Below are 123,265 nucleotides of genomic sequence, written 5' to 3'. Positions count from 1 at the left end.
TTACTCCAGCTATTAATCAAAAATGTGTTCTAGAAGACCCTGGGGGCCGTGAACAGTGGGATCAAAGGTGACACTGAGAGGGAGAGAGGGAGTTTTCCCCTACTTCCTAGAGGGTACAGCGCTGCTCTGGCCCTTCAGCAGTCTGGGGACAGTCCCCGGGGGCCTGTGGGCAGGGGCTGCGGTGGCCCTTGAGGTGGGGAGGCTTGAGGGCCTGTGCTTCCCTGAGGAGGTGTGGGGGGAAGGGCTGGCAGCTTGTTGTTGCGTGTCCCCCTCCCAACCCCGCCCCGGGGACTCTTCGGTGGTCTTCCATCAAATCAACTTTGCCCCCAGTGGTAGACCAGATAGTAAATCCACTTTGTCCTCAGACATGGAATTTATTTTCTTTCTTCACTTTCATTGTGAAGCTGATTCTTCAATGTTGAGAATTCTCTACCTGCCTTTTCCTGGTTAGGGGGGTCACGGCTGCCTCTGTTGAACAGGGGATTCTGGGCAGGAGTGGAGGGGCCCCATGGAGCCCCAGTTCTTTAAAACGGGAGGGGTAAACTAGTCTCCTCATAGATTTGTGGAAATACTTAAATGCGAAAAAGTTATGTGTGTGTGTGTATAAGTATGTGTAAACATACATTCACTGCATATGTATGCATTTATATGTACACGTACCATATATAGGCCATCTGTGAATGTATGGGGCTTAGATGGCACCCAGCACATCATAAGCCATAAATGTTACTGTTGAACCTTATCATCACCTGGGACTTTCCCTAGTGGTTGGCATTCTGTGGCAGGGGACTTGGGGTATCCAAGTAAATGAAGTGTGACAATGAGGTAAAGTGACTTTAAAATCTCTTTGCACTCACATATCCCAGAGAGTGTGGAAGGTTACCTAGAAACCTTCATTCCTTTCTTTAGGAAGTCATAGATGGGTGGATTACGTTCTCTACACATTCACAAGATCCAATCTCCAATGGCTCTCTGCACCACGGAAACCATGGTTGCTCAGGCTGGTTCATGTTCCCAACTTTTGCAAACACTTTCACTCTCTTGGGCTTCCCTGGTGGCTCAGATGGTAAAGAACCTGCCTGCAATGCAGGAGACCCGGGTTCAATCCCTGGGTTGGGAAGATATCCTGAAGAATGAAATGGCCACCCACTCCAGTATCCCCAGTATCCAGTATTCTTGCCTGGAGAATCCCACAGAGGAGCCTGGCGGGCTACAGCCCATGGGGTTGCAAAGAGTTGGACACGACTGAGAGACTTAACCCAACACCCACCTCTTACGTAAAGGGAAAATGGAAGCTCTCAGATGAGAACTGTCACCTTCCCAATCTCTTCCGGACAAACCTGCTCCCCTGAGCTCGCCTCAGCCCTGCTTTTCCCTGTGGAGAAGTCCCTCCCTGCTGCTCATTTTGATTCCAGCCCCACCTGCCTCCTCAGGAAGCCGAGCTGCCCTCTCTTGGTTATTTAAACTTTCCCTGACAACTGGCTTTAAACACCCTCAAGTCTTTCAACACAACAACAACAACAAAAAAGGAGAACAAAAAAAATGCTGAATTTGACTTCTTTCTTTAACCCAGTCACCAGCAAGCTCCCCAGGTATCACCAAAACACCCACTAATGAGACAAAGCCGAGGGCGCCAGCTGCTGCCCTGGCCGGGAGGGGAGAACAGCAATATCTGGAATTCAAAACCGGGAAGACAAGGTCAGAGCTTGCCAAGAATTGCAAGTTTGGTTTGATGAGGGTATCTCAGGTGGGGAGTAGAATCAGGTAATCACGGATCAGTTCAAAGAGCCGGACACGACTGAGCGACTGAACAACAATGTTGGATCAGAATCCCATAGTCCAGGCCGGGCGGGGATGGCAAGGTGAAGGGACTGAAAAATCTTTAGGGACAAACAGGTGATGCTTTTCACAGAACAGCTGTCTTGCGGGGGAGGTTTCCGTAGGAAACACTTTGCTTGGGAGGACAGTCCCCTAAGAGTAAAGAAATGCCAATACAGAGAGTGGAAGGGCCCCGCCTCGTGACTTGTGACTTCAGGCAGTAAGGTGTAGTTTCACTTCCCTCTGTCCAGGCTGAGTGTGGGTAGAAGGTTTGGTTCTCAGCCTCAAACTTCTGCCCTAGCGCCTTCCTCCTGTTCATGACTCTACTTCTCAAAAAAACCCCCCAAAACAAGATATAAACAAAAAAGCTCTTCTCTGCCTGCTGATGCCCCTTCCTCCCCTCCTGCTCCTTCCTGCACCTTCCTTTGGGAAGCAGGACTCACTGAGCCAAGACTGGATGCCACAGAGGCCTCATTATCTCCCTGTCCAGTACCAGAGGTCAGCGCTTAGGGATAACTTGGGTTTAAAGAAGCAGCAAGGCACCTAGCACCCATCTGCCGCCTCTCCCAGATCCTGAGTCCCAGAGGGCAGTCAGCACCAGTGTTTGCCCAGCAGTGGGGACAAGAAAGGAGTGACTCCCTGGGAGTGAGTCGGGGAGAGTCAGTGAGTGAAATGCTATGGGAATCAGGAGGACACTTCCGGCTGAAACGAAACAGACAGGCTGGGAGCAGGAAATGGAATCAGCACACAGTGCATTGTTGCAGAAAGACACTTTCTTGTCATGTCTCCGAGTCTCCTGAGATCTGAACTCATGCCTAGGGTCTGTCGTGGGCAAGAGCAGGCAGTCTCAGCCCTTGCCTCTTACTCCAAGCTCTGCAGCCCAGGGCCTGGCTGGTCTGACTCAGGCCAAGCTGGTGAGTGGAGCCTGGAACTCTGGGTGAAATTGACCCAGAGTCCAAGAGCAGGCTTTGCTTAAGGGGTTCAGTGAGCAGAAGGCCCTTCCTTGACAATAACCGTGCCCCCACCTCAGTCTCGGGGGGTAAAGTGCTGGCTTCAGGTCTATCTTTCCCTCTTTAGCCTTCAGGAAAGTGACCTTTTGTGGGAAGGAGGAGGTGCTGGGACAGCATCTGAAAGTCAAGGTGAAATAGGACTCCCTGTGTCACTGGGCTTCTCCAAACTCCTTCCAAGAGGTGACTGACCACCTTCCAAGAGGTGACCTCCTGCCCGCCTCCACCAGATAAAGATGCTTCGAGAGCTGGTCCCTGCACCCTGCTGCACTCCTTCGTAACCACCTTGCTCTGGCCTCCACCACCACCCTCTTCTCCTCCCCAGCTGGTGGCTGAGGCAGGTGGCTCCTTGCTGTGTCTCTGCTCTGCAGCCCCAGCCCACCCCTCCTCGCCTTGCTCAGAGCTATTCCATTTCCCTTGGATATCTAGGGAGCTTGTCCATGCTCTACACCCCTGACCATAGATAGCATGGCCTCCTGGTCCTTTGAGGGACCGTGTAACCCAGCTGCACCCCAGGGCTCTAGCAGCCAGCTGCCCCATGGTATAGGGCTCATCTCATTGGACTCACAGGGCCTCTGATGATCCCTCCACCTCTACCCTCTGCCCGCTGCCCTCCCATCACCCAGCTCCTCTGGAGGGTCAGGAGCAGACCTGCCTTTACCCAGCTGCCTGAGCACAACAGTCAGAGAGGTGTCCCTTCCTCCACACTTGTGCCTTGGACACAATTTGGTGAGTGAAGCTACAGCTGAATCGCAGCCTCCCAGCACCTCCTCAACTGGGCACCTGGGCAGGGTGCAGCCACACAGCTGTGCCCTACATGGAGACGCTGGGTCACCTACCCTGGGAACCCAAATGAGTCAGTGTACCTTCCTTCTCTGGTCCTAGACATCATATCTGTGCTCCAATAGCTTCCCCTATAGAGCAGAACTTTTTAGGTTTTTGCTAACTCAGTTAAGTTCAGTTATAAAATTGATGATGGCCATTTATGGAGCACCTACAGGTATTTCTTGTAGCATCTCATTTGAGCCTCCAGAACCCCTCTGATGGGAGGTATTAAGGCCCCTAGCAGGCCAGCAGAGAAGGCAATGGCAACCCACTCCAGTATTCTTGCCTGGAAAATCCCATGGGCGGAGAAAGCCAGGTAGGCTGCAGTCCATGGGGTCGCGAAGAGTTGGACACGATGGAGCGACCTCACTTTCACTTTTCACTTTCATGCATTGGAGAAGGCAATGGCAACCCACTCCAGTGTTCTTGCCTGGAGAATCCCAGGGACTGGGGAGCCTGGTGGGCTGCCATCTATGGGGTCACACAGAGTCGTACACTTCTGAAGCGACTTAGCAGCAGAAGCAGCAGGCCAGCATCCTTCAGTGGCTGGCTGGAGGTCCCCTGGTCTGCTGGCCCCAGAGTCTTCTCCTTTGCTTCTCTGCTTTCCTTTCCCAGGGTTGCCCCCTCTCGACTTTCAACTGGCTGCTGCTGCTGCAAGTCATCCTTTCTGATCTGGGCCCTCCTGTTTCTGGCTGTTGCTCTTCCCAAAAAAATCTCTTGCCCACCGTCTCCCCTAGAAAACTGCTCCTGCCTCCTTCTAATGGGCTTCTCTGGTGGTTCAGACAGTAAAGAACCTGCCTGCAATGCAGGATACCCAGGTTCATTCCCTGGGTTGGGAAGATCCCCTGGAGAAGGGAACAGCTACCCACTCCAGTATTCTGGCCTGGAGAATTCCATGGACAGAGGAGCTTGGGGGGCTATAGTTCATGGGGTCGCAATGAGTTGGACACAACTGAGCAAGCATGTGTCAAGCATCATCACATGCTGAGAACAGCCTGCCCAGGGGGGTGACTCTTTCGTGATGCTTTATTTGACGCAACCAATATTTACGTGGCAAATTGCACGTGCTAGATGCTGTTCTGGGTGCGAAGGGGTATGGCAGCAGATACCATTCCTGCCCTCATGATCCCTGTGGTCCAGAGTAACAGTTAATGACTGTGAAAGGGCCTCTCTGCACCTCTGATGCGGGCCCAAGTGCTGTACATGATGCTTGGGGGCCGAGGCACAAATTGTCTCCAGCAGCTTGTAACCCCTAAGCCATTCCTTGGCTCTACCTTGTGAAGTGGGTCTCGCTGCCAGCTGGTGGCCTGCCCCAGGTGAACTTGGCTTCGCCTCAGAGCAAAACGAATGTGCATTTCCTAGCCACACACTGACCAGAGGGACAGCAGCCAAGGAACATGCGGAGCAGAGGGGCAAAGAGAATTTGTGTTAATTGTACCGCCTGTGGAAAAGCCACACACATGTGCACAATGAGAAGCTGATGGATTGAACGCCAGCAGACACCCACCCTGGCCATGTTACCCTCACTGTGATCTTCTTACTTTTCTTTTTTTGATGTTTTTTATGTGGGCCATTTTTAAAGTCTTTATTGAATTTGTTACAGTATTGTTTATGGTTTTTGTTTTGGTTTACCAGCCACAAGGCACGTGGGATCTTAGCTCCCCAACTGGGGATGGAACCCGTACTCCCTGCATTGGAAAGTCATCTTAACCATTGGACCACTGAGGAAGTCCCCTTTAATTTTGGGGGGCCCTGGTCATATTACTGGAGGAGACCCAGGTTCAATCCCTGGGTCGGGAAGATCCCCTGGAGATGGGAATGGCTCCCCACTTCAGTATCCTTACCTGGAGAAGTCCATAGACAGAGGAGCCTGGTAAGCTACGGTGCATGGGGTCGCAAAGAGTTGGACACGACTGAGTGACTTTCACTCACATGCTTATATGGAGGAATTGTACCTCTCAGATTTTAATGCATACAAATGTCCGTGGAACCTTGTTGAGATGCAGATTCTGCATGTATCACAAGGCCCCAGGGGATGCTGACGCCCTGATCCTCAGACCACACTTTGAGCAGCAAGATGGAAGGAGGAGATGATACATAGCACCATCCTCGCCAGGTGTGTCTTCAGGGATCAGTCAGCCCTGTGTTTGCAGACCTTCTAGAATATCTATCTAGAAGTCTTGATGCAGTGTGGGTTGTCAGAGCTAGCAGTCCCTGCTTGGGCAGTAAGAGGACCATGCCCTTCAGTGATTATTTTCTTCTCTTAGAGCTTTTTGGCTCATCTCTTGCCTTGCACTTGCCCTCCTGGAAGCCACGTTTACGCTAGTGTTGACAATATGTGACCCAGATTTATCGTGTGGATGTTTCCTCCCCCGTGGGGCCCTCAGCTGGGACCTGGCCAGCAACTGTCCTGAGAGCCCCCAGATGAACTCAGGCTGTCTCTGGAGGAGGGGAGACCCTGGGCTGCTCCCCCAGAAACCTCTCTCTTTGAAGAACTCCTTCTATTGCTGGATAGATACTGCAATTAATGGGTAACGAAACTACTTGGCTCAAACCTGCTCAGTCCCAGCCCGCCCCGCCTCCTCAAGTGCAGACTGCAAGGGAGCCGAGAAGGCTTCAGGGAAAATGAGTTATAGAGGCAGCCAGGGTGTGGGGGGTGAGGGCTGGCCATTCAGCACTGCACCGGAAATGTCTGGGAGAGACAGTTCAGCGGTGAGGGCAGTAACCAGACCTATGTGCTGCTGGGATATGCAGGGAACTGGCACCTTCTGCCACCCCTGTGCCCGCATCAGCAAGGCAGGGTTGTGCTATGGAGCAGTTTGTGTAGGGTAAGGGGTGGCCCCAAATGGGCCTGCTGGGTGGACCACAGAAAGAACAGAGGAGTTTCTGATCAGGAAAAACAGCCAAGGAAAATAAACAGCTTTGTGTTGTGTGTGGGTTGCTTGCTTGAGGGTAGGTTTGACTGAGGAGGGGGAGGGTGTGGGTAGAAGGGAAAGGAGGGACCCTACTGAGTGTCACTGGGCTGAGGTTCCAAGGCTTTTAGGGGGCGGGAGACTGACCCTTCCTGGCAGGGCACACAGCGGGGCCCATGGCTTCGGGACAGGCTGGCTGCTTTGCTGGCTTCGGGCTCTAACAAGACTTCACAGTCGGGCATCAGAAGAGAGGCACCCCCGGTCCACGAGGCCAGGCTGGGGAAGCTAAGTCAGGTGGAGCAGCTTCTTGCTGTCCGCCGGGCACATGGCTGTGGTGGGCTTCCCCACACACGTGGCCTTTGGGAGAACTGCAGAGGCTTCAGGCAGCCCTTCAGGGAGCAGGGCCTGAAAGGGGCCTGAACCTGCCCCTGTGGAGGAGGGTAGACGGGGGCAGAGCCTCAGGATCTTCTAGAATAGTCTGCCTTCTCTCCACACAGACTCAGGCTGCCTCCACGACTCTGGACCAAAGGCTGAGCGAGGATGGGAAGTGACGGGGAGGCGCCAAGTCACAGGCAGGCTCCAGCAGTGACCCTGGTCCCCTAGTCTCCACCTGGTTCTCCTTTCCCTTCAGAAAGCTCATGAAATGGACAGGAAATAGAGAGACCTCTGCATAACATCTTTCGTTCTAAGCCTCCCGCCCAACTAAATTAAAACCAATAAACGCCTCACTTAACAGACCCACAGGTCAAAATAAACTTTTAAATTAAGTCTTAAAAAAAACAGACCCACAACTTTGTAAGTCTACCTCCTAAATGCCAAAATCCAAACTGCCCCAAACCGAAGAATGTTAGCCTGACTTTAAGACAGGGGGAGGCTGCAAGGTGTAGCCCAACACACATCTGAGCTGGTGGCCTGTGTCACCCATGGGACGTCCCCCCAAGCTTGGCAGGAGACTCAAGGTGGAGGGACGGCAGGGAGCCACCTGGAGGCAATTTCTAAATGCAAGTGACCTGGCTTCTATGTAAGGCCTTGCACCTGAAGAACTTCCCTGGTGGCTCAGATGGTAAAGAATCCACCTGCAATGCAGGAGACCTGGGTTCAATCCCTAGGTCAGGAAGATCCCCTGGAGAAGGGAATGGTTACCCACTCTAGTATTCTTGCCTGGAGAACTCCAAGGACAGAGGAACCTGGTGGGCTACAGTCCATGAGGTTGTAGAGTCAGACATGACTGAGTGACTAACACTTTCAACTAGTAATTGACGAATCGGGCCAAAGAGGTCACGTTCATCATACCTCCTGACAAAATCATCTCACAACTGAACGCAGTTAAGGAAATCCGTTTGCAAAATATTTAGGACTAAACTTGGTTGCAGGTCCTGTTTGCTCTCTCCCCCACCACTCTTTGAATTCCTCCAACCTGTGACTGTCAGATTCTTTCAAACCTTGCTAAGTAAAGCTGGGTACACTCTGTTCCCCCATCGTCCCTTCTCTGGGATGAGAAGCTCTGAATCTGTATGTGGGATTGACGTGGAGCTGGTGGCATCTGCAAGGCATGGTGAGGGGTGACTGCTGAGACTTACATGTCTACCCATACATGGGTATAGAGATCATAAAATATTTTAATTCTCTTTTTACAGGGCCACAGGCTTCCTTGTGTCAGGTGAATCCCAGCAGGCACCTCTCTCTGGCAGCTACGAGGTGATGACATGTTGAGGGGCCGCCGTACAGTTAATCGGTACAAGTTGCAATGAAACCTCTGCACTAACAGCCCCGGGGACATGGTGATGCTAAGAGTTGCTGCCTCTTTGATTGACTTAACCTCAGCTCAAGACGCAGCTTGTCCCAGCTGTCAAAAAGTCTCGAAACACCAATCATGCATCTTACCCCTATTCTGGATTTTATAAAACACTTTATATATATACATATATATATAGATATAGATAGGTAGCACAAGAAATGTGCCTGTGATGCACTCTAACATAGAGCACAGGAATACACCCCACGGAGCCCAACCCCAGTGTGTCCACAGGAGAAAAGTGCGAAGGTTCAATGCGCACACGAGGTGCGACAGTGGAAAGGTGCAGAGTGCCGCGCGCCACACCTCTCCACGCGGCCCATCTGATGGTGACAGCTTGTCACCTCTGTCCCGCTAGTGGTGATGGGAGCAGGAACAGAAACTATGTGATTAGGATATCCATGTGGTTTGGAGAGAGTGATGGTTATCCAGAGATTTATCTAGAAATAACTGTTGAAGGTCAGTATGCCTCCAGGCTGGGGTCTGCGGGTGGGGCTGGCTTTGCAGGTGGAGGCTGATTCGGCATCTCTCAAACACACAGACTCTCACACTTCTCCATACACTCCTCCGAGGGAAAGTGCACTTCCAACAGCGGCTACAAAAATAGGTTGGCACGCTCTTTTGATACAGTGAGGGAATCTTCTAGAAGCTTTCCCCCTACTTCCACAAATTCTCTTCCCGGATCTGCTCTAGAACTTCGCACTCCGACTTGGAACGGGTCCAGAGAGAAGGCCCTGGACCACGCCTGCAAGGTCTGGGTGTGGCTGCGAGGAAGTCCCAGAGGGGCCAGCAAGGGACTTGTACTCATGCTAGGGGGCAGCCATCTTCTGGACGGGTCTCCCCTTCCTGGTTGAGCAGTAATCCGCTCACTGCCCATCTCGTCTGGCCAGATGAAAGACTCCCTGAAAAGTTCCTGGTACGGCTTCTGTACAGAAACAAATGTTGAGAGGGAAAAGAGTTTGCTATGTTGAGCTCTAGTTTTGCATTTCCAGTAGTATGGCGCTACCACTCCGGGCTCAGAAGAAACGGTCCCCGGCCCTCCCAGGAGGCCTGTGCTAGGAGCTCTGGACCAGGCGTCTGTAGTGGGGCATAACTTCGTGCTCTGGGAGGTGAAGGGCAAACTCCAAGGCCACCAGCACTGGGAACTCAAAGGCAATCAGTTCTCGTCGATTCAGCCGGAACTTCTCTTCCAGTTTCTGCAACAAAATGTAAGAAAACCAAAAGGCTTTTAGCCTTGAAATAAAAATCCTAGGTTTTCTCCATGTGTAGTCTCTATATCCATCAGCCAGCATTTACAGAGAACCCCGTTATGGGCAAGACTGTGGAGGAAGAAAGGGAGGTGTCAGCTGTGTTTCCTGCTCGCAGTCCTAGGGCAGAAGGACTCATACCTCCTGAGGATCCACAGGCTACCGGGAGCCTGACATACATCCCATGACTTCATTTAATCCCTCAATAATCTTACGGTGTCAACTGAGGAAACCAGAAGGGAAAGAGACACGTGTACCCCAATGTTCATCGCAGCACTGTTTATAATAGCCAGGACATGGAAGCAACCTAGATGTCCATCAGCAGATGAATGGATAAGAAAGCTGTGGTACATATACACAATGGAGTATTACTCAGCCATTAAAAAGAAATACATTTGAATCAGTTCTAATGAGGTGGATGAAACTGGAGCCTATTATACAGAGTGAAGTAAGCCAGAAAGAAAAACACCAATACAGTATACTAACGCATATATATGGAATTTAGAAAGATGGTAACAATAACCCTGTGTACGAGACAGCAAAAGAGACACTGATGTATAGAACAGTCTTATGGATTCTGTGAGAGAGGGAGAGGGTGGGAAGATTTGGGAGAATGGCATTGAAACATGTAAAATATCATGTATAAAACGAGTTGCCAGTCCAGGTTCGATGCACGATACTGGATGCTTGGGGCTGGTGCACTGGGACAACCCAGAGGGATGGAATGGGGAGGGAGGAGGGAGGAGGGTTCAGGATGGGGAACACATGTATACCTGTGGCAGATTCATTTTGATATTTGGCAAAACTAATACAATTATGTAAAGTTTAAAAATAAAATAAAATAAAAAAAAAATCTTACGGTGTCAGTGGTTTTTCAAATTATTTATTTATTTATCTGGCTTCACCAGGTCATAGTTGCAGCATGTGGGATCTAGTTCCCTGGCCAGGGATCGAACCACGGCCCCTTGCTGTGGGAGCATGGAGTCTTAGCCACTGGACCACCAGAGAAGTCCCTGAATACACTGAATTTTACAACAGGCATGCATATAACTGTCCAAGAAGGTCAGTGTTTCCTTGCTTTGATAACATTCTACTTTAAAAGCGAGGACATCGAAAAGTCTACAAACAATAAATGCTGGAGAGAGTGTGGAGAAAACGGAACACTCCTACATTGTTGGTGGGAATGTAAACTGGTACAACCACTATGGTGAACAGAATGGAGGTTCTTTAAAAAACTAAAAACAGAGCTACCATTAGACCCAGCAATCCCATTCCCGGGCATATACCCAGAGGAAATCATAATTCAAAAAGATACATGCATACCCGTGCTCACTGCAGTGCTATTTACAATAGCTAAGACATGGAAGCAACCGAAGTGTCCATCAGCAGAGGAATGGATAAAGAAGATGTGGTACACATATACAATGGAGTATTACCTAGCCATAAAAAGAAGGAAATAATGCTATTTGCAGCAACATGGGTGGACCTAGAGATTGTCTTATTGAGTGAAGTCGGACAGAGAAAGACAAGTAACACGATATTGCTTGTATGTGGAATCTAAAAAAAATGGTAAGGTTCATTTGTACAAAATGTACACTACGTACAAAACAGAAATAGTGAAAACAAACCTATAATTACCGGGGGAGAAAGGAAGGGAGTAATGCAGTGGGAGATTTTGATTGACATATACACACTACTTCATATAACACAGATAAACTACAAGGACCTACTGTATAGCACAGGGAACTGTGCTCAATACTTCTGTAATGGCCTATATGGAAAAAGAGTGGATACTATGTATATGTGGGGGCTTCTTAGGTGGTGCTAGTGGTAAAGAACCTGCCTGCCAATGCAGAAGACATAAGTGACGCAGGTTCGATCCCTGGGTTGGGAAGATCCCCGGAGGACAAAATGGAAACCCGCTCCAGTACTCTTGCCTGGAAAATCCCATGGAGAGAGGAGCCTGGTGGGCTACAGTCCACAGGGCTGCAGAGAGTCAGACATGACTAAAGTGACTTAGCGTGCACACACGCACAGACTATGAATAACTGATTCACTTTGCTGTACACCGGAAACTAACACAACATTGTAGATCAACTATACCCAGATAAAAATTTTTTTTAAAATAAAAGAAAGATATTACCACTTAATCAAGCCCATGCCCTTCCCCAAAAATGAGGTGGCTGAGGTCACAGGAGGCCAAGGTGTGTTGAGCCAATGTGACTGATGGACACTGTTGGTCACAATGCCCACAAGACCCCTGGCCATCACAGTGGCTTCTGTGGCTTTTAGAATAAGCTCACCCCTCTCAGTGCCTGAATATGGATTTTTATGGCCAGACCCAATACTAGGGATCTCCCATCTCTCTGTTCTAAGACAGCCCAAGATGTGGGGTCTGACATTTGCTGCAGAAGGGCCGACCTCACGGTCCTGGTCCCTCAGCTGGTACTAAAGATCAGAATTCTCCCAGGCAGGGTCACCAGTCAGGCTTTCTGAGAGACCAATGCTGGCCTGGAGCATGTGCTCCCACTCCAGCCAATCAGGACTCAGGCCACTTACGTCAATTAAATGCTTGACTTCATGCTTTTTGAGGTCGCTTCCGATTTTGGCCGCTAAGAGCACGCAGGCGCCGGCACAAAGCTTCCGGTTCTGTTTGTTCAGTTTTCCCTTGAGGGCGAGCTTCTCAAAGTAGACAAAGGCCATAGCCACCGTGGGCTCCTCGAGGCCACAGTCCTCTTGGGCGAGCTTCCGCATCTCTCGTTTCAGGCTACAGAAAAGCGGGAAAGAGGGAAGAGTCTTGTTAGAATATGGAGTTTCAGAGGACTGCAAAGAAAAAGACTATCCTGTCTTGAAAGCATCTTCTCTTTCTCAATCTCAAAAGGGTGATGTGGAATGGGAGTCAATCTCTATAAGCAAGATTTATGTTATATGTGGGCAACACACTTAAGAGATCAAACCAGTCAATCCTAAAGGAAATCAACCCTGAATATTCATTGGAAGGACTGATGCTGAAGCTGAAGCTCCAATACTTTGGCCACTTGATGCAAAGAGCCAACTCCTTGGAAAAGACCCTGATGCTGGAAAAGATTGATGGCAAGAGGAGAAGGGGGTGACAGAGAATGGGATGATTGGATGGCATCATTGACTCAATTAACATGAGTTTGAGCAAACTCCGAGATAGTGAAGGACCAGGGAAGCCTGGCGTGCTGCAGTCCATGGGGTTGCAAGGAATCGGACAGGACTTAGTGGCTGAACAACAACAGACTTAAGTCACTGGGACTTTGAACCCTTCTCTGTTGGTTAGCCTGTATTAGACCATGTCGGTTCAGGACCATGGTGAACTCAAGTGGACAGCTGAGGGTCTGGAAATGGAATAGAGCCATTCACAGTGACAGGAGGAAACAAAGGTCATTCCAGAGAGATAGTCACTGAAATAAATTAGGTACTTGGTATCAGCTCTGCTGAAGATCACTTATGGCCACTAACTATGGCAGAAGAGGCGTTCGACTAAGAGTGCAGCAACCAGGGGAGGGAGGCCCACGAGGGAGGGGACATATGTATACCTATGACTGATTCATACTGATGAATGGCAGAAACCAACAGAAGATTGTAAAGCAATTATCCTCTAATTTGTTCTTGTTCAGTTGCTTGGTCATGTCCAGCTCTTTGTGACCCCATAGATTGTAGCATGCCAGGCTTCCCTGTCCTTCACCATCTCCCGGAACTTGCTCAAACTCATGTCCATTGAGTTGGTGATGCCATCTAACCATCTCAACCTCTGTTGCTCCCTTCTTTCCCAGCATCAGGGTCTTTTCCAATGAGTCAGCTCTTCTCATCAGGTAGCCAAAATTAAAAATAAATAAAATTTTTAAAAAAGAGTGCAGCAACCAACGTTCCTATGAGAATTGCCTGGCCAGCAGACCAAGTATGAATAGTTAATTTTTCTTACTTCTTGACACGGAACATGCCAGAATCAAATCAGTATTGGGATACGTACTCACATGTAGGTTGGCACATGTTCCAACACTGTATTTGTGTATAGTTTAGCCTCCATTACCTACCACACACACACACACACACACACACACATACACACATACACACTGAAATCTTGCTGTCCTGGCACACAGTCACCACAACACAGGTCAGCTTCTCTCCAACCCAGCAAGACTGGCAGATGTGGGTCACCGCAAGGCCGACCCAATCCTCTGCAGGGGAAATTGGGGCCTGATTTTGCTTTGGCTGTTTTGCTGATGGCTTACAGATAGGGCTTGGCTGTCACCTCTGGGCGGACGACTGTGGGTAGAGTTATCTCAGACCCTATAATGCCAGCTCTTTTCTGTTTTGCCTGCATTTAAGGAAGCAGGGGACCGAACGTTTCCTATTCTGACTTTTCCATAACATAAATCTTACTGAACTGTGAACCACAGAGAGTATGAAATGATTCTTTCATGAGCAACCTCCTCCCCCACGCCCAGATCCTTGTCAGCTCGTGTCCAGCCTCCCTCGGCTCTCACACTTCCGGGCGCTGGTCAGCCAGCATCGGACGAGCCTCTTTAATTACAGCTGAACAGGACCTGTTTCACTTCCCCAGAACAACAGAAGAGCCAGCATACAAAGAGTGAGCTCAGTTTGTGCTGGGGGAAGGGCCTGGGGGGAAGTTCAGGTGGGGGCCCAGCCCCAGTGTGTGTGTGTGCTTGGCTGTGTCTGACTCTTTGCCACCCTCTGGACTGCAGCCGGCCAGGCTCCGCTGTCCGTGGGATTTTCCGTCCCCACCTACCTCCGAATTTTGCTGAGTGTTAACTTAATGTGAGGGAACTTCTCCTTGAAGGTCTCGTTCATGTCCTTCTTGAGATCGGAGGGCTTCACATAGTCAATCACTGTGGTCTGAAACAGATCGGGCCACGTGAGTCACTCCTTAAAATACAGGTCATGGGTCATAATCACGTGCAAGTCACAGCCAACTTCTAACACTCCCACCACCAGCAACGGGGAACCCAGGCCAGAGCCATCTTGAGGGCTCTGCCGGATGCAGGAGCCCGTCGGGGCAGGACCCCTGTAGGTGGATGGAAACGAAAGCCCAGTCATCAGCAGGACCTGGCGACATTTAGAAACCCTGGCCACCAGAGTCAGTGCCTGGCAGACAGTCATGAGGTTTGTGATGATGTGAGCAGGTTCAAGCAAAGACGCTCCATCTTTGTTGGGTGCCAAAGCCGGGTGAGCCCCCAGCGAGGATATTCCAGGAGCTGGAGGTGGGATGGGGGATGACTGGATCTCACCCAGTGGCAACAACAGCAGCTCTGCTGTTTTCTGTCTTACATGTAGATACACACAATGCTTCTTTCCACCTTTTTTTGGTGTATGGGATACTAGTTCCCTGATCAGGGATGGAAATTGTGCCCCCTTCAGTGGAAGCATGGAGTTTTAATCACTTGAACTGCCAGGGAAGTCTCAGCACAACACTTCTCTTGAAAGAAGCCTCCCACTGCCAAAAGAAAAGTTTGCAAGTGCCTTCCAGCCACCCTAACCTTATGGAGGAGGAAACAGAGGGTCAGAGGGGTGACCAAGCTTGTCCCCACTGAGGAAGGGCGCACTGCTTTCCTGTTCTGAATCAGACTGAAAGAGTAGTGGTTAGTAGCAGCCAGGAGCAGCTCCAGGCGGCTGAAGGTGGAAAGGGTTGGGGGGCGGAGGCTGGAGGCTCCATGTCCAGCGAGTCAGACAACTTGCAAAAAGTGGCTTAACCTCCCTGAGCCTCACCCTCCTCTTTGCTGCACAAGATAAGAATACCTGTCAGGCTGCTTCACAGATTTCTCTCAAAGACCAAACAAAGAGAACCCAATGTATCTAAAGCACACTGGAGAATTTTATCGAGAAGACAACAGGGAGATGGCAGCCAACTGGGCTGTGCTCCTGTTCCACTGCTGCTAAGTCACTTCAGTCGTGTCCGACTCTGTGCAACCCCATAGACGGCAGCCCACCAGGCTCCCCCATCCCTGGGATTCTCCAGGTAAGAACACTGGAGTGGGTTGCCATTTCCTTCTCCAATGCATGAAAGTGAAAAGTGAAAGTGAGGTCGCTCAGTCGTGTCTGACTCTTCGCGACCCCATGGACTGCAGCCTACCAGGCTCCTCCATTCATGGGATTTTCCAGGCAAGAGTACTGGAGTGGGGTGCCATTGCCTTCTCCGCCTGTTCCACTGAGTCAGTGTCTAAGGGCGGGCCCTTGCTCTCAGCACTGTGATCTTGCCCAGGTGGTTTTTATGCAAATCAGATCCTCCTTTGCCTCACCTGCAATGTTACTTCTGCAGGATCATCTTCCCTAAGTCCCCGGGTGGACTTGCCTAAATCCTAGGCATCCCCCTTCGCTATACGCTATGGCTTGGATAGCCAATCCCCTTCCAGACGCCGTGCTGTCCTTCCCGATTCCTTCTCAGCTAGGATTCCACACAATTCCAGTTCCTCTGGGGTGACGCACTGGTGTTAGAAAGCAGAGTGGAAGCAGAGGCTGGGCTTCTGTTCTTTCTGCTGCCAAGAGGAGTGGTGGCAGAAGCCCTGGAGTCCCAGTTTCCATTCTGTGGGTGTGCACCACAGCAGGGCAGCATGGATCCAGGGCTGGCAGCAGAGGCAGCGTCCTGACCGTGGAGGTGGCAGGACTGTCATATCTGGAGCTGATGGCTGGTGCACATTCCCCTGGTGACCTGGTTCTGCAGTACAGCTTGGGGGTCATTCCTGAAATCCCAATTCAGGCTGTTTCATCAGCCTCCCCAGTGACGACAGGCCATTTAGTACCCTGTAAAAAATGCCTTTCTTCTTAAACTAGCTTGAGTGGATGCTGCACTTCATAACTGAACCAGCAGACACTGTCTTCGTTGATGGCATTTACCCCTATTGTAACAGGGCATCTCTGGGGGGACATGGGATGACAGCAGAGCTGTTTCCCCTAAAGGCACTAATGTCATCTCTTCGCTGCAGCCCTGGGGACCTCCCACGCCACTTCCTGACCAGCCCTAGCTTTAAAACAACCCAGTGAACAGCAACAACCCAGCCCAGCTTGCAACCTTGAAGGTGGGGCCAGGAGGGCTCAGGCCATCCCAAGCCTGGACCTCACAGGAGAGGTCCTTTATTTTTACACCCAGCCTCATTCTAGCTCTTGGGGGTACAGAGCTAGGGGCTTATTTTTCCTGGCAGCAGGATGAGTGGATATGTATATTTGTTTCCACACTGGACGCTTGAGAGGAGGGTAGAGGGAAGGCCAGTGAGTTGATGCTATGAGACCCTTGGCTCAGCATTTGGCCCCCAGCAAGAGCTGCACATGATCAAGCCCTCAAATTCATTTTCTCGGTGGCAGAATTCTGAATCCCGGCTCTGCCACTCAGAGTTGCCGAGGTGGCCTTCTCGGATGCCTTCTGGGGGAGGTTTCCAGCCACTCGACATCTGGGCACCCGTACAGGCGGTTTCAGCTCCCTGTGCCTGCTTCTTCCTCTGGCTTCTCTGTCACGTGCTTTACGTTGATGGTTGCGGGGCACCAGCTGTGCAGGCTGCTCGCGATCAGGTGCTCGGGGCACGCAATCGTGGTGGCTGTGTGGGCGGCCCCCGAAGTGACAGTCTGCTCCCAGGCCCTTGCCCAGACAGGACCTTGCACACACAGTGTGCCTGTGGACCACAGTTCCAGGCTGGCCCAGGCGCCAAGTATAGGAAGACTTGCTCAGAGCCCAGGAAGACCCTGCAGTCAGATTTCAGAGGACAACAGGCCTCGCTGTCCTCAGCCTTGGTTCCCTCGAGGGAACACTTTCTGGGAACATAGCAGCTATGCTCCCGTGTGTCTTGAGGGAGCCTACGACATCCTCTAGAGGCTGACCTCCCCACATTCCCTCCCCCTCCCAAGAGACAGCTGTCCTCTTCCCAGTGATGGGGGTGAGCCGAGGGGGCAGTACTCAAGGCTGAGTTGCAGTGCGACCCCAGCCACTCACTTGTTCTGGCTCGTGTGTGTATGGTATGTGTGTGTGTGTGGACACTCAGTCATGTCCAACTTTGCGACCCCATGGACTGTAGCCCGCCAGGCTCCTCTGTCCGTGGAATTTTCCAGGCAAGAATACTGGAGTGGATTGCCACTGCCTTCTTCAGGAGATCTTCCCAATCCGATCCAGGGATCGAACTCTTGTCTCTTGTTTCCTGCACTGGTAGGCGAGTTCTTGACCACTAGCGCCACCTGCGAAGCCCAAGCCTCAAGAGAGAACGAATTAACCAGGAGGCCCATGCTTTGTTCCAAGTCGCCTCTCCCTCTAATTGCATAGTTTATGAAGACTCGCACCCAGACCCAAGTCTGGGTTTTGCCACTGCACGTGCATTCCTAGGAATCAAACTGCTAGTAAATGGGCTGTGGGCCCCTCCTGGCCTGGGACAGAGCAGGTGGCCACTGTGTTCAGTGCCACCAAATTCCTGGCCAGGGGACTGGCCAAGTGCAGGGGTCCTTGTGGCCCCAGCAATGGCCAACAGCTGGGCCAGGCAGGCTATGTGAGGGACAGGCAGCGCCATCCTTGGTGCCCACAATTTGCAGAGGAGGGGTGAGAGATGGCTTCCGTGTGCTTTCTCACAGCTGCCTAGTTGCAGGGACACTGTGTGTGCACAGATGCAGAAAGAAGGGAGGTCAGCTGGGAGGAGGAGACCATCCAAAACGCAGAAGGTCCAGGGGGATGCAATTCAGAAAGGAGCCCTGCTGGGCCTGCCCTGCCGGGTACAATGGCAGAGTTAGGGAGGCCAGCCTGGGGGCTGATGCCCGCACCCTTTCTGAGATAACAGGAAAGGGCGGTAAGGCCACAACCTAGTGATCCAGTTGGAAGGATCTACCACATCTACTGGAGACGCCGAGACACCTTTGCTTTATTCAGAAACAAGGCTTGACTCATCCTGAGAGAAGGGAGGGAGCCTCCATGAGGAGCTAAATGTGGGCCCGGTTCTGGCCCACGGCAGCCGCCACGATGTCCCAAGGTAAAGGTCTCTCGGGGTGAGGGTAGGGGGCAAGCAGCGGGGAAAGCGAGGCAGCAGGAGTGTGTCAAGGGGGGCACTGTGCCCCGGTAGCAGTGCTGGAATGAGGGGCTTGGAGCTAACAGGTTGCTGCTCTGATTCCCAGAGAAACAACAGAAAAGGTGCTTCCACCCGGGGCCTGGTAGGGTTCCCCTTCCTTCCACCTCTACTTCCGGGCCTCACATCTCCCTGGGAATTCTCAGGGCAGCTCTGAACAGACGTGAGCTTGCAGTTGACGCTGCTAGTGCTTGCCTTTGGGTCAGAGGAGCCCTCGGGGGCAGGAACATTCCAAAGGAGCCAGGTTCCAGCCGCAGGGCTGCCTGTCACCCGGGAGGCACGGGGAGCCCGGGGAGCCGTGCAGCCACCCCTTCACCCTGAATCTTGCTTTCCAGGGCCTGTGACTCGGAGGATACAGGCAGTGATGGGTGCAACTCTTGACACCTAGAGCCACGGCCTCCACGGCACTCACCCGCCGTCCATAGGGCTCCAAGCCCAACTGGGCATCGGAAAGCAGACGTGCCGTGCTCACTAAGGAAAGCGGAGCCCCAGCCCTGCATGACATCTCTGAAACCACACACAGCCGGGCATTCCGGCTGCTCTCTGTTTACGCCTTTTCCCTGTGCTGTATGCTCTGTGCTCAGTCCCATCTGACTCTCTGTGACTCTGTGGACTGTAGCCCATCAGGTTCCTTTGCCCATGGGATTCTCCAGGCAAAACTACTAGAGGGGGTTACCATTTCCCCCTCCAGCGGATCTTCCCTGACCCAGGGATCGAACCCACATCTCCTGCATTGGGAGGCAGGTTCTCTCCCTCTGTGCCACGAAGGGAGAGGAAAGCAAGTCACAAAGAAACTTCAGGAATGAGGGCACAGGCAACATGGCCTGGGGCTGTGTTTGTTGCTATTTCTACCCACAGATTCCAAACACAGGGTCCTGGATCTAACCTCTGTCCTGTCCTCTGAAGGGGAGCAGCTCTTCAGGCTCTCTCACTGAAATGAAATGCATTGCTTCGAGGAAAGCCACACAGGGAAAGCTGCCTTTGTCAGAATTACACCATCACGTGGGCTGGGCAGGTGTGCAAAGCATGTCCACAGTCTCAGATATGTGACAGGCATTCACGTGGTACCACAGAAACTTCTAGAGTCCTGCCTCCACCCTCTAAGCCCCAGGCAACCACTAATGCACTTTCTGTCTGCATAGACTTGCCTGTGGTGGATATTTCATGAAGATGGAATCAGGCACTGACACCGGGGAGATGTGGCCCCCGAGGTCACACCCAGCCAGCTTGCATTTGGATGTACTTCTAAACACTCGTTTCTTAAGACGGTGGTCAGAGCACGAGCTGATGCCCGTGTGTGCAGTGTCATGGTCAAACTCATAGTGTGATAATCGAAAATCTGACACAAATACAGAGAAAGGGAGCAGATGCTACAACACCTTGGGCGAAACCTAAAACAATGTTTCACATTAGTTTTACAAGAAAAAACAGATGAAAAAAAAACCCAAACCACAATACTGATGCATGCTGCCACATAGATAACCCTTGAAAATGTAAGTGAAAGAGGCCAGAGGCAAACGGGCACGTAGTTGCACAATTTTCTGAATATACTAAAAACCACTGAATTGCACACTTTAAAGAAGTGAGTTGTACAATATGTGAATTACTATATAACTAATAAAGCTCTGGGGCTTCCCAGATGACTCAGTGGTAATGAATCCGCCTGCCAATGCAGGAGACACAGGAGACTGGAGTTTGATTCCTGAGTCGGGAAGATCTCCTGGAGGATAAAATGATAATCTGCTCCAAAATTCTTGCCTGGAGAATCTCATGGACAGAGGGGCCTGGTGGTCTATGGCCCATGGGGGTCGCAAAGAGTTGAACATGATTGAGCAGCTGAGCAAAGCAAGAGCAAAAAAAGCAAATAAAGCTCTTACCAAAAAAAAGAAAAAACCCAAACCCAAAGTGGAAAACAAAACCCACCATGAGACAATAAGGCATTTTAACACTTAACCAAAAGCCAGCAGGCCTCAAAGCCCCACTGCTCAGTGTCTATGCAGGTGACTGGCGGGGAAGTTCCAGGGCCCCTTTCAATCTCCAGAGAGGCCTAGCAATGGTATGATGGTGACGCTGAATTACTTTTCTTAGAGAGGGTCTCCCAAATTAATTAAGCTCCGGGCACTCTGAAACCTGGGGGCCTGGAAAGAGCCTTGCAAGGGAGGGGCCCTTGGACTCAAAACTCCTTTAGCTTCTCAATAAATCCACCTGCAGACAGGTAAGTAAGTGCCCACATCACCCAGACAGCTTTCAACGAAAAAGAAATAAGGAGGGAAAGCAGAATCCAATCTCACGGAAGGCTGGGTTAATCTGCCTTTTATTGCTTTCTATTCCCTCCTGCTCAGCATCTCACACTGTCCTGAAAAATTAAGTTCTAAGATATATTCCCATAAACCTGGGGAGATGCTGAGATGGGAGGAGGGGCTTTTCTGGGAGTCTTTACAATGTAATATTAAGTAAGACCACAGAGGTCAAGCCAAGGGATGTCCTCTTGAGATGCAAATATGCTAAGTCACTCAGTCGTGTCCAACTCTGCGACCCCATGGACTGTAGCCCGCCAGGCTCCTCTGTCCATGGGATTCTCCAAGCAGAAATACTGGAGTGGGTTGCCATTTCGTCCTCCAGGAGATCTTCCCAATTCATGAATGAAACCCGCACCTCTTGCATCTCCTGCATTGGCAGGCAGATTGTTTACCACTAGTGCCACCTGGGAAGCCCCTGAGATGTAAATACCTACAGATATCATAAAGGTTGCGAGGCGGCATCCTTTCTGATGTCAAAACAGGTCGTAAGAGCTACCTTCCTGAGAGAGGAGAAGGATCCAGAAATCCATTCACAGAACATTAATTTTTTTGGCTTTATCTCAGTCAGCTCTTTCACTCACTTTCTCCTCTGAATTGCTCTCCACACCCATAAAGAGGAAAAAAAAAAAAAAGCCCACTGCCAACGTGGCTGCCAGGTTCTAATGATAAATAACCACTGTCAAGGGAAACGTAAATTACAGGCCAGGAGGCGCACAGGGCAGGAAGCACCGGTTTGGGGAGCCGGGGTGGAGGGCGCTGGCCCTCCCTCTCCTCATTGAGAAACCACCACGAAGCTCAGGCCCTACAGGAACCTGCTTGCAGCCAGGAGACGCGACAGGCTTGCGTGCTTTCTTTTTTTAAAAACAAACTTTTATTTTATATTGGCGTATAGCCAAATGCAAATATTGTGATAGTTTCAGGTAAGGACAAATGGACTCAGCCATCATGTACACATATCCATTCTCCAACAGATTTTCATGTTCTGGCGTCACCTTCTAGAAACTTTAAGGCCAAAACTCAGGCACAGCTGCAATCTGATTTCCATCCTGCCCCAGGAATTTTTTTTTTTTTGGTTCAAACTTCTTTGCCCTTTCACAGTGGCAAGTATTGGGAGTGACTTGCTTGGATCAAAGTTTAAAAACACAACTGGAACTAGGAATGCAAGGCTGGCTTCAAAGGGTTCCTCTTAAACTTTGTAAATAACAGCCTTCTTTCTCAGCCTCAGGGAACGCTCAACTCTGGAACCCTCGCACTTTGAGGGATGTCCCGTTGGCGGTGATGAGTGGCCCTTTTATCGTCTATGGAGAACAAATGTGAACCTTCAACTACACCCTGGTTGGTAGACATCACCTCCACTATGACTCAGAAAGCCCACCCCCAGGTATTTACCCAAGAGAAATGAAAATCTATGTCCACAGAAAGGCTTGTATGGGAATGTTCATAGCAGCAAGATTCATAATGTCCCTAAATGTAAATAATACAAGTGTCCATCAAAAGCAGAATGGACAAATAAGTGATGGTCTATCCATACAATGGAACCCTACTCAGCAATTAAGAAAAACAAACTGCTGATTCATGCAACATGAGTGAATCTTACAGATATTAAGTTTTGTGAATGAAGACAGATTTTTTTAAAAGGCACATATTGACAGGACACGATTCCGTTCCTATGAAGTTCCAGTACAGGCAAAACCAACTTTGGTGACAGAAGTCAGAATGGCAGTTGTCTTTGCTGGGAGCAGGCATGATGCAGAACAGGATGGAAAGGAGAGAACTTTCTTTTTTAAAAAATTTAATTAAAATTTAAAACATTTTTTGGCCACACTGCATAGCTGTATCTTAGTTCCCTGACTGGGGGTTGAACCCATGTCCCCTGCATTGGAAGCAGGGAGTCTTAACCACTGGACCACCAGGGAAATCCTGAGGGAACTTTCTAAATGGACAGATGTGGTCAGAGTGGAGGATGGAAAATTCATGGAACTATACACTTTCAATGGAACTATACACTTTCAGATTAAAATTATATCTTAATATGAAAAGAGAAAAACAATGACTGCTGCAGGATTTGATGGGGTAAAAGGGCTAGCTCGTCACTGTGAAGGTAACTTGATTCTGTAGAGGCCACACCAACACCTCAGACCCTGAAATTCCACACGTACAGGACCACCCCAAAACCCGGAACAGTCCCTGGTTCCTAAACCTGGGCCTCTGCTGGGCTGACTAAACTTAAACTGCGCTGGGTGCCTAGCAGGGACAGGCCTAGGGTGGCAGGACCTCAGCAGCCTTGGAGGCTGATATTTAGGGAGGTGGGTGGTGCTGCTCAGACGGTCAGCCTGTGAGGGACTTGCTAGTCCCTTGCCCAAACTCCACAGCTGGGAGCCAGGGAGGGGGTCAGAGGGGCTGGGCTCACAGGACTTACGTTTCCTGCAGGGGGTGCCCTGCCAATCACGAGGGGTCACCTGTGTCAGTTCTTCCTGCCCACCTACAGACAGGTGCCCCACACCCTCAAAGGGGGCCCTCAGCAGCCTGGATCAGGTAACCTTGTCCACTTCTGTGCGGGTGTGCTCAGTCGCTTCAGTCACGTCTGACTCTTTGCGACCCCATGGACTGTAGCCCGCCAGGCTCCTCTCTCCATGGGATTCTCCGAGCAAGAATACTGGAGTGGGCTGCCATTTCCTCCTCCAGGGATCTTCCAGACTCAGAGATTGAATTTGCATCTCTCACGTCTCCTGCATTGGCAGGCGGGTTCTTTACCTCTAGCACCACCATCCACCTTGGTAGTCGGCGCCCATTAACAAGTGTAGCTCTCTGTGCGTGGGGTTAAGTTAATGGATTAAACTTGTCAGGATCATCAGTTTATGGACTTCCCCATGTGTGTACCTGTGGGTGTGCATGTGTGTGCTAAGGGTGGCAACTGTTACTGTTCAAAATACCCATTTGACACAAGGTCAACCTCTCGCATACCTCAGGCTGTGGCGTGTGGGGCCTCCCTCCCGAGGCCCAGCAGGCCGGCACCTTCTCTCACCTCAGTGTTCACTTTTGATCCACTTCCTCAGGGCAGCCTTCTTAGAAGCCTACTTCCAAGTCCTGACCCGCCCCATCAGTCATTTCCCACCACTTTTCTAGGATGATTCTCTCCTCGCCCTCCTCACTACAGTGACTTGTCTGACTTCTCCACTCACTCTAAGGTCGAGGACAATGGGGGCGGTGGCTGGTTTTTCCTCTGCTGTAGAAGGTAGCACCTGGCCTGGCACACAGTAGGGCCTCACAGTACTGGTCGAATGGACACATTCTATACCTGTTACCCAACACACAAAATAAAGCGAGCAAACCAAAACCCACCCCCCACCCCCCTCCTTCTCCTGCAAGTTCAATGCAAAAATTCTGGGTCTAGCAGACCTAGAATCCATGTCTACTAGAGAGGAAGTCTCTAGTAGGAGACTAGGCTGAGCCAGGCTGAGGTTCTTTATAACCCTCCACATGCACGTCAGGGTTGCAAAGTAGATGTGCCATATTTTATTAAAGATATTATCAATATCTGTGGCCAGATCAGAAAGACATATAGGTCTTATGAAGCTGGCCAGGCAAGTGCAGCTCATGAGCAATTTCATTCCCTAAAAAAATGGACAGTTACAGGAAGCACAGGCTACAGACTCAATGTGCTGAGCTGAAAAATGACCCACCTGGGATCATAAAACGAGGGTAGGACATATTAATATATGCTGACCTGGCAGGCCATCTAACACACCGTCCAGGAGAGGGGAAATGATCTGTGTGCACAGGTGTGCCCGCATAGACTGCAGCCCAGAACCTCGAAGCTCACAATTAAATCATTTAAAGAAAAACAAAAAATCAGAACCACACTGACCAGACACCAGACCTATAAAAGTAAAATTCGCTCAGTCGTGACCAACTCTTCGGGACCCCATGGACTGTAGCCCACTAGGCTCCTTTGTCCATGGGAATCTCCAGGCAAGAATACTGGAGTGGGCTGCTATTTCCTTCTCCAGGGGATCTTCCTGACCCAGGAATTAAACCTGGGTATCCTGCAATGCAGGCAGATTCTTTCCCATCTGAGGCACCAGGGAAGCCCAGACTCCTTTAAAAGGAGTGAAAGTCACTCAGTCGTGTCCTACTGTTTGTGACCCCATGGACTATACAGTCCATGGAATTCTCCAGGTCAGAATACTGGAATGGGTTGCCATTCCTTTCTCCAGGGATCTTCCCAACTCATGGAACCCAGGTCTCTCGCATGCAATTTCTTTACCGTCTGAGCCAATAGGTCATAGGAAAAAAATAATCATACATGGCCCTGGTTTTGCCTTTTGTGTTAAGAGTTGGAGAGTAAGGATGGGAGAGAGTAGCTGGGGCAATTTTAAACAAGATGCCTTTGGCAATTCATCCTGGCTCAGTGTAGCATTTTAGAATGATCTCTGAGCTTTTTGCCAAATTATTAATACAAGAGGATCTATGTTGAAAGTATCAGTGCGGGCTTGAGTTCTGCCTGGTGCTTTTCTGACGTCAGCTACTTGCCAGATGCTGGCCAGATGGACAGGCTTGGGGGTGGGGGTGGGGGCTTCCGCTGCTAATAAGCTTAACAGTGAGTGCATGGGCTGGGGTCTGACTCTGGCCTCTGCAGACATAACAGCCTAGAACAGAGAAAGGATCCTCTGCCCACTCCTGGGGCCAGGGCTTCTGACATCAGGCTGGGCTTGTGGGGAGAAGGGAACCAGGGCTGGATGTTTTTAGCTGTACCCACCCATCTGAGCCTAGCAGGGGGTGGTGGGGGTATCCTGGGTCTGTGCTCTGTACCTGGAGGTGCACATGGCAGGCCTGGCAGGGGTGAAGGTTCCCACAAAGCCCGGCTCCCCTCCTCCTGCAGTACCCTGTGCTCTGCCCACCACTCAGTCAGGGCAAGTCTGCCCACTGAAAGCACACGGGACCCCGTCAGGCCCCACGGGTGTCTGGAGACCCAGCGGCCGCAGTGGTGGGAAACGGTGGTCAGCCAAGAGCAGAAAGCGAATCACCCAAAGGGAAAAACAGGAAGAGCCCGTGAAACAAAAACAGCAAGGAAAGGTTTTGCATTTAACACCCACATTGTCCTACTTTCACTTTCCCAGGAGATGACTCTGTCATCCGGAGCCTGGTGCCAAACGTTTGCTCAGAGCGTGGACAGCGGCCTACGGGCACCAAGGAAGCCCAGCGAGCTGAATTTGAACTCAGCGCTGCCGGTGATGGGCGGGGCTGGTCGTCCCCTACCCACTGGGGTCCATGGATGTACAACCTCAGAGGTGCGGTTCCACCCTGAGCCGGCAGCGTTCACACACACGGGCCACTCAGCTGTCTCACACCTGCTGAAGTGCTGGACCCGGGCCTGGTGGCCGGAAGAATCCCGGATATGATGCATGTGCTGGTCCCTCCCTGGGTGACCCACCCGGGCAAGCGGGGGCAGGAGGGTCGTCGAGAAGAACCACGTGGAGCGGTGTTTGAAAGCCCCAACCCCAGGAAGAACCACCATCCACAGGAACAGCATGGCACCTCCGAGTTCCCCAGGAGGCTGAGGGGGCCAGCTCCCTGACCATCCCTCCACCACCACTCACCATGTATGAAGGGAAGATGAGAACTCGCTTGTGCTTGCCGCAAGGCCACTGGGGGTCATCCAGGAGATTCGGATCATAGTCCATAAAGTCTCCCAGGTCACTACCTGAGGGTCAATGCAAAATGATAATTAGGAACCTGACCCCCCGAAGCAGAAGTAGCCGGGTGAATGCCTGGTACAAAGTTCGACGGTAGAAAGGTTGGTTTCAGGTTTCTGAGCCCAGTCACATCGCTCGCTCTGACCATCAGTAGATGTCTCCACATGCCAATGAAATGTGTCCCACCCGTGTGCCCACCACCCCTCCCTGCCCTGGGCGAAGGAGTTCGTCAAACATTTCACATTCTGACATTTTTTCCATTAAAAAAAATTATATATTAATCTCCCTGACCTGGCAGAGCACAAAACCTCATAAGCATGAATGTTGCTGTGAACACTCACAGATTGCAAAACAAGGCACGGAAAAGGCTCATTTTCTAAACCTACAGATCGAATGAGCTTCAAGTTATCGCATGTGAGAAGGACGTTCGGTGTGAATAATTCTGGGCAGGCTCTGGGGGTCTGAATGCACGCAAACCAGAGCAGATACCAGTGCAAACGGCAGTCAGTGACTGGAGGAGGCCGAACAGTACCTGGACGGGCCTGAGGAACTTCACGTCCACCTGGAATTTCTCCGAGAGTGGAAAGAATCCTGCCTCATAAAGCATTTTTCTCCATATCAATTCCCACAAAGGCTTGTACAGGAGAAGCTGGAGTCTTCTGTCAGTGGCTGAGTAAGCTTACCTGCTGTGAGAGTCACTAAGGGAGTTTTCACACCTGACTGTTCATTTATGGTCCAATTATTTGAAAAAAGGCCAAAAAAAAAAAAAAAAACCACATCTATTTGGCCACACCAGGTCTTAGTTGCGACTTATAGGATCTTTAAGTTGCAGCATGTGGGATCTAGTTCCCTGACCAAGGATCAAACCTGGGTCCCCTGCATTGGGAGAGCAGAGTCTTAGCCACTGGACCACCAGGAAAGGCCTGAAAGGGCCAACTCGAGCACTAGGAGAATGTAGGTAAGAAGCAGGTAAGCGGAGAGATGAGGAGCTGAGAGGCAGAAAGAAGCCAGGGAGCCAGGCCTCTCTGCAAGGTGGTCTGGGCATGTCTCCTCGTGGAAGCTTAGGGGCTGGCGACTGAGGCCTCTCATTAGAGAACCTGCCCTGTGGCCTGGTCATGAGCCTGCCCATCCACCAATGTACACAGGAGACCCCATCCATGCTGTCCACTGAGGCACCTCCTGTGGCCAGACCCCAGCTTACCCGTGTCGAGGCTCCCCTGGGTGCTGCTCGCCCGGCCGATAGAGAGGCTGCGGTGGCTCAGGGTACGGAGCTGGGAGAAGGAGGACGTGGAGTCTAAGGTGTTTCTCCGTGTTCCAAAGGCATTCGTGGGCAACAGAAACTGGGTGTAAGAAACAGTCTAAAAGATAAAGACAAAACAGGTCAGTGATTAACCCCCGGCAACGAAGGGGACGACAGAGGATGAGATGGTTGGATGGATGGCATCACTGACTTGATGGACATGAGTTTCAGCAAGCTCCAGGAATTGGTGATGGACAGAGAAGCCTGGTGTGCTGCAGTCCATGGGGTCACAAAGAGTCAGACACGACTGACTGAACTGAACTGAATGTGAGGTTTGCATTCTGACCAAGCTGCGTTGCCACGCCAAGGTTAGGTCCACAGTCTCATAGATGGGCAATTCTAAAATCCAAGATCTGAAAAATGAAATTTGTTTTTGCACATGTTTGTGCCAAAACCTAAACTAGACTGACTTGAGGCCATCCTAGTTTTAATTTATCCCACTCAGCGCGAATATGCATGTTATGGGGCAGAGAGAGTCGTGTGTCTGATAGCAAGGGACCATCTCCGAAGCTGCTGGGAGGTTTTCTAACTCAAAAGGCATATGCCGCAATGCTTTGTTTAATCCACCGCAGGTAGAATTCCAGAAGATCAGGCCCCAAGAGTCTCTGAAAAAGGCTCTGGCCTCCCCCGTTCCCCTGGCAGATGCTCTATCTATGGTGCTCATCCTCCTTCCTTTCCCTGTGAACACTCAGTCTTCAGGAATGAAGCTGCAACACGTGATTTTCTTTTCACCTGCTTGGCAGAGACGTGGCTCATGACGCCAGTCAGGTGCGGCGAGCGTGTGTGTGTTAAGTTGTTTCAGTCGTGTCTGACTCTCTGCGACCCAATAGACTGTAGCCCGCCAGGCTCCTCTGTCCATGGGATTCTCCAGGCAAGAAGACTGGAGTGGGTTGCCATGCCCTCCTCCAGGGGATCTTCCCGACCCAGGGATCAAACTCACGTTTCTTTCATTACAGGCGGACTCTTTACCACTCAGTCCCCGAGGAAGCCTGGAAAGCCCCTAAACACTGTTTAGTAGTGGGATTGCTACTCACCACAGTTAATACTTGTTCAAACCACCCGCCACCCCATCCAGGCACACGCGCGTGTGTGTATGCAAGATAAAGCAGTTTCCTCTCACGGTTTGTTACTCATGGCCCAAAAAAACTACATGGAAAATTCTAGAAGTAATTCCTCAGCTTTAAACTGTGAGTCAGTCAGAGCAGTATGATGAAATCTAGCGCCATCCAGCCCAGGACATGAACCATCCCACGTCTTTTTTAGTCATGGAGCAGCCGTCTCGGTTATCAGATCAATTATCGTGGTATCACAGGGCTCGTGCTCAAGCATTATTTTACTTACAAATGGCCCCAAAGCACAAAACAGTGACAAAGTACAATTCGGATAGTCTCTTACTGTGCCTAATTTAAAAAGTAAACTTTATTAGCGGTATGTACGTATAAGGCAAAACATAGCATATGTAGGGTTCTACCCTACCCAAGGTTTCAGGCATCCACTGGGGGTTCCTGGAACATATCCCCCGAGGATAAGAGTTGGTGACTGGACTAGTCAGGATGGGCATTCATGGAGAAACAGTTGGGCTGCTATTTAACCCATCTGCACACCTGGATAGGGGGCTTCCCTGGTGGCTCAGACGGTAAAGAATCTGCCCGCAATGCGGGAGACCTGGGTTCGATCCCCGAGTCAGGAAGATACCGTGGAGAAGAGCATGGCAATTCACTTCAGTATTCTGGCCTGGAGAATCGCATGAACAGAGGAGACTGGTGGGCTACAGTCCATGGGGTCGCAAAGAGTAGGACACAACTGAGCGACTAACCCTTCCTTCTGGACTGGTGTCACTCATGCACCCAGGTTGTGCCCCATGTCAGGTTTTCCAGCCCAAGAGTGGTCCATCACAGCCTCTGCTTCCTGACCCTTGTGGTGTCTGTTGCACAAGCCGGAGGTCTGGGAGCCAGGTGGCCTTACCTTCCCGTCGGCACCCAGCTCCACGCCTTCCAGGCCGATGATCTCTTTCAGGCTCACGGCTCCTGCTGATTGTCTCCCTCCGTCCAGCTTCAAATCCCTGCAGGGACAAGCCAAGGATAAAGATGCTTCTGTTTGCACCCGAAGGAGCAACGGAGATGTTTACCATTGGAACACCAGAGTCACTCTCACAATAATGATGGAGGAGGTCCCACCGTGCCTGACAGGATTCTCTCTTAGTCCCTCTTTCGGGGCTTCTCAGTAGTTCCACCCACTTTGATACAATGGAATTCAACTGAACAGAGAGCCTGAAGATGAGAGTCAGGCTCAGTAGCCAGTGGATTACCAAAGTCCATTCTTGCTCAGCCAGGCTGTCGGCTCTTAAATGGCCAGCTAACAGGAAGCCAGGGGAGGTCACCTCTCCTTGCCACCCCCTTATTAGACAGGAGGAAGAAATTCTTACCCTAAACAGTTCTCAGCTTTATTACTAGTAATGAAGGGACTAATGCCACAACCCTAATGCCCTAATGCCTAATGCCCAACCCTAATGCCACAACTAATGCCCTAACCCTAACCCTAACCCTAAATTTTTAGCTGGGGTGGCTACCTTACCGGGCCACTCAGACAATGACTATCTCTATAAAAGAATAATGTCCAGTACTACCAGCAAGGTCTTCTGTGTTACTCAAACGGTAAAGAATCTGCCTGCAACGCAAGAGACCCAGATTCGATTCTTGGGTCAGGAAGATCCTCTGGAGAAGGGAATGGCAGTCTACTCCAGCATTCTTGCCTGGAGAATCCCAAGGACAGAGGAGCCTGGCAGCCTACAGTCCATGGGATTGCAAAGAGTCGGACATGACTGAGCGACTAACACTAGTACCCCTACTACCAGCAAGCACTTCCTAACTTACTTTCACACATTCTCCTTTTCATTCTTTAAGATCACCCTATTGGACATGTGTTGCTATTATTATCCCATTTTACAGATGAGAAAAACGAGGCCCAGTGCAAGTAACGGGCTCGCCAAGGTCCCCGCTGACAGTGGGCTGTAGACACTGGTTTTTCGTCCAGTGCAGCATTTCGTGCCACATTCTTCCCTGGGTCTGGCTGTGGCTCTGCTCGTGGATAACTGTTCACATTTTCAAGGCTAATCCCCCTCCTTACAGGAGCTCTCAGACTTTCACTGAGTATTAGAATTGCCTGGGATCTTTGACAAACTACAGGCACATCTCAGAGATTCTGCAGGTTCAGTTCCAGATGACCCCAACAACACAAATATTGCAACCAAGCGAGTCATACAAATTGTTCAGTCTCCCAGTGCATATAAAAGTTAGGTTTGCACTTTAGTCTATGAAGTTTGCAATAGCATTATGTCTAAAAAAAATGTACAAGCCTTAATTAAAAAAATACTGCTAACAAATGCTAACCATCATCTGACAATGCAAACTGCCACAAACCTTTAATCTGTAAAAGGAAAAAAAAAAAGCAGTGTCTGTGAAGCACAATAAAACGAGGTGTGCCTGTATGGTGTCTGACCCCCGTCCCCAGACATTCATTCTGATTCAGTTGAATGGGGCGTAACCTGGTCGGCTTGAGTTTTAAATACTCCCAGGTGATTCGGATTGGAACTGAGTTTGGAAGCTCCCTCTTCCAGCTGGGCTCCACACGCAGCCTTGTTAGTCAAAGCTGCCCAGGCCGGCAGCATTCAGGCCTTGTGGCCTGGAGGGAACCACCACACTCTGAGACGTCTCCTACAACCTAAGCAAGAATAAACACCATGTAAAGGCCAGACTCTCCAGGCCAAAGGTGATGGAATCACAGGAGGAGAGAATGAGAGCCCATGTGTGGTGGGGAAGAAAGACAAGAGGCCATCCCTCCCACCTTCTAGGAGGGAAAAAAAAGTATCTTTTCACTTTGTTGAGCAATCATCCTTGTCTATGGGCGTTCCAGGCATGGACTGGCACCCTAATCCTATCTGATTGATGACCGTTTTCAAAAGAAACACCCAAGACCTGCATCTAGGAAGTACTGCACTTTCTAAGGTAGTCTCCTTGGGAGGCCATGGTTCTGCCCAGATCAAAAGGTCTCTGCAGCCCCTTTTGGAATCAACACTAACATGCAAATAGGAAAAAAACAACCAACCCATCCCAGTCTTCAAACTTTATACTTATATATATGCTGCTGCTGCTAAGTCGATTCAGTCGTGTCTGAATCTGTGCGACCCCAGAGACGGCAGCCCACCAGGCTCCCCTGTCCCTGGGATTCTCCAGGCAAGAACACTGGAGTGGGGTGCCATTGCCTTCTCCGACTGATATATATATAGTGCATGTGTATATATGTGTGCCTGCATATATATATATATTACTGTATATATATATATATGTATATATGTTAGTGTTAGTTGCTCAGTGATGCCCAACTCTGTGACCCCATGGACTGTATAGCCCGTCAGGCTCCTCTGCCCATGGAATTCTCTAGGCAAGCATACTGGAGTGGGTTGCCATTTCCTTCTCCAAGGGATCTTCCCGATCCAGGGATCGAACCTTGGTCTCCTGCATTGCAGGCGGATTCTTCACCATCTGAGCCATCATATATATATATAAATTTTTTCTTTAAAAATTTTTTTTATTGGAGTATAGTTGATTTACAATGTATTAGTTTCAGCTGTACAGCAAAGCAAATCAGTTATACATATACAAATATCCACTCTTTTTCTGATTCTTTTATATGTATATAATTTTAATCTTGAACACTTACCACTTCAATCAGTGTCCTAACCTCTCTCCCCATTGACCAGGTTTGACTGTAAATGACTTCAAGTACTTCCAAACATCAAACTCACCCCTTCAGGACAGTACAGAACAGGGGAATTGTAAACACTTAGAAGGTGCATATTACCCCATTGAAAGTGAAAGTGTTAGTCGCTCAGTTGTGTTTGCAACCCCATGGATTGTAGCCCACCAGGCTCCTCTGTCCATGGGATTTCCCAGGCAGGAATACTGGAGTGGGTTGCCATTTCTTCTCCAGGGGATCTTTCCGACCCAGGGATCAAACCTGGGTCTCCTGCATTGCAGGCATACTCTTTACCATCTGAGACACCAGATAAAGCGCATACAAAGTAATTACAATTAGCTTGCTACTGAGAATGAGTGTTAGTCGTGTCTGAATCTTTGCGACCCCATGGACTGTAGCCTGCCAGGCTCCTCTGTCCATGGAATTCTCCAGGCAAGAATACTGAAATGGGTAGCCAGCCGTTCCTTTCTCCAGGGGATCTTCTCGATCCGGGGATGGAACTCAGGTCTCCTGCATTGCAGGCAGATTCTTTACTGTCTGAACTACCAGGGAAGCCCATTGAAAGCCCCTCAAATATTCTGAGTCATAGAAGTGCTCTGGGGAGGTGTCTGAGTCCACCTTGGGTGCCTCCTCTGCTGGTGACCACACTCCCTGAGGGCTCTGAGGGCCAGGCTGATTTAAGTCACATCACCTTATGAACATGCGACGCCAACAGAGAGCCCTGCTTCCCAGTTATTGACCTCAGATCCAAAGCTGGAAGGACCAGGTGGGCTGGAGCAGAGTGGGGCTCAGCAAGACCACGAGAACCTCAGGTTCCCCGGAGACCATGTGCACGGTTGCCTCGCCTCCTACGTGAGCCACCGGGGGCAACTCTCGGAAGATTTCCTCAAGCAATTAAGGATGAAGATGATGACTTCATAAAGGCCCTAAAAAGGGAAATGCCTTCAATGCAAGCACCAGAGCAAGAGGCAAAAATAGCTGTGGTGGGAAAGGATGGAGTGGCCCAGTAGTGGAAGACCAGGAGGTGAGCTGGCACAAAGAAGCAGAACCTGTATCTTGTTAAAGGACCCACAACACGCTTCGGCAGACTTACTGCTTTCCCAAAGTCTAACCCAGCAAGCACGTGCCTCAAATTCCCAGCTCCTAGACAACGGTCTCCTTGTTTCCACTTTACCTGGATGGAGAATGTTACTTAGGACTGAAACTAATGCAAGAGCAGGAAATATCTTTATGGGATGAGAAGATTAAAAGAAATAAGGCGTATTCAAATAGGTCCCTATTAAGAGTGCTCCAGGACACAGACATAGAGAATAGACGTATGGACACGGGGGTGGGGGTGGGGAGGAAGGAGAGGGTGGGATGATGGAGAGAGTAACAAGGAAACATACATTACCATATGTAAAATAGGCAGCCAATGAGAATTTGCTGTATGACTCAGGGAACTCAAACTGGGGCTCTGTAACAACCTAGACGGTTGAGTTGGGGAGGGAGATGAGAAGGAGAGTCAAGAGGGAGGGGACATATGCATATCTACGGCTGATTCATGTTGATGTTTGGCAGAAACTAACACAATACTGTAAAGCAATCATCCTTCAATTAAAAATAAATCTTAAAAACTTAAGAGTCTTAAGTTAAAAAAAAAAAAAAAAGAGTGCTCCTACATGGAGAGCTGGCTGTAGGCAGCAACAGAGTCCCAATCCATGTCTGTATCCTGTCTACCTAGGGTCTGATGTGTAAAGATGCTTAAAGAAGTGTTTGCTGAGCGGAGGTCAACTGACTCCTTGTTGGTTCATAAAGCTGGCACCGATGGTGGGTGTTTTTCCATTGTGCCCCTTTCCATCTGTCTCAATTTGCTCCCAGGCTCAGTGCTTCCCTGGCGCAGCCCTGCCTTTGCCAACTGGCCCCTCGATGCTGGAAGCACAGATTCCAGTTCGCAGAACCAACCCAGCCACTTTTACTCCACGCTCCCCTTCTTCTTTTTAAAAAAAATTTTGGCAGCAGCTAGTGGTATGTGGGATCCTAGCTCCCCGACCAGGGATCAAATCCATGTCCCCTGCATTGGAAGGCAAAGTCTTAACCGCTGAACCGCCAGGAAAGTCCCTCCATGCTCCCACACACTCCCCTTCTTGACTTCTCTCTTGTGAGAAATAGAGCCATAACAGAAATTATACTTTAAGTGCACATGAAATACAAGACTCTTCTCCATGAGATAAACCCCAAGCCTGGTTTAGAAGTAACAGGGAGGACTTCCCTGGTGGTAGAATGGATAAGAATTCACTTGCCAATGCAGGGGACACAGGTTCGACTGCTGGTCCGGGAAGATTTCATATGCTGTGGGGCAACTGAGCCTGTTTGCCACAACTTCAGAGTCTGTGCTCTGGAGCCCACGAGCCACAACTACTGAGCCCACGTGCTGCAACTACTGAAGCCCGTATGCCCTAGAGCCTGCGCTCCACAAGGAGAAGCCACCGCAATGAGAAGACTGTGCATTACAACGAAGAGTGGCCCCCACTCACCGCAACTAGAGACAGCCAGTGAGCACCAACAAAGACCCAGCACAACCATAAATAAATGAATAAAATTATTAAAAAATTTAAAGGAACAGGGGTTCTTAGCTTATCCAAGTGCCTCACGGACACTTTGGACCACATGGAAGAGAGAGCTCTATGGGCAAAACTCCACCACCCCTGACAGCAGGAACCCATCTCTGGAGAATTACTGTGCCCCCTACATACCACTGCCACCACTTTCCACCCCTGGCACTTCACCTGTATCATTCTACTTTCTAAATAACTACGGCACGCTGAGAATGAAAGTGAGACAGGAGAAGACTGTGTCCACCCTCGACAGCTACTGAGAAAACACACACTGCTCATTACAGTCCGGCAGGATCTCCCTCAGTGACGGATGGTCCTCCATCTGAGCCGTCCCGCACGGCAGGCACGAGCCACATGGGGCAATGGAGCGCTTGCAGTGTGACCAGTCGACCGAAGAACTGAAGTCTTACTTTTGGTTAAAATTTAAATAGCCACGTGTGGCTACTGTACGGGATTAGTAAGTCGGCCTTCCAGAGGTGGCCTGGCCACTTTCTGCCCATTGTCTCCGGGGATGTCTCTGACCCAGGCCCCGGCTCAGAGAAGAGTCCATGTTAGGAGCCCCGGAGTGAATGGGAGAGAGGCAGGAGCCTGTGATTGGAGCCAGTCTACCCTCAGCGGGGAGGAAATGAGGACTGTGACGCCCACGGTCACAGGGGACCCATGCCCTGCACCCCATTAGCACCCCAGGAACAGAGCTCCCGGCTGAGATAAAAATTCATATCCTATACAAGGCATAGAGTGGCACATCCTTTTGCCCTGAGCGGCTGTGTGGACAGAGGGGCATGGCAGTGGGAGTTTTGGTGATGCCAGCACATACAAAGGACAATGAGCGACGGTGCTCCCCAAGTCCACAGCATTCCAGGTCCTTCGTGCATCCCGGAGAGGAGAAGGGTGGTGCCCAGTGATAAAGTCTGAATTTCCTGTCAGTTTTGTAGAAGGGAGTTTATATTATGTCTATTAACTAAAAAGATATTTCTTGCAGACTGAAGCTGCTGCACCAATATTGGCTATATTCACATTTCAGAAACTTCACTGACATGGTTATAAATATCACAACTGCTCTAGAAAAACTGACTGCTTTGTGGTGGCGGCCGAGGGCACACTTGTTCATTTTTTTCTGCCTCATTTTCAGGAAGAGGTTGTCACTAACTTCAGGACTGCCGTTTTGGTGGGACTGAATTAAGACAGCCCACATATACACATCTACTTACACAGCCAGGTGTGCACGGAAAATGAAACATATCTCATCTTAGTCAATAATGTCATCTCTTTAACAGCTTTTGAATTTGGTCATATTGAGACTCTTGGGATCTTAAACAACACATCTTTTATAAAGAGGCTGACAAACTTCTTGAGGTGCCTTAGCTAAGTGCTCTTATAAGAGTTGGCGAAACCATATACAGTTAACCCTCCATACGCCAGGTTCTGCATCCATGGATTCAACCAACCTTGGATCAAACATATTTGGAAAAAAATTCCAAAAAGTTCCAAAAAGCAAAACTTGAATTTGCTGAGTGCTGGCAACTATTTATGTAGCATTTACATTGTACTAGGTATTATAAGTAACCTAGAAATGATTCAAAGGGCTTCCCAGGTGGTGCCAGTGAACCCACCTGCCAGTACTGGAGATGCTGGAGACAAGGGTTCGATCCCTGGGTCAGGAAGATCCCCTAGTGAAGGGCATGGAAACCTACTCCGGTATTTTTGCCTGGAGAACCCCATGGACAGAAGAACCTGGTGGGTTACAGTCCATAGTGTTGCAAAGAGTCGGACATGACTACAGCGACTTAGCACACACATTCACAGAAATGATTCAAAGTACACAGGAGGATGAGTGTAGGCTATACAAAAATACTATGCCATTTTATTTAAGGGACTTAAGCTTCTGTGGATTTCAATATCCACCAGGGATCCTGGAACCAGTCCCCCATGGATACCATAGGATGACTACATTAATAGGAACCACATGAAATTGCTGTTGTCTGTCTGACTCACATAAACAGCAACTTCATATCATGGCTCCTAATTTATAGACGCAGCAACTGCTCAGGGCTCACATGTGAGTGTTAAGCAAGCAAGAGACCCGTGGCCCTTGATGCCCCACTGTTTTGGGATTCAAGGGTTGAAGCTGACCTCAGAAAGGAGTTCTGAATGATGTTGCTAGTTTACCCAAAGAGAGTCCTCTAGAAACAGCAGTGGAAAAGAATTAAGCAGAAGTCCCAGAGGAGCAGTGATAAAATCTTGATGTTTTCTTTCTAAGATCATCCTTCTGAATTCTCATCAAAATGCCATATGAAAATAGAAATATCTTTTTCGCTCAAATGCCAGCATTAACCCTCTAGTACCAGGAGACTGAGCTGGATAACAAAACTGCAGCGGAAAGTAATTAAAAGCAAACTGAAGTTGGACATTTCTATTTCTCTGAAAAGCCTAGGAGATTATTTTTTTCCCCAGGTATCTCGAGAGTTCAAATGTCAATTTATTTATGTTCTACCTGTTTCTGAAAACGGAATGAGGCAGGTTCAAAAATACCAGATGTGGATATTGTCCAAAATTGTATGCATTATGGTTGAAATGCTGTTGCGTGCACTCAGGGACAAACAGGGCCAATCAGATTACAGAAGAAAACCTCATTTGGGCAGATGTGCAGACAGAAACCAATAGTTAAGAAACCGCGGACAATGCAAAGGTCTGATTCCTTCTCCTCCACAGGCCTGGGGGATTCTACAGCTCAGACTTATTTTGCTACAAGAGCTCATTTCTCATTCTATTCAAGTTTGTTAACTTTTGCAGAAGCTGTAGGCATGAAACATGCTTTGAAAACTCAGCACAGATTTTTTTATACAATGTGTGGCCAATAGAGATGGGGAGTGGATGCTGTCGGTTCAAGGAGGGGGAATGGGGAAGTGGGGAGGCTAAAACAGAAGATGAAAATGCATTTGGGGATGCATCCAATCAGCAGGTGGACCCTTAAACAAGGAGCAGAAACACAGGCTGGTTCTTTTGAGGGGTATAAAACCCTTCTTCACTGGATAGCACTGGAAGTCATTCAATGTAGCTCTCCCAAAAGCTCCACGCTTGGAAACCCCCTGGACCTCTGTCTTAGTTTTAGCTCCCACGGCATAAAGTGAATGTACATGATTGCACAGTTGTGAAGTCAACCGGCCAGAGCAGATGGCCAATCTAGATATTCTGATGCCCAAAGGGGGTTACCCAGGTTGCTATTAACCACACAATGGCCAACTCCTGATTTTACCTTATGTAACAGGCAAAATGATCTTTTGTTTCCTTTTTTAAAGTTCACTGAACCATAGTACATGAAACTGATCAAACAAGATTCCCTACTAGATAACAAGAAATTCAAGTTAAGACCCTTCCCTTAGGGAGCATATGAACCAATATTCCTCTTACTTTTAAAATAAAAAAGGATTTAACTACTTAATACCTGGGAAAGAGAGGAAAAAACTGTGTATGTGGTCATTTTACTGTTTTCCATGGCTTTCTGCTTCCAGAGTGGGGATGGCCTTTTATCCCTAGTCATTCCACTCATGGTGCTCTAAACTCAAGACCTTGGAATGCCAGCCTGGAGCTCCACTGGGCACTTGCTCTTTAAAGGATCACAATAGGTTGAACACTGATGTGTAAATAATTTAAAAGCCAATTAAATATTAACAGGATTTCCAGATCCTGCAAAAATAAGAGAGCTTTGTGGTGCAGAAAGCAAAGCTTGTAAAGCTGGATTAGGAAGGAAAATACCACTTGTGGGCTCATTTTAATTAAGAGCTCATACATCCACTGGAACTCAACCACACAGCGTTTATCATCGTCTGAGAGATCCTATTTGTCACCTCGTCAGATATGGTATAGCCGCCATCTTGGACTGGGCCTGCTCCCTTCTATCAGAGCAGAGCGATATAAAATCACAATTTAGTCGATGGAACAATGCCCAGGACTGACGGGAAAAAGTGAAATCAAAGCAGCTTTTAGTCCAGAAGTCCAGCCTCTTCCACACTCAGCACTTCACTGATAAACCACCCCTCCTCCCCACTTGGGTAACGGGCAGACAATGAAGGGACCTTAACACAGCTTACACCAAAATCTTTGTCTAAAGGCAGTGCCTATAAACAGCGGGGTAATAGCATGATTCACCCATGAGATCATTCCTGAATCTGTCTCTGTGTGGAAATATGCTTGGTGTGAGGAAAGAAACACAATTTGTGAATGTGCAATTTTCCACAACGAAAAGAGATGTTTTTGGCGAAAATGGGTGGGGAGGAAGGGGGGATGGGCCGGGAGCAAGGCAGGCAGCACTTAGGCTTGGAGCCCCTAAGAATAGAAGAAGCTGTTCTCTGTGTCACAAGCTGATCAACTCAGGAAATGGACCCAAGAGGATGACCTCATCTGAAATGCCCCAGTGCCAAAAAGCTAAGCACACACACACCATGTGGAAGCTGCTATTTTATATCACGCCCCCCAGAGGTACCTTGTGCTCCACTGGGAAGCCATTTTCTTCATCATATGGTCTCTGATACACTTGTTATTTTTTTAAAAGTCTTTATTGAATTTGTTACAATATTGCTTCCTTGTTCTGGTTTTCTGGCCAAGAGGCATGTGGGATCTTAGTTCCCTGACCAGGGATGGAACCTGAATTGGGAGGCAAAGTCTTAACCACTGGACCACCAAGGATGTCCCTCTGATACATTTATCATAAAATTAACCCTGTGACTATCATTCAATCAGGTATGGTTATCTGGATGAGTCTGTACCCACACACGTCTCAGAAACTGGTTTCTGCTGGAATCACTAGTTTGGTCATCTTCTTACATAGCTCTGAATCACAAGTTAATTGGATTCATTCCTACTTTGTTTTGGTTGGATCCATACATATAATAGCTTCCCAGGTGGCTCAGTGGTAAAGAATCTGCCTGCCAATGAAGGAGACACCCGTTCGCTCCCCGGATCAGGAAGATTCCATGGTGAAGGAAATAGCAACCCACTCCAATATTCTTGCTTGGGAAACCCCATGGACAGAGGAGACTGGCAGGCTATAGGCCATGGGGTCATAAAGACTCAGACACCACGGAGCACACACAGACACACATATCATACATACAGGAATACCTACGGATGTCCACATGTTTCAGGAAGTAAGAGTATGTGGGCACCCACATCACTCCCCTTATGCACAGGGGCAATCTCCGGACTGGTCCCCAATACAACGCCTGCATTTCTCACTCACCAGCGGGCTGTTATCCAAAAGCTTTCGAGTTGGCCCTCTGGACTCAAAATGCATTATCTACTGATGCAATGTTATAAATGGCAATTAGCCCTTACAGTGCCCTTTAGGCCTGCAGCGTGACTCAACTAGCCCAACAGTACTAGCAAGAGCTACGGTTGCAGGAGCAACAGCTCAGAGGGTGAAAGATGGTGAAGACATAAGATGAAGCTGGGTTTCTCTTGTGGTTTCCTGGTTTGGGGCTGACCCTCCATAATATTTTAAAAGCGGTCGAGTTTGCATTATTTCCACCTCCCGCTCTGAATTTGCTTTTTCTTCTCAGGACTGCAGGAGCCTTTCTCCCAAGCTGTTTCTCCGTTTCACAATTTCCTCTCTCTCTAATTCTGAACTCATAGATTCCTTTAGAGCTCCCAGGTTTTCCACTCCAGCTCCCATGGTGATGGCACCTCACAGGCCAGAGGATGGGGTGTGAGCTGAGAAGCAAGAGGAGGGGCAATGGTTTTACAACGGTGGATGAGCTGTTTATCAAGTAGGATCTGCCTACTCAGGAAAGATGGGCATCTTGCTTACAATTCATTCTATAAGTGGAGGGTCGCCAAGCCAAACCACAAATCCATGCTAGAAAGAGAAGGCAATGAGTAATGTGGATAAAAAGCAACAAGACTCAGTCGGGCCTTGGCAACTGGTTGAGAGAAGAGGAGCTGGTTTAAGGCTGGGACTCTTCCCAGAAAATGGCATAATTTACAAGCTTAATCTGAGAAGAGTGTTTACAGCTATGGGAAGGTTTGATGTTTCAGTTATAGTGAAAAAGACAGGCAACATCTGTTCCTCTTCTCAGCAACCAGCTTCCAATAGCTTGTTTTGAAAGGTGGGATCTGGCAGAGCCTCTTACCACCAGCAAGAAAGATCAAAACAGAACAATCATCTTGTCATATTCCATACAAGCACATGTTCCAATGGAGGGAAAAAAAAAAGACTGGAAGGAAACAGACCAAAATATTCATGATGGCTTTGAGGTGAGGCTCAGTAATTTTCATCTTCCTTTTGTTTTTATGTACTTTCCAGATTTTTTTTTTTTTCTTTTTGAAGTGTGTTATTTGCTCAGTTCTGTCTGACTCTTTGTGACCCCATGAACTGTAGCCCGCCAGGCTCCTCTGTCCTTGGGATTCTCCAGGCAAGAATACTGGAGTGGGTAGCCATTCCCTTCTCCAGGGGATCTTCCTGACCCAGGGATCAAACCTGGATCTCCTGCATTATTGGCAGATTCTTTACTAATTTGGCTGCACTGGGGCTTAGTGACCCTGAGGCATGTGGGATCTTCCCTGACCAGACATTGAACCTGCATCCCCTGCAATGGAAGGCGAATTCTTAAAACCACTGGACCACCAGGGAAGTCCTGATTTTTAAAAATAATGATGTATCACTGAGGAAAACAAAGACCAACTCCAAGAGCAGACGAATCTCTTGGGTTTGTGTTTGTAGGCACTGGCTAACTCACCATGAAGAGGACTGGGAACTGCCGTATAGGGGCAGATCTAGAAAGAGTGATGAGGTAGCTCTGTGACCAAACACGTTCCCAAAGTTAACATTTAATGAGTATCTACTGTAGCCTGGCAGGGTACTCAATAGAGTGTTCATATGTTAATCTTCCACTAATGTTCTCAAAACTCTGAGGTTGACATTATATCTGATTTTACAGACAAGTATGCCTAGGCCCAGAAAGGCTGGTTAATTTGCTGGGATTGAGGATCCAGCCTGAGACAGCTCTCTCCCATGCACCTAATGACTCCCTGGCTTGAGGGATGGATAAAGACTATGGTTTCCCTAATGGGACCATGAGGGGCAGAGTGGACATGAGTGGGCGTCTCATCCTCACTCCCACTTTGCTGAAATAACTCTGCAGTTAGGGATTTTATTTATTGGTACTTTGTGTAAACTTGCATTGGAAGAATGGCTTCTTCAGCTAAAAAAGAAAAAGCCTGCAAACCACAGGCCTAGACAGTCTCCAAGTTCCTTCTAGCTCTAAAAGTCTATCTTGGGAGCTGAAGAGCAGTCCCTGTCACTGAGCTCACATGAGCTGGTGTTAGCTGGTGCACTGTCCACGCCAGATGACCTTTAATGAATTAGCTGGGGGATACCAGAGGAGAAATCTCAATGCCCTTATGTCCAGGAAGAATTGATGCTTTTGAACTGTGGTGTTGGAGAAGACTCTTGAGAGTCCCTTGGACAGCAAGGAGATCAAACCAGTCAATTATAAAGGAAATCAGTCCTGAATATTCCCTGGCAGGACTGATGCTCAAGCTCTAATACTTTGGTTACCTGCTTCGAGGAGCTAACTCATTGGAAAAGATCCTGATACTGGGAATGACTGAGGGCAGGAGGAGAATGGGGACAACAGAGGATGAGACTGTTGGATGGCATCATCGACTCAATGGACATGAGTCTGAGCAAATTCTGGGAGATAGTGAAAGACGGAATCCTGGCATGCTGCGGTCCATGGCGTCACAAAGAGTCGGACATGACTGAGCGACTGAACAACAACTACAACAACAAACAGTAAGATTATTATTGTTCTTAAGGCGGCACTAGTGGTAAAGGACCCGCCTGCCAATGCAGGAGACATAAGAGATGCAGGTTCTATCTTCTCTGGAGGAGGGCACAGCAAACCCATTCCAGTATTCTTGCCTGGAGAATTCCAAGGACAGAGGAGCCTGGTGGGCTACAATCCATAGGGTCACAAAGAGTTGGACATAACTGAAAGCAACTTAGCACTAATAATAGTCAGTATTCCATGAAAAAGATGCATGATGGAGATTTTGGTGTAGAGTAAGAATAAAGATCAGAGTGAGTTTAACAGGCTGGAAGTCTGACAGGTCTGTGGGAGGGGCGGGGAAGGGAAGGTCACGGTGAATGGGGAATGACCAGGCAGAGCCCATGGAAGTGGGTGGGAGAGGAGTGAATGGTCAGGGGCATAATGCCCTCGGAAGGGGCAACAGTTGGGTGTCACTGTTCCAGTGACCAGAGGGCAACACCAGATTTGGTCTGCAGAAACCAGACCTGCCATCTCACAGTGCTCCTGTCATCCTCTACAGGGACCTGTCCTGCCCTAAATAATACCAACAGCTCCCTGATGACAAATAGTGGATGCAGTGAACAGGTGAGGGGGCGAAGAAGTCAGACTCAGGGTGGGGGCTGGAGAGGAGAAACAACACAGAGTTCGGGGATGCAGAATGAGGAGGCGGGGCTTTGCCACGTCAGAGCATCACCTAGTTCTTTTTAGAGCAAAGGAGGGGCTTGTTGATCGAGAGACGCGTGCATTCCTCCATCTGAATCACACAGGTCTGTTCCGATACTGCTTTGCTTTAATATTTGCTGCAGCTCACTGGTCACTGTCCAGCCCCCAGTTCAGGGGCGAGGATGCAGGAATGCCACCCATTCGTCTGATTCCTTTCTTGACCTACCTTTCTCCAAAAGTTGACGAGGCCCTGCAGGATGGGTGGGCCCCAGATTGCTCTTGCCTTATAGTATTGCAAGAGGTTTAGAAACAGCAGGCAACGTGCTAAGACACACACACACACACACAAATAGCAACAATAAGCAAGCTTCTTGGCTGAAAAGAAAGTGAAACTTTTTTTTTCCTTTCAAATTTACAAATACTGAATTGGCAAGGCAAGCTCTTTGAAATGTAAGGCATGGCCACATCACACACAGGGTGTCAGAAGTTTTCGCCCAGAGGGCTACAAAGCAAGCATGCATATACATACCCAACTTGGGTACTGTCCCGATACGGCAGCACTGAAAATATACTACAGAAGGATCTTCTGCCACTGATAAGGACTATTCTAAAAAATAAAAATAAAAAACACAAACACAAATAAACAAACTAAATGCAAAGCGTCTTAAGTTAAAAAAAAAAAATTCTATAGCAATTCAGCATTCATGGAATTCACAGCAGTATCTGTACCCTCCCGCCACCTCCTCCGACAGATGGTACTCTGTTCTGCTTGCAAAACGGAACCTCAGGGCAGCAGAAATTTGCTGCCACTCCTCATTTCAGTGTTAATACAGTGAGACCCCGCGAGGGTCTCTAAGGAACACATGTGCATGAATCCATTTTCTGGGGGAGGGGCTGGCTGTGGGAAGTACCGGGCAGATGGAGCTCTGAGTCCAGGGTGCCCTATGCGCGGTGAACAGTCCTGCCACATTTAAACCATCAATTTCTACTTTTCAGTGAGCGATGCAAAAGCAACGGTGCCAGAAACCGTGAGCAGGAAAGACACTCAGACGCCATTGTGATCATCAGGGCTTTTCATATGCTGGTGGCGTGTTAGCTTCTGAGACTAAATTGAGGGAACAATTACATAATCAGTCTTAGCCTCCATTCCTGCTAAAAAGATACTACTGGAAACAGTTCTACATGACGCTCTTATGCAATCAAAGGCACTTAAAAAAACATTAAAAAAAAAACCCAAAAAACCTCCCCAGTGCTTATCTTGGCATCTGAGAATAACTTTTGCCAAAGAGGATTGCTGATGAGAAGATGAAGAAACAGTGGGGGAGATTAAAAGCCAACATTCTTCAGCATGATGGTAACACATCAGATATGGAGCTTACTGAGTTTGATTATCTTTTCCTTCAATAATTATTATCAGGGAATAAAGCAGTATGTTTGGGTATTTTGACCTTGGTTTAAAACTATGATATTCAATTGCCTACATGCCCAGAATTAAGTCAGGTTCCCTGGCATGGGGCTTCCCTGGTGGCTTCAACGGTAAAGAACCCGCCTGTAAAGCAGGAGACCCAGGTTCAATCCCTGGGTCAAGAAGATCCTCTGGAGAATGGAATGGCAACCCACTCTAGTATTCTTGTCTGGAGAATCCCACGGACAGAGGAGCTTGGTGGGTTACAGTCCACAGGGTTGCAAAGAGTCGGACATGACTGAGCGACTAACACTTTGATACTTTTCCTGGCATGGCAGGTTCCCAGGCCCTTTGTTTTCTGGCTCTTTCTGCCTCTCTGGTCTCAACACACACAGTATTTTCCCCTGCGCTTTATCACTCGTCCATGATAGAAGTGCTTGCAGTACACTCACTTTTTTTTTCATAAGGTCCCTGTTGGGGACTTCTTTTTTGGTCAAGTAGCATGCATGCAGGTGGGATCTTAGTTCCCCGACCATGGATTGAACCTGTGCCCTCTGCAGTGGAAGTACTGAGTCTTAACCACTGGACTGTCAGGGAAGTCCCACCTTCATCTTTAAAAAAAAAATCCCTACTGTTTCATATCTCCATCCTTTGCATGCTATTTCTTCTGACTGTTGTGTCTTACTAAGTATGCTGAGTGAACTCCTATTTAGTCTTCAGAACCCAGTTCACAAGTAACCTCCCCAGGAAGAATTTCCTCCCCTTTCACTGAGTTACTCTTTCCCTCTATGGTGCAGCCTCCACTCTGTTTTTACTTCCAGAAACATCCTGATCACAAAGTGCTGCTAAACACTTGCTGCCTGCATCTTCTCCATACATGACAGCTGTTCCAGAAACAGCCTGGGCAAGGCGGTGCTTCAGAGCAGCCCCTGATACCCATCACCGGGAAGGCAGGACCAAAGCTCCAACCTCAGCCTCCAATACCAGCTCTGGCACCTTTCTGTGACCTCAGGCAGCTCACTCATTCTATAGTTTCCTCAGCCAAAACCATGGCACAAAAATCAGTAGCCATCTCATTGGAATGTTGTAAAGAGTAAATGAGTTCCCATATTGCAAAGCCTATAGAACAGGGCCAGACAAATAACACGGGCTCAATAAATACTCACTATTTTCACCAGGAGCTGCCCTCTTGGGTTGAGGTAAGTTTTCTCAACAGTCTGTGGATTCAGGCCCTAAAATACACAGGCCTGCTAAAGGCGAAAGGTTGAGAAAGGACAGCTGAAGGCCGACACACGTAGCCTCACAGAGGTGAACGGGGACACAGAGGCCCGTCTCTCCTGTCTCCAGGGAAATGTTTCTCATCAGATATCACAGACTCAAACCCTAGCCTCAGCTCCGAGAACAGAGCCAAGAAAGCTTATTCAGGTAGACCAAATGCACACCTATTAAGTGTCAATTAGGTGCCTTCATGCTAAGTCGCTCAGTCATGTCTGACTCTTTGCGACCCCATGGACTGTAGCTCACCAGGCTCCTCTGTCCATGGGATTCTCCAGATGACAACACTGGAGTGGGTAGCCATTTCCTTCTCCAGGGGATCTTCCCAACCCAAGACTCAAACCCGGGTCTCCTGCATTGCAGGCAGATCCTCTACCGACTGAGCTACGAGGGAAGTCAATTAGGTATCAGATTCTAAATGCTTTAACTGATGAGGCATGAATGAGTCAGTGACAGAACCGATGTACTAGCTGGTGTGACTGGGGATTTGAACCATGCACTTTAACATGCTGGGCCTCAATGCCTTGCTCTTCTCTATGACTTACTAGAAAAATCTGCTCCTTCAGGTTTGACTGGGCACCCATGGATGCTTTTGTCAAAGATTTTCTAGGGCAGCTTTCCAGACTGGCCCTCAGGTCATCAGGAGGAGTGTGGGGTGGGGCCAGAGGGTGACCGATCACAACAGCCCTGATCACAATCGCACAGGAGGTGCAGGAGACCCAGGTGGCTCCTGCTCCCACTCTGCTCAGCCTGGGCCCCTTTCTAGATGGAAGGATAGAGATTCTCAACACACAGCGCCCCCGCCAGCGGGGCGCCCACCCAGGCAGGAGGCAAGCCCGAGTCCCTCATGATCCTTCCACATACAGAGGAAAGCATGTGTTGCACAAACTCAACAGGCTTAGTTAGTGGTCCTGGGCTTCCTTCATTACTCACTGCTCACGTGGCCTTCCTACCCACACACAGAAACCGGACATTTTTGAAAATTCATTTTTAACTGGAGGATAACTGCTTTACCATGTTGTGTTGGTTTCTGCCAAACATCAGCATGAATCAGCCACATGGCCTGAGGTGTCCACCTGATGCGAAGAACTGATTCATTTGAAAAGACACTGATGCTGAGAAAGATTGAAGGCGGGAGGAGAAGCGGACAACAGGGGATGATGAGATGGTTGGATGGCATCACCGACTGGATGGACATGAGTAAGCTCCGGGAGTTGGTGATGGACAGGGAAGTCTGGTGGGCTGCAGTCCATGGGTTTGCAAAGAGTCAAACACAACTGAGCGACTGAACTGAACTGATACACATGTCTCCTCCCCCTTGAACCTCCCTCCCACCTCCCACTGCATCCCAACCCTCTAGGTCATCACAAAGCACCAGGCTGAGCTCCCTGTACCATACAGCAGCTTTCCACTAGCTAGTTATTTTACACATGGTAGCTACTCTCTCAATTCATCCCATCCTCTCCTTACCCCACAGTGTCCATAGGTCTGTTCTCTATGTCTGCAGCTCTATTCCTGCCCTGCAAATAAGTCCACCAGTACCATTTTTCTAGAATTTTTGGACACTTTTAATAGAACAAGAAAATGTGCTTAGTCACTCAGTCATGCCTGACTCTTTTCGACCCCATGGACTGCAGCCCGCCAGGCTCCTCTGTCCATGGGATTCTCTAGGCAAGAATACTGGAGTGGGTTGCCATGCCCTCCTCCAGGGGATCTTCTCAAACCAAGAATTGAACCCAGTCTCCTGCAGATTCTTTACTGTCTCAACAACCAGGGAAAGCTGAACAAGTGCCCTGCAAATAAGTCCACCAGTACCATTTTTCTAGAATTTTTGGACACTTTTAATAGAACAAGAAAATGTGCTTAGTCACTCAGTCATGCCTGACTCTTTTCGACCCCATGGACTGCAGCCCGCCAGGCTCCTCTGTCCATGGGATTCTCTAGGCAAGAATACTGGAGTGGGTTGCCATGCCCTCCTCCAGGGGATCTTCTCAAACCAAGAATTGAACCCAGTCTCCTGCAGATTCTTTACTGTCTCAACAACCAGGGAAAGCTGAACAAGAAAATCAGAGACTATAAATGTAAACCTTCTTTCCAAAGTTTCAACCGGGATGTGCCCATAGCTAAATGGTATATTAATTCAGTCGCATGCTACTGCCGTGTGATCCTCACTTCGAGATGCAGGAGAGGCTGGCAGCATGGGTCCCATTCAGAAAAAAACTGTTATTCTAATGCCCCCGTCAAGTCTAGCTCCTACAAGGTGATTGCTTCACATCAATTACAGGAGGGTTGGTCCTCCTCTGGTTGGCCATTTTTGAGCAGCTGGAGGAGAGGGCAGGAAGGAAGGAAAGAAAGAAGACAGCATCTTGGGGCACCTTCTTTCCATTCTTGGGTCCAACTACCCCTAGATGCCCACTCTTGGCAGGGACCAGAAGAAGAATCCAGAGAAGAGACCTGCACGGCACCCTGCAACAGATCTGCAACTCTTCACGCCCTGGAGAGCTGAAAGGAGCCGGCAGAGCTCCCAAGAACACATCCTACGTGTTTCCCGAAACATCTTTGGAGTCAAGGGGGGACCTGAGGTCTTCGCCAGAGCACACAAGTATCAACAAGTGGCCAGCTCTTGACAGTTTCTTGCTCTAGTGACTTCAAATGGCATGAGTCTCAAGATGGGTCCCACGTGACCAACTGCTGTGTCAAGAACCTGGAGGGCTCACGTGAATTTGCAGCTTTGCTCTTTACAAGCATCAGGGCAATGTCCATCATAACTGAGATGCTCACAAAGAAAGTTAGATTTGTTTGCCTCCTTTGAGTGCATTTGTGAAAGAATTAAATCACATGCTAGTTGTCTGGAATGATGTTAAGACAGCCAAACTCCATTTCCAATGGGCTTTGGAAATTCACCATGTTTTCCCCTCCGGCACTACAGTTATCTTCTTCTGGGCCCAAATGTCATGCAAGAAGCCCACAGAATTTTCCATCTGTAACACGTAACACTTGGAGTCAAGATGACCAAAAAGCATTACACAAAAGATTAGGACTTCAAAAGAGGGATTAACTCCAGGGAGATGGGTCTTTAAGGAATTAAAGATCACATTTCCATACAAACATCTGCTGGAGGGGAAAAAAATAGCAAGCGGAAAAGTTCCCCAGGGCTGCAGCTCACGTGGGCAGAGTTCCCTCTGGACATACCATGTTTTCTGAGCCCGTAGGAAACACTGAGTGTGCTCAACTGCTGGAACACCGTCTGATCTTCTTTATGTAGCTCCATTTCCGGGCTTAGGAAAGTGTTTCTGGTATGAGGGAATTTACAGCTTCAGACCACAAAGCCTCCAAAGGCACGCTTCGCCCGTGAGATGCTGGAGCCCGCAGAAACAGCATGGAGATGCATGAGGGTCACCACGGCTGATCCAGGACTGTAGACCACTTTCACTGCGTCTGCTTTCAAAATATCTGACCACGCAACGTCTAACACCACCCAAGATCCTTAAGTGTTCTCTCATACGCCAAATACTGGCTTCTTGTTCTATTTCCAGCCCCCTGGGGAGTCTCTGTTGGCTGTGAGAAGTTTTGATCTCTTCCACGTGGAATATTCCATGATAGCAATGGTATTCACTTAAGGACATTAAAAACAGGCAACCAACTTTGAAAGTCTAAAGCAAAGAAAATCACATTTGCAACAGCGGAGGGTGAACACAGTGATTCTATGAACACAGCCCAGGGTGCCCACCGCCCAGGGGTCCATGGTGGGCACTGGACACCATGTAGAAGCACATTCTTAAATTCTGTACTTCGTTCTCTACAGGCCAAGGAAGCAAGAGAGAACACACTTAAAAATGCTGGTGTTGTGGGTTGAACCGAGTTCCCCCAAAAGACATATTCAGGTCTTAATCCCTGCGGACATGGCTTTACTTGGAAAAAGGGTCTCTGCAGACGTGATCATTTGGTATGAGGTCATACTGGATTGCACTTCTTGGGTAATGCCTGTGGTAAAGAATCCGCCCACCAATGTAGGAGATGCAAGAAATTCGGGTTCGAACCCTGGTTGGGAAGATCCCCTGGGGGAGGAAATGGCAACCCATTTGTGTTCTTGCCTAAGAAATCCTATGACAGAGGAGCCTGGTGGGCTACAGTCCATGGTGTTGCAGAGTCAGACACTACTGATCGACCCAGCACACACAAGGCTGAGAGGAGGAGCAGAAGGCCCAGTGGAGGAACAAAGTGTGCAGTGAAACTCCCTTCACTGACTTCCCATGCTTGACGCACCATGGTCTCCACTCCCCTCTGTAAATCACTTTAACCAACAACCACAGCATGCCCAAAGCTCAGGCTGGTAGGCTGCTCTCTAGAACACTGTGTGAACAGTGATAGCGTGAGGTCAACGTCACAACTCACTCTGCTCGGGAGCCTCACTGCACAGAAAGACCTGGCATCACACATCTGAGGAATGGCTGATCGCCACGTGCCTGAAATGAAATCCGAGGTATTTAAACTACGTAAGTTAGGACTTCCCTGGTGGTCTAGTGGTTAAGGCTCTGAGCTTCCAAGGTAGGGGATGTAGGTTTGATCCGTGATCAGGGAACTTAGATCTCACATCCTGGCGTGGCCAAAAGTGAAAACTACATATGTCATTTTGTGAGTATTTTTGCCCACTGTTTACTGACCTCTTCCCCTTAACCAAGCAGTTACTGTGAATAATTTAGCAGAGCTGGACCTGGGGCTCGGGGGGCCTGGGGCAGTTAAGATGGCGATGGTGACTGAGCAGTGGCTGGGTGAGCACCCCCAGGGCTGGGTATGCAGTGAGGAGAGGGGATGGGAGACAGGAAGTGACAAAGCCCGTGAGACTGCAGCTAGAGAGCCTAAGGGAGCGTGTGAGTTCGCCGGGGCTGCTGTAACAAGGAGCCCGTGTGCCCTGCTCCTTGGCTGTGGCTTCCACAACAGAAATCAATCATCTCGTAATTGATTTGGCCATGGAGACCAAGGCTCCCCTGAGGGCAGGATCTGTCCCAGCTTCTGGGAGCTCCTTGTCTAGGGGCAGCAGGACAGGAGCCTGCACAAGGCTGTGTGTGCACATCTGTCCCCAAGGTTCCCCCTTTTATAAGGACACCAGTCATTAGATGGTGTCCTTCCCCAAGCACAATCTCCTCTTAACTCATTACATCTGGATGACTCTATTTCCAAATAAGGTCGAATTCTGAGGTACAGAGGGCTGGGGCTCAGCATAAGAATTTGGGAGGGACATCATCCAGCCCAAGAGAATGACAGGAGGAAGACTATCTGAGTGCGGTGTCACAGAAGTCCCCTCTGGGGCCCTCTCGTCCTTGCTCTTCCAGGACATCCACGTCCTGGGTATGGTTTGGGCCTCCCACCAGCCCTAATGATGGTTTCCCTCTCAGACGGCCAGGTACCACTGGTGGAGACCAAGGTCTGGTCTCTCCAGGCTCCTAGGCCCTCATCAAGCAGTGCTGACACAGAATTACCAAGAGAAGGCCCTCTCCAATCCCTTACACTGTTTTTTTTCTGTGACTCACTTTATTTCCTGTAAATCAAACTGGTTAGAAAGAAGCAACAAGCATTCTCAGGCTGAGCACTTTACAGCAAGGTATTAATACCTTGCTCAGGAGAACCATGGTTGCTTATGTTTGAAAATCATTTTCTCAAAAGTCTCGGGAAAAGTCACAGAAAAAGCCAGCATACCTGCTGTGCTTCTTAAAGAGGTATGGACAGGGACTTCCCTGGTGGTCCACTGGTTAAGACTCTTGAGCTTCCAATACAGGGGGCACAGGTTCAATCCCTGGTCAGGGAACTAAGAGCCCACATGCTTCAAGGCATGGCCAGAAAACAAAACAAAACCCTTAATTAAAGAAACAAACAAACAAGAAATGTGGATAATAAGACTGTTATAAACCCTGCATGCAGTGCTGAGGCAGTGCCAGCACCAGTTTGTCCCTGGTGGCTATGGTCTGGCTCCTCCTTCCTCCGGTGGCTCAGAGAACCAGGGAAGAAGCAGAAGAAAATCAATGGATCAGTGTGAGAGCATCTCTGGGAGACACTTTGGTGGCAGAAGAGGCTGGGCCCAGGAAGTCTCAGAGAGGTCTGGAGGTTACTAAGGGCTTCCTCAGGGCTTCCTGGTGGCTCAGACAGGAAAGAATCCACCTGCAACGCAGGAGACCTGGGTTCGATCCCTGGGTCAGGAAGATCCCCTGGAGGAGGGCATGGCAACCCACTCCAGTATTCTTGCCTGGAGAATCCCATGGACAGAGGAGCCTGGCGGGCTACAGTCCATGGGGTTGCAAAGAGTCAGACACGACTGAGCGACTAACCCTTGCTTCCACTTCCTTCAAGTCTATCCACTCGATGTCCTTTAGGTTGGAGGTTTTGCTGACAACTGGTTATAAACACAGATGATGGCACTGATAAAGATGCTTCTCTTCCAGCCTCCTGCTGCCGGGGGATGGAGGGGTCTAGTCTTTTAATAAAAAACAAAAGTTTTGGGAGGAGAAAAGCATGCTGGGGAAGAAGCAGACATTTCACGGAGTCTCACAGAAGATGCCAAGCATCTATCAAATCAGAAGGCTTTGTTTCAGGGAGAAAAGGCGAGGATGACATATTTCTGCTTTCTAGAAGGCCCGTTCAGAGCTGGTGACTAGCTGTTTTGTTTTTTGAAATGTGCTACTTCCTCCAACACATCTTTCAAACTAAACGAAGCTGACAGATCGGAACTGATGAGATGACAAACAAGGTTTTAATTTAGTTATTACCCATTTGACTAGCTCCCTCCACAATTTTCAGTGCAAAATGAGAAGTGACAACTTGACTTGTTACTGCACTTTTTTTTTTTAACATCTTACTTCACAAAGCAGATGAAAGGTGTTGGAATCTTTCATATTTTTGTTTTTCCTACTGAGTTTGCACTTTAGAGAGAGAACCCTCTGGCACACATCTCTGTCCACTATTTCAAATCTTTTTAAGTCTCTTTGAAAATTTCTGTCAACGGACAAGGCAGACCAGTCCACACACTGCAAAAAGTATTTCTTTGTCTGCAGAAGGCAATGATTCCCACGGCAGACCCAGGAAGGGAGCACTTCCAGTGCACGTGGCAGCCATCGACTGTGTTCAAGGCAGACATTCGAAAACCAGATGACTTCAAAAGGGTGTGAAATAATGTTTGGGGGAGGGTGATGCCCACTTGAAGCCATGGCTCTTGTCTCCCATTGCTCTCAAACATTTTGAGTCCTGAGGCTGGAAGTGCCCAGAAGAGAGGTCCTGTCCTAACAGGACCATGAGGGTCACTGGACATGAACGTGTCCTTGGCCGGTGGCTGGTCTTCAGGCTTCACGCTCACCTTCCATTCTGATGATCCAGCTCTACCTGGCCAGCAGTCAGCTTCCTGTTGGCACCCGCTTTGGCCTCATAATGTTTGTCATTTTCAAGGGTGTCTCCTCCCTGAGGGCCGAGATCTGTCTTTACTTCCAGTTAACGTCCTCATGCAGATGAGAGTGGACGCTGACTGGCTCTTCTCTACTAACCAAGTGGCAGCTCCCAGTCCCCACTGACCATCCTCAGAATGTTCAAGGGTCCCCTCCAGATGCCAGGACACGGGGCCCTGGACTCCTTTCTACCATGACATATAGTTTGCTCACACATATGTGAATAGTTGTTTTAAAGACTTCACATCATTTCTGGAGAAGGACATGCCAACCCACTCCAGAATTCTTGCCAGGAAAGTCCCATGGCCAGAGGAGCCTGGTGGGCTACAGCTCATGGGGTTGCAGTGCTGGGCACAACTGAGCATGCACGGGCTGTGCAGCACGTGGGATCTTAGTTCCCCAGCCAGGGACCGAACCCTCGTCTTTTGCACTGGAAGCGTGGAGCCTTAATCACTGGACCCTCAGGGAAGTCCCCCTTTGAGTTCTCCAGGTGTCTCGGCAAAGCCTCTTTCCTCCCAACATGGCGGGAACCTGAGTCTAGAGGCTCCAACACTGGGCTGCGAGAAGCAGTAGGTGTGGTGCTATGTGTGTGCCCTGCACGCCTGAGGGCGGGTATCAGAGACCCACCACCCGCCCCCCCCCCCCCCACCCCAGCCATCTTCCCAGTCCCTCCCTCCTTAGAGCACACCCAGGCCCCCTGGTACCCAGCACCGCTGCCCTGAGCTCAGCCCTGCCCCTGGCCACCTCCAGCAGGACTGGAGGTGCTCTGCCTGCTGCCTGGCTGCGGTGGGGGCCTCTCCTTGCCCTTCTCAAAAAGCTGGATCTTCTCCTCCCACTTATCAGCTCTTGACCACAATTTCCTTCTGTCACCTCGGAAATTCTAGGCTCTTCCTGGTGTGCTCCTGAGTTCTTCCTTTCATCTAAGGATGGTCTATCCCTGCTACTGAATCAGCTGGAAGGGAGGAAGGGGTGCATCTCCAGCCCTTTCATCCTCGCTGGCACATAAAAAGCAGTTCTCACCTGTGCAGGTATGACCGGCTGTCATCGCAGCCTACAGCCAATGCTGAGGGCTCAATTTTCTGCCTGAGATTCCAGTTCTTAGATCTTCAGATGAACTAAAAGTCCTTCCTGGTTCCGTCTGAAAATTCCCCAGCGAGACTACCAGCAACTGCATGTTTTCTGGGCTATTTCTGTTGTTTCTGGGTCAAAAGTGTGCCAGGAAAGGCAGCTTCCATATATGCTAGACACTGGTGATCCCATTAGTCCAAATCTTTTAACTACATCCCTTCACTGCTTCCCTGGTGGCTCAGACAGTAAAGAATCTGCCTGCAGTGCAGCAGACCCGGGTTCGATCCTTGGGTTGGGAAGATCTCTTGGAGAAGGGAATGGCTACCCACTCCAATATTCTTGCTTGGACAGAGGAGCCTGGCGGGCTACAGTCCACGGGGCTACAAAGAGTCAGACATGACTGAGAGACTAATACAACACTCACTGCAAACCATGCCGGGTGATCATCTGACTCTGTATCCTCGACAGCATTGAAAAGTGGGGAATACTATTAATTTGGCCCACTTTTTGGCTTTGTCATTGATTTTATTTAGGAACTCATGGTTTTATATGTTTGTTTATGGTTCAAGAGATTATGAACAAAAACACCAACATAAATAAATGATGAGTAATTTATACTAAAAATGGTACAAGTAAGGTTCAGATTCAGTTAGTAAAAGACACTACAGAAAAGAAAAACACAGTGGTTAAATGCACAAGGCACAGTAATTGTGACAGTGAAGTCAGGGGGAGAGAAAGAAACCCAGAGTGTATTTTATTTCACAGATGACTCTTGGGTTCATTTTAACTAAAAGCTTTGTACTTAAAATAGGAATGCATACTGACTTCGTAAAAATTATCTGACGGGAGAATTCAATCGCGCCATTCTGAAATTGTTGAATAGCTATAAAATTATGTTCTCTATTCAAGAGAGGTTTAAAAACTTCAAGAAAAGAAGTCTTTACACACTGTAATTGTTAGTTATTCAGGTTGTACAGTGTATTTTACACTAAATTATAGTGATGCTGGGCCTTAATCATGCCATGAGTCTAAGTTTTTAGCAATTTTCATTTGGTATAGATTAGAAAAAATTAGTGGGGCCCATATGAGCTTCTGAAAATCAGGAGGAGATTAAATGAAATGGTCTTGTGGCAGGAAGTCCACTCTGGGACGTGTCTCTAGCTACGATCTAGGTCACAGATCAGAGAGGAGGAGCCACCCCAGGGAACAGAGCTTCGGGGATCCTAAGAGGTCTTAGCGCCCTATTCTCAGCACTACCGTGAGGCTACCATTAATGGGCTTCACCATTCAATCATAATCTACGCTGGCAACAAAGATTCATGTCCACTTGTCACCAGGACAGTTTTAATACCAAGATCATATTGCAAGTTCTTTCGATTGCAAGGAGATCAAACCAGTCAATCCTAAAGGAAACCAACCCTGAATATTCATTGGAAGTGCTGATGCTGATTGAAGCTCCAATACTCTGGCCACCTGATGCAAAGAGCTGACTCATTAGAAAAGGCCCTGATGCTGGGAAAGATTGAAGGCAGGAGTAGAAGGGGATGACAGAGGATAAGATAGTTGGATGGCATCACTGACGCAATGCATCTGAGTTTGAGGAACCTCCGGGAAATGTTAAAGGACAGGGAAACCCAGCATGCTACAGTCCATGGAGTCGCAAAGAGTCAGACACGACTGAGCGACTTAACAACAACAACATATACATGTTAACCATAATTTTCATGTAACAGTGCTTTCCCGAAGAGCAACTCTTTGCTGGAGAAACACATGCTCACAGATGTCAGCTGGCCCAGGACTCTGAACTGGCGCCCGGGACGAATCTGCTGGCAAAATCAGGATCCTCCTCTCTTAATGAACATCATCAGAGAGAGAGAGCCAAACCCGACTTTAGGCCCAACATCTAGCAGGATATTTACTGACCAGAGCACAGAGCCCTGGTGAAAACAGAAAACAAAACCCAACAAAGCAGAAAAAGGAACGACAACAAACCCTCGCCAAAAAAACTCAACTGTTTTTCTGTTCAAAGTTTCCTAATAAAAATATATTTCAGTACTATTGAAAATTCAGTTTTGGTCTAAAAAACCCAAGCCTTGGGTTACCATTTTCTACAGACTTCTTTGCATGATTCTGGTGGGAGAGGGGTGGAAAGAATGGTCTGTTTGGGAAGGTTACATGAGATCATGTTCATCAGTAGGCTTCACTCCGTGGGGTCTGGCCATGCAAAGGGTCCCCGCTTCCCTCCCCTGCAGGACCAGCCCCCTCCCAAAGCTCCTGTCAGTACAGTACCTGCCATTCCTGGTATCGTGCTGCCGCATATTCTTGATAAAATGAATCTTCTTAAAGTTCTTTGGTCTGGGTGAACCTGAGAGAGTTCGACATCTGAAAAACAAAGCCATTTTAAAAACACAGTCAGTCGGTCTCGGATAGCTGAGACATCTCCACACAAAGACAGGAAGGAAAGACCAGACAAACGGTTTGAGTCACCCCAAGGATAACGAGGACCTTGTGGCTCGAAGCGAGGAAGCTTAAAAAAACAAAAAAAACAATCCAACAGACAGACAACTTCCTTGATAATACTTCCTTGATAATAATTTATATGGCTCTGAAGAGCCAGCTAATGAAAACTATTGCCCTCAATTCCAATAACATAACCTACATGGATTCCAAAGACATTATTCGTTCCCGTCATCTTAAAAAGAATCCTCCCGTATCGACACAGGTATCAGGAACAGAAAACTGGAAATTCAACGAATTCAGAGGCAGGGAAAAACACTGGCAAATTCAGTTTAAAAACAACCCTGAATCATTTTTCTTCTATAGCAGGACTCTGGCTTGAGTCACCTGGACTCTTGCCTCAATACTCAACTTGGCTATGCTTGGAAGTCACAGCTTTACTTTGAATGAGAATCAGAGACCTGGCTAGTGGTTGTTTGTTTTTGTTTTTTTAGATAAACTTTAAATAAATATTTGTTGAACAAATTGACTTGGATTCTAATTAATTTTCCCTAGAATATATGACATGTATGTGCACTGCAGGAATAACAGAACAGAAAGGTTTTATTTGTGTATATTTTTTCAAAGTTACCTGGCAAAATTCTAAGACACATAATTGCAACAACAGCTAAGATAAAAAGCAAAATCCCAACAAATGAGAATCTGAAGTTTGGTCTTATCTTGAGAAAGGGAGCAACGTCCTCTCTAGTTGGGTTTTTGCTGCCAAAATTTTTTGTTTACTTAAACCTTTCTGACCATAGACCCCGAGGGCTGGTTTCTGGGATCACATCAGTTGTGGGTCCCAAGAAGTGGTGCCCAGGTTCCCAAAGCCACACTGAGTGTCTGAGCTGGGCTGTCACCTGAGTTCAGTCAGTTCTGAACTTAGAGGCTTCAGGTAAGAAAATAGTAAGGCGACCCAAGGAGGAGGTAAACCTGAGGGCAGTGGGGTGTTGGGGCCCTTGGGGGGGCAAAGGATTAAGGAATGTTCAGAGTCACACACCTGCCCCTCAGCTCTGATCTTTACTCTCCCCCAGAGGCCTGAAAGGGGCTTCTCAAGTGGTACTAATGGTAAAGAATCCACCTGTCAATATAGGAGACATTAAGAGACATGGGTTCAATCCCCGGGTTGGGAAGATCCCCTGGAGAAGGGAATGGCTACCCTGGTATGGAGCCTGGTGGGCTACAGCCCAGGGGGTTGCAAAGAGTCAGATACGACAGAAGCGACATAGCACGCACTTACGCAGGGGCCTGAAGGGAAATTAGGGGACAGCCCCGGTCTAGACTTCAGGGTGTACATTCCCCTGAAACCCCCTTACCTGCCCTCCAGGAAGGGCCAGTCTTCCTAGAAGCCGCTTCCTAGGGAGCACTGAAAATTATTTTTTTCCCATAGAAACAGCACCTTAAAATAGAATTTATCTTGAAAAAAAAAATACAGTGAAGTGAATGAGTGGTCAAAGCAATGACATGGTAGCCGTATCTGGTGACTTTCATCAGGAAAGGGGGGTTCCCTGGGCATTGGGTCTACAGGCAGGAAGATCCCCTGCCAGTCATGTCCACTTCACCAGAGTGAAGTGTCCACAGCTCATGGCCACAGCCCGAGTGGCCCTGCCAGCATCCACTCCAGCTCACTACCAACCCTAGTGATCTATCACTAGTAATACCCCCTGGAGCTCTTGAGACAATTACACTTGAAGGTTTCTATAAGAGCTTCATACACTGTCACGTGATACGTTCAAATACACATGTTCATGTCCATACATATGTGTGTGTGTTAGTCGCTCAGCTGTGTCTGACTCTTTGGAAGCCCCCATGAACTGTAGCCCACCAGGCTCCTCTGTCCATGGAATTCTCCAGGCAAGAATACTGGAGTGGGTAGCCATTCCCTTCTCTAGAGGATCTTCCCGACCCAGGGCTCGAACCTGGGTCTCTGGCATTGAAGGTGAACTCCTTACCCTCTGAGCAATCAGGGAAACCCACTCTTTGGGACCCCATGGGCTGTAGCCTGTCAGGCTCCTCTGTTTCTCCAGGCAAGAATACTGGAGTGTGTAACCATTCCCTTCTCCAGGGGATCTTCCGGACCCAGGGATCAAACCCAGGTCTCCTGCATTGCAGGTGGATTCTTTACTGTCTGAGCCACCAGGGAAGGCCCATTATGTACACACAGGTAAATATTCATATACACATTTCAAGTGTTGTGATTATTATTAAAACTTTTAACTACCAAGGGTGCATAGTTTCTTACTATTTGCCTCCTATATTCTTAAAACTGTAGTCCTGGGTCTTCCCTGATGGTATAGTGATTAAGGCTCTGAGTTTCCAATGCATGGGGTGTGGGGGATCTGATCCCCAGTTGGGGAACTAAGATCCCACTTGCTGTGCGATGTGGCCAAAAAAGTATTTTAAAAAAAAAAACCTGCAGCCTTTATTAAGGGTCCTGATTTCTTGGTTTTTAAATAGATTCTTTTAAAGACAGGCAGTGCCCCACCTGAGGGCATTCTATAGATGCTTCCTGTGGACCTCAGGAAGGGTTTGAATCAGAAAAGACACTCACTGGTCCCACTCCCCACTCTGAGCTTCCAAACCCAGATCCAGCCTTCCTGGGGTCCAAGGAGCTACAGCCTCACTCTGCCTTCTCGAGGCCACACTTGGGAGCAGACCTAGCACCTTGAAGGGTCTCAGTTCTACCCCCAGAATGACTGTTAGAGTCTGCAGGCCACTCAAGGTCCCCCACTGTCTCTCTCACACATGGCAGACAGTTCTAGAAATATGTAGTCACTGGAGAGAGGAGGATCCTTGAAGGCATAAATGCGTGCTTCCACTGGTTTCTGGACAGGCGTTCAGGAGCATCCTTACACACTTATCCTGTGCCCCTGCCCCCTCCTCCACTGCCCCTAACCAGATGCAGAGTTTCTAGGCTCCCAAGTCTAGATGAGGGCAGTAGGCTAAAAGCTGAACTGTGACAACACCCTCCTATGACCTTGAGCTGCTCCCAGTCTCCATGCCTGCAGAAAGAGGTGCTGTTACCCTCGGATTTAGACACAAAATCTTTCAGTCTTCAGCTGGAACCAGAAGTTGGCAAAAGGGCACTGGTGTGTGTTGGCACTGGTAATTACTGAATGGTACAGCAGACGGCACCCCTCAACCCAGACAGGCTGGAGACCAGGGCCGGTGGTGATGGCTGCCACACCTGCGGTAGCCAAACAGAGGTTTATCTGGACACCTAACAGACAGCCTAGGGTCTTATTTCTGGGAGACCAGGTAACCACCAGACAATGTGGAAAATCCCAATCTAAAGGCTCTCACGGTTAATGCTCAAGTCTTGGAGTTCAAGGTGGATACAAGAAACTAACTTGTGATGTGCAAGAGAAAAGCAAAACTTTTAAAAAGATAATTGAGTGCCAAGTTGCTTCAGTCGTGTCCAACTCTTTGTGACCCTATGGACTGTAGCCCACTAGGCTCCTCTGTCCATGTGATTCTCCAGGCAAGAATACTGGAGTGGGTTGCCATTTCCTACTCCAGGGGATCTTCCCAACACAGGGATAGAAACTGTGTCTCTTACGTCTCTGTATTGGCAGGTGGGTTCTTTACCATTAGCTCCATCTGGGAAAGGCCCAAAAAGATAACTGAAGAGGTGCTTTATTTCTATATTAGCATACAATTCTAACTGCAGAGGGACTTCCCTGGTGGCTCAGTGGTAAAGAATCTGCCTGCCAATGCAGGAGATGTGGGTTAGATCCCTGGGTCAGGAAAATCCCCCTGGAGAAGAAAATGGCAACCTGCTCCAGGATTCTTGCCTGGGAAATTCCGTGGACACGTCGAAGGAGCCTGACCTACTGTAGTCCATGGGATCAAAGAGCTGGACACGACTGAGTGACTACACAACAACAATGCTGATGATGTAGCCCTTGGAATTGCAAGCTGTTTGTTGCCTTGTGTGTGTGTGTTTTTAAAGCGTTCAGCTATCACCACCCCCGACCTAAGAAACACTTTAAGAGAACTGTGGCATTGGCAACAATTGCCAAGGAAACCGGAAGACTGAGCACTCAGGTTAAAGCAGGTTAAGCAAGGAAGAAACTAATTTCAAAGCTGCCTGCATTAATGTGTAAATACCCATTTAAAACCATACATTATAAGTGACGCAAAATTAAATTAGGATAGGATTAAATTAAAAACTAATTTAATGAAAGATTAGCTCTTTCTTGTTAGCACTGATTACAGGATACACCTAATTATGCAAAAGGTTTTTAATAGATGCCTTGGAGCAGTTTGTTCTGAGTGCTGACTTTGAAAGCAAGTTGGGCTAATAGCCTTCCGCCCCCGCAGTTCCCAAAACACTTTGGCGTCATTACTGGTACATTCATTTCACAGAATGGAAAGGACCTCAGAGATCAGTCAATTTGTCCCTTCCATTTTACAGGTGGGAAAACGGAGGCCTCAGCACAAGTAAGAGAGTTTGCAAAGCCATGTAAGCAGTTAGTATAAAAATGGGGCCCAAAATTCAAATCCCCTGATTCCCAAACTGTTGCCCCTTCTGCGACTTTTATTTCTTAGGAACAAGTTTCTAAGTACATATCAGAATTTTTTATCGAAGTATAGTTGATTTACAACTTTGTGTTGGTTTCTGGTATATGGCAAAGTGATTCACATATGTATCTCTCTGTGTGTGTATTTATTCTTTTCCATTATGGCTTATTACAGAATACTGACTACAGTTCCCTGTGCTCTACAGTAGGATCTTGTTGTTGATTTTATACATAGTTGTTTGTATCTGCTAATCCCAAATTCCTAATTTATCCCTCCCCTACCTACTTTGGGGCTTCCTTGCTGGCTCGGTGGTAAAGAATCTGCCTGCCAAGGGGTTGAATCCTTGGGTCAGGAAGATCCCCTGGAGTTGGAAATGGTAACCCACTCCAGTATTCTTGCCTGGGAAATCCCATGGACAGAGGAGACGGGCAGCTATAGTCAAAAGAGTTGGACATGAACAAGACAACCTCCTTCAATAACCATGAGTTTGATTTCTATGTCTGTTTCTATGGTAAACATCAGAAATTTTTTAGTTAAAGAAAGTCTACTAGGGAAAATCTAGACTTCTTAAACTGCCCAACTCCCTTGATTTTGACTTATTTTTTAAACTTTGTATTTACACAAGATTTGTTGGAAATTAAGTACAGCACTCTGTACGTAGAAGCTGGATGAATTTACAGTTAAGGCAAATCAGCCATTCCATTTTTACTCTGACCGTTTGTGGCATCATAGGCCTGAGAGCCAGAGGACAAAGGACCAGCCTGGGCGATGCTGAGAGAGGGTACAGGGGTGATGGGGCACCTGACCAGGATCACGGCACCTGGCTCCTCCTCCACCCCCTCTTTACCATAGGAATCCCTAAGGGGGTGACATTTAGAGCCTGAGATTTTTTTTTAAACCTGGTTTCCTTGGTCACAGCTACCACCTTGCTCGAATGACCGTGCTCCCTGCAGCCTCTCCAAACCCCAGAGCCTTTGCAGTTCTGTTCACTGATGGGCATCAGTTGTGCTCAAATGCCGAAGCCACTCGGTGCCACTTGAGGACGTTTCTCCCCCGCGTTCACTAATCAACTTGGGCCACTTAACAGAGACTGACAGGAGAACACTTGCCCCTGGGCCACATGGATCACAGCCACACGCCATCAGCCTAACGTGGTCCCAGAAGCTATGAACATTTTCTTTTTTTCAATATTTATTTTATTTACTATTTGTTTGGCTGTGCCAGGGCTTAGTTGTGTATCAAACCTGGGCCCCCCTGCATTGGGAGCATGGAGTCTTAGCCACAGAACCGTGAGGGAAGTCCCTTGGATGTTTTCAACAAGCCATCAAAAGTGGAAATCAGACTGTCTGGCCCTGACTTTCTGTTTAGAATGATGTCGGTGATGAGACTCACAGTCATGGATGCTTCAGAGCAGATCCCAGGCCTGTCTGTGCTCCACGCTTTATAACCAGGTGGTCCATGGACATGACCTGTGGCCTGGGAGTGAGGCTCTGTGCAGGGAAGGGGCCGGCTCCAGGGGGAGACTCTCCCTCCATCTCAGCCTGCCAGCATCCCCCGTAAACCCGCAGCACACCATCCTACCTGCCTACCCCGCTGCCCCAGCCCCCTGTGCTGACCCCGTTTTCCCTCAGCCTCTCCTCCACCGGCCAGCCCAGTAGGAGCTTCAGTGAGGACTGAGGGGGACGCGGTGTGGGCCCCCTGCCCTCTAGGAGGGCCAGGGGAACCGAGCACAGATGACAGGAAGGAGAGCTGCCAGTCAGAAGCCAGGCACAGCTCCGCAACTGCTGTCGCCCACCGCCCCCAACCTCCCCAAAAAAAGATGCCTTGAAAGCACTTTTCTAATCCAGAGGGAGAAACGGAACACTTTCAGCCCTGAGGGAGCATTCATAGCTGTCTTAACCTTGTCCCCAGCACCTGACCGTGGAGGAACTTAGCGGCCCCCGTTAACCAAGTCAGAGACTGCAATGCCTGTGTCCCCTCTGGGAAGGCCAGAGCAGGGACACGTTCTTCTCCATCAAGCAACAATTTTCAAAAAGAAAGGGTCATAGCACCCGAATCCACACGCAAACCGGGCTATCCTGGTACATGGTTGGGATTTCACAGCATTCTCCTTCTAATATTCCAAAGGTTTGGGGTTTCCAAACTGAGACTGGGGATCAGATTGTCATTTTTAGAATTTAATTCTGTAAATCAAGACCTGGAAAAGAAAAGCAAACTTTGGCCTCCTTCTTGTATTGCAGACCATTCACATACACATAAACGCAACCAGAAAACTGACCTCCGTAGAGGGGCATTCTCCTCAATGTCTTCCAGGGTCTCCAAGGATGATCGCTGGGAGATGAGGCGACGTCTGCAGAGAGAGGGAAAAAAAAAAATCTAGGTGTTAAAACTGCGTCATGAAATGGATCAGGAATTTCCGTAAAGCTAAAACTGTTCTAAAATAAAGTCCATTAAAAAAAAAATCAGATGAAAGGTGTCTTTAAGAGGCTGTCATACTCTCAGACTGTACCCTGAATGCCAAGCCCATCTTGCCTTGCTGAATCCTGACATTCTCCCTGGGAAGAAATGAGACGTGATGAAGACATTTTATGCTGCCAAATAACAAAACCAGACAAGGTGCCTCTTACTGCATATAAGTTTGGTACTGCGTGTGCATGTGTGTGCTCAGTCGCTAAGTTGTGCCCCACTCTTTTGAGACCCCATGGACTGTAGCCCTCCAGGCTCTTCGGTCCATGGGATTCTCTAGGCAAGAATACTGGAATGGGTTGCCATTTCCTCCTCCAGTGGATCTTCCTGACCCAGGGACCAAACTCGCATCTCCTGCATTGGCAGGCAGATTCTTGACCACTGAGCCACCTGGGAAGCCCATTGGTATTGTGTGCCCTTTTCCTAAAGCATTAGATATGTTTTTAGTATTAAAATACTGTTAAATATTGAAATATTAGTGGTCTGAACCAGCTTTAGCTGTTAAATATTAAATTTTAAAACCATACTAAATAAAATATCAAAATCAGTAGGAGGCAATAAATAAAACTTATGGTCTCAGGGACTTCCCTGGTGGTCGAGTAGGTAAGATTTCATGCTGCCAATGCAGGGGACTCAGGTTCCATCCCTGTTTGGAAAGCTAAGGTCCCACATGCCTTGTGGCACAGCCAAAAGATCAAAACTTATGGTCTCTGGTTGGCCATGATTTCAAAAGCAACTAGAAACACAGATGACATCATTCCCCCGGGAGAATTTCTCAGTGACCATTAAGAATATATATCAAGACATAACTAGGCAAAACACAAATGCTTTCCAGATGCTAAAGAACTGAAAACCACCTGCCCAAACCTCCTTGATCTTCCTTTGTCCAACTGAAATAAGAATGGGTCCTAGATAACTCAGAATATCTGATACAGGGAATCGGGTTGGGTGATGGTTGGCAATTTCACAATAAATCCATTTGAATAAAGACCATCACTTCATAGTACAATAGGTGATTTGGCTGATGGTGGGGGGTGGTGGTGATCAGAAAAAAATCTGATTCAGTCTTTACCTTGGAAAGGACTAAAATTAGAAGGATGTCTATTTTATATTCACTTGACAACATTTAGGTTAAGAACATGCAATTATAACCAAGGTCTAATTTGTCATAAAAAAAAATGAAATGTTTTTTGCTTTGTTCTGTGTGTATTGTTTCTGACCAACCATGTGGCTACCTTTTTGTTTCACATTTTATTTTTAATAAGAAAGGTCGTTTTTGCAAACCATTTGAGGGCTTCATCGATTTTCTCAGAGCCTGTCTTCATCTTTTTAAAAAATATTTATTTATTTATTTGGCTATGTCGAGTCTTAGTTGCAGCATATGGGATCTCTGATCTTTAAGGTGGCATTCAGTATCTAGTTCCCTGACTAGGGATTGAACCTGGGCCCCCTGCATTGGGAGTGTGGCGTCTTAGCCACTGGACCACCAGGCAAGTCCCGTCTTCATATTTTGACATCAAGTCCTTTCTAAAACACTCAGCATGTTCTCCCTGCTTTTCTCTCCAGTGACCCTTGTCCATCCACGTGTGAGAACCGGAAGCACTCCGACATCACCTTCAGTGTCTTCATGACATGCTGACCTTTTATAAGATATGCAGTTTTATTCCTCAGTTAGCTTACACTGAATTTCCATTTCTCTAATGTTGCCAGATTTCCAACAGTTAGCCAGACTGGAGGCAATGGCCTTGGGGAGACACTGGTCTTACCCGAGGGGTAGGGAACTGATTTTATAGGTGGGGATTTGAAAGGAACCCAATTCTTGAGCAAGCAAGAGCTCTCTATGCCGCCCCATGAGTCCGGGGACTTGGCTCACCAGGACCCCTGTGACCCTGTGTGGTTGAAGGAAGGGGCCACTTCATCTTCTGAGGTCAGTTCCTCCGGGTGCCAGGTCTGGCTGGAATATAGTTGCAGGCTGGGATGGGGGCCTAGTTAGTCCCACTCCCATCACCAGAGCTCTCAGAGATAGGCGTTGCCATGCTCCCCACCCAAGGGACAGTGTGATGCTACAAGGAGCATGTGTGCTGGGGCAGACAGACTCAGATTTCAATCCTGGAGTCTGGAAGCTTTGGGACCTTAGAAAACTTCTTAATCCGTGAGCCTCAGTCTCCTCATCTACGAAATGGGGAGATGAGAAAAACTAAGAGAGACATATAGTCCATGGTACAGAACAGTTCATGACTAGGAGCTCCTGGGTTTTCATTATCACTCCAGTTCCTGCCACCGGGGCTGCACCCTGACCCATAACCCTCTCCACTCAGTTGATGGGGTCATCTTGGCTCTCTTAGCTCTGGCAGCTCCTCCAACCCCAGCCAGTGTCTAGACTGTCACTCCAAACACCCTGTGCCTGCGTCAACCGGTGACACGTGCTCCCTCCACTCCTGCCCCTCCTTGTAAGCAGAACTAACTTGGTGTTACATGTGCTGATGCACCGGTGACATATATAAAATTAGTGCCCCCACACTTCTGTGTGCTGCTTCTCACTTAATACCAACATCTCCTCCAATGGGCATGTGATTAAAATGATAATTTACTCTGTCTACTTCTGGATAATGTTCTGAGTTGTTAAGTCAAAAGTGAAATATTATTTTAGGTATGCACCTCTAGATTGTCATTAGACAACCTATTCACAGGCAGAAATAAGTGTATGGATTTCAGACCCTGAAAATCCCAACAAATTCTGTCAAACTCCAAGCCTTCCTTTCTAGAATAGCATCATCAGGCGACAGGTAAACACATTTGGCTCGACCTGCAACCGGGGTGACTGCAATGACCGTACAGCTTCAAGCTCTCCCCTCCTTCAGTCATCCTGACCGAGGTCAACCAGGAAGCCCTGTGGTCAGCCCTGGGCAGCAAAGATACAACCAAGGTTGCAGCAAAGGCCCTGCAAGTGCATTCTGCCCACCCTCCCGACCACACCAACAGTGAGCCTGGCCTGTTGGGACCGCAAAGCTGACCCCAGCTTGACTCCTGTCTTCAAGGGCTCATATCCAAGGGGGAATCCGTGGGACCATCAGCCCGGAATTCCATTAACAATCCCTCGAGCTCCTCTGGCATTTGGGGCTGCCCCTCCTCCCACCTCAAAAATGGTGAGGCCAGTCCTCCAGTTGCGAACGCCAAGTGAACCCACAGAGGACACATGAAGCCCCGTAGGGTACCCTGAGGCTCATAGGCTCCTGTCCAGCACTCAGACCTGGAGGTTCACCTTGGAATACTAGGTCCATTCCCACAAGCACACAATCTGACAATTTCCTAATCTAAAAGCCACACCCAGAATGCTCTTTGAAAAATAATCAAATTAGGATACATCTTTCTATGTATTTATAAGGATTTGTTTTCTAAAAGCTATTAAATCAGATATTCTCTTCATGAGTTGAACAGCTATAAATTCTCTTTCTCTCTCTCACACACACAGAGGCACTCTTAAGGTCTGGATTCCTTAAAGGGAAAAAAATCCAAAACTCAAATGCCCAACTGTTCCTTTAAATTCAGCAACATAACATGCCTCCCGTCTTCATGAACAGAACCAAGCTATATACTCTTTAAGATGCACATATAGAGCTTGGAAAGAACTACCATGGATCCTTATAAAGAAACCATCATATGCATGTACACACTGCTATATTTAAAATGGATAACCAACAAGGATCCACGAAATAGCACAGGGAACTCGGCTCAGTGTTACGTGGCAGCCTGGATGGGAGGGAGTTTGGGGGAGAACGGATACGTGTATATGTATGGCTGAGACCCATACATACGTATATATGTATGGCTGGTGGATATGCTGTCCCACCAGCATATCACAGTGTTAATCAGCTATACTCCAACATAAAATAAAAAGTTAAAAAAAAAAAAAGAAATTGTCATATGGCACCAGGAAAACAAAGATGTGATCCCTGCCCTTCCTGCCACAAAGGGCCTGCCCTGTGGTGATCGCTCATCTCTGCCCCCTACCACCCGGCTACATCCTTCCAGGCTGTGTAAGAACCTCTTCCCTTGCCTTCTATTCTCAGAAAGCCCCAAATGAAAGGGAAGGCTAAGAATAGGTGGCCAGCCTTCACCAGACACACTTCACACTGCAGTCTGCCTCACAAACCAAGTCCATGACTGTGCAGACTCCTAACCATTGGGCACGGTTAACAAGCAGAGGTCTTTGCATATTTTAATTACTGACGAGGAATACTCAGCCTTGGACCAAAACAGCATGCCCCCTTATTAACCAAGCAGACATTCAATAACAGCCCAAGCATTCTGCATCGACATCACTACATGGATGGCTGAGTCCTCAGAATTCAAGGTCCCCTGTGTTATCTGACAACTATTATCTGGGTCCTTCCACGCTGACCACCAACACTTTTGAGGCCGATGTGGTTCACATTCAACACTCATAAGTAAGTCAGCCTCCCTAAAGCCCACAGGCTCATTTTAGAATATTATCCTTTGAAGGCTGGACTCTGCCGGGGCAAGAAAATGCCAATACCTGATGTGTTTGTCTATCTAGATATACCTACGTGGGCCGAATAATTCACTTCTCATTCGGGCTAATGGTTGACGGTGGTGCAAGTCACCTAGGACCCAGGGCTGGTCACAGTGGGAGTCCTGGCAGTGGAGCCTCATCATAGTGGACACTGGACTCACTGATGTCCCTGCTGACCAGTGAGGCCAGGGCAGGGTCATCCTGGGTCCCTCTGCTCAGAGTAATTCCCTTATGGGGTGACCCAGGGCAGCAGCTTGGCCCCAAATCCAGTGTCAGGTAGTGGGCACCAGCGGGGACAGCTCCGGCCCCTGATGTAGGACCAAGAGGAGATAAGGAAGGTGATCCCTGGTCCGACAAGTAAGTCGGGTTGGATCAATGCTCTCCACCCTGGCTACACCCAGGGAACGCTCACCATCTCTAGGAGAAAAACTCAAGCTTTGAGAGTAAGAAGGGACCCTGACCACCTGGGCCAACACATCCGCTATCCTGTGTGGCTCTGGTTCTCCCCATGTAAGGAACCCCCTTCCCGGCTATAAGACAGGCCGCTGGACGGGGAGTGAGGGCCCCATGGATTGCTCAGCTACACAGGGGATGTACCAGCTGAGGTCATAATTACTTCAAATCCATCTAGACAGTTATCATGATCAAAAAACCCCAAACAAACAAAACCTCCAACCACAGAAAGAACTTTTTCCTCTAGTCACCAGACACCTATACACTTGTAATTTATTTGCTTTGTTACTTGTGTCCTTCTCACACTGACCACCTCCTTCCTGTTGGAAAAAAAGTGATGACTCCAGGGGATTTCCCCAGTGGTCCAGTGGTTAGGACTCCATGGTCCCACTGCAGGGGGGCCTGGGTTTGATCGCTGGTTGGGGAATCGTGATCCTGCATACATTACAGTGTGACCAAAAAATAAAAATTAAAAAACCAAAACAAGTACAGAGATAACAACACGGAAACATATACATTACCATATGTAAAATAGATAGCCAATAGGAATTTGCTATATGACTCAGGGAACTCAAACTGGGGCTCTGTGACAACATAGAGGGGTGGGAGGAGGTGGGAGGTGGGAGGGAGGTTCAGGAGGGAGGGGACATATGTATACCTATGGCTGATTCATGTTGATGTATGGCGGAAACCAACACAATATTGTAAAGCATTCATCCTTCAGTTAAAAATAAATAAACTTAATTATAAAAAACAAACAAAAAAAAGGGCCCCTCCTGCCGCTGAGCTGCTGCTCAGTGAAGCACTCGCTCCCCTCACCTGTGCAGGCTCAGGGGTGGCGTGTACTTAGCCAACAGCAGGGACTTGATCAAGGCCAGCTGAATAAACTCATAGAGTTCGCCATCAGCAGGTGGGTGTCTGGGGAATCTTCCCAGGCAGCGTTTTCGTGGCCTTCCACTCAAGGCTTCTCTATACACAGTTATTACTGGAATTTCTCTGTTCAATCTACCAGATCCCAGTCTGATCACCAGAGCCCAGAAATCATCCTCAGAAAGCATCCCATAGCCTCACGACAGTGAGAGGCAGTAGACCCTAGCCCTGCAGGACGTGGGGGGCTGGGCAGGAGGGATGGGGAGAAGGGTCAGCGCTCCTAGCACAGCCCAGCAGTGTGCAGGTAGAAGGCCTGATCTGTTTAAAATAGATTTCTTCTGAGTTTATTAAACATTCATTTCCCACTTGCTTTTTGACTATAAGAGTAATAGGTTTTCATTGTTAAAAAAAATTCGAAGATGTGTGAAGTAGAAATTGAGGAAATGACCTGCAAACCCCAGGGTCCAGAGAGCACCCTCTAAGAGTCTGGTGTGTGTCCTTTCAGACTTGCTCCTAGTTTCACATATGCTTGTAAACATAAATGTATATATATACACAGCCTCCTCTGTCCATGGGATTCTCCAGGCAAGAATACTGGAGTGGGTTGCCATGCTCTCCTCCAGGGGATCTTCCCGACCCACGGATCGAACCCACGGCTCTTACGTCTACCTGCATTGGCAAGTGGGTTCTTTACCGCTAGAGCCACCTGGGAAGCCCTTTCAGACATATACTTTTTATTTATCTGGCTGCATCGGATCTTAGCTGCAGCACATGGGCTTCTCTAGCTTTGGTGGTTGGGCTTCTCTCTAGTTGTGGCACACGGGCTCAGTAATTGCAACATGTGAGATCAGTTGTCCCGAGGCACGTGGGATCTCAATTCCCTGATCAGGGATCGAATCCAAGTCCTCCGCATTAGAAGGCGGATTCTTAACCACTGGGCCACAAGAGAAGTCCCAGAGATGGACTTTTAGTAGGTAGAGAATCCCTTTGCAAAATGTCATAAGATTCCATCCCTGGGTCAACATATCTCACCTACAAGAGAGGGCTTATTACTTTATTAAGCCATAAAGAGAAGAACCCCTATGAATCCAAGAATCATATTTTCATTGATACAGCTTTTATGAAAATGCTGGCTTTCAAATACCAGGCTCTCAAGGTCAAGTGCTAACGTTCCACTGCTCTTTCCTTCATTCTCTCACACGGCTTCTGGTTGTTGGGGTCATAGCACCAGAAGCTCGAGCTCCAGACTCAGCATCTAAATCGCGATGATTTTGGTTGTGATTTGGCAAATTTTAAAGCCAAGATCCCAGATGCTTCTGTAGCAGAAATTGTCAGATTGTGCTCCTTGAAGAAGCAAGCTGTTTTGCACCAGTACATATGTGTTCACAGATGAAGGAAGAGAAGTCAGCTGCCACCTCTCAACAGAAGTTACAGAGTCTTAAAGCAAAACGGCCCTGGCTTCAGCCAGAAGACGTGTTCATTAGACGCATGCTCAGTTCTGCTTTCCACGGATCTAAAGCGATCTGTCTCACAGCAAAGGTACTGGTGGAACTGAGTGAGGCCCTAGCTTGCCCATGTGGCAACGGCTGCTTGTCAGACTGTGGAAGAAACTCCAGAGGAGAGCTGGGGACTCAGCCAGACATCACAGTCTGGCTGGGGTGGCTGCAGAACCCCTGGCCTGGACCAGTCAGGCCCTGCAGGAGTATTAGGCAAAGAGCGCATGACTGGTTTGCTTGAGCAGGGGGAAAAAAGCCCTCTTCCCTGTGGCAGCATAATGCGTATATAGCCAGATCCACCCTCAGAATACTGATGGACACAGTTCACACCTCCAGAGGATCATGGCAGGTTTCCTTGCAAAGGAAGGAAATAGATAATCTTTAATAAAAGAAGAGCTGTGTGGATCCAGAAACAGACCAAAAAAAAAAAAAAAAAGGCTAGGAAACTGATTTCGAATCTGACTACATTTTAAGAGTCTCTAGCTGATGAGCTGGGCAAAGAATCACATTGAAATCAATACACTGAGATGCCAATCAGCTTGTTCAATTAAGATCTGTTTCTATGTTTAAAAAATTCAGCCATTTCCTGTTTTTGCAAACATTTATTTATTAATGGAATATCAAATAACAAGCAGCAAGCTGGATACTGAGAGACAGCAGTATATAAATACTGTCTCCTCCCTCATGGAGTTTACATTTACGATAAGGAAGACAGATAAGAAACAAGTACAATAATTCTAGTTGTAAAAAAAATTAACACAAAGGGGGAAGAAAGCAAATGGCCTAATAATACTGTGGGGCTACTAGCAACATAGACTTCCCAGGTGGCTCAGCGGTAAAGAATCCGTCCGCCAAAGAAGGAGCTGCAGCAGACACAGGTTCAGTCCCTGGGTGGGAAAGATCTCCTGGAGTAGGAAATGGCAACCCACTCCAGTATCCTTGCCTGGAGAATCCCAGGGACAGAGGAGCCTGGTGGGCTGCAGTCTGTGGGGTCGCAAAGAGTTGGACGGCACTGAGCAACTGAGCGCACACACACACTCTCAGGATACATTTAAGTCATCTGTAAATGTATTTAGTTCTTGTTGCCACATTTTTATAGTCCTGTCAACAAAGCAACTCCAAGTGTTTACAGGGAATACGGAGGCACTCAGCTTGTCCGAGTTTACTTTTGTTTCAAGGTTCTCATCAGACTCCCCAAAACCTGGCAAACCAAGGTGTGAGGTCATCTTGGCATGGAGGGCTATGCACAGACAGACTTGTGGGCAGGGTTTAATAACTGGCCAGTATTTACACCTCAGATTCCAAGTCCACCCTACCCACTGGGCCCTGCTGATCTTACAAAATCCCCTTTCCATCATGTCATTCCCTAATTTGAAGATCCACAATGATTCTCCCTGGGAACAAGTTCAAACTCCTCTTAAAAAGGGACTAAGACCTCTGACTAGAGGTCAGAGGACAGAGCAGACACAGCAGAAGGGGCCATCCTGAAAGCAGGTCTCCTGGGGGCATTCCTGGGGTCCCAGGAAATTGGGGTGGGGGGCTCGGCCAGGGCCACGAGCTGATAGTGCCAAATTCTAATTCCCCCTGCACCCCATCCTGGAGGGAAGGGCCTGGCACTGCAGCTGGAGGGAGCAAGTTGGCCAAATGTACAGAACAGGAACCAAGAGCAAGGGTTTTTGTTTTAAAATCAGGACCCAGAAAAGTTTTGGGCTTTGTGTGACTGATGAGATAAACAACAGTGTCCTTCAAAAGAACATGCCAGATACCCATGGGGGGTGAACAGGGGGGCCCAAGCCAGGACAGGGTGAGGATGGAAAGGAGACATGAGCAATAAAAAGACCACTCAAAATAAAAAAATCAGCTTCATACTAGAAAGGAAAGAGGCCTGTCGATCGAAAAGAACCAGTTCAAGAAGTCTGGGGCCAACTCACGTTTGTTCTGAGTAGGAACCAGAATCTAAAGAATCAAATCCAGTGAAAAGGGTGCCCTGAGCCAGGTGCGGAGCGTGTGGGAGGCAGAGGAGGGTGCTAGTGAGCTCAGACAAGAGCCAAGATTTAACTGGGAGAGGACCTGCTGGAGAAGGAGCAGCCGGTCTAGCACAGGAGGTTCAAGGGTAAACTCAGGAAGGATGGACACACATGCCTCACGGGGGCTGGATAGGACAGAACACCAGGTTTTGCAAGACACAGAGGCATTCCCTGAAGCAACGTCAGGGAAGAAGCCCAACAGAAGCCAGGAGCCAGGCAGGTCCCAATCAGATGGCGGTTCCAGGAGGAGCTGGTGAGACCCCGAAAGTCAAGTGAACATGCAGATGGGTGGGCTGGGAGCTGCACTGCAGTGCGGTGAAACAGACATGTGCACCCAGAAGCATGCGTCACTTGTGTGTGCATTTACACGGTTGTTGTTGTTCAGTTGCTAAGTCATGTCCGACTCTTTGAGACTGCATGGACTGCAGCACACCAGGCTTCCCTGTCCTTCACTATCTCCTGGAGCTTGCTCAAACTCATGTCCATTGAGTCGGTGAAGCCATCCAACCATCTCATGCTTTGTTGCCCTCTTCTCCTTTTGCCTTCAATCATCAAACATTTATATGGTGTTTCCTTCTAGAGCCAGGAACTTCCTGATGTTCAAGCTGGTTTTAGAAAAGGCAGAGGAACCACAGATCAAATTGCCAACATCCGCTGGATCATGGAAAAAGCAAGAGAGTTCCAGAAAAACACCTATTTCTGCTTTATTGACTATGCCAAAGCCTTTGACTGTGTGGATCACAATAAACTGTGGAAAATTCTGAAAGAGATGGAATACCAGAACACCTGATCTGCCTCTTGAGAAATTTGTATGCAGGTCAGGAAGCAACAGTTAGAACTGGACATGGAACAACAGACTGGTTCCAAATAGGAAAAGGAGTTCATCAAGGCTGTATATTGTCACCCTGTTTATTTAACTTATATGCAGAGTACATCATGAGAAACGCTGGACTAGAAGAAACACAAGCTGGAATCAAGACTGCCGGGAGAAATATCAATAACCTCAGATATGCAGATGACACCACCCTTATGGCAGAAGGTGAAGAGGAACTAAAAAGCCTTTTGATGAAAGTGAAAGAGGAGAGTGAAAAAGTTGGCTTAAAGCTCAACATTCAGAAAACGAAGATCATGGCATCCGGTCCCACCACTTCATGGGAAATAGATGGGGAAACAGTGGAAACAGTGTCAGACTTTATTTTTCTGGGCTCCAAAATCACTACAGATGGTGACTGCAGCCATGAAATTAAAATATGCTTACTCCTTGGAAGGAAAGTTATGACCAACCTACATAGCATATTGAAAAGCAGAGACATTACTTTGCCAACAAAGGTTCGTCTAGTCAAGGCTATGGTTTTTCCTGTGGTCATGTATGGATGTGAGAGGTGGACTGTGAAGAAGGCTGAGTGCCGAAGAATTGATGCTTTTGAACTGTGGTGTTAGAGAAGACTCTTGAGAGTCCCTTGGACTGCAAGGAGATCCAACCAGTCCATTCTGAAGGAGATCAGCCCTGGGATTTCTTTGGAAGGAATGATGCTAAAGCTGAAACTCCAGTACTTTGGCCACCTCATGAGAAGAGTTGACTCACTGGAAAAGACTCTGATGCTGGGAGGGATTGGGGGCAAGGGGAGAAGGGGACGACAGAGGATGAGATGGCTGGATGGCATCACTGACTCGATGGACGTGAGTCTGAGTGAACTCCAGGAGTTTGTGATGGACAGGGAGGCCTGGCATGCTGCGATTCATGGGGTCGCCAAGAGTCGGACACGACTGAGCAACTGATCCTTCTAGAGCAGAGCAACAAAGGAGGGGCAGGAACACCTGCAGGACAGGTGTGGGGGAGTGACGTGGAGGCAGTAGGTTGGAGGTGCTCCCTTAGACCGAGGCTGATTGTAATCTGTTCTGAACCTTCCGAAGGCCCGCAGGCACCTGAGTGGTGTCAGATGGACTCCCCTCTGGCCTCTTCAGGAAGTGTGTCATCCTGGATCCTCTTTTTGGTAGTACTCAGCACAGGGTCTTCTCTTAAACAGCTCACCTTGACAACAGCTCCAGCATCAGCGACCTCACCTTTCTTTCCCAATCCTCAGGAGGACTTAACTGTTGCTTTGCAAGGATGCCTTTACATGCTAAAAACCTTCTGGGACTTCCCTGATGGTCCAGTGGTTAAGACTCTGAACTTATAACACAGGAGGCAGAGGTTCTATCCCTGGTTAGGGAACTAGGATCCTGCATGCTGTGCAGCCAAAACAACAAATAAATAAGAAGACCTTCTAAGCCATTAGAAGACAGAATGGGGGCCCTCTATGCCCAGTGCTGTGGGGTCTGCAGCACAAAGACTGGCGACGGACAGGAGGAAGTCAAGCTCTATCCCGGGAGGTGAAGTCTGCTCCCTGACCCTCCGTTTGAAGAGCTGAGATGTCAGTGGAAGCTGATTTAATTAGAACCAGCAGAGACAGGCGGGGCAGGTGACTTCCATGCTGGTATTTCAGAGAACCTTTCGAGGCCTTTCCAGCATAATCGTTCCCCTGAGTTTCTCCTTTGGTTTCCAGCTTGACCTTTCTCTGCTCCAAAGGGCCTTCAGTAGAAATGGATTCTGACAGCTCGGAAACAGCAGGCAATTATTTATAGCAAATTCGGGATGGATGGGGTTTCATCAATCTTTATTTTCTGGTTTTCCCGATTAACCACGGCCTGCACTCAGTCACAGCAAACAGAAACGAAGACAGATGAGCCCTTGTCTTTCCAGCTTCAAGCATCAGCCTCCTTTTGCCCACTGAGGGACTCAAATGATCTCATTTGTCTCTGGAGCCTTTTAAAAAAATCCCTTGTTTTTCCTGGGCTGCCAAGGTTTAGTCTCTTTATTGAAAGCTGATGGGGACTTTCATAACGGGATCGCTGGGCTCATAAGAGGCTTATGGGGTAAGGAATGTGCCATGGTGACCAAATCGTAATTCAAAAGAAAACTCAGAATCTGTTTCACCTGCTCTTCATCCAAATCCTACCATCCTCCTAAGGCACAGTGCAGAGTCACCTGCTCTGCCAAGCTGTCTCTGACATTTTCTGAGCTCTTACAACATTTCTGAGTTCTTACAACCATACTACATGGAAATATTGATATCTAGATACTTGTAGAATGATTGATTTTATTCTTATTATGCCCTGTATCTCCATGACGCATGCAAGCTTAGTTGATCAGTCGTGTTTGATTCTTTGCGACGCCATGGACTGTAGCCCTCCAGGCTCCTCTGTCCTTGGGATTTTCCAGGCAAGAATACTGGAGTGGGTTGCCATTTCCTTCTCCAGGGGATCTTCTCAACATAGGTATCAAACCTGCGTTTCCTGTGTCTCCTCCATTGCAGGTGGATTCTTTACCTGCTGAGCTATCAGGGAAGTCCCCGTCTCTCCGATCTGACTGCAAATACCTGGAAAAGATAATTATGTCTTCCCTTCTCTATTTTTTATTTTTCTGGCTGCGCTGGGTCTTTGCTGTGGCATATGGGCTGTTCATTGCAGTGTGCAAACTTTACCTAATTGAAGCCTGTGGGCTTAGCTGTTCTGTAGCATGTGGAATCTTAGTTCCCCAAGTAGGGATTGAACCTGTGTTCTCTGCATTGGAAGGACCACTGGACCACGAGGGAAGATCCTGTCTTCTGTTCTTTGAAACCTCCTTAATGACTAGCACAAAGCCTTGTCATAACAGCTGTCTGCAGCTACATCAGGCTCACAAGAAGCAAGGATGGATCTTAACTGCTCCAAGGACTCAGATGAACACTGCTCAGGGGGGACTCTTCTGAGTCCTCTCAAAAAACCAGGAGACCCAAACCATATCACGAATGAGGTCCAAATGAAAGCTGGGACCGCAGAGATCGTCGGTGGTCAAACTTCTTCTGAGCAGCAGAATTTTTTTTTCAAACTAAATGTTAAATCAAGTCCCAAGATATAAAACAGATTAGAGTAACGATAAGTTTTACAAGTAATTTTTTGACATTCAAATGTATAACTCCATCACGATTAGAGCAGTGAAGCTATTTTGATGCACAAGCAAATCTGAAACGAGGAGTTACAGATGATATTTCTAACCTGAGGTCATGTCAGTGTCTAGTTTGCCTTTTTAATCTTGGTTGTACAGTATGTAGATAATCCCAGTTGATACACATAAGTAGGAACCTATGGTAACCATTTTCAAACATCTCAAGACTCACTTCAATTAAATAGACGTGGCCAGTTAAACTTAGTTGCATAAAATCAACTTACTCTGGCAGCATAACTAAAGCAAAATTAATGTACAGGTGGTCACCAGCATGATAGGATTTGCTATAGAAAGCTATTGATTTTGTATTTTTCAGCAGTTTTTAAAAACACTTTATATATATATGTATACATTATAAGTGTATAACATTATACCTCAAAATGTTAAACACAAAATTACCCCATATAAGTGGCAATTCCATTCCTAGACATAATTCAAGAGACATGAAAGTTATATTCACACAAAAAGTTGTATGTGAATGTTCACAGCAGCATTATTTATAACAGCCAAGAGGTGAAAACAACCTAAATTCCATCCGACTGACGAATGGATGAATAAAATGCAATATTCTTCAGCCATAGAAAGGAATGAAGTACTGATGCTAAGCTAAGTTGCTTCAGTCATGTCTGATTCTGTGCAACTCCATAGACGGAAGCCCACCAGGCTCCCCCATCCCTGGGATTCTCCAGGCAAGAACACTGGAGTGGGTTGCCATTTCCTTCTCCAATGCATGAAAGTGAAAAGTGAAAGTAAAGTCGCTCAGTCGTGTCCGACTCTTTGTGACCCCATGGACTGCAGCCTACCAGGCTCCTCCGTCCATGGGATTTTCCAGGCAAGAGTACTGGAGTGGGGTGTCGTTGCCTTCTCCGAAGTACTGATAGAGGATACAAAGCAAATGGACCTTGAAAACACTATGCAAAGTGAAAGGAGATCGCTGCACAAGACCACATAGTGTATGAGTCCAATTAAACAAACTCCATAGAAGCAGAAAGTGGATTAGAGGTTGTCTGGGGTGGGTGTGGGAAGCAGAAGGAATGGGAAATGACTGCTGATGGCCACAGGCCTTCTTTTTAGGGTGATGAAAATGCTCTAAATTAGAGCATGGTTGCACAAGTCTGTGAATGTACTAAAACCCAAGACTTGTGGTTTGTTGTTCGGTCACTAAGTTGTGTTTGACTCTTTGTGACCCTGTGGACTAGGATCCTCTAGGCTCCCGGTCCTTTACTGTCTCTTAGAGTTTGCTCAAATTCATGTCCATCGAGTCAGTGACGCCATCCAATCATCTCCTCCTCTGCCGCCCCCTTCTTTTGCCTTTAATCTTTCCCAGCACAGGGTCTTTTCCAAAGAGTTGGCTCATCCTGTTTTCTAGAAAGGACAGAGCCTGGGGGCAACTTCCAAGAAGCAAGAAGAAAGACAAAACACCCTCCGAGGTGCTTCTGTCAGCGTCTGGGGAAGTAGTTTAATTTTTTAACAGCTTATTTGGAACCCTTTGAAAATACATTATTAGCACATCGGTCTCACTGTCTAGCTAATTAGCAACTGCAGTTCTAATTACCAGGCTGTTCAGGAAAGGTTTCCAAAGTGAATGTGCAGTCGGAGAGCTATGCCGAAAACCACATGGACATTCACTTAAATGTCCTGTGGATCCAACTGCTTATTGGATGCTCTGGCAAAAGTCCAACCCAGAGGTCTGAGCAGCTCTTTATGCCAGCACTTCGGCGTGAGACTCCATGGTTATTATGGGAAATAATCTATTTTTATTAAACATTTGTATTGCGGGCTTCCCAGGTGGCGCAGTGGTGAAGAACCCACCTGCCAATGTAGGAGGTGCAAGAGATGCAGGCTCAATCCCTGGGTCGGGAAGATCCCCTGGAGTAGGAAATGGCAACGCACTTTGGTATTCTTGCCTGGGAAATTCCATAGACAGAGGGGCCTGGTGTGCTACAGTCCATGGGGTCATAGAGTCCGACAGGACTGAGCACGTGTACACACACACACTCAGTTGAGTTATTATATTAGTTTCAGGTGTACAACATAGTAATTTAACACTTTTATGGGTTATACTCCATTTGAAGTTATTATTAAAATATTGGCTATATTCCCTGTGAAAAGTGAAGCTCGCTCAGTCGTGTCCGACTTTTTGCGATCCCATGGACTGTAGCCTACCATGCTCCTCCATCCGTGGGATTCTCCAGGCAAGAATACCCAGGGATTGAACCTGGGTCTCCTGCATTGCAGGCAGACGCTTTACCACCTGAGCCACCAGGGCAGCTCATATTCCCTGTGATGTACAATATATCCTTGTAACTTACTCATTTTATCCACAGTAGTTTTTGTCCTTTAATTCTCCTACCCTTATCATGCCTCTCCTCTCTTCCCTCTCCCCACTGGTAACCACTTGTTTGCTCCCTATATCTGTGAGTCTGTTTTGTTATAATCCATTTGTTTATTTTTTTAGATTTGCATATAAGTGATCACATATAGTGATCTTATCTTATTTCACTAAGCATAACACCCTCCAGGTCCATCCATGTTGCTGCAAATGGCAAAATTTCATTCTTCTTTATGGCTGAGTAGTAGTCCATTGTGTCCATGTGTGTGATATATCACAAATAATATATTCTTAACAACCTCCAAGGTGAGGGATATATTATTTTCAACTAATGTTTCCAAAAGCAATGGGCTAAAATAAATGTAACCGGTTGCCATTTCATCTTCCTAAGGATGTTCGCTGGTGTTGTTGAGGGCAGGATCCTTATACCGGATCTCTGGGATCTCTTAGGGGGTCTGCCTGCACACCTTTAAAATCAGATGTAAGGCACGCATGCATATATGTGTGTCTACACTCTCTCTCTTCTAAAAGAGAATCTATGATATCCCAAGAAAAGATCAGAACTCACTGTTATCAGGTAAAGAATGATGCCAGCAGGGGTGACAGGGCAGAGTCCCAGATCCAGTTCTGTCCCCATTATGTAACTTGCAGCAAGATATCATTGTTACCATTATCAATGTCATCAGTACATACACACAAATATTCAGTCCTAGGTGGTGGAGATACAGAGAAAAGCAAAGAAATGTGAGACCTGGTTCCTGTTCTGGGTGGTTCATGACTATTATGGAGACAGGGCAAACACAGCTCTGAAGCTTGGAGAATTTGATCAAGTACTCACAAGCCAGAGCATGAAATGCAGGTGAGCTCTGAGCCATGCCCACTTGGCAAGGAGGGAAGGCTGATGGGCTTGTGAGGAACCAGAGTTCCACTGAGGATGCGTGTAGAGGGTGACTCTCTGCAGAGCCTTTGGCTCTGCCTGATGAGGGAGGCGCGGAGCCCAGGTGGCTAGGGTTTTACTGGGTGGCAGGAATCCTGGAAAAAGCTGAGGGATGACGGTCAAAGCAGAGATGAGGATAGAGTGTGAAAGCTGGGTAGACTCTAAAGATCGCAGGAGAAATAATAACACTTTGATCTAGCAAAAGGAGAGTAGCAAAACAAAAGGATTTTGTAAAATGTTACCAAGAAAGGGATGCTCAGGACTTCTCTGGTGGTCCAGTGGCTAAGACTCCACACTCCCAACGAAGGGGTCTGGGTTTGATCTTTGATTAATGTCAACTACAAACTGGTACTTGCCAAAAGCATTGCCAGTGACTGAACAACCAGGGCATTTGCCATCTGCCTCTGCAGACTGAACCCTACGTTGCTGCAGCTGTTGACCTTCAACACCCACTGCGGAGCTCAGGGTGGAGTAAGGCACTCTGTGCTCCAGGCAATCTGGTGGGACAGGTCTTTAGATAGCTAGATATCCTCAGGAATTGATTTCATAATCCCAATCTTTGCATCTCCTCCTCCCTAGAAAAGCATTAAATCCATTCATGATGATGTCAGCTCCTCATGACAAGCAGAAAACCTTTCATAAAATGAGTACTTAATTGCATTGAACTCCTCCTTCACCAAAATCTTATATATTGACCTTCCCCCAGTGCCTCTTCAGAGCAGTCTCTCAGAGCTATCTGAGGTGCTGCCTCCTGGGCTGCAGTCCTCATTTGGCCCCAGCTAAAACTTAACTCCCAACTCTCACATGGTGCATCTTTTTTAGTCGACATCAAGGACCTAGATCCCACATGCTGCAACTAAAGATCCTGCATGTTACAACTAACAGCCAAAAAAAAAAAAAAAAGAAATGGAGGTATGAATCAAGACACGCAGAGCAGACAAGAAGCGTGCATATATACTATGGGGAGTTTCCACACACATGAACCTACTCCTCCATCACTGGGACAAAGCTCACCTGAATTATAAACTATTATTCATTCGCGCATTCAAATGTCCATCCAGCATTTACTAAGTACCCACGACGAGGAACTGGGGGACCAAGAATGAATGGAGCACAGTCCCCACCTCCAAGGACAAACTGATGGGGAGACACCTGAAGAATGATTAGGGACGTCCCTTGCCGGGGTCCAGCCTCGGCTGATTCAGGGAGTTCGAAGCGGGGACGGCGTCGGCGAGGATCAGGAAACAACAGCTTCAATTAGATATTAATTAGAGATGTAAAGAGTAATAGAATGAGGATAGCTCAGTAGGAAAATTCAGTGGAGAAAAGAGGCTGAGTAGCTTGGTTTACGCGGGAGACCAATAAAACTTCAAGACAAGAAGCTTGCACCACTTACGTAGGCCGCAGGCATCCTTCCGTTCTCCCGAAGGAGAGGAGACACTGAGGCCTCCCCGGTCGGATCTTAGAAGCCCAGGCAAAATTAGTAAGCTTGGTGGGTTCCGTGCTCCAGATGGAGACTCAGCCAGAGTGTAAGAGACAGTGACATGGGGAGACCAGTATTTCGAGGAACTGATCCCAATTCTTTATTTTCCATGGTCTACTTTTATACACTGAGATGTTATGCAAAAGTCACACAGGGTCAGCAGTCCTGACTTTTATCAAAGTCAGGAGCTTCATACAAATGTATACAGAGGTCTTAGGGGTGTTACATCATCTTCTGGCCAGGGGGCCTGATGACAATTTATGACCCTCTCCTTGTGACAGCGGTCAGTCAACCAGGACACTTATTTCTCCAGGAGTGATTATTCTTAAAACAGACGCCACCCAAATAAAGTTACATTCCTATACGGTGAGGGAGGGTATAGTGGGTTTTAGTTAAGGAAAGAATTTACTTAGCCTAAGGTCTAACGTGATTTATATCAAAGGTTAATACTTATTTCTTCTATATATTCATTAATGTGTGTAAGGGCAGGGGATGTGGAGACTTAGCAACAAACATTGGCTCAACAAATGAAAAACCCTTCACCAATACAGTTTCTAATCAGCCCATTATACTTATACTAATGGTTTTCTAACTTTTCTAAGGAACCTGTTTTTAGAAGGTTTAAAGCATCTCATGCCTCTCACGGTTGGGAGGCTGTGAGCAATCACATGTGGCTGGACAAGCCTGTCAGGCAGGCTAGAGAACCTTCAGAGGAGTTTGTAGGTTAAAACACTCTTGTCACGCCCAGGAGTTTTTATTAACTGGAGCTCTAAGTTAACTCCTTCTCCGAAAGAGGTGGTGGGGGACAGCCCCCCGTAAAGTCAGAGGTGTAGGTGGGAGCACAAAGTAGTAAAGCAGGCAGGCTCTGGTTATGGGGGTAGATGCTCGAGGATTTCCAGGGGGACACCTGAGGCTCGATCCCACTTTTGCGTTATGTCGAGCCTCCTTCCTCATGATCTTTGCCACGGGCGGAGTGCCTCACTCTGGCCCCCAACAGTCCCCGGTGGCCCAGTGGTTAAGATTCTGAGATTCCACTGTAGGGGGCTCAGGCTCCATCCCTGGTTGGGGAAATTTCACATGACACGAGATGTGGCCGAACAAAAAGAAAAAAAAAAAGAGAGAGAGAGATTATAAAAAGGGAGAGGATGTGTTGTGGGGGCAAGGGGAAGGGAGAACCCCAGGGCAGGGCCAGGGAGGAGACCTGGGAAGGCTTCCTGGTTGTCAGTGCTTGGACAGACCTTGAAGATCACTCATCCAGGTGAGGAGACCACGTACAGTCCGGCTGCAAGAGTCACATGTTAGCAAAGCCCCAGGAGGAGCTCCCAAGGATGTACCACACCACCTGGTCATCTCCAGAGGGACTAGCAACTCTGCCCTTCTCTGCAGCCAGCACATACGAAGGTTAAGAAGGCGATCTTAACTGTTTCTCTGCAATGCAAATCATCCCCTCAAACTGCCCCCCACTCAGTCTAGGAGATTTTATATTTGGATTTCAACCTGAGTCCTTTAAAACGGAAGCTTGTCAGGCGTCAGGACACGCGAAGCTCACCCTGAGGCTGGACTGTGCCTATTAAATTGGCGCCAAGGTTTAATACCTCATAATCATCAGGAGCCCAATTTCCCAGGTTCATAAACCCAGCAGCAGTCCAGCTTCTGAGTTTAGACTAATAAAAAGCACGAGGCAAAAAGGGACCCACGGCCCAGCCACAGGCAGCCCGAGAAGCTTGGGGTATGTGGTCCTGGAAACCAGAAGCACCCCCACCGCCCACCCTGCCAGAGGCCAGAGAGAAGGTGTGAAGAAAGCATTCCTCCTGTATGGCTGGGACAGACCCTCCAACAGCAACCAGGCTCTCAGCAAGGACATCAGACCAGACCAAAAGGCTGGCAGGCCCTTGTTACAGGAATATCACATCCTAAGCGCTCCAAGGGCTTCTAAACATCCTCTGTCCATGGGATTCTTCAGGCAAAAATACTGGAGTGGGTAGCCACTCCCTTCTCCAGGGGATCTTCCCGACTCAGGTATTGAACCAGGGTCTCCCTCATTGCAGGCAGATTCTTTACCATCTGAGCAACCAGGGAAGCCCTTAAAGACATCTCTGCATTTAATTCTCACTTTCTCTATAAGGTAGGTACTGTTCTGACTCCCATTTCACAGATGGAGAAACTGAGGTTCCTACATGGTATTTAACTTGCCCACGGTCCCAGAGCTGGGAGGTGGTATTGACAGATAAGGAACTCTGGATCTCTTCCAGAAGGAGCAGCTCATAGCCTGATGGAGGAAGGAGTGGGCTGTATTCCAGAGGGGAGTCAGGAGGGATGGAGGGCTGCTCAGTGGTCCCCCCTCCCACGGGACTGGCGGCTTATCACCGTCATCGCCAAGCCCTGCAAGGAGCCACCGCTCTGAGGTCTCCCATGATCCCACGGGGCTGGCTTCAATCTGGGGAAACCCCCAGGTTTCAAAGGAGTCTGGGAGAGCCTCTGCAGGTCACACACGGCTTTAAACCCCCTCATGTACTTATCTGAACACTAGGACATCTGCCTCCATGGTCCTTTCAAATTCTGATGCATTCTCCAGATGCTTGTTTCAAAAGAAGTGAAGTTCTAACAGTTTTTGCTAGGTTTGAAAGAAAGCTCTTTTACTTTCAAAGTTTATTTCAAATGAAAGCTATGTTGTCAAAGAAATAAGACAGCTTTCCCAAACTAGGTAGGAATGGTGCTTTCAAAAAAAAAAAATTCACTTTTGAACCTTGATTGGGCATAGAAGAGCTTCACTCTTGGAACTCCAAGGCTCAATTCGCATTAGGAATAACTGAGTTTTCCTCATAGATTAGGCTTTTTGTTTTTTTTTTTTTTTGGTCGCCTGGGTTGTAGGATCTTAGTTTCTGACAAGGCATGGAAACTGGGTCCCCTGTAGTGGAAGCGTGGGGTCCTAACCACTGGATCATCAGAGAAGTCCCTCACAGGCCAGGCTTAATGTGTTGAATCATTAGGTCAACACATCAATAGATCAATCATTAGACTTCAGAGGCTGGAGTCTAAGGGAGATCCTGTACTGTGGGCACCTGGGAGGGGAGCCCCCCAGTGCAGGTCTGAGCACTTGTCTCCTGCACTGAGGACCCCATCATGGTGGGGGCCTCTCAAGTGTAGAGGCGGGGGCTCTTCTTCCAGGCTCAACTGTCAGTCCCACCCTGGGGCTCAGCTTTGCTCTGTGTCCTGGTTTTTCCCCACTAAAAAAAATTTTTTTATTGCGGTAATATACAGGACTTCCCTGGTGGCTCAGATGGTAAAGAAGCAATGCAGGAGACCCGAGTTCGATCCCTGGATCGGGAAGATCCCCTGGAGAAGACAGTGGCAACCTACTCCAGTATTCTTGCCTAGAGAATCCCATGGACAGAGGAGCCTGGTGGGTATAGTCCATGCAGTTGTATATACACAACCTTAAAATTTAGCATTTTAACTATTTTTAATGGCAACCCACTCCAGTACTTCTGCCTGGAAAATCCCATGGACGGAGGAGCCTGGTAGGCTGCAGTCCATGGGGTCGCGAAGAGTCGGACAGGACTGAGCGACTTCACTTTCACTTTTCACTTTCACGCATTGGAGAAGGAAATGGCAACCCACTCCAGTGTTCTTACCTGGAGAATCCCAGGGACGGGGGAGCCTGATGGGCTGCCATCTATGGGGTCGCACAGAGTCGGACACGACTGAAGCGACTTAGCAGCAGCAAGCATACAGTTTAATGGCATTAAACACATTCACATTGTTGTAAAACCATTACTCTCCCCTCCCCACAACCCCACCCCAGAAACCACCATTCTCCTTTCTGTCTCTGTGGATTTGACTATTCCAGGTCCTTCATCTAAGTGGAATCATACAGTATTTGCCCTATTTCCACTTGGCATAATTCATCCAAGTCGCATGTGCCAGAATCTCCTCCCTTTGAAAGCTGAATAAGTAATATAGATCACATTTTGTTGAGTTTTCATCCATTATAGGGCTTCCCCGATTGCACACGTAAAAAATCCACTGGCAAGGCAGGAGACAAGGGTTCGATTCCTGCATCAGGAAGATCCCCTGGAGGAAGCAATAGCTACCTACTCCAGTATTCTTGCCTGGAGTATCCCATGGACAGAGGAGACTGGAGGTCTATAGTCCATAGTGGTGCAAAGAGTCAGACACAACTGAGCCCCTGAGCACACAAACTCACATCCATTAATGGATACTTGAATCGCTTCCAAGACTTCTGGGTATCGTGAGTAACGCTGCTATGAACATGGGTGGACAAATACCTGTTCCAGTTCCATGCCTGGCTTTTTTGTTGTTTGAACTCTGAAAGGGCAATCAGTCTGATGCCCTGGCATCAGTCCTATCAGATGCACCAGGGTTGCCCCTGGGTGGCCCGGAGGGGTGAAAGGAAGGGACGCAGTCCTCAGGGGATTGCCCACACAGACACAGGTGTCTCCCAGCGAGCTGCCAGTGAAGCTCCGGTATTCATGGGAGCCAGCCAGGTGCTTTTAAGTGTGGCAATGAGCGAAAAGCCACAAGCCCCTACGTGCCCATCTCCTTTCCTGCCCCAAACATACCCTTCCGTCCAAGAAAGGAAAACCGCCCACCGAGCCCCCCAGGGCATGTGTGGGCGGCTGGAGCCCTGGTGTGGAGCATCTCCATCCTCTCTCCTTCCCCCTCGCCCCCTCTGCAGGCAGAGCCCCCTCCTAGCTCCCATGACATCCTGGACACAGCTCTGTCATGGCAGCCCTGCACCGTCCTGGTGGATTTCCCATCTGGCTCTCTTAGGTGACTCAGGGCTTCCAAAGTCCAGGACTAACGCATATTACCAAAGGTGGTGGCTCAGACAGTAAAGAATCTGCCTGCAATGCGAGCGATCCAGGTTTGATCCCTGGGTCGGGAAGGTCTCCTGGAGAAGGGAATGGCAACCCACTCCAGTATTCTTGCCTGAAGAATTCCGTGGACAGAGGAGCCTCGTGGCTACAGTCCATGCGGTGGCAAAGAGTCTGACACGACTGAGCAACTAACACTAATGCACATTAGGTCCACAATAAAAATATCCGTTGAAATGTTAGTGGCTCAGTCGTGACTCTTTGTGATCCCATGGACTGTAGTGCGCCAGGCTCCTCTGTCCACGGAATTCTCCAGGCAACGCTGAATGATGGAACAAGGTGAAATAACTGGCTCCTCAAAACTCCCCAAACAACCCCAAATGAACACCACATAAATTATCACGGACAGAACCAACCCAATATGTGTTTCCTAAGGATGGCACCTTGCTAGCCTTTTCAAGTGTATTTTGAATGAGCCAACACAACTGCAAAAAAGGGGCATCTGGCAAGTAACATGGACCCTGAATTTCCAAATAACTTTTTGAAAAAATTAGTCTGCAGCTGGACCATCCGGAGCTGGAAGATTCTCCGTGGGGGTGGTGGTGGTAGGGTCCCAGGTTCTGTCTGTTCTGAGGCTCCATTTCCTGACACATGAGGGGAAAAATCCAGGAAGTCTCCCAAAGAAGCCTGGAAAGTTTTTGTTTTTTTAAGTGGAAAAAAAAAAATAGACGCAGAATTGAAATTACCATTAAGCAAACATGAAAATATGAAAGCACACTCCCAGGAGAACGGGGAAAATAATTTCCGCTGATAGTGATCTTGAGGTCAGTTTTATGGAGTGAATCAGGCACCAGGCAGAGAGCAAGGGATTGGCTTTCTAGTCCCAGCTTCCCGCGCCCTGGTTCAGTCATTCAGAAATAACTCCTACTCCTTGCTTTTTCTACTTTACAACGAGGGAACTGCCGCCCTTCCTCCTCCGTTAAGACTGTCAGCAGAGAAATTGTGCCTGACACAGAACCTGGAGGATGCCCTGACTTCTGACAACACAGAAAGAATTCCATGAGCGCCCACAAACACAGCCACCAACAGACACGTGCAGGATGAGACCTCATAACAAGAGGAGGTATTCATAATGTGATACTTAGTGAAGAAAGGAAACTTGCAAAATCGTATGTGCAGTTTGGTCTCTATTAAAAGAGAGAGAATATATACACACACCATAACCAACTGATAGACTGTAAAGCACCCAGCTCTGTGTATTCGAGCATGCTCAGTCACGTCCGACTCTCTGCAACCCCGTGGACTTGTAGCACGCCAGGCTTCTCTGTCCATGGGATTTTTCTAGGCAAGAATACTGGAGTGGGTTGCCAGTTCCTCCACCAAGGGATCTTTCTGATTCAGGGATCAAACCTATGTCTCTTGTGTCTCCTGCACAAGATTCTTTACCACTTGAGCCACCTGGGAAGCCCCATGGCCTACACCAAAAACAGTAACTGGTCATTTCTGGGTAATAATAGACTTACGGGTAATTTGAATTTCTGGCTTTTTTCTAAATGTTTCACACAGGTATTCCTTTCTGTTATCAGGAAAAAAAATACAGTTTTTAAAAAGATGTATAATTACACAGAGACATAAATATATATTATATGTGTGTGTGTGTGTGCGCGCGCACTGTGATTGTATTCTGGGTGATAGGGAAGAGTCAACTGGTGCCATTATTGAAGAAAATAGGTGGAAAGGCAAGAAATTAAACGTTGATAAGACAATCCTTTGGATTAAGTGATTTCTTGGCCAGTGGCTCATACACACATATCAAAAAAATCCCTAGAATTGCTTCTTTCCAGCAGACAGGAAATCACTCATTTCCCCTGAATTGTGAACTTTCAGGCACCAAGTCTGATGAGGAATCACTGCATTCAAACCAACCTTCCTTTTCCTTCTGTAAATCACCTCTAAGTGAGAGCTTGCTTCTAGACAGTTTGGGAAAAAACAGCAAAATCTTTAGTTGTGTCCACCCAGGTTCACAGCAGTATGAGCCACAATAGCCAAAAGGTGTAAACAACCCAAGTGTCCATCAACAGATGAACAGGTAAACAAAGTGTGATATATACACAACAGAATATTATCTGGCCTTAAAAAGGAAGCAACTTCTGACACATGGTACCACATGGATGAACCTTAATTGCTAAGGGAAATAAGCCAGTTATAAAAGCACAAAACATGACACATTCCAGCCCTAGAATCGGCTGGATTCTAGCCCTTGATGACTCCTAGAGCAATCAAGTTCATAAAGACATGAAGTAGAATGCTGGTGTCCAGGAGCTGGGAGAGGGAGGCATAGGAACTTATTGTTTAATGGGTACAGACTTACAGTTTTGCAAAATGAAGAATGTTCTGGAGATCAACTGCAAAACACTGTGAATGTTGAACACTACTGAACTGTACATTTAAAAATAGCTAAGAGGGTTGTGTGCATGCGTGCTAAGTCACTTTAGTCATGTCCGACTCTTTGTGACCCCCCCAGACTGTAGTCTACCAGGGTTCTCTGTCCATGGGGATTCTCCAGGCAAGAATAGTGCAATAGGTTGCCGTGCCCTCCTCCAGGGGACCTTCCTGATCCAGGGATTGAACCTGAATCTCATGTTTCCTGCATTGGCAGGTGGGTTCTTTACCACTAGTGCCTCCTGGAAAGTCCTAATGTAAACTTTGAATCATAGAAAAAGCAAGAGAGTTCCAGAAAAACATCTACTTCTGCTTTATTGACTATGCCAAGGCTTTTGTGTGGATCACAACAAACTGCAGACAATTCTTAAAGAGATGGGAATACCAGACCACCTGACCTGCTTCCTGAGAAATCTGTATGCAGGTCAAGAACCAACAGTTAGAACCAGACATGGAACAATGGACTGGTTCCAAATTGGGAAAGGAGTACATCAAGGCTGTATATTGTCACCCTGCTTATTTAACTTCTCTGCAGAGTACATCATGTGAAATGCTGGGCTGGATGAAGCACAAGCTGGAATCAAGATTGCCGGGAGAAATATAAATCACCTCAGATATGCAGATGACACCACCCTTATGGCAGAAAGTGAAGAGAAAGAGCCTCTTGATGAAAGTGAAAGAGAAGCGTGGAAAAGCTGGCTTAAAATTCAACATTCAAAAAGCTAAGATCATGGCATCTGGTCCCATCACTTCATGGCACATAGATGGGGAAACAATGGAATCAGTGACAGACTGTATTTTTTTAGGCTCCAAAATCACTGCAGATAGTGATTGCAGCCGTGAAATTAAAAGACGCTTGCTCCTTGGAAAAAAATCTATGACCAACCTAGACAGCATATTAAAAATCATAACAGAACTTTGCTGACAAAGGTCTGCCTGGTCAAAGCTATGGTTTTTCCAGTAGTCATGTATGGATGTGAGAGTTGGACCATAAAGAAAACTGAGTGCTGAAGAACTGATGCTTTTGAACTTGGTACTGAAGAAGACACTTTAGAGTCCCTTGGACTGCAAGAAGATCCAACCAGTCCATCCTAAAGGAGATCAGTCCTGAGTGTTCACTGGAAGGACTGATGCTGAAGCTGAAGTTCCAATACTTTGGCCACCTGATGCAAAGAGCATACTCATTGGAAAGACTCTGATGGTGGGAAAGATTGAGGGCTGGAAGAGAAGCGGATGACAGAGGATGAGATGGTTGGACGGCATCATCGACTCAATGGACATGAATTTGAGCAAACTCCGGGAGATAATGAAAGACGGGAGCCTGGCGTGCTGCAGTTCATGGGGTCACAAAGGGTTGGACACGACTTGGCGACTGAACAAGAAAGAGAAGAGTAGCCACAGACAAGTATTACTTGATTAATTCTCCGGAGACAAGAAAGAAACCTAGCTCTGGGTAAGGCTATCTTGATGGTGTAATTTGACAATGAGTTTTTTAAAAACAGTCAAACCTTCATCATGTTCTCTACCTAGATTTTTAGGATGAGATAAAAATAGGAAAAAAATCATAAATTGTCTTGAGAAAAATATAGTCTTTGGAACAGCAGACTAATTTTAATCTCACTAGGAGCAACCAACTTTTTGTCTGTGCATGTGTTTTAATTATTTATTTTTAAACTTCAACAGATGTCTTTTATAAGCTCACACAGCCAGGATCATCTGACTGGAATCTATTTAGCAGCATATCTCGCACTGACGCCTTGAGCTGAATAAACATTGACATGGAAGAAAGAATCACTGTTCACTGATAAAAGTGTACACAGTAGGAAAAAACCATCGAGGGGAAAAGCTCTACTTGAAATGCGTCACAAAATACTTGCTTATAGGCAAGGTGTCCTTTCCCCTTAAGGAAACAGGAGTTTTCTTTCTTTTTAAAAAACTTTTACCGAAGTGTAGTTGATTTACAGTGTTGTTAATTTTTGCTGTACAGCAAAGTGAGTCAGTTTTTACATTTTCTTTTTCATATTCTTTTCCACCGTGGTTTATCACGGGATACTGAATGTAGCGAGTTCCCTGTGCTATAAAAAAGGACCCTGTTGTTTATCCATCCTATATATTACTAGTTTGCATCTGCTAATCCCAAACTTCCAATCCTTTCCCCTGCCTGGGCAACCACAAGCATGTTCTCTATGTCTGTGAGTTGGTTAGTTTCGTATATACATTCATTGAGGTCATATTTTAGATTGCACATGTAAGTCATACCATATGATATTTGTCTTTCTCTTTCTGACATCCTTTGTTTAGTATGATAATCTCTAGGTCCATCTATGTAGCTGCAAATAGCATTATTTCATTATTTCTAATGGCTGTAGTATTCCTCTGTGTGTGTGTGTGTGTATCACATCTTCTTTATCCATCATCTGTCAGTGGACATTGAGGTTGTTTCTTTATCTTGGCTATTGTAAATAGCACTGCTATGAACAGAAGGGTGCATGTATCTTTTTGAGTCCCAGTTTTGTCTGGGTAGATGCCCAGGAGTGGGATTGCTGGATTACATGGCCACTCTATTTTTAGTTTTTTGAGGAACCTGAAAATAGGAGTTTTCTAACAAGAGAAGGCTGGCAAGCTCATGTTATGAAGGCAAGCAGGTTCAGTTCAGTTTAGTTCAGTTGCTCAGTCGTGTCCAACTCTTTGCGACCCCATGAATTGCAGCACACCAGGCCTCCCCTCCATCACCAACTCCCGGAGTTCACTCAGACTCACATCCACTGAGTCAGCCATCTCATCCTCTGTCGTCCCCTTCTCCTCCTGCCCCCAATTCCTCCCAGCATCAGAGTCTTTTCCAATGAGTCAACTCTTCACATGAGATGGCCAAAGTACTGGAGTTTCAGCTTTAGCATCATTCTTTCCAAAGAACACCCAGGACTGATCTCCTTCAGAATGGACTGGTTGGATCTCCTTGCAGTCCAAGGGACTCTCAAGAGTCTTCTCCAACACCACAGTTCAAAAGCATCAGTTCTTCGGTGCTCAGCCTTCTTCACAGTCCAACTCTCACATCCATACATGACCACAGGGAAAACCATAGCCTTGACCAGGCAGACCTTTGTTGGCAAAGTAATGTCTCTGCTTTTCAATATGCTATCTAGGTTGGTCATAACTTTCCTTCCAAGGAGTAAGTGTCTTTTAATTTCATGGCTGCAATCACCATCTGCAGTGATTTTGGAGCCCAAAAAAATAAAGTCTGACACTGTTTCCACTGTTTCCCCATCTATTTCCCATGAAGTGATGGGACCAGATGCCATGATCTTAGTTTTCTGAATGTTGAGCTTTAAGCCAACTTTTTCACTCTCCACTTTCACTTTCATCAAGAGGCTTTTTAGTTCCTCTTCACTTTCTGCCATAAGGGTGTTGTCATCTGCATATCTGAGGTTATTGATATTTCTCCCAACAATCTTGAGTCCAGCTTGTGCTTCTTCCAGCCCAGCGTTTCTCATGATGTACTCCGCATATAAGTTAAATAAGCAGGGTGACAATATACAGCCTTGACATACTCCTTTTCCTATTAGGCCAAGTTTAATATTCCATGCAAATAGAAATATGAATTTAGGGCTGCAATTTTTTATAGGCAAATAACAGAAAGCCCCACCCCAACCCCCTAGGACTGAAAACTTCCAAACTCTGCTTCGAGAAAGCAAATAGGAGTTTCCTACACTGCTCTCACAGTCAGCTGCTGTCTGCCCTTGTGCCGCGGCTCCCCCTCCAAAAGATTAATTTTGTACCACTCAGCTGTGAAGCCCAGGTCTGTGGAGGGAGGGAAGAAATGCAGAAAGTAACTTGACTGCCCAAGAGCTGAGATTCTGGAGAGGGAAAAAAATTGATTTTCCACATCACTACCATATCATGATTCCACAGATGTGGAAATGAAGTGGCATCCTTTGTTTTTATTTTCTGCTGGTGACATGAAATGCATTACCAAGGAAACAGGCAGGGTCTGCCCGGGGTCTGCTTAGAAAAGTACATGTGTGATGGGTCCTGAGATGACTCCAGGTTGGGGGGCCCCATAAGATCTGGTCTCCCCCTCCCTGTGGGACACAGGATTGCTTTTGACTAACATCAGTACCAGATGCTGAGTTGCAGATGGAAGGGAAAGAAAACTCTGGTGGTTTTAAATATATTTGAGTAGCTGTAAAGATGGAGGTTTGGGGGTGACATGGAAATTTGCCGTTTACATGCCTTAATTATGCTCTCCCCATGTGACATCTCGTATTCTTGTCCTCTGCCACTTGAATGTTCACAGACAGGGACTATCAAAGCCAGCAGGGTGCCTGGAACCTAGCAGGTGCCTGCTAATATTTGCTCATCTGATTAGCTGTCCACTCATCAAAAATGGTGGGGACTTGACAAAAGTCTGTTTAATCTGCTGACTGCTGACAGTCAAACTGGATAAATAAAGCTCTAAAACAGATTTTCCAGGTCTGAACTACATAACCCAAATGGATCAAAAGGACTGGAAAATTGCAAAATCTCCTCTTGGCTCTGGGCCGTGCAATTACAAGCAGACTTTACCATTTGCCTAATTTAAGAGCCATCGTTGATGACCGGACACTCATTTCCTGAGCACCTGTCAGCTCGATAATCATCATGGCTAATGCACAGAGGGTCTAAGGCAGGCGCAGTTCTAAGCACTGACTGTGAATGAATTCACAGAATTCTCACATTAACCACACACACTGGGTGTTCATACTATATTCGTTTTACAAAAGAGGAAACCAAAAGCCAGAAAAGGTTTTACTTTATTTAAGAAATTGCCTAAAGTCATGCAGGTAGGGAGGAGCAAAACCAGAATTTATTTTTTAGGCTCCAGAATTTATGTTCTTAGCCACACTGCTATACTGCCATTATGTACTTAAATCACAGAAAAATCATTAGGAAGATAACTTTTTCAACAGTATTAAACTATGATGTCAGCATTTCAATTCCGTTGTTTAAAGCACTCTTGCCCTGATGAAGGAAATGGCAAGCCATCCAGTATTCTTGCCTGGAAAATCCCAGGGACAGAGGAGCCTGGCAGACTACGGTTCATGGGGTCGCAGAGTCAGACACAACTGAGCGCCTAAACAACAACAAACATGGGTGCTAATCTCTTTTCTTTTTACTTTTATGTGTTTTAGAATTTTCCATAATAAAAACTTTAAGAGGGAAAAAAAAAAAGTACTCTTGTACTGCGCCTGCCCTGCAGAGTGGGAAGAAAATGGCCAGAAAGTCAGGCTTCACTTCTGGGGGACACCTGAGTCCTGTCTGCTCTGTGGTTATTGGTTTCCTCATCAATAAAGGGAACACAGTAATTCCAGCCCTTCCCCACTCAATGGTATTAATGGGAATAAATATGAGATGGATGGGGCAGGCGTCTGTAAAACAGCAAACAGAAAAACTCCACACCTCCCAAGACAGACCAGCTGTGGGAAGCCCCCAGCACACAGCATCTACTTATACCTGTCCATAGGATTTTCCAGGCAATTGTACTGGAGTGGATTGCCATTTCCTTCTCCAGGGGATCTTCCTGACCCAGGGATCGAACCCGGGTCTCCCGCATTGTAGACACACGCTTAACCGTCTGAGCCACCAGGGAAGTCTTATACCTGAATTAAGTTCAGGCAAATCTCATTATTCACAGATTTTGCAGCTGTGCATTCATCTCCTTGCTAACATTTATTTGCATACCTGTTAATATTTATTTGCAATCCCAAATCAATACTCACAGGACTTTCACAATCATTCATGGACATGTGCACGTGCAAAGCAGGGAAAATTTTGAACAGCTAAGGTGAAAAGGAGGGCTGGCCTTCCTGTTTTCAGCTCTCAGACTGCCACGAGCAACTCAAGGTACTTTGAGTGCCTCACTTACTGTACTCTTGCACTTGCTGTCCGTGATTTCACCATTTAAAACAGTGTCCAGGCCAAGTGGCCAACGGGGCAAATTTGTGAGTGAGTTTTGTCCAGGAACGAGTTACTGCTCTCTGTGAGTTCAATGCTCATGAATTAACACTATGTATTAACTATGGTATCTTCCTTTCCCAGGGCTTCCCAGGTGGTGCAGTGATAAAAGAATCCATCTGCTAAGGCAGGAGACACAAGAGACTTGGGCTTGATCCCTGGGTCAGGAAGATGCCCTGGAGAAGAAAATGGCAACCCACTCCAGTATTCTTGCTTGAAAAATTCCACAGATAGAGGTGCCTGGTGGGCTACAAAGAGTTGGACAGACTGAGCACGCAATCCAATGCACACCCAAGGCATCATCAAGCAGAGACACACGTAAAACCAGGTTATGTATTGACTGGATGATGAAAATATGACAAGAGGCTGGCAGGCGCCCCCCCACACCCTGTATTTCCCTGGGAACAACGGTCCAGTGGTCAGTGTTTGCAGCTGATTCGGGGTTCACAGCCACTTGACAGAACATAATTCTGTACCACCATATCAGTTCAAAGTTTTATATTAATAATACAAATTATATTAATAATATAAATAATACAAATTTACTCCCTTGGAGTAGAGGCAGCTGACATAGGAGGACAAAGTTGAGTTCTAAGAGTTAAGACTTAAGTACTTAGAGCTCAGTCTCAGCCCCTCCCCTGAGTATCCATCCACAGACCAGGAGCCTCTGGCCAATATTAGCCTCAGCGAGCAGGGTCGAGGGCTCTCATCCTTTCATTCCACAGTAACCTTACTACTCTGGGCCTCTTCGAGGTCCCTTCTCGTCCATCTGAAAGTCTAGAGTCCGGCTGCTGTAGGAAACTCCAAGGCCTGGGGGGCGTGGAGCCCCTCTGTGCAATCCCCCTCCACTCCACTCCTGCGAACCCCCAAGCCACTGGGCTCTGACAGTCCTCTCTTCCAGGCCGAGAAGGATTCTCACCCAAGTCTGCCGGCGTCCAGGTTGAGGACCCAGAATCAGACTTGGCCTTCCTGGTCATCTGGGAGATTCTCCAACACCTCGAATGGGAAAGTCAGCAAACATCCTTATACAGAGGCACCTTTAAGAAAGCACTCAAGGAATGCAGCAGAGGTGTCAGGCTACTCAAGACTCTATGAGTCATTCCCACGCCAGCCAGCGCCAAGGAGAAAAACTGCCTGGAGGAGAAGGGATCACTGTTGAGACCCAAGTAAGACTCAAAACAAAAAGCCACTTTTTTAAGCCACTGTGGGGAGGGGTGGAGGGAATGAACGAGTCATCCTGTGAGCCTGGGGTCCTGCGGAGACGACACGATGCCAGCTGCCCTGGACACAGTGCTCTTGTGTTCTTCCTCCGACCTGAGGTTGAAGTAGGATGGGAATGAAGCTCCTGGCTCTGGCCATGGCTACACAAGGCTGAACTAGCTCCCAGGGCAAGTAGGAGATGCCAATACTAATAAAATGTCACTTCGATTACGTCTGCCAGCGTTATAATAAGAAACTGGAGACTTCCTCCCTTGGGCATCCTCTGTTAATTGCCATTTATAAAAGTTCTGTTTGCCAGGTCTGGAATATGCATTATTTTCCCTTTGAAAACAAAAGGAAACTTCTAAAATATCAATTGGCATTCCAAATGGCAAAGTGATTTGTTTTCCAACTGACACTCTGAGATCAGCTTGGGAGTCTGTCTGGAAGGCAGGCATCTGGTATCAATTTGCGACAATATAAAATCAAAGCCTAACTCCTATGTAAATACACTTTAAAAAAAAATTCCGCAAGTCCCTTCTCTACATCTGTGTCTCCATTCCTTCCCTGCAAATAGGTTCATTAATATCATTTTTTCAGATTTCATACATATGCATTAAATATAATATATGGCTGTTTCTTGTTGTAGTATGGCTGAAACCAACACAACATTGTAAAGCAATTTTCCTGCAGTTAAAATAAGTTAATTAAAAAAATAAATAAAAAAAGATTTAAAAAATTCCATATTTCACCAGCCAGCATGTATCTTATCGATTTCCTTATATTTCAGTCTTGACTTCTTTTTTTTTTTTTTCTGGCTCTGAAGAACTAAAGTTACAGATAACAAATGTTGCACCTCTTAATAAAGATCTACTGGCTAAATTCATTCTAGCTCTGTGAAATACAGCTTAGAGGGAGGGCGTATCTAGATGAGAGACTGGATTGAAATATTCCCTTACCATCTCCTCCAATCTGCCTGCTTGTGTTTAGAACAAACAGGGTCAGATAAAAAATCTGGTTGAGCTACCCAGGGCAGCTCCCCACAGACACATAGTCAAACATGGGCTGGATATGTACCTGACAAAGACCTGCACGTATTCTTGGACAGTTCAAGTGTCCAGAAAACCATCCGGACCCTAAAGCAAAACCTGTTTTGCTCAGGAAGGTCACAAAACTTGTTTGGATGAACTTTTAACACATGACAAAGGCAATCAAGCTCAGTGGCGGGAGTATGGTTCAGGATTAGACAGGATCCCAGCTCTGCAAACTCCATTGTGCATTGGAGAGAAAAGTAAGCTGCAGGGAGTTCAATTCCCTTATTTACATAGTAATGTCAGCCTCTATGAAAGAGCATCAGCAGAGGAGTTGGGATGTAATAGTTACATTGAATACTTACTGAGAACTATGGTGATTCCAGTAGTCATGTACGGATGTGGGAATTGAACCATAAACAAGGCTGAGTGCCGAAAAATTGATGCTTTCGAACAGTGGTTCTGGAGAAGACTCCTGAGAGTCCCTTGGACAGCAAGGAGATCAAACCAGTCAACCCTAAAGGAAATAAACCCTGAATATTCACTGGAAGGACTGATGCTGAAGCTGAAGCTCCAATACTTTGGTCACCTGATGCAAAGAGCTGACTCATTGGAAAAGACCCTGATGCTGGGAAAGATTGAAGGCAGGAAGAGAAGGGGATGACAAAGGATGAGATGGTTGGATGGCATGACCAACTCAATGGACATGAGTTTGAGCAAACTCTGGGAGATGGTGAAGGACAGGGAAGCCTGGCGTGCTGTAGTCCATGGGGCCGCAAAGAGTCAGAGATGACTAAGAGACTGAACAACAACAATATATGTACCTAGCATTGTGCAAAGTACTTCAGAGAAATCAGATTTAATCCTGGCTGTTATGGCATGAATCTGCTGTTGTTTAGTCACTGAGTTGTAGCTGACTCTGTGACCTCAGGAACTGTAGTCCGCCAGGCTCCTCTGTCCGTGGGACTTCCCAGGCAAGAATACTGGAATGGGGTATGTGATTATTAATATGTCCCACTCTTACAAAGATTCTGGAATCTGCCTATGGGCACACCCAGGAGATGGCAGATCTGAGATGTGTAGCTATTTCCACATGGCTCTGCAGCTCATAACGTTAGTGTGCAATAAGCAAACCATGATTATGAAAAACCACCCGTAAAACAAGAAAAAGATGAGATTGCTGCTGGAATGTTAAGACTGTGTCCTGGGACTTTCCTGGTGGTCCAGTGGCTATGACTCCGTGCTCTCAAAGCAGGTTTGATCTCTGGTCAGAGAACTAGATCCCACATGCCACAACTAAGATCCGGCACAGCCAAATAAATAAATAACTTAAAAAAAAAAAAAAAAAAAAGACCGAATCCTGGCCTTACTTTGAATAACAGAGAAAGTACAAAATCACTCGACACTGGGTGCTTGTTTAGTTACTGCAGCAGACTATTACGCAGCTTTGCAAAGGCATGTTTTCCTTCTCCTGAGAACATATCTTTATCCTCCACACTAGAGATCACTCAGACTTCAACACCTGGTAATTAGCTGTAAACATGCACAAGCTGAACCCAGGAATTGTTTGAAAAAAAACTCATGATCTTGCTCAAGGGTACTTTTTTCTTTAATAAAAAGAAATTATATGTCTTAACTGAAATGCACAAAATCTGACTTTTTTTTTAAATTGACATGCTCAGCATTTACCTTAAAAGGTAACATTAGAATTTTTAGACCAAAGACCAATGAGCATAAAACTTGGTTTCTCTTGAAGCTGAAAACGTATACATCCTCAACCAATACATTACTTACGACCCTACGTACTTCATCTCGAGCTATCTGGAGAGTAAAGGCACAGTGTTATGAGAAACAAGACAATGAGAAGAAACAGGGTCAGAACTTTCCTGGTGGTCTGGTGACTAAGACTCTGAGCTCCCAATGGAGGGGGCCTGGGTTTGATCCCTGGTCAGGGAACTAGATCCCACATGCCACAACAAAGAGTTTGCATGCCGCAAGTAAAGATCTTGCATGCTGCAACTAAGAGCCGGCACAGCCAAATAAATAAATATTAAAGAAAGAAAGAAACAGGGTCATCTTCAGGTCTGCAATTTTTTCTTCTAGAGAGTATTTCTTAAACGCATAGCATTGGACTGTGCTCACATCCATCCTGTCACTGAGACGGCTCTGCTATCCCATCAGTCCACACACTGGAACCTGTGTTTGTGTGTATGGGGGGGTCCCTTGATGCCTCTGTACCCCGCCCTCCACACCCAGTCCATCTCCAAGTTCATTCTGCTGCACCCTAAATCCCTGTGGGATCCACCCCTTCTCCCCACCCCCATCACTGCCACTCCAGCCCAGTTGCCACCATCCTCTGCCAGGAGAGTTGCTACAAACTGTGGTTTCCTCCCATCTGTGGCTTCTCTCATCTAACTGTCCTTCCACGCTGCCGCCGGCCCAATCATTTCAAAACACAGGTCTTACTCTGGTTCCACTTGGCTAGTGAACCCCATACCCACAAGAGCAGTAGAGATGGGTGACCCGAAGGACTTCAGGGAGCACAGGCGGCGCCCCAAATCCACGTGGTCACGGAGCACCATAGTGACAAGTTGGTGCTGGGGGTTAGTGACGGCAGAGGCCTCCAGTCTCCACTTCTCTCTGGGGCTCCTAACACCAGCTTCTTTGCTGGTCTCCCTCCCTCCAGGAGAAGTTTCCAAGTGTCCATGAACCTCCTGAAATTCTTTCTAAAATTCTCTCTATATAAAAATAGATGAACTCCCAGAACAGAAAATTTTTCATGGGCTCAAGTTCCTCTTTCTGAAGTGACGACTAAGATGCCAAAAGGGTTAAAAACAAAAGGCACTGCTCTCCTTCCTCCAGCCAACCCGCCTCGTTTTCATAAGCCCGGCTCTGTGCACACCTGTCCTTGCTCACAGGCCTCCCTCCTTCCTCTGAAATGAAGTTCACCTCTGTCACCAGGCGCTGAGCACTGGGCAGCCAGTCCCTGCAGGCTCAGCTCCGAGGCCACCTCCAGGACAACCGCCCGCTCCAGAGGGGGACCAGGGAGCCTCGCTGCCTCGGCCTGTAGTTCTCCTCTCTTCTGGAAGGCAGGTGCTGGTCCACTGATCCCTGAACCACCAAGCGACCTGATGGTTCACAACCTGGCACACGGAGGGGAGTGGGTTGCTGCTGACCCCAAGCCACATGGGTTACACCGGGGACCCGGACAAGCCCCACCTCTGTCTTCCCAGAGGGGTCACAGGCAAGGGCCAGGTGCAGAGAGACCTGCGAGCAGGGAGGGGATGCCAAGTCCATCACCGAAGTAGCATTCAACCGACTCCATGGTCATGGCCACAGGGACCTTGAGGGTGCCCCAAGAGCCCTCACACTCCAGGGGTGTCCTGCCTAGAGAAGGCGGCTGAGCAGGCAGCAGGCAGACCATAGGAGGAGGGCCACGGCTTCTGCAAGGGGAGGGAGCAGAGACGTGTCTTCCAGAATTGTCTTGGCAGGTAGCACTCCCCTCCTGCAGTCCCGATGGGCAAGGCAGTGTCTTGCATGCCTGGGTGTGGACCGGACCGGCTATTGCTCTTGACCGCACCGCTGTGCTGCTTTAAGCAGATGACACCGAACATGTGATTCACCTCCTTGCCGCCCTGTCCTTGAGACTGTTATTTTCCAGCGTACAAAAGGACAAAAACACTAAGGGAGGGGGTGGTGGTGTCCTCAGCTGCTCTGGTCTTATTTTACTACTATTTATGAAATTGAACCAATGTGGTAAATCATCTGGAAGCAAAAAGCTCCACTCCGGATGATCTAAGCAGACCCTGTCAGGTTTCTCAACTGCTTTTTGACTGATGGTGAAGGGCAGAGCAGGGCAACTGTGCACAAAACAGCCACGGTCTTACCGGTCAACCACCAAGGGCCAAACCTCTGCTAGGTGCTTCTCACGTTCATGCTCACAACACCCCAAATGGGCGGGAAGTTGTTAAAAATTTATTTCTTTATTTGACTGCACTGGGTCTTAGTTGCAGCATGTGAACTCGTAGATGTGGCATGTGGGATCTAGTTCCCTGACCAGGGATCGAACCCCGGGTCCCCGGCATTGGAAGAGAGGAGTTTCAGCCACTGGAAGTCCCCAGGCAGGGATTATTAGCCCCATCCTACAGGTGATGATGCTGACGCTCAGAGGGGTTGCAAGAGTTTCCTCAAAAGGTGTTGCTATGTGGCAGAGTTGTCTGACTCCAAGGTTGGTGCATCCACTCCTGAATCTATTCACTCAATTTTCTGGGAAGGAGGCAGAGCAGCAGGGGTGTGGGAAAGGAGGAACCGACACCAAACTACTGTTTGGAGAAAGCTGTTGTTATTGGGAAAATTTTCCACAACTCGGGCCCCAAACCAGGGTTCTCTGTTGGCCTGTCCCTCGAGGTTATCATATGAAAGTCAGAGTCCTTGCTTGATGAGAAAGTGTTGCTGGCCAAAAATACAGCACAATATTTCTTTGTACTTGAACATCCTGACTTTGGTTGACTCTAGCCCATAGGTCTGAAATACATGAGGCTCTAGCATTTTTGTTCTCTGGAGGTTAACTAATATACAAGTGGAAGCTGAGGGCAGGAAGGAGAATAAAATTCTACAGCATTTAATAGAGTTCTTTGTTTTTCTTAAGTGAAACAACTACATTAGAGTTTGTGGTTTATTTTTAAAACTCTCGGCTTGGAACCAGAAAACCCAGGTTTCAAAATTCCAGCCCTGCCATGTGTGGGGTACGTGACCATGGACATGACCACTTCGTTCTTCGTGGTCTCAACTTTCTAGTCTATAAAACAGCTACCACATTGCCTTTCTGAAAACTATTTAGTATATACAAAAGCACTTTGTAAATTGTAAAGCCCCAAACAAGTAAGTAGAACTTAGTAATCAGAAGTTTGTCTTGTGGTGGATAAACTGAATCCTCAAGGACTTACACAATCACCTCTGTAATTTGTAATCTCATCTTCTTTCCTCATAACTCCCTCTTTAATAGCAAACTTTATTTGATTCAATAAAACATAAAAAACTTCATCAAGAACCACTTTTCCACATCAGATCAACCATTTATCCCCTAACATCCCAATTTTTAAAATTATTTTTGATTAAAATATAGTTGACATACAGTATTACACTAGTTTCAGGGGTACAACCTAGTGGTTCGGCATTTAAAAACACTGGAAATGTGCACCTCTTAATCCTTTCACCTGTTTTGCCCATCCATGGGTGCCCCATACCAACATGTCAATTTTAGTCCTTAAACAAAACATTATAGACTTTGGCTGTTTTCCCGTCTCTCACAACCCCCCATCCCCTTCCTAAGATGATCAAAGTAGACACTTTGCTCTATAAATCATTGGGTCAATGAATAAAATGCTTTAAAATAAAAATCAGTGTGCTAGACACACAAATCTTTGGCATTCTCCAATATTTTGTTAGTCTCTTCCTGAATGGCTTGTCGTCTATTTGTCATGGGTTAAACTTAGATTTAAGTACACACCTACCCTTTAAATTGGGGATAAGATTGTATCCTTTCACGAACACATACATTATTACAATATTCCAGGTCCTAAATGTCTAGTATTCCCTAGCTCTGTTTTATAAGCTTTTGTCTTTGTGACCAAATGTTCAGCAATAAACTCCAAACTACATTAATAATAATCCCATTAAACATAAACTAGTGTGCAATTATCCAAAATGCTAACACAAACAAAAAGGGGGGGGGGCAACAGGAAACCCTGATTGATTGTATTATCTCAGAGACTTTTAAAAACCAAACAAAAATAAAAATGCATCACAGTTTGTAAAGGAGAGTAACAGGTAATAATTTTATGATTCCTTCAGATAATACTAAGCAATCTGTTTGAGACTTAGTGTCTGAAAGTTTAGTTTTTAAACTGCACGCAGGTTGAAACTTGAGGTGGGGGGTTGTTAGATATTTTTTGAGGTGTAAACTGGGTGGTGATGGTGGTGACCCTTTGAGAAATTCACAGAATCATGCCAAGTAACAGATTCTGATAAAAATGTTTGGTTTTTCACTCTTCCTCTGATGACAACATTTTGCACAGCCCCGCAGGGGAGAATGGAACCAAGAGATGTACGGTGAGGCCCTGGCACACGTGCTGACAAACCAGCTCTCTGAAAGGGAAAAAGCAAAACCCTGGCTTGTAATAACCACTGGCTGATTCCTGTGGTGTAAATGCTCCCACTATGACTGATTTCAGTTACCCATCAGCTCAGATTCCTTGGTCGTCCCGTCCCTACAGAGTCAATCCAGCATATTCTCGGCTCTGGCAGAAACCCAGATCAGAAGCCAGAGAGACCAGGCCTCAAATTCTAACTCTAGATTCCAGCTATGAGGCCTCTGGCAAGCTTCCTTAAGCCCTCCAAACCTCATTGTCCACAGCTTTAATATATGTATAAGCCCTATGTCTTAGAATTGCCATACAAATAAAACAAAAGATGGATATGAGGGGATTTCCTGGTGGCTCAGTGGTAAAGAACCCACCTGCCAATACGGGGGACTCAGGTTCAATCCCTGGATTGGGAAGATCCCCTGAAGGAAGAAATGGCAACCCACTCCAGTACTCTTGCCTGGGAAATCCCATGGACAGAGGAGCCTGGTGGGCTACAATTCATGGGGTCTCAAAGAGTCGGACACAACTTAGGGACTAAACAACGAATGCATATGAAGCCCATAGCACACAGGAAGGTGCTGCTTCCCCTCCCTGCAGAGTGGGGAGAAGCCAACGTGGGTGGGGTGGGGTTGGTGGATGGGTGGATGATGCAGGGGGAGAGGAGAGACATTCAAGGAGGGAGGTTCGTTGCTGCAGGACTGAGGGAGGAGGTGGTAGAGTGGCTAATTTACCAAATAAAATGTTGAGAGTGATTCTGGTTAAAAATAAAAGACCTAGAAAGTTGGGGGGGGGACACTCCCAGGCCTGTCACCAGCAAGTCCCCAACCACCAAGGGGTCAGGGACAGGTGCACTCAGACCCACAGAGAAGGAAGAAAGTCATCCCTAGGAGGGCGTGCTCAGCGCCAAACCTGGGGCCTCTGCGGGGTGATGGGTCTGCAACGGAAGAAGGGGCATCTGGTGGGAAGCATCCCATGGAGAGGCCGGTGGGTGCCAGAACCCAGGTGCCCTTTGTGAAGCCAGAGCAGAAGACAGGTGTGCAGGGGAACAGAGAGCATGCTGGCCACACGTGAAAGAAAAGGAGTTTAGGACTGCCGGGATCTGACGTGGGCCTCAGAAAGGTCCCTCAGCCAGCTGGGAAGAAGGGATGGCGGGTCCAAACAGAAGCCAGGAGCTTCCAGGAGACAAGGATAGGGGACCAGCCCACATCTCTGAGGACAGAGCCCTGGGCGGGGGCATAGGTCTCGCCCATTTTTTATAAGAGTCAGAGAACAAACAGTTTAGGCTCTGCGGGCCATGTTGTCTCTGCTGCAGCTACTCTACTCTGCTTGTAGCACAAGGACTGCCCAAAACAGTACAGAGATGAACAGGAGGGGCTGTTTCCCAGAAAATCTTATTTATAAACAGCTCCTGGGCCTGAGCATGCTGACCCCTGGGCTGGGGAAAATGGGTAATACTGAAAAGACACCAAAGGTCCAAAAAAAGGAAACACATCCAGGAGGGAGGTAGTATTATTATCATTCCCATTTCACGGATGAGACCCTCAGCACTAAGGAAGAACTACCGTCATACACCCAATTCCTGGGGGCGCCAGGCTCCTGATTCTCCTGTCTCCCTGAGGACACAGAGCCCAGGTGGACTAAACAGGTAACAAAGGTGACGCTAATTCGGGTGTGACCGAGAAACGGGGGCGTGGCAGGGAGCAGGCAGGCACTGGGCAGGACTGGATCCCTGTAGACACGGACAGAGAAGAGACGCCTAAATAAGGAAACCGCAGGGCCAGCGCTGCTCTTAGAGGTCACGGAGGCCACGTTCGCCCCCATCCAGCTGAAGCCAGTCGAACAAGCATTAAGGAGCCTGACTCAAACCACAGCAGAGCAGAGACAAGCGCGTTTGGACACATATCCTGGAGCGAGACTGCCCACAAGCAGGCAGAGTGACCCTGGGCCAGTAACTTAACCTCTCTGTACTTCAGAATAAGGGTGATGCTGTATAAGGGCTGTTATAAGTGTGAACCAGCTGATGCGTTGTTCCCTTAGAACCACACCTGGGACGTGGTAGTTAAATACAAATACTGCATCAAGGCACTGAGCCAGGTCCCACAGTGGGCACATGAAGCGTCTCTGCCCTGGTAGGGCTCAGAAAACAGGCTCAGCTCTAATCAAGCTCCCATCACCAGAAAAACCGTCCTGTTGACGTGTGCCTCCCAAAAGACAAGGATTATGTTCACGCCTGTACCTCCCATAACTGGTACGTCTTACTTGATGTTCATCACATTCATGTTTGTTGAATAAATCATACAAGGCTTTAGGTCCCCAAACTAGAATTTCCTCCATGACATAAAACACAGCCCCTAGGGTCATCCTCTGCCCACTCTGTGACCCTGGATTCCTGCTTCTCCACACTGTCGGGACCTGAAATCAACATCTACTAAAGCACTGTGTAAACCTGATGGCCTTTCGGTCCATCCTTCCCAGAGGAGAGGACCACGGATCACTTCTGTGATGGGGCTCGTAGAGACAGGGCTGGACTGCCTCAGTGGCTGTGGCTTCCAGCCTGGATGGAGCAGGCAGGCCAGCTGTGACACCTCCGCAGCCAGAGGAGCACAGCTGACCCTCCTTGCCAGCCCGGGAAACCCATTCCTTCATCCATTAGCGCACGTCCTGCCTATGGGAGCCACCCGGGATAAACTTAGCTCCACCTCCCCGTCTGACGCTGAGGTTCAGTTATCCACTTGTTCCCAGGCAGTATGCCCGGCCTCCGAGGCAGGTCACAGGGCACTAGCCTGGAAAAGAACACCACTCCACTGTCCCAGCGCTTTCGTCCCAGAAGAAAACTGAGGTGGGGCAGGGAAGCCACCTGCCCTTGGTTGCCAGCCAGGGCAGGGACTGGCTCTGAGCCCAGGGGGGCAGGGTACCAGCTTGGCATTCCTGACTGACATGCTGTCGCCTCATCCAGCCTCATCTACTGCTCCTTCCCAGTGCGTTCAAAGGCCGCCTGCCCCTTGCCCTCTCCCTACCTAACAACTTTCCTTCCCAGGGGAAAAAAATCCAGGCAGGTGGGGCTCCCCGGGGTGGCTATACGGACACAGTGCAGAGCCAGGCTATGGCTTCCCCACCCTCCCCAGAGGACAAAGGATCACGCTTGAACATGCTGCCTCCCTGGGCACTTGTCAGCAGTGGGCAGGCTTCCAATCCACTTCCCCTTCACCCACACCTGACAACCTGGTGAGTGTAAGGAAGACGGCAGCGGGTGAGCCTTGGGCTCTTGTCTCAGGCCCTGGGAGGAGGCACAGGGGAGCGTCCTGACCAAGGCCTAGACCAGCCCGGGCTATACCCTTGGCGTCCACAATGCACATTGCTGGAAAGATGGCTCAACAATAACTTGGGTTCGCTTATTGCTAAAATCCAGAAAGGTCAGGTGGCTTACAGCTAAAACACAGTGTCACAAAGTCACAATGCAGAGAGGTGACAAAGTGGGGGGATTGGAATCCAAGGCTTGGGGCTCTTCTGCACCACGGGCTCTTTCCATTTAAGACCGGAGTCTCCACAAGGCACACCGTTAGCAGAGATGTTCTAAGAAGCAAAACCCTCACCTTGTTTGAAATGAATACCCTGGTCCCCACACACCCCTTCATCGGGCCCCATGGTGCACACGTGTTCACCTGGGCCCCATTCTGCACTTCAGCAGCACCAGGAAGTGGAGGAACCCAGGACTGCTGCCAGCTGCTACCTAAGGGGAAACTTTTCAAGTGAAAGAAAGCCTTGAAACACACTCCCTTTCACCTATTAATGCCTTCCTTAGGCAGAGAACACAACAGGGTGTCAAGCTAGAAGGCATCTTTCTGGCTTCCCGCTTCTGACACCTAGCCAAAGAGCAAACCCAGCATAAAGCCCAGCGCACTGGCTTCCCATCCCTGGAGCCCCATCCATGAGGCCTGTGGTCCTGGGTTCTCTATGCACTTCGGTAGAGACTGGCAAGTAGCAGCAAAGCCAGGGACCCCGAAGAGCAAAGCTAAATGTGGGGAGAATGACTCGGAGAGGGTGTACAGAATCTCACAAGCACCACTGGCCTGCTATGTGTCCTGGACAAACATCTAGTAGGGTCCAGAGCTCCCAAATTCTCTTTGGGCCTATGCATGCCCGGCACAGTGATCCATGCAGGGGCAGAGGAAAGGCATCAAGTTCCAGACTTCCCTGGTGGTCCAGTGGCTGAGACTGAGCTCCCAAAGCAGTGGGCCTGGTTTGATCGCTGGTCAGGGAACTAGATCCCACCTGCCGCAGCTAGGAGTTCACATGCCATAACTACAGATTCCACAGGCTGGAATTAAAAGGATTCTGCATGTCGCAACAAAGATTGAGGGTCCTGCATGCCATAGCTGGGACCCAGTGCAGGCAAATAAATAAATATATATTAAAAAAAAAAAAAAAAAAAAAAAAACAAGAAGAAAGAAAGAAGGAGGTCAGGTTTGGATCTCAAAGATATGGAGTCCTATCTTGGCCAACACTGGGCCTGAGAAAGAATCTACACGTAGGGAGGCTGTGAGAATTCACTGTGATAAATATCAACTCTCTAGCCCAGAGCACAGAGATGGTGTCCTCAGTCCATCAACACATCTGTGCCAAGGTCTGGGCACACACATGTTCCTGCCATATTTCAAGATTTGGAAGTACAAGTCATAGATGTGATCAGTCTTGCAAGTGTCCAGATGAAAGTAACAAAATAAATAAGATTTCAGATCAGGAGATTCTGATTTTTATATACCCATAAAAAACTGCATGTGTGAAATTCCAAGTTCATGGGGAAAAAAGAGGCAGATTTCAGATGAACTATGGCAGCTTTTTCCAAACTTTCCCTTGTATATGAATCATCTGGGGATCTTGTTAAAATGCAAATTTGTACTCAAGTAATCCAGAATAGGACCTGAGGGTTTGTGAAGGTCCAAGAACTCACTTTTGAGCAGCAAGGTTGTTTGGAATTCTTTAAATTGCAAGAAACAAATCCAAGGAAAATACATGATTTAAAAATGACACCCCAGGAGAACATCCATGAAATAGTATATGGAACCACCCAGGCAAGCAGTATTTCTTAAAGCGAGGCACACCAGGAAAGTAAATGACATTCTTTAAACTACCCCAAGTTCTTTAAGTTGGCCCTGGGCCTGATTCAAATGAGTCTATATGCCACATCACAATTCATCTAAGCATGTGAAAGTTCTCTCTAGTGATCAGAAAAACAACACACTTCTGACAAAACTCCTGTAAGCAGTGCAGTGTAGGAAACAAAATGCCCTAGGAGATTCCAAGTTTCTGGCCATGAGAAATGGCCATGCTCGCACTTCAAGGCCTTTCTTCAATCTCAGTCTCACCGATTTATTTCCTCTCTGCACATTAAATTTGACATGGTTTCTGTTGACAGCTGTAATTTTTTAAAAAGCCTGTCAAGTTGCCAGATATGGATAATTCCAAAGTTATAAGATGAATGCGACTGTCAAGTAAGGAAGCATCACACTGACTCACTCATCTTAATGTGTGTGTTGGGGGAGGGGATCAATAAAACACCCACGGGGTTCATCTTTATAGGATCAGCGGTTAAATCTGGCTATTTGGGGGATCAGAAATATTAACACACAAGATGGTCTAAAGGTGATTCTTAGAGATGAAGTGTGAGGTCATCTGATCTCCAGCTGTTGCGAGCAGGGGAACACATCTGTCAAGCATGAGACACAGGCCAGTCTGGCACATGGCTTAAAATAACACCTATGTTTATTACCACTCTTGCCCTGACCCACTGGACAAGCTGGGCTCAGGCTCAAACTACAGAGTCATTAGGAGCCAGTGTGTGATGTCAAGCGGCTGGGAAACTGCTGAGTCTGAGCCATTCACCCAGAAAGGAAGGGATCCTCCTCCCTTCCCGCCCACTGGCCTGCTATGCTATGGGGGAGATGTGAGCCCTGACAAGAAACTCAGGCCCAGATGGTCACCTGTGCCCAGCATTGCTAATCACCCAGGGAAATCACAAGGCTGTCTGACAGGTCCACACCCCTGTCCGCAGACATGTGCACTCAACTAGGATGCTGGACACCAAACAGGGTCCTGATTTCAACACTTGGGAGGAAAGAGACTCCAGACAAAATTCTGAAGGAGCCTGGTCCATTGGGAGAGGAAGTTAAGTTTTCCAACAGACCACCTTCTTAATAGACCAGAAAAAGCCTAAGTGTTCAGAGGAGCATCACACGAGACAGGCTGTAACAGAAAAGGTTCTCATCTCCAGGCCTGCAACAGGCTGGCAAGTTCCCATCCCAGAAAGGGAAACTGAGGCCCCAGGAAGCTGACATAACTGAGCCATAGGAGGCCTTCCTAACTAACTAGCCTGGACGTTCCCTCCCAGGAACCAGGCCTGCACTTCCTCCCCGTTGCTCAGTCCTGTTCTCCCCCTATCCCACCTGCCTGATGCAGACAGAACTGCCCAGGGTGCCTGGAACAAGTTCTAGCCATTTCCTGAATGGGCAAGTGTCCAGCATTTCACGGTTTTGCTAAGATGCTTGAGACCTGGAGATGACTTAAGCTACCAAACACAACCTTTTGAAAGGTGAAAAACTTTTCACTCATTTCAGCGAATTCACGTTGGGATGCAAAAAAGAATCCTCAAGCCCTATTTCCTCTGTGTCCCCCACCCTCAAGGCCTTCAAGGGCACATAAGAAGGGCTTTCCTTTTCTTAGGAAAGCAAAAGGAAAATGCCAAGTGCTCCTGGGACACTGGAATACTTGGAGCGCAAGCAGAACTTAGAAGGCATTCGCGGCGGCGTGTCTGCGACAAGTTAAGGCTCACACGCGCCGCTCGGCCGGCTGCCGGACCCACTGCTGGACTCTGCGTCCCGCCTAGTCTTGCCGGGAGCGAGAGGAGTGCTTCTCCGGTCCGGCCCGGGTTTCTGAAAGCTCGTGCTCTTTCCTTGCAAGGAGAGGTTTTGATGCCACTTTTTTTGGTGGGCTCCCGCAACCTGTACCTCCAACCCCATTTGCATAAGCACGGTGCTTCTCGGTGAGTGCTGGGCTCGTGCATACACGTGTGAAAACACACACACACTCCCCAGAGACCTTCCTTCTTCCGCGTGCCCTCGCGGTTTGGAATTCGCGCCAGAAGCCCAGGGATCCGGCAGGGCGCGGGAAGTGGGAGCGCCCGGTGTCCCGCAGCAGAGCGCCGGCCGGGCGGGGTTAGGAGAGGCGCGCGCCGCGTCCTGGCTACTCACCGGGACCTCTGCAGCTGCTCGAAGGCGCTGGAGCCGCTCCCCGGGCCCGCCTGCTCCAGCGAACAGTAGTTCTGTGAGGTCTGCCTGGAGAAGGCAATGGGCAGGATTCCCTGAGTGAACGAGTTGAGGCGGCCCCGACTGCCGCTCCCGCCCCCGGGGGTCCCGGAGCTCAGGAAGGCGGCCGCCGGCACGTGCACTCCGGTAAAGGCATCGTCCTCCTCCAGCTCCTCCGGCCCGGCGTCCCCGGACCCGTCTGGCGGCTGCGGCTGAACGCCAGCGGCGAAAGGCGCGGGCCGGAGCGGCTGCCACAGCTCCCCCGACGCCCGGCCGGCGCCCAGGGAGCTTGCGAACCCCCGGGCCGCCCCGGGGCCGAGCACGGTCGCGTGGCCGCCGGGGACGAGCGGCGAGGGCGGCGGGAGGCAGGGGCCTGATCCAGCCGCCAACGCCGCCGCCGCCGCGCCCGCCGCGGAGAGCGCGCCGCAGCCGCCCCGCTCGGCGGCTGCTGGCAGGCTGAGCCGAGTCCTCGCGCCGCAGCCGCTGCTGGGCTTGGCCGCGCTGCTGTCCTCGCCGCCGGCCCACTCCTCGTCCTGCAGCGGCGGCCGTCCGTCCAGCGAGATGTTGGTGAGGAAGGAGAGGGCAGCCTGGCGCCGCCGCGGGTCCATGCGCGGCTTCCTGGGGGGCTCGGGCGGCGGCTGGGCCGGCGCTGCGGCCGCGGGCCGGGGCTGCGGCGGCGGCTGCAATCTGCCGATGCCCGCGGCGTCGGTGCCGGCGCTGCTGGTGCTGCTGCTGCGGACGGCCGTGCCGGCGGTGGCGGCCGTGGTGGCGGCAGTCGCCGCCATTGTGTCCGTCTGCGGCGAGATTTCCGCGATGCCCCCGGAGAAGCGAGTGGCGCCCGAGTGCTAAGCGGCGGGCGCGAGCGCCGGTGACCCGGGCTGGGCAGGGCGCGGGGCGCGGGCGGCGTGCGCGGCGGCCCGGCCCCCCAGCGGGCGGGCCATGCTCGCCCCTCGGTGCTCGGGCGGGGGGCGCCGCCGCCCTGGCCCACGCGCGCGGCTGCTGGCTGGCTCGCTGGCCGTCTGCCCGCCCGCCCGCCTGCCCGCCTGCGGGATCGGTGCTGGGCCCTCCGGGACCCCGCGATCTCCGGCTCCCCGGCCCCCGGGTCGGTATTTATAGGTGCGCGCGCCCCGCGCTCGCTCTGCAAAACGCTCTGTGCAAAAAAAACAAACAAAAAAAAAAAAACAGTATCACGTGTGGGGGGTGAAACCTGGGAGGAAAACAAAGCCGCAGGCGGCAGCCGCGCAGGCAGGCGGCGGGAGGCGGGAGGCAGGCGGAGGAGGAAGAGGAGGAGGAAGGGAAAACCGAGCGGGTGGCGGGGCGGGGATCGGCCTGGCGGTCCAGGTAGTCCGAGCTGACTGCGGGGAGAGTTGGTGGCTCCCTGCCGGGGCGCGCGCCCAGGTGCGGGAGGCGAGCACGCTTCCCCGTCGCGCTTGGACTGGGAATTGCGGAGCGTGAGCAGAGCTCCGAGTCACGCGTGAGGATGTGGTCCCGGGAGAGTTATGGGTCTGCGGGACGAGTCCCTGGAATTGAAGCGATTTGGCCCGCGAACTTGTTAACTGGATCCTGCGCTGCCCTTGTTGGGCCCCGAGAAATAAGTCCTTATTAATAGTTACACGAGTAGGGCCACACCCCTTTATGTGGACAGTCCCACCAGCAAGCGGTCGCTGACCGTTGAGTTTGTGTCTCATTCATTTGCAGGCTGAGGACGCAGCTCCTGTTATAAATGCACACCCCGGGGTGCACAAGAACCCCAAACCCTACCAGTGTCTTCTATTAAGTACCTGTCCAAGGATGCAATGACCCTTTCAGAGCTGCAACGACGGATCTGGGAGGGGTCGCAGTATGCTGTACCCCAGCCCCACCGCCAACAACCTTCTGTTCTGGAGTAGAGGGGGCTTTGCCGTGGACCATCTGAAAATGCTTGCAGCTTTCCGTCTGCGGTTTGGGTGACTTATCAAAGGCAGTAGTAACAGTTGTCACACTGACGAGTTCTCTGACATCTAAGAAACCTCTCTACACTTTCCTGAGGGAGAAGCAATGTGTTTAAGATCAAGTGATTAATTTAATTAAAGGTTTAAATTTAGCCTTGGAGCTAATGGGTAACTCTACATTGAAATTCCACTCCATTTCAAGTTCAGGAAAGTAAATTGAGTAATGCAGGGCAAATACACCCTTCCAGAGACATGCCGCCAGCCTGGAGGAGGAGATATGGGTGAGTTCAGGTTACAGTGGCTTAGGCCAAACTCGGCACATGGCCCTTTACATGAACAGTTGTTCATTTTTTATTTTATGCCATTTTTAGGCCTTTTGAAAAAGTGGAACCAAGAGTCTAGAGCAGCCTTATTGCAGCTAAGTGACCAGCTCTGTGTAATTTCATTAGGATTTTAATTACTCTGTTTAACTTCTTGAAACTCCCAAGTTACTCTATTACAACTAACTTAATTTACTTGACCACTGTTTGGTTGTGCTGGCAGGCAGTGTTTAAAAAAACCACCTCCACTGCACATGTAAAAGAAAGACTTTTTAAATCACAAAAGTGATATATATTAATTGCAGAACATTTACAGAATAAGTAAAGAGAAGTAGGGGAAAAAAAGCTCCATTAACAACCTCATCTTGTATGGAAATAACTATTACAATTTTGATTCCTTCCTGTGTTTATTAAACAGGTTAAAGCAGGCTGTCTCTTGTGATCTTTACTTGCTGTGTTTCAATTATCCTCCTTTTAAGAATATTTTTCTATAGCATCATTGTATTTATTTATTTTTATATAGCATCATTTTAATGACTGCACAGTGTTCAATTTGATGGAGAAACTAGAATTATTAAGCCTATGCCCTACATTGAACATTTAGGATGTTTCCCCTTTGCTGTTATAAAGAGTGATGATGAAATCCTCTATTTTTCTAAAGCTTGCTACTTATCCAGTATTATTTTCCTAGGTTAAATAGATGCTGGGGCAAGATGATCTGGCCCCGATCATGTTTTTAAGGCTTTCTATCCAGAAAAGTTGCTACAATCTGCTTCCTCACTCTTGCCAGCATTGGATATTAAACTTTTTCATTAATATTCATTTATTTGCCCATTCAGGCTATTTAAGGGTTAAATATGCAAACTAATATCAAATATTTAGTAAGCATCAAACAAGAATTAACTGGTTCTGTGATCTTATGGCAATCAGGAGAGAAACAATTTATTGTTCACCTACTATGTGCTGGGCTTCCCTAGTGGCTCAGATGGTTAAGAATCTGCCTGCAATGTGAGAGACCAGGGTTGGATCCCTGGGTCAGGAGGACCCCTGGAGAATGGAATGGTTACCCACTCCAGTGTTTTTGCCTGAAGAATCCCATTGAGAGAGGAACCTGGTGGGCTACAGTCCATGGGGTCGCAAGGAGTCGGACCTGACTGAGCAACTAACACTTAGTTACTTTACTATGTGCTAGGCGACTTCACTTTCACTCTTCACTTTCATGCACTGGAGAAGGAAATGGCAACCCACTCCAGTGTTCTTGCCTTGAGAATCCCAGGGACGGGGGAGCCTGATGGGCTGCCGTCTATGGCCATGGTCGCACAGAGTCGGACATGACTGAAGCGACTTAGCAGCAGCAGCAGCAGGCGATGGCACCCCACTCCAGTACTCTTGCCTGGGAAAATCCCATGAATGGAGGAGCCTGGTAGGCTGCAGTCCATGGGGTCGCCAAGAGTCGGACATGACTGAGCAACTTCACTTTCACTTTTCACTTTCATGCACTGGAGAAGGAGATGGCAACCCATTCCAGTGTTCTTGCCTGTGAGAATCCCAGGGAAGGGGAAGCCTGATGGGCTGCCGTCTATGGGGTCGCACAGAGTCGGACACGACTGAAGTGACTTAGCAGCAGCCACAGAATATTTCTAATTCTTGTGTTTATGACCACACTGCAACGAGGGGAGGGGAGTTATCATCAATAGTTTACAAATGAGACTCAAAAAAATTAAACGATTAGCCCAAGGTCAGTAGCTCTTAAAGAGCCTGGGCCAGGATGCAAATTCAATTCCAAGACCCATGCATATTCTTGCGCCCTCTGCTGGTGAGCACATTTTATAGGGGCGTGCTGTCTGCACATTTAATTTCATATACTTACCGAAGGTCAACTATAATAGCACTAAAACAAGCTTTGGAGGAAGGGATCCGGGTGTCAAGAGCAAGTCTCTTAACTTCTCCAAGCCAGTTTCCTCTGGGTTATTTTGAGGTACAAATGAGATGGCTTGAGAAGTGTTTTATAAACTTTAAAGTACTTTTTAAAATGTCTGTTATTTATACCATACTCATCTACTTGCTCCCTGAATTTTTCCAAATTCACTTATTTTTCACCTATTTATGCATGGATTAAGTATTATTAAGCAACTTTTATGTGCACAGCACTGTCCTGCTACAAAAGGGATAAAAAGAAGTATAGCTTTTAACCCTTGTGCCCTTGACACCGGAAGTAATGAAAACCAAAAGCTCAGGACACATTGAAGTAAGATGGACTCTGATTAAGTGATCAATTGAGCAATCTGACTGGACTGTCTATACATGTCATCATAGTGTGAAGAAGTGGTTTTTATTTGAGGGGAGGCCTCAGGCAAGAGCCAGGATTTAAGCTGACCTGGGAAATGGAGGAAGGAAGGAGAAGGTCAGTTCAGGAAGAGAAAATTCTGCAAATTCCTCGTGGACTGCAACCACAAAAAACTAGAACATGAAGTCTAATTCTTTCTGGTTTACCAAGTTTTTTTTTTTTTTTTTTACTTTCATGTTGCCCCTTCCAAGCACCCATTCTGAAAACTAATTGCATGCACAAACTGTTTTGATTGACATATATGGGAGTCAATTAAAAAAGAAAGAAAAAGCCTATTAATACAAGTAATCACTGACCCTTTTAAAAAAAATCCAGCAGACCAAAAAGTCTGAAAATTTGCTTTGAGATGACTATGTTAAGAAAATACATTTCAGATGCTTCCCTGAGGTTTCGTCAGTCTTCCAAAAGGAGATTGTTTATGCCCATCATGCTACCTACAATTGCAGAATGTTTATGATATTGGCATTTAAAAATCAATGAATTCTTTGTATTACTTTGATACTTGAATTATAACAAACTCTTGATTTTATTTTGTTTGAAATTAACCTGTTTTTTTTTAAATTATACTGATTATGCATGAATAAGCATGTCATGTATAAAGAAGGGGCTTCCCCAGGGGCTCACTGGTAAGGAATCCACCTGCAATGCAGGAGATGCAGGAGACGATCCCTTGGTGGGGAAGATCCCCTGGAGGATGGCTATGGCAACCATTCCAGTATTCTTGCCTGGAGAATCCCGTGGACAGAGGAGCCTGATGGGCTACAGTCCACGGGGTCGCAGAGTTGGACATGACTGAAGCAACTGAGCATGCACACATGTACAAAGAAAGCACTTCTCATGTAATTATAACTCCTGAACATGCAAATTACATATGGTGCCAGCTTCTAGATGAAGGCTCCCCTAGACTGTGCACAGAACAACAGGACTAGAAGGCTCTGTGTCTCCCAGTATAAAAGCATTATTTTATAGCATTTGTGTTTGCTCAGGTCACTCTCACATCAGAGTGGGATGAATGTGGCCAGATTCTGAGGGAAACATCACCTCTTTGCTGCTGGGAAGATCAGCTGGGCTAATTAGTGGCCCATAGTAACCTTCACTGATAGGTGGGCAAACTACATGAAGGGACAGCTCAGAGCAACTGAAATGCAAATGCCTACCAAGCATTTGAAAGAAGAAGAAATGAGTGATGGACATTCTTATTGGAACAACCTTTCTGGAAAGTCATTTGGTAAAGGTATCATGAGCCTTAAAATCGTGCTTGAGAACTTGGGCTTGGGAGTCACACTGCCCGGGTTAAATTTGGGGCCCACTATCACAGTTTTGAGAACACTGAGTATGCTATGCTTTGTGCTTCAGTTCTGACACCTGTGAAATGGGAATGGTAATATCTACTTTGTACGTTGATAGCATTGTTACTAGGATTCAGAGCAGTAATGGTGCAGTTAATGCATGGAAAAGGTAACCACTCAAGAAATGTAGTTACTATAATAATTCTCAGGAGCTATTGAGAAACAAGGTCAAACATGTATGCACAAAAATATTCATCACAGCATTGTTTAAAGAATACTTGGAAAAAGGAAACCCTAAATGTGGAGCAATGGAAAAACTAAGTAAAAAATGGTTTTCTCAAACAATGGGATATTGTGCTTCTAATTTTTTTTTTAAATTATCTTTACCAAGCTTTCTTAATGACATGAAAAATGTTTTTTTGAAACAATGCTGACACAAACAGAATAGAATAGAAACTAAACAGATCACAATATCTCAACTTTGTGAAAAAATAGAATTGTTTTAAATATTAATATGGGCCTAAAGGGTACATGTGACCAAAAGGTTAAATAATTGGCTAAGACTGGTAGGATTATGGTGACTTTTATTTGCTTCTTTTTGCTTATATAAATAGAAATAAGCGTGTGGTCATTATAGAAGCTGCTTTCCAATGAATACTTTTAAAAATATTTTTTAAATGCCTGGAAATAAAGCTTGAAAGAAAATATGGTCAAATGTTAACTGGTGGAATTATTGGGGAACTTTTTTCAATTTCTTTAGGGATATTAGGAGGCAACTAGCTTTCTTTGCTACAGATGGGTAGGAGGTGGTTAGCCAGAGAGAAGGAAATTCTTTTAGGAAGGAAACCAAGTATGAATGAAGGTGCTGAGCCAGGGATAAGAAAGGAAAGGACTTTTTGGAACTGGCTGGCAATGAACAGACCTCCCAGAACAGCGACATTGAAAGGACTGTAGTAGGGACTTCTCTGGTGGTCCAATGGTAAAGATACCGTGATTCCAATGCAGTGGGGGCAGGTTCAGACCCTGGTCAGGCAACTAAGATCCCACATGCCTCATGAACAACAACAACAAAAAAAACCTACAGCAGTGAATAATGGGAAATAACACCAAATAACAGTATTTATTACTGTTACAGGGCCAGATCATGAGGGATCTGTAATCTAAAGGAAGAAATTTGAACCTATGGGTACTGGAGACCCATAGGTGATTTTTTTGAACAAGAAGTGACAAGTGTGTTGAGAGCCAAACTGAAGGACTATAAGCAGGACTATTAATTTGGCCAGTGTGCACATGGGGTTGAACAGAGAGTCAAGAGTGGAGAGGGTTTTTTCCTTCAATCTTCCATTTACGTATTTATTCACTCAGTGTGCTTTGAGCTCCTGCTTTATGCCATGCTCTCTGCCAGGCCTAGTAATGCAAGGTTCCAGGTTTTGAAGGGTTAGAAGTCTGGTGAAAAAACTGGTGAGAGAGAGCAAAGGGAACGAGGATGGGTTCCCTTTTAGGTGCAAGCCCCGAGACGGTCATTTCTACTTAATAATTTGACTGAATTCTCATCAAAGTCCTGCTGTTGATTCTATCGAATATACACAGAAAAAGAGGCTCAGACAAGTTAAGCCTCTGGGGTCGTGCTTAACTGGATAATTAAGCTGGTCCCTGGATAATTTTTTCCTTAACGTCTTAGGATGCATGTCCATGTCACAGGGAGTGTCTGAATCCTAGGGGTCAGAGAGGCCCCACGGGGAAGGTGGTATTTGAACTTGGATTGTAGTGTACATATGAGACGGGGCATTTCAGGCCACGCAAAGGCACAAGGACAATAATGTTGGGACTCTATTACAACAATGTGGGCTCGAGGCAGTAGCACTTGGAATTGGCAGTGAGAATGGAAAAGAAGGGTCAAGGGCATGAGGCATTGAGGAGAAACTGGCTTCCAGATTTCCAACCTGGGGGGCAGCTGTAATTCCTGAAACAGGCAACAATACCCTGGGAAGGGGAGCCCAGATGAGAGGGGAAGAAGCTGGCTGCATTCTGGCAGGAGTTCCTGGTCTACACTCTCATACAGGGGCCCAGGGAGAGGTAGGAAAGTATCATTTTACTAAATCATAACTTAATTAGATGGAATGAGAAGAAGACTCTGTGTTGCTTGTCACAACCCCCTAATCTGATTACAGATAGGCTCGCAGGGGGAATGGCAGAGGACACTGGTCTCTGGAGCCCCTACACTGGCCATAATCACTCACTCATTTGCCCTTTGAGACAGTTCAGAGTCAAAACAGGATCCCGCCCCCCTTTTGTGATGTACCCAAGAGAAGGTGTTAGAAACAAGCCATTCTAGAACTGGGCTCATTTCAGCCACATTCAAGGATCCCTTTGATCACAGGTGACCAATACCCAAGTCAAAGTGGCTTAAGGAGAATTTATTCTATTTATAATATCTAAAGGTATAGGAAGGTTTCCGGACTTCCCTCGCAGTCCAGTGGTTAAGCCTTCACCTTGCAACTCAGGGGGAGTTGGAAAGGGGTGTGGGTTCAGGCCTTGGTGGGGAGCTAATCTCCCACATACTTCTCATCAAACAAACAGGCCATAAAAACAGAAACAATATTGTAAAACATTCGATGAAGACTTTGAAAATGGTTCACATAAAAAAAAGTCTTAAAAAAAATAAGGATATATGAAGGTCTCAAGGAACACAGAAATAGGAATACAGGTGGCTCCCAGTCACAGAAAGTATGTCGATCTGAACACTTAGGAGCCTGCCTTTTCTTGCCCCCTTAACCTTTTCTAGCTCCTGGTTCACACACTCCCTCTGCAGATTCTGTTCTTTTAGTCCACTGGGCAAGAAACAGGGCCCTGGACAGATTCTCACCTTTATAACCTACAGAGTCTGGACCCTCTGGTTTCCTTCTCAGATTTACAAAGGAGGACTGATTGGCAGAGCTTGTGTGGAGCAGGCCCTGGACTTCTCATCTTGGCTAACAGGCATTCACTCCCAGAGGCAGATGGATGGTCACAGGGGGAGGGGCATTCCCAGAAGAAAGGAAGTGCGGGGCAGGTAAAACAGTAAAGTCTAGCCTACTGGGACACTTTTCTAACTTCTCTAGGTCAAATTTCCTTGCTTGGGAAATGGAGATACACACTCTTATCTTGGAGCTTACTACTGTAAAGAGTAAAGAGGATGGGACTTCCCTGATGGTCTAGTTGTTTAGAATCCGCCTGCCAATGCTGGGGACATGGGTTTGATCCCCAGTCCAGGAAGATTCCACATGCTGTGGAGCAACTAAGCCCATGCCTCACAACTACTGAGCCTGTGCACCTAGAGCCTGTTTTCTGCAACAAGAGAAGTCACCGTAATGAGAAGCCCTCACACCACAAAGAAGAGCAGTCCCCACTCACCACAACTAGAGAAAGCCCTGGGCAGCAAGGAAGACCCAGCAAAGCCAAAAAAAAAAAAAAAAAAAAATTAAAAAGAGTAAAGAAGATAAAAAGGCTTCCCTGATGGCTCGGATAGTAAAGAATTCCCCCCAACTCCGCCCCCCCCCCAACACACACACACACACACACACACACACACACACACACACACACAATGCAAGAGACCCGAGTTCGATCCCTGGGTCAGGAAGATCCCCTGGAGAAGGAGGGAATGGCTACTCACTCCAGTATTCTTGCCTGGGATATCCCATGGACAGAGGAGTCTGGTGGACTACAATTCATGGGGATGCAAAGAGTTGGACACAACTTAGGGACTAACACTTTCACTTTCAGAGAGGATGAAAAGATGTTGCTGGTACTCACTCTTCCCACCAAGTGCTTCTACAGGCAAAAAAGAGACTAGGACTTCCCTGGTGGTTCAGTGGTTAGGACTTGGTGCTTCCACTTTAAGGACGCAGGTTCAATCCCTGGTGGGGGTACTAAGATCGCACATGCTGCACCATGATGTCAAAAAATAAATAAAAAAGTTAGAAAAGAGAAAACTGACAGCTTGAGGGGTCTGTTGGTGAAGCTCAAAGCAGAACATTTATTTGAGGTCTTTTTAGCATAAAAATGTGTGAGCTAGGGGAATTTAGCATATGATAACTGACATCTCAAATTAGTAAAGATAAGATAAATTATTTAGTCAGTGATGCCAAGATTACTGGGTTGCCAGTTGGGAAAAAAAAAAGTAGATCCCTCACAGTTTATACCAGGTTAAATTCCCAATGGAAGAAAGATTTAAATGCAAAAAAATGAAATCATGTAAGTAGTTAGGAAAAGTGCCAAAGACCTTAGCAAAAGAGCTCAGAACCTGTACTCATGTTTGCCTTGTTCAACACTGAAACTCCAGCCCTTGAAGCAGTGCTTGGGACAGAGTCAGAACTTAATACATTTTTTGTGGAAAGAATTAATGAGAGAATATTTTAAAAATCAGCTCAGATAGGGGAGAAGCCTTTGTAAATACGACATAAAACCCAAGAGCAATGAAAGCAAAGGTAAATTGGGACTTCCTTGGTGGTCCAGTGATTTTAGACTCTGTGCTGCCAGTGCAGGGGGTACAGGTTCAATCCCTGGTAGAGGAACTATTATAGAATCCCACAGGCCATATGGCTTGGCAAAGATTATTTTAAAAAGATTTTTAAAATATAAAAACAAAATGGGTAGGGAATTCCCTGATGGTCCAGTGGTTAGGACTTGGTGCTCTCATTTTGGTGGCCTGGGATCAGTCCCTGGCCTGGAAACTAAGATTCCACAAGTGGCACACTGCATCCAAAATGATACTAAATATTGCTTTAAAAAAAGCAAAGGAAAATTTAGCTACTATATACATATGTATAAAACAAATGAGGTGGGGGGCGGGGCAAGGGAAGCAGACTAATCAAAAGACAACCATACTGGAGGAAAACATTTGCAAATTCAATTTGCAAAAGGCACCTTTCTTTAATATTTAAAGAAATCTTAAATGTCAATTAAAGAAAAGCCAACAATCCAAGAGAAACATAGGCAAATTATATGAAGAAATAGCTCCCAGAATAAGAAATACAAGTGGGTCTTGCACATTCAGAAAATAAAAGGATACTCCTCCTTCTGCATAATTAAAAAAAAAAAAAGAAAACTCTAATGGGATACAAGTTTCACCAATCAGATTGGCCAAGGTCAGAAAGGTTGAAAGTACATTGTCTGTTGTGACTTGGTTAAGGGATCGGAAACAGATACTCTGATGAAGTGTAGACTGGGAGCACTCTTCAGAGAGCACGTGGACCATGCACTCTGCCCTGTGACCTACTTCCAGAAATCTGCCCTACAGATATACTAACACATGTACAGAAGAATATTCAGGATTATATTTGTTGGAATGTTCCTTGTAATAGGAAACTATTGGAAAAAACCATCACAGGGCTGGTTAACAAATTTTGGCACATCCACATAATGAAAAATTGTGCAGCTGTTGAAAGAATGAAATAACTCTCTATGAATATTTATGAAAAAGTCTCCAAGATGTAGTGTCATCGGAAAAAAAGAAAGCTGCAGGGGCAATGTGTATTTTATGCTCCTTATACTAAATAACAAATAACAACCCACATACCTACTTACTTGTACTGTGTAGAGATGATTTCTTGGAGAATTCCCAAGAACATGGGAAAGGTGGTTGCTTCCTGGGAATGAAGCCAGGTGGTTGGAGAACAGAGGGGTAACTTTTCATTCTCAACTCTTTGATACCTTTTGAATTTTGCTTCACGGACATGTATTATCTCTTCAAATAGTAAATTAAGAACAATGTGGGTTAATTGAGCATTCTGCCCCGAAGTATATCCACAATTGATTTAAT

The 123,265-nt window shown here is 47.7% G+C and overlaps 1 protein-coding gene, 1 long non-coding RNA gene and 1 other non-coding gene across 4 annotated transcripts; 1 reads left to right on the top strand and 2 right to left on the bottom strand.

Moving 5' to 3' along the window:
• Window positions 1-8,454: 8,454 nt before the first annotated feature.
• CABLES1 (Cdk5 and Abl enzyme substrate 1) lies at window positions 8,455-112,504 on the bottom strand. 2 transcript variants are annotated; one of them, XM_006079217.4, is made up of 10 exons: window positions 111,522-112,503; window positions 64,280-64,351; window positions 57,271-57,363; window positions 44,333-44,410; window positions 29,946-30,042; window positions 27,882-28,038; window positions 26,585-26,688; window positions 14,385-14,491; window positions 12,164-12,371; window positions 8,455-9,553 (listed from the first exon to the last, which is right to left on the bottom strand). In XM_006079217.4, exons 1-10 carry the CDS (start codon window positions 112,358-112,360, stop codon window positions 9,413-9,415), a joined length of 1,896 nt encoding a protein of 631 aa, XP_006079279.2. In that variant the 5' UTR covers window positions 112,361-112,503; the 3' UTR covers window positions 8,455-9,412. The 2 variants fall into 2 exon arrangements, with proteins under 2 accessions (XP_006079279.2, XP_025129483.1); XM_025273698.3 differs by lacking the exon at window positions 44,333-44,410 and having other exon boundaries at window positions 111,522-112,504.
• Window positions 22,828-22,900, bottom strand: TRNAW-CCA. The gene has a single exon. It is a non-coding gene; the product is annotated as a tRNA-Trp (tRNA).
• On the top strand, window positions 111,585-114,255 carry LOC112581455. The gene is made up of 2 exons (XR_003106030.2): window positions 111,585-111,722; window positions 113,274-114,255. It is a non-coding gene; the product is annotated as an uncharacterized LOC112581455 (long non-coding RNA).
• The last annotated feature ends 9,010 nt before the right edge of the window (window positions 114,256-123,265 follow it).

This window comes from Bubalus bubalis, chromosome 22 (assembly GCF_019923935.1).
Source record: "Bubalus bubalis isolate 160015118507 breed Murrah chromosome 22, NDDB_SH_1, whole genome shotgun sequence".
Lineage (NCBI taxonomy): Eukaryota > Metazoa > Chordata > Mammalia > Artiodactyla > Bovidae > Bubalus > Bubalus bubalis.
This window is presented reverse-complemented; position numbering and strand designations above follow the sequence as displayed.

Excerpts from the sequence above, each read along its gene's own strand:
- CABLES1 (XM_006079217.4), bottom strand. The coding sequence starts at position 112,360 with ATGGCGGCGACTGCCGCCACCACGGCCGCCACCGCCGGCACGGCCGTC. Across the intron at positions 28,039-29,945 it reads AGCTGGGTGCCGACGGGAAG|ACTGTTTCTTACACCCAGTT; the intron begins GTAAGGCCACCT and ends TTTATCTTTTAG. Across the intron at positions 26,689-27,881 it reads CCAGGGGAGCCTCGACACGG|GTAGTGACCTGGGAGACTTT; the intron begins GTAAGCTGGGGT and ends ATTGACCCTCAG.